Consider the following 114,247-nt stretch of genomic DNA (forward strand, 5'->3'; position numbering starts at 1 on the left):
GACCTGCATATAGGTTTCTCAAGAGGCAGGTCAGGTGGTCTGGTATCCCCATCTCTTTCAGAATTTGCCACAGTTTGTGGCGATGCACACAGTCAGTGTCAGACTTTATTTTTTTGAGCTCCAAAATCACTGCAGATGGTGACTGCAGCCATGAAATTAAAAGACGCTTACTCCTTGGAAGGAAAGTTATGACCAACCTAGATAGCATATTCAAAAGCAGATACATTACTTTGCCGACTAAGGTCCATCTAGTCAAGGCTATGGTTTTTCCACTAGTCATGTATGGATGTGAGAGTTGGACTGTGAAGAAGACTAAGCGCTGAAGAATTGATGCTTTTGAACTGTGGTGTTGGAGAAGACTCTTGAGAGTCCCTTGGACTGCAAGGAGATCCAACCAGTCCATTCTGAAGGAGATCAGCCCTGGGATTTCTTTGGAAGGAATGATGCTAAAGCTGAAGCTCCAGTACTTTGGCCACCTCATGCAAAGAGTTGACTCATTGGAAAAGACTCTGATGCTGGGAGGGATTGGAGGCAGGAGGAGAAGGGGACGACAGAGGATGAGATGGCTGGATGGTATCACTGACTCGATGGACGTGAGTCTGAGTGAACTCTGTGAGTTGGTGATGGACAGGGAGGCCTGGCGTACTGCGATTCATGGGGTCGCAAAGAGTCAGACACAACTGAGCGACTGAACTGACTGACTGACTGATACAGTCAAAGGCTTTGGCGTTGTTAATAAAGCAGAAATAGATGTTTTTCTGGAACTCTCTTGCTTTTTCAGTGATCCAGAGGATGTTGGCAATTTGATCTCTGGTTCCTCTGCCTTTTCTAAAACCAGCTCCCTGCCTTAACTACTGTTTGAATCAGTGTTTTGGGGCTCAAGGAGACCAGGCCAAGGAGGCTGAATGAAGTCTATTTCCTACAAACAAGAAATGGGGAATAGAGAAAGGATTTGTACCTGGGAGGGCCCCACAGGATCCTACTCTGTTTGACCAAGTGGACTGAGGGAAAGATACTGGGTCTCTGATGTTGCTGGTGCCAGATACTCATTGCGCACTTGTTATTATGACAGGAATATTTCAGCCAGTGTTAATCACCTTGTTTGCAGCTAGAATCACTCATAACTTATATGGAATGTGAAACAAGGTCCATAAGTGTAAATTGTGTTTGGAAGGAGTACTAAGGGGAGACACAGCTTTCCAGGTGGCCCCAGTGGTAAAGAACGCACCTGCCAATGCAGGAGACATAAGAGACATGGGTTCTATCCCTGGGTGTGGATGATTCCCTGGAGGAGGGCCTGGCAACTCAATCCAGTATTCTTCCTGGAGAATCTCATGGACAGAGGAGCCTAGTGGGCTACAGTCCATAGGGTCACATAAAGTCGGATACAACTGAAGCAACTTAGCACACACACTAAGGGGAAGAAGAAAAATTAAATAAAAAAGGTGTTGGGTTGTATCCCAAAGGCCTAAGAGCTGTGCTTGGCCAGCTTCAAGACAGAAGAGCCAAGAGTCAGCAACAGAGCCATCAGTGGTTTAACAGATTGGGGCGCTTCCAGGTCCGAAGTAACACCCTACCATGTACAGCTGACAGAGAGCAGAAAATGGTGGCAGACTTCTCTCCTGGGGAATGGGGGGAACAGGGAAGATTGCCAGTTATAGGGGAATTGACAACAGATGGGCTCATTAGTTACCAGGGAAACCAGTAAAGGGGCATGCCCCTCACCAATCCTTTAGTAAGAACAATCACTAGCTGAAGCCTGGGGCAAGTATGTAGGAAGGTCAGTCTTGTGTTAGGTTATACGTGAAGCAGGCACTGGTTGGAAAGGGGATGTACAGAAAGCGAGAGAACAGTCATCTTGAGTGGCCTGACCATACAGGAGGAATATAAAAAATAGAGAAGATATGGAAGGTAAGCCCCTCAGCTTGAGAGGGTGGCTCTGAGTCCAAGCTTGAACTGCTTGCTGCACAACAGGCCAGTAAATTGAGAGTAAGGATTAGCAACTTTTCTCAGAAAGCCGACAGACTGAGAAGACAGTGGGCTACTGTCCCAAAGAATCATCTTTCCAGAGTTAAAATTCAAGCTTCTTAAACTGAAAGGGGAGGGGGAAAGTTCTGGTTGTGGCCAGCCTCTGGAGGGGATGTGTTAATTTCTTCCTGCCTACAGCCTTTCACAGATGGGCCTAGTTGGGATATTTTGTGAGAGTAACACAAAAGTATTTTAGCTTCATGCTCTTTACCTGGGAGGCAGGGTTCCCAGAGATGGGCCATTACGTGTAATTTAGTTAATAGGCAATATGCCTTAGGTAATTGATTTGTCAAAGGATACAAGCCTCTTCCCTATTATAGCTCCTGGGTGCTGCACACAGTTATAGGGGAAAGTCATTATTTTAATATCTTTCAAGAGAAGGAGGGAGAAGCATTCACACTTTGAAAAATCAGCAAGGGCAGCAGACCCTTTGGAAGTGTTACCAAGTTCGAGCTCACTCTGCTCACTGCAAAACAGGTCAATGAATCTACAGGTGAGGTGTTGAGACAAGGAATATGACTTTATTCAGAAAGCCAGCAGACCGAGAAGATGGCAGACTAATGTCTCAAAACAACCATCTTGCCGGGACCCGGATGCCAGGTTCTTTTATAGAATAGAGAGGAGGAGGAAGTGAGGAAGTAAAAAGGCCATTAATCTAGCAAATGTCTCCTGACATGGCCACACTTGGGGAGGGGATGTATTAATTTCTTCTTTCTGTAGCCATTCACAGGTGGGCAGGGTCAGATTATCTCTCTGTGAGCTGAATAAAGGCACTTCAGTTTAACAGGCAGAGTGGCAGGATTATGAGGCAGGCCATTATGTATGATTTTAACAAAAACAATGGAAAGCAAAGGTTAAAGTCAAAGAAACAGATCCAACATGGAGTCAAAATTGGCTCTTCCCTGTAACAATCCTCCACTGTCAATGTCCATTCCACATCTTGTGGAAAAAAAGAGTGACGATCATTCCAACTGCTTCGTCAGATGGATCTTTCTGTTATCAATGCCGGTGTTCCAAATGTTGAGATTTTTCTTCTTTTATTCCACTTTGGAAAGTGTCTACTTTATAACTGTAGACTTAAAAATATTCACAACCTAAAAGTTGAAATTTTTTTGGACTTCAAACCTAGAAGGCAACATCTCAAGTTAAGGAATTTAGCACTTCTCTATGTATGGTGTCAACTAAAAGGTGTACAACATAAGAGTTGCGAGTTAAGTTTTATCTGGGGCGAAAAGGGGACTGTAGCCCGGGAGACAGCACCTCAGATAGCTCTGAGAGACTGCTTCAAAGAGGCAGTGGGGGGAAGGTCAATGTATAAGATTTTGATAAAGGGGGTATTCAATGCAATCCAGCACTTATTTTACAAAAGGTTTTCTGCTAATCACAGGAGCTTATGTCACCATGAAGGGATCTAGTGGTTTTCTAGATATGAAGAGATTCGAGGATTGGGTTCATGAAATCAGTTCCTGAAAATATCGAACTATCTAAAGACCTGTTCCACCAGTTTCCCTGGAGCACAGCGTGCCTCATTCTCCACCCTGAATTCCCCTCATAGGTATCGAAGTTCTGCAGCTGCAGCAGCACAGGGTTCAATCTCTGCAGAGGCAGATGGCAAAGGCCCTTGTAGTTGTTCAGTCACTGGCAAATGCTCTTGGCAAGTGCTGATTTGTAGTTGACAAAGGGAAGATTCAAGAGTCAGGGCCCATTGAAATCATTCCCTTGATATGTACCCCTGGAAAGATTCCAATATATAATTATTTCTCAAAGCTCACCCAAAGCTCTTATCTCATGTGCATTTTCTTTCCTTAAAATTTTGTCACATCAAGTTACTTTCCTTACTGATAAATTTGCATCATCAAACATTAATACCAGGTATTAACAACATTGTTTCCCAGTTCACATGAACCTGAAACTCATTTTAGCTTAATTTCTCTTGTATTTAGGATTGTTTGATTTGTAAGCACTTAGTTTTCTTTAAACCAATTAAATAGAGCTCTTCTACAAATTAACCGCAGCAATAATATCCAAGGCACATCCTGAGACATACATACATCCAGACAGACGCAATGAGAGATCTCATCGCTTCACTGTCCAAACTTAGTCATGAATCAAATTTCACAATATAAAACTCACTAGTTTATAAATAACAATTTAAATTAAAAAAATTTAAGTTTCTTCCCTTTTCACTGATATTTATGGAAAACAATTCAAGTTCTAAATTACTTGACCCTCTTTTCAAAGTTTGCGTGTTAAAAGAAGGCAGAGGGCTTCCCTGGTGGCTTAGTAATTAAGAATCTGCCTGCCAATTCAGGAGATATGGGTTCAATCCCTGGTGCAGGAGGATCCCACATGCCTCGGAGCAACTAAGCCTGTGCTTCCCGACTATTGAGCCTAAAAAGCTATTGTACTCTAAAGCCTGGGAACTGCAGCTACTGAAGCCTGCCTGGAACCTGTGCTCTGCAACAAGAGATGCCACCAGTGAGGAGCCTGCATTAACAGGGAAGGTTTGGGGAGCTGTGAAAGGACTGATGGCCTTTGCATTATTCTTGGAGTCACACTTCTGGTCCTGTATAAAGACTGCATTTGTAAAACAAGGGCAGTTTTGTTTTTTCTTTTTTCAAATAACCGAGTGGCTATCTCAATGATATTGAAGGACTGAAATACTCATATACCTATGTTGGAGAGTTTTACTTTTCCTCACTTATCTCCTTTTGGTAATCTACTTACAAACACTTTTGAGACTCTTCCCTAGGCTTCAACCAGTTATTTAAAATTTCCCAAGGACGATGGTGGAAGACAGAGAAACCTGGCATGCTGCAGTCCATGGGGTCACAAAGAGTCATGACTTAGCAACTAAACAACAAAAGGGCTCCCAGGTGGGAGAGGAGCCTGAGAGGAAGTGCTTCCCATTTTAGCTTGAGCAGTTAGTACCAGATGTCTATGTGTTACCAAAGTAACCAAAGGAAACCAAAACCTCACCAGCAGAAAAGTCACATTCAAAGTCGAATGGCAAAATGCCCCAATGTGACTTCCCTGTCCCATTAGATCTGTCACCTTTGTCCAAAGTGCCTTATGAACAGAATTTCCCTTCATAGGCGAGGACTTCCCAAATTGGAACCGAAGTTCCCCAAACAGGAACCTGAGGTTCCCCAAATGGAACCCAATTTCCGCAAATGGAATCACAGTTCCCAAATCGACAAGGTCAAAATGCCCCGGTAGAACCCTAATTTCCAGCTGTTCTGGTGGAAAAAGTTACTTGAGCATTTACCTACAAAGAAGATCTTATCCCCAAAAAGGGGATTGGACACTCTAACATATATAAGAAGCTATTTTGCAGGGTGAAATCCCCTAACTGGCATTTTAGAGGTTATAAAAGCAAATGGTTTTTGAATTTCCCCAGGGACTCCTGTGACTGGCATAGACTAAGATGTTTTCTGGTCCACACTGATGATTACCACGGAACAAGTGGCACCTGTATCTATTAGAAAGTCAATAAATTTGTTTTCCACTGTCAAAGTTACCTGAGACTCCTCTGGAGAAATTAGAATCCAACACCACAAGTCCAAGGGTGTCACTACATTTATTATCAGAGTGTTCCTCTCTTTTCCAAAATGCTTCTAACTGCAAGATCATATCATAATTGAATGAGCCATTCAGGGGCCATCACTGTTTTGACCTTAATATATCTAATATATGCCCCCAAAGGATTTTTTCTTCTGGATAAATGGGGTATTTCTCATTTTATAAGTTTGATAACACCAAAACACAAAAGACGTAGACAAATTCCAACACAAACAAACTCCAGCATCAATGCACACAAAATCAAAGAACTGGTTCCCAAATGAAGTAGACTTACCCTACAAACCAAAGAACTGGTTCCCAAATCAGGAAGACTTACCCTACGAAGCCAATGAACTGGTTCCCAAATGGGGTAGACTTACCCAACAAAAACAACGAATTAGTTCCCAATGAACCAGTTCCAACTCAGGTACAGTCCAAAAACAATTCTCCTCTCCACCAGGGTACCCCAACCAAATTGGCTTGTCCCATAAAGGAAAAGCCCAAACTGAGGGGCGAATATGTTCCTGGTGTGCACACTAGAGCAACTTAACCTACAAAATCAAGCCTGTCAACTCACAACACAAAAGGATACACAAAACCAAAACAAAACCAAGACAAACAAATGAGCTGGCTACTTAATTGGGTAGGCTTACCCTATAAGATTGAATCAGTCAGCTCGCAGAAATTTGTAGTTCCCTTGCTTCAACTGCCAAGCACTAGGGCAGTCAATGCCACTGCAGGGAATTTTGAAGGGAAGATCCTCAAGACAAATGGTCCCAGAAGCTGCTAGGGCCTTGCCTCAGTAGGCCTTGACCAAGGCCAACTATCTATGAGCAGCAAGCCTCCTGACTGGCTAAGCCAAATTTGTTACACTCTGCTCACCACACAACAGGTCAGTGAATCTATAGATGAGGTGTTGAGGCAAGACATACAACTTTATTTGGAAAGCCTGCAGACTGAGAAGATGGCAGACTAATGTCTCAAAACAACCACCTTGTTGGGGCCTGGATGCCAGGTTCTTTTACAGAACAGAGAAGGGGAAGAAGTGAGGAAGTAAAGTAAAAAGGCCATTAATCTAGCAAATGTCTCCTGGAATGGCCAACTTCGGGGAGGGGATGTATTAATTTCTTCTTTCTGTAGCCACTCACAGATAGGCAAGGTTAGATTGTCTCTCTGTGAGCTGAACAAAGGCACTTTAGTTTAACAGTCAGGCAGAGTGGCAGGGTTCCCTCAGGAAGGTCATTATGTATGATTATAATAAAAAAACCAATGAAAAGCTAAGGTTAAAGTCTAAGTCAAATAGCTGAGGAAAGAAGAGAAGAGAAAGGCAAAGCAGAAAGGGAAAGATAGAATGTAGAGTTCCCAACAGAATGTAGCCTTCCAGAGAATAACAAGGAGAGATAAGAAAGCCTACTTAAATGAACAATGCAAATTAACAGAGGAAAACAATAAAATGGGAAAGACTAGAGATGTCTTCAAGAAAATTGGAGATAACAAGGGAACATTTCCTGCAACGATGGGCACAATAAGCGACGAAATGATAAGGACCTAACAGAAGCAGAGAAGATTAAAAAGAGGTGGCAAGGATACACGGAAGAACTGTACAAAAAAAGGTATAACCACGGTGGTGTGGTCACTCCCCTGGAGCCAGACATCCTGGAGTGTGAGGTCAAATAGGCCTTAGGAAGCATTACTAACAACAAAGATAGTGGAGGTGATAATTCAGAATTAGCTCAGAATTCCAGCTAAGCTATTTAAAATCCTAAAAGATAGTGCTGTTAAAGTGCTGCACTCAATATGTGAGCAAATTTGAAAGACTTAGCGGTGGCTACAGGGCTGGAAAAGGTCAGTTTTCATTCCAAGCCCCCAAAAAGGCAATACCAAAGAATTTTCAAACTATTAGGGGAAGCACACTGACTGAAACCGCCCACCGTGGCCAGGCACCGTAGTAACCATTTGCATGAGTTGTTTTACGACAGGAGGGCCTGGTAAGAAACACAGAACTAACAACCCACCACCAACCGGAAGAGTTCAGGGAAGGTCAAAAGGAGACACCACATGTCTGACCACCTCCCAGAATCCTCACTGGCATCCATCTTGGCTGAACAAGGTGTGCACCACCAGGAAGCACTCTGAGTCAGAATGATTGGCTAAAGATAACCCAGAAACTAATCCCATCACCATATAACCTGAGACTGCAAGCCATGTGACAGGGCTGTTCTCCTGGGTTCCCTTACCCTACTGCTCTCCACCTGGGGGCCTTTTCCCAATAAAATCTCTCTCTATGTCAGCACATGTGTCTCCTTGGACAATTCATTTCTGAGTGTTAGACAAGAACCCAGTTTTGGGCCCTGGAAGGGATCCCCCCTTCCTGCAACAAAACTGCAGCACAAATGTGTTCATTTCACATACCAGCAAGGTTATGCTCAAAATCCTTCAAGCTAGGCTTTAGCAGTATGTGATCTGAGAACATCCAGATATACAAGCTGGGTTTTAAAGAGAAAGAAGAACCAGAGGTCAAATTGTCAACGTTCATTGGATCATGGAGAAAGCAAGGAAATTACAGAAAAACACCTACTTCTGTTTCATTGACTACACTAAAACCTTTGACTGCATGGATCACAACAAACTGTGGGAAATTCTTAAAGAGATGGCAATACCAGACCACCTTACCTGTCTCCTGAGAAACCTGTATGTGGGTCAAGAAGCAACAGTTAGAACCAGACATGAAACAACGGATTGGTTCAAAATTGGGAAGAGAATATGACAAGGCTGTATGTGGTCACCCTGCTTATTTAAACTCTATCCAGAGTACATCATATGAAATGCTGGGCTGGATGAATCACAAGCTGGAATCAAGATTGCTGGGAGAATTGTCAACAACCTCAGATACTCAATGATACCACTCTAATGGCAGAAAGTGATGAGGAACTAAAGAGCCTCTTGATGAGAGTGAAAGAGAACAGTGAAACAGCTTGCTTGAAACTCAATATTCAAAAAACTAAGATTATGGCATCCAGTCCCATCACTTCATGGCAAATAGGAGGGGGAAAATGGAAGCAGTGACAGATTTTCTTTTCTGGGCTCCAAAATCACTGTGGAAGTGGACTGCAGCTGTGAAATTAAAAGATTGCTTGTTCCTTGGAAGGAAAGCTATGGTTAACCTAGACAGCATATTAAAAACCAGAGACATCACTTTGCCCATCAACTTTCATCTAGTCAAAGCCATGGTTTTTCTAGTAGTCATATATGGATGTGAGAATTGGACCATAAAGAAGGCTGAGTGCCAAAGAATTGATGCTTTTGAATTGTGGTGCTGGAGAAGACTCTTAAGAGTTTCTTGGACTGCAAGGAGATCAGTCAATCCTAAAAGAAATCAACTCTGAATCTTCATTGCAAGGACTGATGCTGAAGCTCTAATACTTTGACCACCTGGTACAAAGAGCTGACTCATTGGAAAAGATCCTGATGCTGGGAAAGATTGAAGGCAAAAGGTGAAGGGGTGGCAGAGGATGAGACAGTTAGACAGCCTCACTGACTCCATGGACAAGAATTTGAGCAATCTCCGGGAGACTGTGGAGGACAGAGGAGCCTGGCATGCTGCCATCCATGGGGTCACAAAGCGTTGGAGATGACTGAGTGACTGAACAACCACAATAACAAGGTCAAAGAAACGCATTCAACACGGAGTCGAAATTGGCTCTAACAGAAGTTGGACAAACTGGAAGGTGTTGAGTCAGGGTGACTCTTTTCTACATGTGGGCTGGGTTCCAAATCTCATCCCAAGCTGTCACTTCCAACTAATTTCACAGATCCATGCTGGGCACCAGGTTCGCCCCATATCTAATCTCTGCATCAAAGGCTGGCCGCTAAGCCTCTACCAGAGCCAATCAGCACACTTTCTTCCCTCGCACTTGAGTTAGCACTCTGGTTCCACCTATCCCTGAAGCCACTTTCCCTTTCATTCATTGAATATATTTATAATAGCTACTTTAAAGTCTTTCTTGGTAAAGCCAGATCCATTTTTAATTGGTTGCTTCCCCCCGCCCCGACTTTGAGTAATATTTTCCTATTTCATTTCATGGCTAGACAATTTTCATTGTATATAGGGCATTGTGGATGACATGCCAGAGAGAGTCTGGATTTTGTTATTTTCCATTGAAGTGTTCATGATTGTTCTCGTAGATAGTTTAATTACTGAGCAATCACTTTGTACTTGTCTGGGCTTGGTTATGTGCTTCTTTGGGATAATCTGTGGAAATTCTATGGCGTTCCCAAGGGCCTCTAACTTAGTGGGATTCAGCCTCCAAATTCTTGTCTCCTCTGTGCATTTTATCAAGGTCTCGGGGATTACGACTGGAGCAAGTTTACCTCAACTGGTCCTGAATCATAAGGATCAGACTTTGGAGGCCTCAATGGATGTGTAGAGAGTAGACTAGTTGTTAGTGAGCTGTGTTCAGCTCTGGAAGGTGGAAACCCTGAAGGTGGGGCCACAACTCCTGGGCCTCCGGCCCTTTATCACCCCTAGTAGCTCCATTCTGCCCTTACTCTCTCTTGGGTCATCTCTCCCTGCATACACACAGCTCAGTCCTCAGCTATTGACTCAAGGAGCTGGCACAGACCTTTGGGCATGGCCTCCTCTCTACTGCTGTGCCTTGAAGATTTCAGCTCCTCGAGCCCTGATCCGCTTCCGCTGTTCGGCAGGACCGTGCATTCTGTTTGGACTCCAGTTCCCCGTCCCTCAGGGCAAGTGTCAGCAGAGCTAGAGCATCTGAGGGTCTCGTCTCAGGGTTTCCACCTTCCAGAGCTGGAAGTCTTGTGCTGCTTGTTATCTGTTTCCTGGGAATAACTACTGGGCCTCTGATGTCAAGGTTCACGGTTATTTACAGCAGGAGGGCTACTCTGGGTGCCAGTTACAACATCCCCGCTGGAAGCAGATGTCTGTGCACGTATTTTTAGTTTACAGTGAGGAGAGTGTGTTGTACACCTCAGTCTATTTTTTGACTTGTTCCTCAGCTCCCAGGGAGCAAGTTATAGCAGTTCCTGGGGAGCCAATTCCATGAGGAGGCACTAGCTGGTGGGAGGGTCTGGTGGAGCCTGGGGAGGCAGTAATGCAGCTAATCTGGGCCACTCCCCAGGAACATCATCGCCTTGAGGAAGGGGTCACCCTTTCCCTGTGTCTGCGAGAGGCCAGGGTGTGGAAGGAGCAGACAGAACTGCTGAGGACCAAGTGATCTGAACTGCCGTTGGAGAAAACCCTCCTCCCTTGCCTGGAGAGCAGGGTCTTCAGCTCTGGGCTCACAGTACTTGGGACCTTGTGCCTCCAGGCTGGGATCAACTTCCCCATGAGCCGCTGACTCCAGGAGAGTGTGGGGCCTCTGTTCCCCATGGTGGGGAAAGGGAAAACTGCTTGCCAACAGGAAACTTGACAATCCCTCCCTAGCTCTGCGGCTCTCGCCACTCAGGCCTAATCACCCTGGGAACAGCCAGGGTGGCTTTTCCCAGAGGTATCACCTTACTTCTGAAGCTCTGTTCTCCCAGAAGTATTTCCCTATCCAGGAGAGCTTAGGAGAGCTCTTAGCAAGGTGAAAGAGAGCAGGGCCTATCCCAGTCCACACCCAGGCTATAATGCCATGATGTTATGGGCAGAAACCTCAGGCCCTTTCCCATCAGAGAAGCTTCTGTGGGTCCTAGGAATCGAGGAGTCGTTGGGAAGTGGAATTCCTGCACGATAACCCCAGCACTTAAGCCTCCCTCTCATTTCTTCAAAATCCTGGTACTGAGGTGGGAACAAGTCAGCTTCCTGGAGGGCAAAGCCCCCAGAGAGGGGTTGGGGCTTGCAGGAGATGGCTGATGTGGGGTAGAACAGGGGCACATCCTGAGAAAGACTGAGACTCAGCAACTGTGAGTCTTCCCCCCATCCCATCAGGTCTGGGCACGGCCCCTTCACCCCTCCCTGCACGTTCCCATACCCTCTGGCTGTCCCCTCTGCCCCAACAACACAGGAAGGACTCATCCTTGGGGGTGAAGAAAAGAGTCACCAGGCTGACATGGGAAGGACCAGAAACATCATGGTCCAACAGTGACATTCCACTTGATTGGAGGTGGCCACAAACACTGGCCTGAGGTCCACAAAGGAGGCCTTCGGGAAGCCCTTTCTGTGTGGTATCTGTGGGCTTGAATGCCCCCTGCCCCCAAGAGGGTGCTTGCAGTAGGAAAGGCTTGGCACTGAGCGCACAGACACTCCTAGAGGCAAGAGGCCCCTAGCTGGGCTCCTGGGGTGGCCTGAGCCCCGGATTCCACTCCTAGTGGTGAATATCAGAGGCCTGCACCCGGGATCTCACCTGGAGTGCTATGCCCCTTCCTGATCAGCTGGGTACCTTGGCCCTTGCCAGCTGCTGGCCAGGCAAGGGCTGTCTGGAGAGCCAGAAGGACCAGTACAGTGTTCAGGAAAGTGGAGGGTCAGAAGGTCTTATTAGGTCCTTTCAATCCCCTCATAGTCCAGAAGAAAACAAAATATACCAATGAGATGGAATATTTTCCTGGAGCCCTCACCACAGCCAGTGTGCTATCAGTCATTCTTGCCCAAGATCCAGCCAGTGTGACCGGTTCCAGGGAGTGCCAAGATTCTGTCTCCTCCTTCGTGGCTGCCCGGTAGGAGAACCCTAAACACAGTGACAAAGACACAGCCCAGCCTGGCTATTGGCTCAGCCCAGCATCAAGAATGAACCCGCTGGGACTTCCCTGGTGGTCCGGTAGCTAAGACTCTGCCCTCCCAGTGCAGGGGGCCTAGGTTCGAACCCTGGTCAGGGAACTAAATCCTACGTGCCGCAAATAAAGATTCCATAGGCCGCAAACCCCCCACCCCCCAAAAATCCCGCATGCCGAAATTAAGACCTGGCTCAAGTAAAATAAGTAATTTTTTTTTTTCCCTGAATGAAGAAGAACAAACTTGCTGACATTCAGGCCCTCTTCATCACGCCAGTGGGACGAACGTGTGCTTGTGTGTGTGTTCATGTGTGCCTACACCTATGTGTGTCCACGTGACTACACATGTGACTCCCTGTGTGTGTGTCCATGTGCATGCCTGAGTGCATATGCTCACACTTGCATGTGCCATGGGTGCACACGGGAATCGTGAGAGGAACGATGACCTTCAGCCAGTGACCTGAACAGGTTTTCTCTCCCTCCCTTATGGTCATGCTCAGCTGCACCAGCTTCTTGCTTCATCCAAAAGGTTCCCTGAGCAGCCTCTTAACCTCCACTTAAGGGTTCATGCCCTGTGTCTCGGAGGCCACACTGTCAACAGTGCTCTCTTGAGAACAGTCCTATTGGCGATAATAAAGCCACTTTCACCCGTCTTGGATGTGGGCCTAGCAGTGAAAGATTTCATCACTATTATTGCAACTCGTTTCCCTGCTCCTGTTTCTCCCCACCCACTCAACCGCAAGTTCCCCGTGCAGGTGTAGGTCATGGCCCATGTTCTGTGTGGCTACCAGCTGGCTTCACCAATTGTTTTAGACTATGTCTTTCATTCATTTGTTCACTCTGTAGACATGGGTTGGAAGAACACTCTCTTCCAGGTGTTGGGGAAATGGTGATGGAGAAAGCACCCCTGCCTTCTGGGGCTTCAGGTGACTGCAAGTGAGAGCACAAGGAAGGGGAGAGCCATCTCAGGAGCGCGGGAGCCCAGAGGGCTGACCCGTGCGGGAGCTGATGCATGACCGGGGCCCAGAGCCAGAAGGCGAAGACAGGCCAGCAGGGAGGCTTGCAAGGCTAAGCAGGGCAGGCACTGGGCAATGAGCGGAGCTGACCTGGCCTTTGGGAGCGAGACACAGGGACCCAGGCAGTCAAAAGGCTCCTCGTGTGGTAGAACCAGTGAGCCTTGTGCAACCCAGGTGAGCAGTGGAGAAGGAGGAAAGGTCTGGAGCAAGTGACGGCTTTGGGCTGAGCAGTGGGCAGTGCCGGGGCCACAGCTGTGGCTCTGGGTGGGGTCAGGTGGCATAGAGGAGACACTACAGCTAAGTGAGGAGTGACGGCTCAGCCTAAACCGCAAGAAGGCGCAGTACCTGGATGAGGCATGGGGGAGTCCCACTCACCCATGACCCTGGCTACACCCGGCACTATTTGGGAGAAAGTCTTGATGTCCAGGTCCAGAGGGTTCAGTCCATCTCCCAGATGTGGAATTTTCTACGTGGCATCAAGCCCTGTCCAGCCTGGGCTACAGGGTGGGGCCTGGCACCCTCGTCGTGTGCCTCCTGCCCCTATTCTGTTGGGTTCCCAGCTCTCCCTGAAGCCCCTGTGGCCGTTCTGCCCGGACCCTGGCCTTTCTCAGTGGGCACCCAAAGGCTGAGCCTTTCGACCCTGGCCTTTCATAGTTCAGTTCAGTTCGTCGTGTCTGACTCTCTGCGACCCCATGAATCGCAGCATGCCAGGCCTCCCTGTCCATCACCAACTCCCGGAGTTCACTCAGACTCATGTCCATTGAGTCAGTGGTGCCATCCAGCCATCTCATCCTCGGTCATCCCCTTCTCCTCCTGCCCCCAATCCCTCCCACCATCAGAGTCTTTTCCAATGAGTCAACTCTTTGCATGAGGGGGCCAAAGTACTGGAGTTTCAGCTTTAGCATCATTCCTTCCAAAGAAATCCCAGGGCTGATCTCCTTCAGAATGGACTGGTTGGATCTCCTTGCAGTCCAAAGGACTCTCAAGAGTCTTCTCCAACACCACAGTTCAAAAACCATCAATTCTTCAGTGCTTAGCCTTCTTCATAGTCCAACTTTCACATCCATACATGACTAGTGGAAAAACCATAGCCTTGACTAGATGGACCTTAGTCGGCAAAGTAATGTATCTGCTTTTGAATATGCTATCTAGGTTGGTCATAACTTTCCTTCCAAGGAGTAAGCGTCTTTTAATTTCATGGCTGCAGTCACCATCTGCAGTGATTTTGGAGCCCCCCAAAAATGAAGTCTGATACTGTTTTCACTGTTTTTCCATCTATTTCCCATGAAGTGATGGGACCAGATGCCATGATCTTCGTTTCCTGAATGTTGAGCTTTAAGCCAACTTTTTCACTCTCCTCTTTCACTTTCATCAAGAGGCTTTTTAGTTCCTCTTCACTTTCTGCCATAAGGGTGGTGTCATCTGCATATCTGAGGTTATTGATATTTCTCCCGGCAATCTTGATTGCAGCTTGTGTTTCTTCCAGTCCAGCGTTTCTCATGATGTACTCTGCATATAAGTTAAATAAGCAGGGTGACAATATACAGCCTTGACGCACTCCTTTTCCTATTTGGAACCAGTCTGTTGTTCCACGTCCAGTTCTAACTGCTGCTTCCTGACCTGCATACAGATTTCTCAAAAGGCAGATCAGGTGGTCTGGTATTCCCATCTCTTTCAGAATTTTCCACAGTTTATTGTGATCCACACAGTCAAAGGCTTTGGCATAGTCAATAAAGCAGAAATAGATGTTTCTCTGGAAATCTCTTGCTTTTTCCATGACCCAGCAGATGTTGGCAATTTGACCTCTGGTTCCTCTGCCTTTTCAAAAACCAGCTTGAAGGGAGTTCACAGTTCACGTATTGCTGAAGCCTGGCTTGGAGAATTTTGAGCATTACTTTACTAGCATGTAGTGGGCACCCAAAAGCTGACACTTTGAGGGGGCCCATTCCCCTCAGAGGTCTCTTGTTCTGGACCCTGCCCAGCCTGGACATCAGCCCCACTTCTCCTCCCCTGATCAAATATTCTGTATTTATGGTTCCAGTTTTTTGCTTTTAATAATTTATTTTTATTTTTGGTTATGCTAGGTCTTCGTTGCTGCATAAGCTTTCTCTTATTGTGACGAGCAGGGGCTACTCTCTAGTTGCCGCGGCTTCTCTCGTTGCAAAGCACAGAGCTCTGTGGGGCTCTTCTCTGTAGGTCAGAGCTTATGGCGGCAAAAGCTGCCATCGAGTTGGGAATGACGGGAGTCTCAGGGTGGCAAGGATCAAGGGGTAGCACTTAATAACAGACTAGCCAATTTCACCAGCAGAAACAGATTTATTCCAGAACAGCCAGAGGAACTATGGCTCAAGAAACCGCAAACTATGGGGAACCAGAAGCAAACCCAGAGAACAAGGGACAGGAACTTGCTTTTATAGCGGAAAGAAGAGGCACGAAGAGGGGGTTGGTAATAACCAGAGTCTCAGTTGGAAGAGCTGGGAGACCACAGTATGGAGGCTTCTCATTGGTTGGATGGCAACAGTCTCTGATTGGCTGGGCTGTCTGGGCGCAAAGACTTCTTCCTCCTCAGTTTTCAGTTCAGTTCAGTTCAGTCGCTCAGTCATGAATGACTGTTTGCAACCCCATGAATCGCAGCACGCCAGGCCTCCCTGTCCATCACCAACTCCCAGAGTTCACTCAGACTCATGTCCATTGAGTCGGTGATGCCATCCAGCCATCTCATCCTCTGTCGTCCCCTTCTCCTCCTGCCCCCAATCCCTCCCAGCATCAGAGTCTTTTCCAATGAGTCAACTCTTCGCATGCGGTGGCCAAAGTACTGGAGCTTCAGCTTCAGCATCATTCCTTCCAAGGAAATCCCAGGGTTGATCTCCTTCAGAATGGACTGGTTGGATCTCCTTGCAGTCCAAGAGACTCTCAAGAGTCTTCTCCAACACCACAGTTCAAAAGCATCAATTCTTCGGCGCTCAGCCTTCTTCACAGTCCAACTCTCACATCCATATATGACCACAGGAAAAACCATAGCCTTGACTAGACGGACCTTCTACTGGACGGTAAATAAGGGCAACTATCCTTGCTCTTTGGGGTCACGGACGCGTGTGGCAGGCAGAAGAGCTCCCGTACAGGCGTACCCAGACTCCAGATGTGGCTGAGATTCCCTTCATTCTGTTACCGAAAGTGTGGATTGGCTGCTCTCCACTCTAAAGCCAATAAAGAGGCAAGGTTGGTGGAAAAGCAAGTTTGCTTTCTTTAGGAGGCTGGCAGTCCTTGGGGTGAAGGCAGACTCCTATCCACAGGCTGACTCCTCTGCACTGACGATCAATTGGCAAGAGTTTTTATAGGTGAAAGGAGGAGCTACATGCAGAAGCGGCACAGTCAGCTCTAATAGTCTTAAGTACACTTCATCTTCAGTGCCGGGGTAGGTTTGTTCCCATTTCTTTGAGGCCAGCGCTTGGAACTGTGGCAGCTTATGTTATGGCTACAGTCTGGTCATCATGCAGTTAACTTCTTTCACCTGGTGAACATTTTAGTATCTATAAAACAGCTCAAAGGATAATGCTCAGAGTAATCTCTTAGCTCCTGAAGAGAAACTAAAGAAACTAAACTATGCTTAATGAGTAAACTATTACCATCTAGTCTCATTGGATTCTTTTCCTTTGTTTCTGCCTTTTCTTACTTCTCTGATTAAACTGACTCTTTGGTTAAAGTTTTTCCACAGACAAAAGACAGGCTGAGGACATGGGGATGGGGCAAAGACCATAGGGTCCCACTCCACTTCAGCGCCACAGACTTAATCCTCAGCAACAACTTGGTCACACTTGCCACAATGGTGTGTGTGTGTGTATTAGTTGTTCAGTTGTGTCCGACTCTTTGTGACACCATGGACTGTAGCCCGCCAGACTCCTCTGTCCATGGAATTCTCCAGGCAGAAATACCGGAGTGGGTAGCCATTCCCTTCTCCAGGGGATCTTCCCGACCCAGGGATCAAACCCAGGTCTCCTGCATTGCAGGCAGATTGTTTACTCTCTGAGCCGCCAGGGATGCCATGCCACAATGGTAAGCAGACCCAAAGCAGTGATCAAAATGTTGTACCCTAAGAGATTTGACTCTACCTGGCAGAGGAGAACAAAAGAATATTGGGCAGGGGGACTCCCTGGTGGTCCAGTGGTTAAGAATCCACCTAGCTAAAAATAAATAAATAAATAAAAGAATCCACCTAGCTATGCAGGGGATTTGGGTTCAATCCCTGGATGGGAAACAAAAATCTCATGTGCCTTGGGGCAACTAGGACCACTCGCTGCAACTACTGAGTCCATGTGCCCCAACCAGAGCTCCCACATGATGCAAGGAAGATCTCAGGTGCTGCAACTAAGACTCAATGCAGTCAAATAAAATAATTATTTTAAAAAAAAAATAATATGGAGCAGTGTAGAAGATAAGCAGTAGTTATGGTCATGTGACCATGTGACCAGCTGCAGAAAGTTCAGTCGCTCAGTCATGTCTGACTCTTGGCTACCCCATGGACTGCAGTGCGCCAGGCTTCCCTGTCCATCATCAACTCTCAGAGCTTGCTCAAACATGTCCATCGAGTCAGTGATGCTATCCAACCATCTCATCCTCTGTCGTACCCTTCTCCTGCCTTCAATATTTCCCAGCATCAGGATCTTTTCCAGTGAGTCAGTTCTTCGGATCAGGTGGTCAAAGTATTGGAGCTTCCGCATCAGTCCTTCCAATGAATATTCAGGACTAATTTCCTTTAGGATTGACTGGTTTGATCTCCTTGCAGTTCAAGTTGCAGGAAAGAAAACTATAATTATCTCATCCTCCTTTTGACACAAATATACTTGTTGTTGTTGTTCAGTTGCTCAGTCATGTCCGATTCTTTGCAACCCCATGGACTGCAGCATGCCAGGCTTCCCTGTCCTTCACAAATACATTTGTGTACATATTAACCTTTTTTTTTCTCTTCTCCCTCTCCCTCACTATCTACCATAATATGTGTTAATAGTGGTTATCCTTCTAGGTCAACATTGAAGTTACAGAATATACAAGAGAGTGTGGCTCCACTGGAAGAGGAATGAATATCACCCAGAGATGGATAAAGGGACTTCGTCATCTAATGATCAGAGGGTAACATGCATTTGGTTGTGTGTTGGTGGTTGCATTATGTCAGGCAGTCTTTGCTATTAACTTTATTTGGAATTGAAGTTAGAGGGAGTGGGGTGGATTTGTAATGGTCAGTGTATATTGTACAAGGTTGAACCTAGGGTCCCATAGTCCTTCCTCTGCATGGTTCTGAGCTGGTGTGGAACACGGGGGACATTCTGCCTGGGATTTTGGGGAAACAGATGTGAAGCTACAGCAATCATGTTCTTTTTGCACCTGGAAGGGAGACACAGTGATTAAAGTGGTGTCCTAGTGATGTCCGCTTCCATCCTGTGATCGGATTTAACATCACCAGCGATGGGACCAATCAAAATGGTGCCAACCAGTGGGATGCTGTAAGGATGCTTTGTCACCATGGTGCTCATGACAGAGATACACAGCCTGCATGATTACAGAGAAACACTGGGCAAAGCGAAATTGAGCGACTTTCTAAAAATAACTGATCTATATTCTTCAAGAGTATCAAGGTCATAAAGATCAAGGAAAGACTAAGGAGTGTTCCAGAGTGAGGGAAACTAGAGACGGGACCTCCAAAGACAATATATGAGCCTGAACTGGATGCTTTGGCCATAAAGAACTGGAATGGGTAGTCTCAGCTATGCCAGACAAGCAGGTTGTAGAGACCTGTAGCTCACAGTTAATATTAACCAATGGGACTCTGTGTGAGGGGGGTGCCGTCACCACAAACACAAAACCAGTGTGCAGGGACTTCCCTAGTGGTCCAATGGTTAAGACTTCATCTTCCAGCACAGGGGGTGTGAGTTCAATCCCTGGTCAGGGAGCTACAATCCCACATGCCTTGGCAGCACCCTCAAAACCCCAAAAACATAGAGCGGAAGCAATATTGTAGTTAATTCGATAAAGACTTTAAAAAAATGATCTCCATCAAAAAATAATCTTAAAAAAACAACGATGGGCACGAGGAAACTTGGGGGTGATGGATATGTTCATGACCCTGATTGTGGTGATGGTTTCCAGGTGTTTTGTCCAAACTCATTAAACTGTATACATTAAATTATGTATTCTTATATATATCAATTAAATCTTTATAAAGCTTTATGTTGTTTAGAAACATAAAGAACATCATTGGGACAACGTATGAAAGCTGAATGAGGGCTGAGGACACGTGGTAGGGACACATGGTGTTATTCTCCTGACTCTGATGGTTATGTTGTATATTTGTGGTGGTGGTGTGTGTTATGTTGAGATTTTGTTGTATTTATTGTGTGTTTTTGTGGTTGTATAGGACAATGTCTTTGTTCAAAGGAAACAGACGCTAAGCTATCTGGGGGTGACGGAATGCTAGATTTGCAAATTTCTCTCAAATGGTTCAAGGAGAAAAGCTCCTGTTATCCTCGCAACTGAATTACTTCCAAATAAATATTGTCTTTAGCGTTTGAAAATGGGTCTAGAGTGTAGTGATGGCCTTGGCTGAGTGGGGCAGGTGCTGCTGGGGTTTTGTTTGGGGTGGGGATTGATGGAGGTAGGGAGACTTTTTAAGTTATAGGCATTTGGGAGAACACTTGCCAGAAGGACCTCTGAGAGTAGATCAGGCAGGCAGTGCCGGCGGGGCGGGGCGGGGGCGGGTGGGGCTGGAGGATGCCACAGCCAGTGGACTTTCTTTTTCATCAGGCCACCTGGAGGTTAGCTCCCAGGGCTCAGGAACGGGCTGGGAGCAGGTGTGCCCTGTCCTGTGGTCCGGTCCGTGAAGAAGCCTGCTGGTCACACTGTATATGAGGACTCAGCCCTCTGTTGCTCAGGGCGTCCCCTGTTGTGTATTCTGGGCCAGCTCACTCATGCACAGAACTGATTGTCAGTTTTCTACTTCCACAGTCTGCATCCTGAGTCTCTTTTAAGAATGTTTCTCTAGCTTTGCACGGCAGCAGTACCATAGCCAATGAGGTGTATCCAGTGTGGGATTATTGCTAATTTGAAAAAGAAAAAAAAAAAAAGAATGGCCTGGGAATTTCATGGTGGTCCAGGGGTTAGGACTTTCACTGCCAAGGCCCAGATTCAGTGCCTGGTCTGGGAACGAAGATGCTGCAAGCAAGGCCAACAAATAAAAAAAGAATGAGTTTCTAACAAGTGTGAAGGAAGAAAGCCAGGTTGGATGTGTTACCTGAGTCCCTGGCAGGGCAGGGACTGCCTTCCTTTTAGTCACTGATGAATTCACAGGATCAGAAGAGCAAGCCCATCTGGGCCTCCAGGAGTCAGGGACATCTCAGAGAGGTGGGATGGGATTTCTGGCAGGAGCCCTGAATGAGAGTGGGGTGTAGGTGGCCAGGGCCCACAGGCATGTCTGAGAAGTGAGTCTGGGCTGGCAAGGGGCAGGTGAAGAAGATTCCCGAGGCCAAAGTGGCCCCTAGACTGGGGCATGGTGTGATCCAGGTCGGCAGGTGCAGGGGGCCAGCCTGAAGCATAGTGTTTCTTGGCCGTCACCCCACCGCACCAGACTCAGGGCTCGCAGGGACCAGCTCCAGGCTATCTGCTTCCAGCCAGCCAGGGACATGTTCCACACCCCAGGGTTTATTTCTAGCTTGTTTTCCAAACCCAGGATGGAGCTTCTGGCTGGCCCCTTTGGATTGTGGGCAAGGAAGGTGACCCCTTCCAGGGAGGCAGGTTTCTGTAAACAGGAAACAGAAGCTGTGCTGATGCCTGGCCCCGCCCGGTGCCCCTAGCTTCCCCTTCTCCGGCCAGCCCCACCCCAAACCGCCCAGCCTGCCCCAGCCCCGGCCTATAAAGTCCCCACACCCTCATTTCCAGTTGAACAGTGGCTTAGAGCAGCACCATGCAGCTGAATTTCAGTGGCCTTTGGGCCCTGGTGACAGGAGCAGGAAAAGGTGGGTGTGATCCGGGCAGGTGTGAGAGGAACTGAGGTTAGAGAGCAAAGTGCGCAAACCCAGAGCCTCGTGTTGGGGCCTGCACATTCCCTTTATGCTTGTCACAGCCTACCCTGCCGGCAAGTGGCCCCAACTCCAGCCACTGAACCAGCCAAAGTGGGCCTGCGCTGCTCCTTACCATCCAGCAGGCCCCACTGGGACAGGACACTGGCCTCTCCCTGGCCAATGCAAGAGCCCTCCAGAGAGGACAGCCCTCAGACTCAGTCTGGGCAGATGGGGGCGTGTCTAGCCAAAGCCTCTTCCATGGGCCCAGCAGGGAGGGGCTGCCCTCTGGGCCTCCCTTGGCTGGATCCTGGTTGTCCAGATCCCTGCCTCCTGCCACCTCCTGGGCCAACACCCCTCTGGCCAGCACCCTCTCATCACTCTTTCCTGAGCAGCATATCTGCAGCTGCCACCCGCAGTCTTGGTCCAGACTTGTTGGGCCATCTTCCTGCCTGGTGAACCCCTGTAGGGATTGGACGGGACACGGTGAAGGCCCTTCATGCCTCAGGAGCCAGAGTGGTGGCCGTGAGCCGTACCAACGCCGACCTGGTCAGCCTCTCCAAGGAGGTGAGGTGTGCAGGCCTGGTGTGCCCTGGAGCTATGACCCTTGGGGATACCTCATGAGCCTACCAGGACTACCCCTTTGGTCACCGGCCAATGCCTCCCCACAGTGCCCTGGGATAGAGCCTGTGTGCGTGGACCTGGGTGACTGGGAGGCCACGGAGAAGGCTCTGGGCGGTATGGGCCCCGTGGACTTGCTGGTGAACAATGCCGCCGTGGCACTGATGAGGCCCTTCTTGGAGGTCACCAAGGAGGACTTTGACAGGTGAGGAGGAGGGAAGGAAGTCGACGGGAGAGAGCTGTCCAGGACGTGGTTTGGGTGTGACCGTCGTCTGACTGTCTGCTGTCTCCCCAGGTCCTTCAGTGTGAACCTACGGGCTGTGTTCCAGGTGTCCCAGGTGAGGCAGGGGAGGCTGTGGCTCAGCACTGACATGGCCCAGGTAGGGGTACGCTGGGCTCAAGCCGTCCCGTCTTGGCTTCCAGATCGTGGCCCGGGGCATGATCAACCGTGGAGTGCCTGGCTCCATTGTCAATGTCTCCAGCATGGTGGCCCATGTCACCTTCCCCAACCAAGCTGCCTACAGTGAGTCCCTCTGCCCAGTCTTGAGCCCATAATCCAGGCAGGAGCAGTTGGGCTCCCAGGCTGGGCCTCATGCAAAGCCTGCTGAAACCTTAAGGATCCTCAGCACTGCCTTCTCCTCACAGGCTCCACCAAGGGTGCAATGACTACGCTGACCAAATCCATGGCCCTGGAGCTGGGACCATACAAGGTAGGCATGGGGGCCCTGGGGGTGCCAGGGACCCAAGCCTAAGAAGGCACGCAGGGTAGGGGTCAGGTGGGTGGTGGTGGGCAAGGCTGGGGCCTGGGGATCAGAACGGGGGAAGGGGGCTTCAAGGGGTGAGTGAGCAAGCTCAGTGGGGGCCGTGAGGGCGGGGTTCGTACACCGTCTGAGGCCGCCCCTCTGGCCCCTCCGGCCCCAGATCCGGGTGAACTCCGTGAATCCAACGGTGGTGCTGACAGCAATGGGCCAAAAAGTCTCGGCTGACCCTGAGTTCTCCCGGAAGCTGAAGGAGCGCCACCCGCTGAAGAAGTTCGCAGGTCAGGGGGGCTTCGCGGAGTGGCGGGCGTGGGTGGGGAGGCTGGGCAGAGCCAGCCGGGCCGAGCCGCGCTGACCCCGCCTGCCACCCGCTGTAGAGGTGGAAGACGTGGTCAACAGCATCCTCTTCCTGCTCAGCGACCGCAGCGCCTCCACCAGCGGGTCAGGTATCCTGGTGGACGCCGGGTACCTGGCCTCCTAGAGCGCCACGCTCTGGGCGCCAGCGGGATGGTGCCCGGCGAGCCTGGCCCCGCCTCCTCGCCCCGCCGCCTCGCCCTCAGGCCTCCAGGGCCACCAGGCGAACACTTCTCCGCGTCCTAGGCCACGCCCCCGACGCCATCCACGCCCACGCCCAGACAACCATCTGCAGGCCCCGGGCCACGGTTTGGTCCCACCTCCACGACACACTTCAGCAGCGCCCCAGCAGCCTGCAAAGCCATACCTGCCCCACCCTACCCACCCCCGAACCAGACCACATTCCTCCACATCCACACCCAATGTGTGGATGCCAGGAGACCCAGTCCCTGTCGATCCCACCACTGTGGTCCAATGTGCTAGGGTGAATTTGCTAGGGTGAATTTGCCTAAATAAATAGAAGTTCTCCTGAAACTATTAGATCTTCCCTGGTGGCTCAGAGGTTAAAGCGTCTGCCTCCAATGTGGGAGACCCGGGTTCGATCCCTGGGTCGGGAAGATCCCCTGGAGAAGGAAATGGTAACCCACTCCAGTATTCTTGCCTGGAAAATCCCATGGACGGAGAAGCCTGGTAGGCTACAGTCCATGGGGTCTCTCCTGAAACTAGTAGCCTTGCCAGGGCTCTGGATGGGCTTGCCCCAAGGGCAGGGAGGGGAGGATCAGGGACTGAGCCACACAAAATCTTACAAGAGGTAGAGAGGGGGCAGATCCAAAGCCAAAGGAATTCCACAGCTGACCCGTGACTTTGATCTGAATGGCTGTGTTTCCTTGTCTTTGTTGTCCATGGCCCTGCTACACCCAGCCTTCTCTGTGCAGAGGGCAGCCTGGCAGCCTGCACCCAACTTTCCTTCCCTGTGGCTCTGGCTCTGACCTTCAGCCCAGCACCCCCTGCTGTGACGACCTTCGGCTGGAGAAGGAAGAGGATCTGAGGAGCTACAGGGAGATGCTCTGGACCATCCCTAGGGAAGATGGTCCTGAGCTCTCAGCCCTGGTGTGAAGGAGGCAGGGGGCTGGTTTCTCCAACCGTGAGAAACCCAGTTTCACATTGGGGCACACCTTCCTCCTCAAGACCATCCATGAGGAGGGCAGCCCCAGCTGGGGCAGTGTCCAGAGCTGCTGCCCTGCCTACTGTTCCTGGCCTGACCCTGGACACAAGAGCCCTGCAGCTGGGGCAGCTAGAGGGTCTCCCGGGCCCTGCTGGGATTCAGTTGTGCTTGCCCTAGTCAGCTTCCTGCAGGACCCATGCCATCTGAGTGTGTGATGAGGGCCTGAGGTGGTCAGTCAGCTGGCCTGGTGCAGTGTACAACCCTGGGCAAGGAGGCAAGAGACAAAGGGCTGGGGTGGGGCCATCCAGGCACTGGTAGTGCTGGGTTGAGAGAGCAAAGGGCACTTCTGCTCAGCCTCATGGCTTCCAGAGCAAGGTCTGTGCCAAAACTGATATGGATCAGTGCAACTGGCCCACTCTGGGAGTTGCTGATGGACAGGAAAGCTTGGCATGCTGCAATCCATTGGGTCGCAAACAGTTGGACACAGCTGAGCTGAACTGAACTGGCCCACAGAGGATCACGGGACAAAGAAAGGATTTGGACAGCATTCTGGGGGGCCAGGAAGAGCCAGTGAAGGGATCTGAGCTGATGTGCCTCTCAGGAAGGACAGGCTGGGGACTGTCCCCCCCACTCCCTGCCCCTTGGCTTCTGGCAGGCAGATGGCAGGGTCCAAGGTTAGGAGCAGAAGGCAGGGTTAGGTGGGAGCCCAGAGGGGATGGGCAGTACCACATGACCAGGTCTGGTAGGGAGAATTCACTTGGCGATCCTCCAGGGGCTTCTCAAATCTGTGCCTCTTGCTGACCCCAGGTCACCATCTCCTCCAGACAATCCACACCTCTGGGCCCAAAGCCACATGATCCAGGGGCCCTGCAGTCACCAACTGCTTATATAATCCTGGTCAAAGAAGGCCCTCAGGGCAGGTTCTAGACTTTCCCACCATAATCCACAGAACAAAGTAGCTTTAACAGTGGAACCAGTGCATGCATGGACATGTGAGCACACATATATCTCTAACTGACCCTAAAGCTCCAGGAAGCAATGCTTGCCCTTTTCGGGCCACTGGTACCCTGATGACCCCAAGTCTAGCCTATGCCAACCTATCCTAGTCTTTGAAGTACTAGTGACCTTCTGCGGGTGGGTCGGATGAGTTAGTGTCTCAACACCCTTTGCAGCTAAAGTGCACCTCTGCTGTCCTTGGCCTCTGCTTCAGGCTTATCAGTTCAGTTCAGTCACTCAGTCGTGTCCGACTTGTTTTGACCCATAGACTGCACCATCCGAGGCTTCCCTGTCCAGCACTAAATCCCGGAGATTGCTGAAGATCATGTCCATCAAGTCGATGACACCATCCAACCATCTCATTCTCTGTCGTCCCCTTCTCCTCCTGCCTTCAATCTTTCCCAGCATCAGGGTCTTTTCCAAGGAGTCAGTTCTCCGCATCAGTTCTTCTTCCGGCTTATAGGCTTGTCCAAACCTTTTCGCTCAAAGCACTACAAGTGAGCTTGCGTGAGCTGCTCCCAGGTCTGGGGGAGGGGATCATGAGATCCTTTTAGCCAAACTTTTCATCTGAGAAACAAAAAAAGGGTTAGCGCTGCGTTCTCTTTCACGAGGTACCTTCTTTCCGGTATGAATTACCAAATCTGATTTTATTTATTTATTTTTGTAATAATCTACTTGAGAAGGGGAAAATGTAGGTGGGGCCCGCTAACCTTATTTCCCCTCGGGATGAAGGACCGCTGAAAGGGCAGTTTGATAAACTCTGCCCCAGGGTCAGGCGAGGACTCTGTGTGCCTCACCTCGGCCGCGCACACTCCTTTCGGCCATTCGCCCCCGCGGGGAGATGACTATTTGAATATCCCCGCCCGCGGCGGGACACCACCCTGCGATTGGCCCGCCGCGCCCCGCCCCGCGCCCCGCCCCGCGCCCTTCTGAACCCAGGAGCGCCGCTCAAGATTGGCAGTGTGGCCGCCGGAACTCCGCGCTCGTCACGGGGGCGGGCAAAGGTGGGCCTGGAGAGGTGGCCGGGGGCAGGCAAAGGTGACCAGGGATGGGTACCCTCACTCATCCGCGCTCCTCGCAGGCATCGGGCACGGCACTCTCGAGGCGCTACACGCGACGAGGTAGGCGCCGCCCTGTCCCGGCCCAGGGGGCAGCAGCGGGGAGCTGAGGGCGGCCCAGCAGGGACACACGGGAGCTGGGCGCTGGGGCTCAGCAAGGACTCTTAGCACCCCCGCCCCTCGCCGGACGCGCGGAAGAACGACGATTCCCCCTGGACTTAGGAGGAGGCAGAAATGGCTGCTTTGCTGGGCCAGAGGCGCTCTGGCGCTGGGAGAAAGTAGACTGGCTGGAGGCGGGGCTAGATCCCTGATGCTGAAGCCCCGAGTTGAGTTGCCCAAAGGCCAAGTTAACTCTCTCCCGACGGCACCCTGGGAGCCCCCAAAAGGCGGCTGGTTCCCCTGAGACCCCCTAGCCCCCTACCCCTGTGAGACTGAAAGGTCACGAAAACACAGTCCCTCTCCCTTGAATGGGAGAGGCCCAGCTGTCCCCTCCCCGGGGCATGGAGCCTCTGGTAGACGTGCCCCGTTACCACCTAATATACACAGTGCCCCGGGGTAGAGACCGTGTGCGTGGACCTAGCTGACTGGGAGGCCACGGAGCAGGCGCTGGGAGGTGTTGGCCCTGTGGACCTGCTGGTGAACAATGCAGCTGTGGCGTTTCTACAGCCCTTCCTGGAGGTCACCAAGGAGGCATATGACATGTAAGCCAGGGTGGGGTGGAGGAACGCCCCTGGGGAAGGGCTGTCTCCTGCTGCAGCGGCCTCAGTCCCTGACCAGGGTCTGTCCATCTGCCTCCAGGTCTTTCAATGTGAACCTTCGGGCGGTCATCCAGGTGTCCCAGGTGCGCTGGCTTCAGGGCAGGAGTGGGGATTGCTGGGTGATGCCAGCCCTGCCTCATCCTTCTTCTGCGATTTCAGATTGTGGCCCGAGGCCTGATAGCTCGGGGAGCCCCAGGGGTCATCGTGAATGTTTCTAGCCAGGCCTCCCAACGGGGCCTGACTAACCACAGTGTCTACTGTGAGTGAGCCCCGGCTGTGCCCTGCCCCCACCCCACCCCCTGCCACCCCCCATCTGAGCAGGCAGCTCAGGCTCCACACATGCCGTCCCTCCTCACAGGCTCCACTAAGGGTGCCTTGGACATACTGACCAAAGTGATGGCTGTGGAGCTCGGGCAACACAAGGTGAGCCCCAGTGGGACGCCTCCCCTCACCCAGTCCATGTGCTCAGAGAGCCTCAGTCCCCCGAGCTGCCCCCCTGCCTGTGCCAGTGCAGATCCGTGTGAATGCAGTCAACCCCACGGTGGTGATGACACCCATGGGCCAGGCCGCCTGGAGTGACCCTCAGAAGGCCAAGGCCATGCTGGACCGCATCCCCCTTGGCAGGTTTGCCGGTGAGTTGGGCGGGAGCCCGGCTGGGAGTCATGCCAGTGGCCTGCTCAGGTGAGGGGTGGGAGGGAGGGACGAAGGGCAGCTCCTTTCATGCACGTCCTGAACGCCACCTTGCCCGCAGAGATGGAGAACGTGGTGGACACCATCCTCTTCCTGCTCAGTGACCGCAGCAGCATGACCACAGGCTCCACTGTGCCGGTGGATGGGGGCTTCCTGGCTACCTAAGCGCCCCCTCCATCCCCACACACCCCTGTTCCATGCTGAACCCACCTTTACCCCCATCCCCCTTCCCCATCTCTTCAGTAAACATGATTCTTCCGTCCAGCCTGCACACTCACACCTAGGCTGCAGTCATGTGGCCGGAAGATGCAAAGCTCAGAGCTGGGCATGGGGACGAGTCCCAGGTAGAGACACCCTTTCAGCTCTCATCCTGGGTCAGTGGCAGCCTGGCTCTTCTGCCAGAGTTTTTCGGGCCTAAGTCCCTGGCAGACATGTAGGACCTTCCAGAAGGCCAGCTTCTAAGGAGGGTAGTGAATTTGACCGAGGATGGCCTTCAGCCCTGTCCGGAGGCCTCTAGGGTGGAAGCGGTGGTGTTTTTAACGTGAATGTTCATTGGTGTTCCTTAAGTCAGCGCAGAAAACAAAAGTGAGCTGAGCAGGCTGCGTGCTGGAACTTCACCGCTTTGTTCACGATTGAATGACCTCTTTGCCGAATCAGGTGGTGGTTTTCAGTTACGGAGAGAATATTCCCTCAGCGTTGTGAGTCCTTCACCATGTACTGGGCACAGTCCAGCGCGAGATCCAGCTGTAGAATTTGCCAACTTCCATGGTGACATATTCCCTCCTGTTTGATGTCCTTGAGGTGGAGCTGGCACAGAGATGCCTGTCCTCCACTTTTCCATGCTGTCCTCACCACACAGACACAAAAGGCTTACACCCCAAAGCACAGCTAACAGTACATGTACAAAGATGTTTAGGAAGTCATGGAACAAATGTTGAGTATTTGTTAATTTCATTTTAAAATACAACTGATTTCAAGTTTATGTAATTCTTAATAGTGGTTACTTAAAAACTGGCTAGCAGAATTCCTGAACTCCCGCAGTCCACCCTCTGCACACCACTGCGGGGGAGCTGAGTGTCACTTAGCTTCATGTCACGGATCTGCCCAGAGTGGTGCCTTGCAGGCCCCAGGGGTGAAGTCCTAGTGACAGCCCGGGCCCACCCCTCACCTCCCGCCGTGTCTGCCCAGCAAACCCAACCTGTTGACCCGTCTGCCACCCCTCCTGTCCTCTCCACACCTCCACAGCTGCAGGACGCCCTCCCTCTTGACGGTGTGTCTTCGTGAACACTCAGTTGAGTGACCCCTGGCCATGGCCTGGGCTCCACAGGGCCCACTAGGGCCTGACTGCAGACTGTTCTGCGCCACCCCTGGGAGCTGCTGAAGGGTGCTGTGCCCTCCTAGAGGCCTGAGGTGAGCACAGGAGGGGCTTGCTTTATTCAGAAGGGGCCAAGCACACTCATTCTCACTTTGATCTGGGTCCCTCCTATGGAGACTGAGAGGGCTCAACTGGCCTTCGGCTGGGGGGTGGGGAGTGTCAAGCTCACCTGCTCTGCACCCTTGGTTGGCAGGGGTTGGGGGCCTAGCACCCCCGGGGTGGAGGAGTAGGCAGGGAGAGACCTGGGCAGGGCAGGTAGTGAGTCGAGAACAGGAGATGAAGAATATTTGTTCTGTAAAATAAGAAGGGGCTGCCGCATCATGGGGCACAAGGACAGAACCCCCCCCAAACTCCCCCATCTGGGAAGCCCATCCTGGGGCTGCCCCGACCCGCCCCTACAGCCTGAGGGAGACCCTGCTCCCTTCCGGCCTTCTGTGGGGGCCAGGGGAGGCTGGAGCTGCGTCCCCACGAAGATGAGGCAGAGCAGACAGGACCCGATGGCCCCCGCAGCGCCCCGGGAGCAGCAGCCTCATCCCCATGCTTCTTCCCCTTCCCCACCCCCAGCACCCCCCACAGCAGACTCAAGGACACATCTCAGCACAACAGACACAGGCAGGGAGGGACTTTCTGGAAGCGGGGGCTCTGGAAGTCCGTGCACTTCCTCCCTGGCTTTTTCTCGGGGGGCGGGCAGAGCACAGCCCAAATGGTCTTGTCAAACACTGTCTTCAGGCCCCGCTGGGTCAGGGCTGAGCACTCCAGGTACTTGACAGAGCCTGGGGGCGGCCAGGAAAGGGGAGAGGGCAGGGCCACACCTTGGCTTTGTCCGACTGGCCTGTACTCCCACACCTGCTCCACCGGCCCATCCCCTAACCAGACCACCTTCCTACACATCCACACCCAATGTGTGGGTGCCAGGAGAACCGTGCCCTGTCACTCGCACCCACTGTGTCCTCCAATGTGCTGTGATTCAGTGGCTCTGTTATGTCCGAGTCTTTGCAACCCCAAGGACTGCGGCATGCCAGGCCTCCCTGTCCATCACAAACTCCCAGAGTTTACTCAAACTCATGTCCATTGAGTCGGTGATGCCATCCAGCCATCTCATCCTCTCTTGTCCCCTTCTCCTCCCACCTTCAATCTTTCCCAGCATCAGGGTCTTTTCAAATAAGTCAGTTCTTCCAATCAGGTGGCCAAAGCACTGGAGTTTCAGCTTCAGCATCAGTCCTTCCAATGAATATTCAGGACTGATTTCCTTTAGGATCAACTGGTTGGATCTCCAAGGGACTCTCACGAGTCTTCTCCAGCACCACAGTTCAAAAGCATCAATTCTTCGGCACTCAGCTTTCTTTATAGTCCAATTCTCACATCTATATATGACTACTGGTAAAACCATAGCTTTGACTAGACGGACCTTTGTTAGCAAAGTAATGTCTCTGCTTTTTAATATGCTGTCTAGGTTGGTCATAACTTTTCTTCCAAGGAGCAAACGTCTTTTAATTACATGGCTGCAGTCACCATCTGCAGTGATTTTGGAGCCCAAAACAATAGCCTGCCAAGGTTTCCATTGTTTTCCCGTCTATTTGCCATGAAGCGCTGGGACCAGATGCCATGATCTTAATTTTCTGAATGTTGAGTTTGAAGCCAACTTCTTCACTCTCCTCTTTCACTGTCACCAAGAGGCGCTTTAGTTCTTCTTCCCTTTCTGCCATAAGGATGGTGTCATCTGCGTATCTGAGGTTATTGATATTTCTCCCGGCAGCCTTGATTCCAGCTTGTGTTTCTTCCAGTCCAGCGTTTCTCATGATGTACTCTGCATATAAGTTAAATAAGCAGGGTGACAATATACAGCCTTGATGCACTCCTTTTCCTATTTGGAACCAGTCTGTTGTTCCATGTCCAGTTCTAACTGTTGCTTCCTGGCCTGCATACAGATTTCTCAAGAGGCAGGTCAGGTGGTCTGGTATTCCCATCTCTTGAAGAATTTGCTACAGTTTGTGGTGATCCACACAGTCAAAGTCTTTGGCATAGTCAATAGAGCAGAAATAGATGTTTTTTTGGAATTCTCTTGCTTTTTTGATGATCCACCAGATGTTGGCAATTTGATCTCTGGTTCCTCTTCCTTTTCTAAATCCAGCTTGAACATCCAGAAGTTCACAGTTCATGACTGTTGAAGCCTAGCTTGGAGAATTTTAATCATTACTTTACCAGCATGTGAGATGGGTGGAATTGTGTCTAGTTTGAGCATTCTTTGGCATTGGCTTTCTTTGGGACTGGAATGAAAACTGACCTTTTCTAGTCCTGTGGCCACTGCTGAGTTTTCCAAATTTGCTGGCATATTGAGTGCAGCACTTTTACAGCATTTTCTTTTAGAATTTGAAATAGCTCAACTGGAATTCCATTACCTCCACTAGCTTTGTTCGTTGTGATGCTTCCTAAGGCCCACTTGACTTTGCATTCCAGGATGTCTGGCTCTAGGTGAGTGATCATGCTGTAGCCACGCATTCTGGGAAACAAACTCCCTCAGAAGGACAATGCAGATAGTGGAGTGCAGGTTATTACACCTGCAGGCCAAAGGAAGAGTCTCCTCTTAGCCAAGGACCCTGACCAGTTTTTGTGAAAACCTTATATACTCTAATGTACATGCCCAAACCTACTTCCCCAAATTCCCTGAAACTAGTCTGAACAAAGGAAAAGAAAGATACAATCAAAGTTAACCTGTGATTCATATGCCTTAGGTAGTTCAGTTCATTCGTTCAGTCATGTCTGACTCTTTGCGACCCCATGAATCACAGCACGCCAGGCCTCCCTGTCCATCACCAACTGTTGGAGTTCACTCAAACCCATGTCTGTTGAGTCGGTGATGCCATCCAACCATCTTATCCTCTGTCGTCCCCTTCTCCTCTTGCCCTCGATCTTTCCCAGCATCAGGGTCTTTTCAAATGAGTCAGCTCTTCCAGTCAGGTGGCCAATGTATTGGAATTTCAGCTTCAACATCAGTCCTTCCAATGAACACCCAGGACTGATCTCCTTTAGGATCAACTGGTTGGATCTCAGTGGACAATTATCAATAGGCTTGTGGTCATACCCATTAAGCATAATAGAATGTATGATTCTATTTGGTTTCACAGATAATTAGGGTATTCTTTTAGGTGACAGAGAGTTTAGGTACGAGACCTGGGGCTCTTCCTTCTGGAGGTCTGGTTTTGCAGTTGGTATGTCGTTTCCATAGATACTGGGCATGTAACTCAAAGTCCACAGTCCCGCCCAGGATGGAGTCCTGGTTTCAAGATGGAGCCTGCTCTGTCTGTTTCCTCCTTCATTCCCCACTCTTGATGCTCTTAATTGATAGTATGAGCATCATTCATAGGGATATATTGGACCCTGGCTCTCTGACCACCAATTTGGGAGAATGACACCAACCTTTGAGTTACAAAGTTCATAATACATTGTAAAATGCAGGGTCCACAAAGCAGAACTATCAAGGGAACTCTAAAATTGCTAAATATAGTCTTCCACCAATCCCCCTTCACCCAAGATAGGACCGAAGTCCAGAAAGGAATGTTTACATTTGACATTGCTTTTACCTGCTTTTTCATGTCATCTAAAGCAGCTGATACATAACCAGACAAATCAGGAATATATACACAACATTCAACTTTAATTATAGCACAGGTCTCTCTTTGTACTGAAACTATGGTTAGTCTCAAGATGATACCAGCAAGTCCTTGTAGCAGCAGTTGATTGTAGAGCTTCACCTCTTTTTCTTTTTAAGACGATCTTGGTTTCACGGGGCTCAGTAGGGTCCTTTTGTGTAGTCCACTCAGTGTCCTCCAGGTCTGCGTGGTATGCTCTCTTCACCCTCGTGTGGTGGATCCAGGGAGTGACACCTGCAAGTTTAACTGCAGTCGGGCTGGTTAGAGCAACAGTATATGGACCCTTCCAATGTGGGGCCAAGGAGTCACGTTTCCAGTCCTTGACCACGCCTGACCCCCGGGCACAAATTCGTGAATCTGTTCCCCAAGGGGGAACAGCACCCTTTCTTGTACAAGCTTAGTTACCTGATTTATTACCTTACCCAGTTGTTCCATCTGCTGTGAAATCTCATCTCCCCTTACCTGAGGCAAATTTGTTGATAGCTGTTTTATTATGGGAGGGGGCCTCCCATACAATTTCGTATGGAGAAGAGCCATGGGACCGTGGGGTCATCCTGAGTCTTAGCGGAGCCATTGGAAGCAAGTCCACCCAGGAGCAGTCAGTCTCTATGATCCATTTTGGAGAGTGTCTCTTTAAGTGTCCAGTTAGTCCATTCCACCATCCCAGAACTCTGGGGCCTATATGCAGTGTGTCGTTTCCATTTGATGTTTAAAGTTTTGCTTATTTGTTGTACTAAATCAGCTACGAAAGGCAGACCATTGTCTGATCCAATGCTGGTAGGAAATCCAAATCTGGGAACTATCTCCTATCTCCCTAAGCAGGCACTGGGCTACTTCTGATGCTCTTTCAGCCCCAGTAAGAAAAGCTTCTACCCATCCTGAGAATGTACATACCATGACCAGCAGGTAGTGTTGGTGAGATTTCGTTTCAGTGAAGTCCACTTCCAGGTGTTCAAAGGGCAGCCTGCCTTTTAGCTGAATACCCAGAGGTTTCCGTCTGTGCCAAGAGGCAGCATTGACCTGTGAGCAGGCAGTGCTGCTCTGAGATTCTGTCCTGCATAGGGAAGAGAGGTGGGGAACCAAGAAATATTTTTGAATTACCTCTTCCAGTTTATCATGGCCTAGGTGAGTCGCTTGGTGTGTTTGGCTTACCAGAGTGGGTGCCAGTTCCTCTGGTACCAATAATTTGCCACTTGGCAGTTCCCACCGTCCCTTTTCAGTCTCGATGGCCCCTTCCGCTTTGGCTAGTTGGTTTTGGGCTTCACTATATTTTGGAGAGTCCAGTGTTAGGTCAGGCAGCTCCGCCAATACGAGAGCTTTAATAGGGGCTTCACTTGTCACCCCCAAGCCCTCGGCTGCTTGTTCAGCGGTCTTATCTGTCAGTCTGTTTCCCGGAGCCTGGGGAGTATCCTCTTTTTGACGTCCTCAGCAGTGTATGACTGCAACCCCTTTTCTGGTTCCCAGGCAGCATCTAATAGGGTCAGAATGTCTTCCTTATTTTTCATATCTTTGTCACCAGCTGTCAAAGGCCTCTCTCCTTATACAGAGCCCTGTGTACATGTAGTGTGGCAAAAGCATACCTGGAGTCAGTGTCAGTGTTTGTCTTCTTACCTTTTGACAGCTGGAGGGCCCAGATTAGAGCATATAGTTCGGCCCATTGAGCAGACCAGTGTGATGGCAGAGAGCTAGCCTCAGCGATGGTTTCTTCCATGACTACTGCAGATCCCAACAGTCATTGTCCTTGTTTCACCAGGCTGGTGGCATTGGTTTACAGGACCAAATCTGGGTCTGGGATTGGCCGGTCTCTCAAGACAGGTCTGCTGGCATAAACTTCTAGGATTTCCTTGTAATCATGTGAGGGCCCACCTTCTCCCACAGGAAGGAGAGTGGCTAGATTCAGGGCCTGACAAGCCTCAATTGTAACATGGGGATTCTCACATAACAGTCCCTGGTATTGAGTAATCTGGGATGTCAACAGCCATTTATGGGGGTCCCCTCACAGGAGAGTGTTGACCTCATGCGGGACTTTTATGATCAAATCTTGGCCCAAAGTCAGCTTGGTTGCCTCCCAGACCAGTAAGACAACAGCAGCAACTGCCCGTAAGCATCCCAGCCACCCAGTGGCAACAATGTCCAGCCGTTTCGAGAGATAAGGCACGGGTCTGTCACATGTCCCCATAGTCTGAGACAACATTCCCATAGCCACCTTGTCCTTTTCAGTCATGTGCAGAGTCAACAGCTTAGCAAGGTCTGGCAGGCCCCAGGCGAGTGAGTGCTGATGTAATTGTATTGGGTTTGAGCTCTATTACCACTGGGACTTGTTTTGCAAGCCCGGGGCAGAGGGGTTGTCTTCTGCCCAGACCTCAGAGAATTGTTGAGTTAACTCTCTCTCTCTCTCTCTCTCAACAATTTAGGTCCAGTCCAGGTCCAATTTCCCTCCTGGGAGACTGAGTAACCCCCATTCATCTTGAGGGGTTACCAAGAGGGAGAGTAAATAGGTGGTTGAGCCCACTCAAAGAGTGTGTCTTTTGTGGGGGAGGGAAGGTCACTTGTGCCCTCAATTTAGACAGCAAGTCTCTTCCCAACAAAGGTACTGGGCATACAGGGATGTATAAAAATTCATGAGTCACTTGGTGCCCCACATCTTACATTTTCGGGGTAAGCTTGAGACACACAGGCTGCATTTATCACCATCTGAGACCCAGTGGCCTCCGGATCTATTGGCGTATAAACTCTATAGGCCTCGCACAGTCTTTCATAGAACTCAGAGGGTGATTCGGTTTCCCTTTGAATCACTTTGGAGGGTTTTGCCATATTCATAGGTTTTCAGGCCCCCCTTGTGAGGCCTTGTAAAAGAGTCACCCAATACCTCTCCAGGTGGCCTCTCCCTTCCTCTGTGTTACAGTCCCAATCGGGCCTCTCATCGGGGGTGGCTGGTTCTGCCCACCGCTGCGGGTTTGCAGTACCCTCAGGTGCCATTTCCCTTAACCATTTTCTGGCCTCAGTTAGGATCCTGTGTCTTTCCTCAGTGCTGAAAAGGGAGACTAGTAGTTGGATTATGTCATCCCATGCAGGGCGGTGGGTTCGAGAAGTAGTGTCTATTAGCCTAATTATGGCTTGTGGCTCCCCCGAGTATGGTGGAGTGTGTCTCTGCCAGTTTAATACATCCGTAGAGGAAAATGGCTGGTAATACTAGGCTACGGGGGGTGGATGGTAGTGCCCCATTCATCCTGAACTGGAGACTGTTGTACCCTCTGAGGGGCATCTGTAGTGGGCTTCTTTCCCCCTGCTCTTTGGCGGAGCACAGCCTCTGTCTAATTCCTGTGTTTTCTTCCCCCTTCCCATCAGTACTCACTGGGAGAGGTGGATACAATCTAGGAGGTCCAGCTGAGGTAGAATCCTGGGGGCTCTGACCAGAGGTATCCATCGCTGGGATAGGAGCCTGCCGAAACGGCGGCTCTACGATCTCCAGGAGAGCTGGCGGAGGAGCAGCGGCTGCTGCAGGAACTTCACCTGGCCCTGGATCGGGCATTAAGGCGGCCTCTGGTCCTGGTGGAGCACTGGGTGGCGGGCGCATCATTATCCAGTATGGGGGAGGGGTCAGGTCATCCCCGTCCAAATCCTGTAGAACTTTTTTTTTTTATCATCAGTCAATTTTTGTGCCATTAATATTTTTCCCTTTCCCTTCTGGATACAGAACCTTGTCCAAGTAGGAGGGTTTTGAACTAACCCTAGCCATGAGTCAATATATGGATATTGATTCAGGTGTCCCGGCTCTCCTACTGTACAGACTGCTTCCACCAGTTTTAAGTGGCCATCCTACTCCCATAGGGGGCCATTCGACCTCACAGAGTATGTGGAGGTGGTTAGGCTTCATCTTCACCCCATAGTCTCCTCCACATCCCTTCTTTAAATTTTTAATCCTGCACTCCAATACAGTTGCCTTAGATTCATTTCTTCCCATCTTGTTTACCTTCTCAGACTGTCTTCTACTTTTCCTTTTTGTTCTGTCTATGAAGTTCTTGGTACCATATGTACTTCTGATATTTCCACTCAATGAAACACTTAAATTGCCATTGGGGTTTCCTAATTGGGGTGAGAGGAGCCTTACCTGCCAGATCTCAGAGGGAGAAGGGGGATCAGCGTGTCTGCACCTGCCGGTCAGCGCAGCTGAACCAGAACACCACGTGGTCCAAAACTGTTTCTCCCTTAGCTTTTAAAGTCCATCTGCCTTGGTGGGCTTGATCAGAAGCAGATGAAAACACAGATGGGTTAAATATCCCACATCCCAGGCTGTCTCTGGAAAAGCCAATTCATACTCACTTATGTATCCCCCTCCTTCTAGCCTGACAATTCCGAGGGGGTCAAGAATTTCACAGCAGATGGGACGCCTTCTTGGGGAGGGAAGAATACGAGCACACAAAGACCAAGTCTTTCTCCTAACAATCTCCTGGAGATAGCTTGCTAATAATTTTCCCCAAGATAGCATGGACACTACCTCCTAAATGACATTCACGAATTTCCTTCCTAAGCCCTAACACGCTCGTTAACCTGCATACCAAGCAATCGCTGCCACCTGCCTATTCCAGGCTCCTGTGGGTCCGTGTCCCTTCTAGTCCCTCCCAGGGGGGTGATCAAGCCCCCTCTTCCACCCTCCAGGTGAGTTCCTCCTCACCTGAGCACTCCGTTCCCCTGCTGCCGTCCACTACCTGCTAACATGAAAGGTCTGGGTGTTGGGAAGCAGAATCCTTCCAGAAGGGCGAGGTGCCTTCCCCCCTCTAGAAGATTCAGTCTGCAAGCCCTTGGAGTAGTCCCAAAGGGGACTTGTCTCCTCAAAGTGAGGAGTTTCCCAGCCAATGCACCAAATGTAGCTATGCGTTCCGGGAAACAAGCTCCCTCAGAAGGACAATGCAGATAGTGGAGTGCAGGTTATTACACCTGCAGACCAAAGGAAGAGTCTCCTCTTAGCCAAGGACGCCGACCAGTTTTTCTGAAAACCTTATATATCCTAAGTGTCTGTGCCCAAACCCACCTCCCCAAATCCCTGAAACTAGTCTGAACAAAGGAAAAGAAAGATACAATCAAAGTTAACCTGTGATTCATATGCCTTAAGCCTAGGTAGTTAACAGTGGACAATTATCAATAGGCCTGTGGTCATACCCCAATAAGCATAATAGAATGTATGATTCTATTTGGCTACACAGATAATTAGGGTATTCTTTTAGGTGATGGAGAGTCTAGGTACGAGCCCTAGGGCTGTTCCTTCAGGGGGCCTGGTTTTCCAGTTGGTATGTCATTTCCATAGATACTGGGCATATAGCTCAAAGTCCACTGTCGGGCCCAAGATGGAGTCCTGCTTTCAAGATGGAGCCTGTTCTGTCTGTTTCCTCCTTCAATCGCACCATCGTGATTATCTGGGTCATGAAGATCTTTTTTGTATAGTTCTTCTGTGTATTCTTGCCAGCTTTTCTTAATATCTTCTGCTTCTGTTAGGTCCATACCATTTCTGTCCTTTATTGTGCCCATCTTTGCATGAAATATTCCCTTGGTAGATCTCTAGTCTTTCCCATTATATTGTTTTTCTCTATTTCTTTGCATTGATCACTGAAGAAGGCTTTCTTATCTCTCCTTGCTATTCTTTGAAACTGTGCATTCACATAGGTATATCTTTACTTTTCTTGTTTGCCTTTCACTTCTCCTCTTTTCACAGCTATTTGAAAGGCCTCTTCAGACAACCATTTTGCCTTTTTGCATTTCTTTTTCTTGGGGATGGTCTTGATCCCTGCCTCCTGTACAATGTCACGAACCTCCGACCATAGTTCTTCAGGCACTCTGTCTATCAGACCCAGTCCCTTGAATCTGTTTGTCACTTCCACTGTATTATCCTAAGGGATTTGATTTAGGTCATACCTGAATGGTCTACGGGCTTCCCTGGTGGCTCAGAGGTTAAAGCGTCTACCTTGCAATGCAGGAGACCTGGGTTCCATCCCTGGGTTGGGAAGATCCCCTGAAGAAGGAAATGGCAACCCACTCCAGTATTCTTGCCTGGAGAATCCCATGGACAGAGGAGCCTGGTGGGCTATAGTCCAGGGAGTCGCAAAAAGTCGGACGCGACTGAGCGACTTCACTTTCACTTTCACTTTGAATGGTCTAGTGGTTTTCCCAATTTTCTTCAATTTAAGTGTCAGTTTGGACCCAGAATGGTGTCCAAATCCTTTCCTTGTCCCGTGATCCTCTGGGAGCCAGTTCAGTTCAGTTGCTCAATCGTGTCCGACTTTTGTGACCCCATGTACTACAGCACACCAGGCTTCCCCGTCCAGCACCATATCCCGGAGCTTGCGCAAGTTCATCATCGAGTCGATGATGCCATCCAACCATTTCATCCTCTGTCATCCCCTTCTCCTCCTGTCTTTGGTCTTTCCCAGCATCAGGGTCTTTTCCAAGGAGTCAGTTCTTCGCATCAGTTCTTCTTCAGGCTTATAAGGCGTGTCCAAACCCTTTCGCTCTAAGCACTACAAGTGAGCTTGCCTGAGCTACTCCCAGGTCTGAGGAAACTTTTCTTCTCAGAAACAAAAAAAGGGTTAGCACTGCGTTCTCTTTCACCTTCTTTCCGGTAAAAATGACCATATCTGGTTTTATTTATTTATTTTGTAATAGCCTACTTGGCAGGGGGTAAATGCTGGGGGGGCCCCCGCTAACCTTATTGCCCGCCGGGCTGAAGGACCGCAAAGAGGGCAATTTGATAAACTCTGCCTTAGGGTCAGGCGAGGACCCAGTGTGTCTCACCTCGGCCGCGCCCACTCCTTTCGGCCAATCGCCCTCGCGGGGAGACCATTATTTGAATATCCCCGCCCGCGGCAGGATACCACCGTGCGATTGGCCCGCCGCGCCCCGCCCCGCGCCCCGCGCCCCGCCCCGCGCCCCGCGCCCCGCCCCGCGCCCCGCGCCCCGCCCCGCGCCCCGCCCCGCGCCCCGCGCCCTTCTGAACCTAGGAGCGCCGCTCGAGATTCGCACTGTGGCCGCCGGAACATCATGGATCTGAGACTCGCGGGACGCCGGGCGCTCGTCACGGGGGCGGGCAAAGGTGGGCCTGGGGAGGTGGCCTGGGGCGGGCAAAGGTGGCAGGAGATGGGTACCCTCACTCATCCGCGCTCCACGCAGGCATCGGTCGCAGTACTGTCAAGGCGTTACACGCGGCTGGCGCCCGAGTGGTGGCCGTGAGCCGGACCCAGGCCGACCTGGACAGCCTGGTCCGCGAGGTAGGCGCCGCCCTGTCCCGGCCCAGGGGGCAGCAGCGGGGAGCTGAGGGCGGCCCAGCAGGGACACACGGGAGCTGGGCGCTGGGGCTCAGCAAGGACTCTTAGCACCCCCGCCCCTCGCCGGACGCGCGGAAGAACGACGATTCCCCCTGGACTTAGGAGGAGGCAGAAATGGCTGCTTTGCTGGGCCAGAGGCGCTCTGGCGCTGGGAGGAAGTAGACTGGCTGGAGGCGGGGCTAGATCCCTGATGCTGAAGCCCCGAGTTGAGTTGCCCAAAGGCCAAGTTAACTCTCTCCCGACGGCACCCTGGGAGCCCCCAAAAGGCGGCTGGTTCCCCTGAGACCCCCTAGCCCCCTACCCCTGTGAGACTGAAAGGTCACGAAAACACAGTCCCTCTCCCTTGAATGGGAGAGGCCCAGCTGTCCCCTCCCCGGGGCATGGAGCCTCTGGTAGACGTGCCCCGTTACCACCTAATATACACAGTGCCCCGGGGTAGAGACCGTGTGCGTGGACCTAGCTGACTGGGAGGCCACGGAGCAGGCGCTGGGAGGTGTTGGCCCTGTGGACCTGCTGGTGAACAATGCAGCTGTGGCGTTTCTACAGCCCTTCCTGGAGGTCACCAAGGAGGCATATGACATGTAAGCCAGGGTGGGGTGGAGGAACGCCCCTGGGGAAGGGCTGTCTCCTGCTGCAGCGGCCTCAGTCCCTGACCAGGGTCTGTCCATCTGCCTCCAGGTCTTTCAATGTGAACCTTCGGGCGGTCATCCAGGTGTCCCAGGTGCGCTGGCTTCAGGGCAGGAGTGGGGATTGCTGGGTGATGCCAGCCCTGCCTCATCCTTCTTCTGCGATTTCAGATTGTGGCCCGAGGCCTGATAGCTCGGGGAGCCCCAGGGGTCATCGTGAATGTTTCTAGCCAGGCCTCCCAACGGGGCCTGACTAACCACAGTGTCTACTGTGAGTGAGCCCCGGCTGTGCCCTGCCCCCACCCCACACCCTGCCACCCGCCATCTGAGCAGGCAGCTCAGGCTCCACACATGCCGTCCCTCCTCACAGGCTCCACTAAGGGTGCCTTGGACATACTGACCAAAGTGATGGCTGTGGAGCTCGGGCCACACAAGGTGAGCCCCAGTGGGACGCCTCCCCTCACCCAGTCCATGTGCTCAGAGCCTCAGTCCCCCGAGCTGCCCCCCTGCCTGTGCCAGTGCAGATCCGTGTGAATGCAGTCAACCCCACGGTGGTGATGACACCCATGGGCCAGGCCGCCTGGAGTGACCCTCAGAAGGCCAAGGCCATGCTGGACCGCATCCCCCTTGGCAGGTTTGCCGGTGAGTTGGGCGGGAGCCCGGCTGGGAGTCATGCCAGTGGCCTGCTCAGGTGAGGGGTGGGAGGGAGGGACGAAGGGCAGCTCCTTTCATGCACGTCCTGAACGCCACCTTGCCCGCAGAGATGGAGAACGTGGTGGACACCATCCTCTTCCTGCTCAGTGACCGCAGCAGCATGACCACAGGCTCCACTGTGCCGGTGGATGGGGGCTTCCTGGCTACCTAAGCGCCCCCTCCATCCCCACACACCCCTGTTCCATGCTGAACCCACCTTTACCCCCATCTCCCTTCCCCATCTCTTCAGTAAACATGATTCTTCCGTCCAGCCTGCACACTCACACCTAGGCTGCAGTCATGTGGCCGGAAGATGCAAAGCTCAGAGCTGGGCATGGGGACGAGTCCCAGGTAGAGACACCCTTTCAGCTCTCATCCTGGGTCAGTGGCAGCCTGGCTCTTCTGCCAGAGTTTTTCGGGCCTAAGTCCCTGGCAGACATGTAGGACCTTCCAGAAGGCCAGCTTCTAAGGAGGGTAGTGAATTTGACCGAGGATGGCCTTCGGCCCTGTCCGGAGGCCTCTAGGGTGGAAGCGGTGGTGTTTTTAACGTGAATGTTCATTGGTGTTCCTTAAGTCAGCGCAGAAAACAAAAGTGAGCTGAGCAGGCTGCGTGCTGGAACTTCACCGCTTTGTTCACGATTGAATGACTTCTTTGCCGAATCAGGTGGTGGTTTTCAGTTACGGAGAGAATATTCCCTCAGCGTTGTGAGTCCTTCACCATGTACTGGGCACAGTCCAGTGCAAGATCCAGCTGTAGAATTTGCCAACTTCCATGGTGACATATTCCCTCCTGTTTGATGTCCTTGAGGTGGAGCTGGCACAGAGATGCCTGTCCTCCACTTTTCCATGCTGTCCTCACCACACAGACACAAAAGGCTTACACCCCAAAGCACAGCTAACAGTACATGTACAAAGATGTTTAGGAAGTCATGGAACAAATGTTGAGTATTTGTTAATTTCATTTTAAAATACAACTGATTTCAAGTTTATGTAATTCTTAATAGTGGTTACTTAAAAACTGGCTAGCAGAATTCCTGAACTCCCGCAGTCCACCCTCTGCACACCACTGCGGGGGAGCTGAGTGTCACTTAGCTTCGTGTCACGGATCTGCCCAGAGTGGTGCCTTGCAGGCCCCAGGGGTGAAGTCCTAGTGACAGGCCGGGCCCACCCCTCACCTCCCGCCGTGTCTGCCCAGCAAACCCAACCTGTTGACCCGTCTGCCACCCCTCCTGTCCTCTCCACACCTCCACAGCTGCAGGACGCCCTCCCTCTTGACGGTGTGTCTTCGTGAACACTCAGTTGAGTGACCCCTGGCCATGGCCTGGGCTCCACAGGGCCCACTAGGGCCTGACTGCAGACTGTTCTGCGCCACCCCTGGGAGCTGCTGAAGGGTGCTGTGCCCTCCTAGAGGCCTGAGGTGAGCACAGGAGGGGCTTGCTTTATTCAGAAGGGGCCAAGCACACTCATTCTCACTTTGATCTGGGTCCCTCCTATGGAGACTGAGAGGGCTCAACTGGCCTTCGGCTGGGGGGTGGGGAGTGTCAAGCTCACCTGCTCTGCACCCTTGGTTGGCAGGGGTTGGGGGCCTAGCACCCCCGGGGTGGAGGAGTAGGCAGGGAGAGACCTGGGCAGGGCAGGTAGTGAGTCGAGAACAGGAGATGAAGAGGATTTATTGTATAAAATAAGAAGGGGCTACCCCATCGTGGGGCACAAGGACAGAACCCACCCCCCCCAAACTCCCCCATCTGGGAAGCCCATCCTGGGGCTGCCCCAGACCTGCCCCTACAGCCTGAGGGAGACCCTGCTCCCTTCCAGCCTCCCGTGGGGGCCAGGGGAGGCTGGAGCTGCGTCCCCACGAAGATGAGGCAGAGCAGACAGGACCCCATGGTCCCCGCGGCGCCCCAGGAGCAGCAGCCTCATCCCCATGCTTCTTCCCCTTCCCCACCCCCAGCACCCCCCACAGCAGACTCAAGGACACATCTCAGCACAACAGACACAGGCAGGGAGGGGCTGCTCCTCCGGAAGCGGGGGCTCTAGACGACCGTGCACTTCCTCCCTGGCTTTTTCTCGGGAGGCGGGCAGAGCACAGCCCGAATGGCCTCGTCGAACACTGTCTTCAGGCCCCGCTGGGTTAGGGCTGAGCACTCCAGGTACTTGACAGAGCCTGGGGGTGGCCAGGAAAGGGGGCAGTTAGGAGAGGTCATGGGGCGGGAGGAGCACAGGCTAACGCTGTGGCTCCCAGAGCACACTCCTCTCCTCCCTGCACCAGCAGGCCTGGACGGGCCCACTCACCGATCTCTCGGGCCATGGCCAGGCCCTGGGGGTAGGTGATGGGCGCTAGCTTCTTATCCCGCAGTCGCTCGATGGTGTCCTTATCATCACGAAGGTCCAGCTTGGTGCCCACCAGGAGGATGGGCGTGTGCGGGCAGTGGTGCCGAACCTCTGGGTACCACTGTGGGGATGGAGGCTCTGATCCCTACCCCTGGGGCCTTGCCCTCCGCCTGGCCCAGAGCAAGCCACAGCTCTCAAGGGGCCCTTCCTCGTGCCTAGACCCACACTTAGCCCTTCTTGCTTCATAGGGCAACCAGTAGGTCTGGTAAAGCAATGACCAAGAACAAAAATATGCCAAGAAGCTTCCAAGCTCATCAGGGCCTCTCAGTCAGGGCCCTCCTTTCTCTGAGAGCCGCACTCACCAGCCCTACCCCAAGTGGAATAGGCATCTCTTCTGCCTCCAAAGGACAATTTGCCTCTGTCAGGCCTTCAAGCAAGAGACCCTGCCTTGTAAGGACAAGTTCTCTGGGCAGTCTCCGCCCCTCCCAGGAAGCCCAACCCGGCTTCCTGCCCTGCCCTACCTTGGCTCGAACATTCTCAAAGGAGGCTGGGCTCACCAGGGAGAAGCAGATCAGGAAGACGTCCTTGGGAGAAAGGGAAGGAAGGAGAGGACCATGTGGGAAGGGTCAAAAGGCTCTGAATGGCCTCAGCCCCCAACACACACACGCACCAGGCCCTCCGGGCCTCTACCCAAGCCACCCGGCCCCTGCAGGCACGCTGCGGTCCCTACAGTTTGGGGGTAGGAGAGGGGCCGCAGGCGGTCGTAGTCCTCCTGCCCAGCGGTGTCCCACAGCCCCAGGTTGACGGGCTTCCCATCCACCATCACATTCGCAGAATAGTTGTCGAAACTGCAGAAACAGAGAGATCAGCCAGTGTTTGGGCTCTCAGTCTGCACAGACCTGGAGCTCTGTCAGAACCTTGCTGCACCCCAGGAGCCCAGACTAGGGCCACGTGGGCCCCACCTCAAAGCCCAGAGGAGCTTCGTGCACAGGCGCCCACACCCTCTGCTCCCCACCTCTGGACCCACCCCGCCTGCTCACACTGTGGGGATGTACTCTCCGGGGAAGGCGTTGGTTGTGTAGCTGATCAGCAAGCAGGTCTTCCCCACGGCGCTGTGGAGAGAGGGCGAGCCCACGTTGCTCCCAGGTCCACCTCTGCCCACTGCTCAGCAAGGGCGCCCCCCTCCCACGGTCCCAGGGTGGGGACAGGGGTGCCTGCCCTGCAGATCTGCAGTGAACGAGGGACAGGAGGGAGACCAGGGCAGGTGGGCTTCGGGGACAGAGTGGTGGGTGCGGGCTGCGGCAAGCCGCCTCAGCGCCCCAGGCAGGTATCGGGAGGGTGGCACCCGCTGAGGGTTCAGCCCAGGTGAGAGCCCTGGCCCCACCCACCCGGAGGCCGGGCGGGGCCGCGGGCAGCTGGCAGCATCAGGTGGGCCTGGGCTGGAGGCCTGCGCCCGGCGAATAGCCGGGACCCCGCCCCACCACGTCCTCCCGCCCCTGCCCGGTCCCCGGACGCCCACAGGCCGGTCGGGGGCGCATCCGGGCCGCCGCGCCTGGACCCCCTGCCGGGATCCCTGGCCCGTGCGCGCGCCGCCTCCTCCGCCCTGGCCGCGCCCCGGAGCCGCGCGCCCTGCCCGGGAGGATCCCCTGAGCCAACCCCGCCGGGCGAGCCCGGCCGAGCGGCCTCCGCGCCGCGCACTCACCCGTCGCCGACCACCACGCACTTGATGGCCTGCATGGGCGCGGGCCGGGAGGGCGCGGCCGCGAGCCGAGCTGCGGAGAAATGCCCGGCGCCGCAGCGGCCGCGGACCGGAGCCGAGCGCGGAGCCGAGCGGCCGGAGAGAGCCGAGCGCTGCCGAGCGTCGGGCGCGGAGACAGCCGAGCGCGGCCGGCAGGGCGGGCGGGGGGCGCGGACCGGCCCCGAACCCGGGCAGACGCGCTTTGCAGAGAAATCTGGTGAGGGGCGGGACACAACGAACCCCTCAGCCAGTCTGAGCCCGGGCTGGCTCTCCCCAGTTCCCTGTGACCCACTTCATGGGGCGAGGGCAGCGCAGGCAGGCGGCTCGCACCCACCTGGACAGGTTGCGGTCGGTGGGCAAAAGTACCCCCTGGGCCCACCTACCTTCCAACCAAAAGGCAGCTGGTGAAAACTCGGGTGTTCGCTGTCAGTCACCACAGACCCTCAAGGCCGGCAGCCCGCTGCGCCCCCATCCCCTCCTGTCCGCTGCAGTAGCCAGACCATCCCCACCTGGTAGCAGTTAGAAGGGGGTGACCCAGCCACACCTAGAGAGCCGGCCTTTCCTGCACGGCCCGGGCTTGGGAGCACAGACTGATATGGGAGAAAGGCACTGGAACCAAAATGTATCACAAAGTGCAAAATTCTGTATTTCAAAATACCCTAGGGTGAGCAGTTGGGTCTGCAGAGCTCTGGTTATAAAAGGTGACTGCACCACGGTGGGTGGGGCCGGGAGAGCTCACACATTGCTCCTCCCTTCCTGGGTCTGTTCTGAGGCATGTCACTCCCTGCGATGGGGATGACAGAGTGGGGAAGGCCCTCTTGGCCAGCCAGGTTCTTGACCACCCCACCACCCAGACAGGCACCCTGGTTGTAAGCTGCGGCTGTCCTGCTCTCAGATCCTGCCCAGCACTGATTTTCCACGTTATTGGCTGTAGACTCTGTGCAAAGAGCCCAGACTTGCCAGTGGCCTGTTCCTGGTGAAGGAGGGAGGGGCAGGAGTCAGACACATGTCCGACAGATGCCACCTTCCTGACGCTCAGACTTCCCCTGCTCCCTCACTTTTGGGGGCTCAAGGTCCTCAGGGGGGACCCCTGCACATAAGCCAAGACAGCATTTTGCAGGAAGCTGGCCCTTTGGGCCTCCTCATCCCGAATCCGGGCGATCTCAGCCTCTTTAAGGCGAAGCTTCTCTCGGAGAGAGGCATTCTCGCTCTCCCTGTCCAGCAGCGCCTCCCGGTGGTCACTCGCGATCACTGCAGGAGAGGAAGTTCAGTGAGAAAGGGGGCCCAGGAGGTCCACAGGGGGCTGGCGGGGTGGGGTTTGCTCAGGGTCCTCTGCGCGTGCACACACCCAGCCTCCCCTACCAGCAGCACCTCCCGGAGCGAAGACCTAGGCCAAGCTCAGCTCTCCCGGCCCACCTCCTCCTCCTGTGGGATGGCCTAGTAAGAAAGGCCCTGCAGAGATGCCAGGGGGTGGGGGTGGGGGGCCTGGGGCTCAGCTCGCCTTTCAGCTGGCGTTCCAGGGCCGCCACCTTCTCCTTCAGTGCTTCCTGGGCCGTCAGCTCGGCCTGCAGGCGGCCATTCTGCTCTTGCAGCTCCAGCCGCACCCTCGTCACCTCAGCTACCTTTTCTTGGTCCTTGTTGCTCAGCTCCTGCCAGGCGAGGAGGGGTGAGTGTGAGGTGGTAGCTGGGGGTGGGGGTGGGGGTGGGGCGGTCCAGGGGCATCACGGGGAGCCCTCAGTGTCCCAGCTACCTGCTGCAGCTCCTCCAGGCGCCGCCTCAGGCTCTCCACCTGCAGGCCCAGCTGGCTGGCCCGCACCTGGGCATCGGCCACCGTCTGCTTCTGCTGCAGGCAGGTGCTCTGAGCCTCGTCCCGTGCCTGTGCCAGCAGCCGCAGCTTCTCCTCCAGGTGAGTTTGGTGCTGCTGCTGTGGGCCCAGGAGAAGGACGGGTGAGCTGCTCTCTGGCCTGTGGCTCTGAGCTCCTGTGAGGAGTGACCCCTGTCCCTTCAGGCTGAAGGGAGTTTATATTTGCAATGTGGAAACCACTTTGTCACTACAGTTAACACATGTCTTGCTCTGAATGGCCTCAACTCGAATGAGGAGCCTCCCCCGTGTGCCAGGCTGACACCATCCTGCCGTCTGGCCCCCCGCTTCCACCAAGTGGTCACAGGTTGCACATTTGGGACAAACCCCTTCCCCAGCGTGGGGAGGGAGCATACTGGCTTTTTGCAGGGGGGGCTGGAGGTGGTACTGATGGGCTGAGTGTCCTCGTCTGGCTCTTCTGCACCCCTGGAACTCCTGTTCCCTTGTCCCTCCCTACAGAGCCAGGAGACAGCCTTGGTCATACCCACTTAAGCCTGAAGGGCTGTGCAAGCCTGGCAGCTCATGCCAGCCCCTCAGTGCTCTCTCCCCGGTGGGTGCTGCAAGCAGTGTGCCGTGACCCTGCGCTCACCTCCTCCAGGCGGACTTGGTTCTTGGCCTTGATGAGCTCCTCCTCGGCTTGGCTTCGCTCACTGAGTGCCGCAGCCTTCACCCGGCTCAGCTCCTACACCACAGACTGTAACCGCTGCACCCGTCCTTGGCCCTTGCCCGGGGACCCCTTCTAGCCACACCCAGCCTCCCGAGCCTGCCACCCAGCTTACCTCTTCGAGGGACAGCCGTGCAGCCTCCAGCCTCTGCACCCTCTCTTGCATGGCCCTCTCGCTGTCCTCCAGGTGGCGAGTCATGTGCTCTACCTGCCCAGGTGCGGGGCGGGGACAGGGCTGGCAGTCTGGTCCCCCAGGTTTCCCCTCATGGGATCCCCACCCTGGGGGGCAGATGAATCTTGGGCATCCTGTTCCTTCCGAGTGGAGCCTGCCCCAAGTGCCTTCGCAGGAAGCTAGGACGGAGGGCAGGTCCCAGTGCTGCTACCCCAGGTGCAGCCTGCACTGTGGCCCGGGCACAGTCAGTCAGGATCCCTTCTAGAAACCGGTGGGGAGGGTTTGGGTCTGACATCTGCCAGGACTGTCATCAGCAGCCCAAGGTTGTTGAGGGAAGCCGGGCCAGAAGTCTGCCTGGGGAACACCGTGCCCCACTGAGGTGTCTGCATGCCCCGGGGGAGCGGGGAGGACAAAGCCCAGAAGACACAACTGATAAGGCACCTCCTTGAAGCGCAGATGTTCCGCGTCCTCCAAGCTCTGCCGGGACCTGTTCTTCTCCAGCTCCAGGCGTTCTGGAAGCACAGGGGAGGCGTGTGAGTGGGAGTCCTCAGGGGGCCCCTGGTCCTCAGGCCCCAGCAGCAGGCTTGGCTGTGCTGACCTTCAGCCTGGATGGCCCGCATCTTCAGCTCAGCCGTCGTGTTGGTCAGCTCCGTTTTGGTCAGGAACAGCTGCTCCTGCTGAGATTTCACCTTCCGCTCCAGCTCATCCACCTGCAAAGTCGGCACGGAGGGAGGAAGCTATGTTCTGCTTTCCCGAAGCCCCACCCCAGGCTTCCCCACCTGGGGCTGGCCCCACTCCCACCCCCACCCCATACCTGGTTTCGCAAAAGTAGGTTCTTTTCATTGGCAGCAGACAAGTCTCTGAGGAGCTTAGACTCCCGTTCTGCAGCTTCCTGGGGGTGACATGGCAAAAGGGTGTCGGTGGCCATCTGCCACCACGAACCCCCGGCCTGCCCACCCCACACCCACCCACCTGCTGCTCCAGCCTGTGCTCCTTGGCTTGCCTCTGCACCAGGCTCCGCTGTTCCTGCTCTGTAGTGGCCAGGAGCTCCCCCAGGTCCTGGGCCTTCTGCTCCGACAGAGCCAGGGCAGCCTCCGTCATCTGCAGTCTGCAAGAAGGGAAGGGCCATCCCCACCCCAGCCAACCTCTAGCCTTTGCTAAGGTCATTCTTGCCAGGCCACTGCCCCTGCTAGTGCCCCTTGAGCTAGTCTAGGCTCCTCAGAGACTTGTCTGATGCCAGTGAGAAGAACTTGCTTTTGCAAAACCAGGGAAGGGGATGGTGGGGGAGTGGGACCAGGCTTCTGGGGAGCCTGGGGTGGGGCTTGGGGAAAGTGGACGAAGCTTAACCTTCCTTCCCTCAGTGCCCAGTGCCCGGCTTTGCAAGCGGATGAGTTGGAGCTCCTCCCAGAAAGCCTTCTCAGTAACTACCCTAGCGGTTTCCCTGACTTCCTTTGTGCAGTGGAACTTGAGTCCCTATTAGGATGGTCCTCCTCTGCCCTGTGGGCAGGTCTCTAAAGTGTTCTGAAACCTCCTCATACTCCCATCCTGCCCTCTGCCCCTCCTTACTTGGCCTTGAGGGAATTGATGATGGAGTGCCTCTCGTTCAGGGCTTCCTGAAGCTGCCCCACACGTGCAGCCGATGCCCTGTAGACAGAGAAGAGGGTCCGAGGGGCCCAAAGCCGAGTCGTCTGAGCCCCTCCCTGAAGCGGCTGCTGCCCCTCATGCTCACACAATGCCCAGGTGCGGGCTAAGGCAGTGCTCAGTGGAGCCTCGAAGCCTCCAGCCAACTTCCTCAGGAAATACAGCCCACATCCTTGTCTGTGGGGAGAGGACCAGGCTCACACGTTAGGTCACTCCAAGGCCAGAGCCAGGACCCAGACTCCCAGGTTCCCCCACTGCACTGCCGCCCTGCCCTGGACCCGGGGCCAAGCTCACTTGCTGCTCCTGGCCATCTCTTCTCTCTGTCTGTCGATCGTCTCCATCAAGTCCAGAAACTGGGGACAGAGCCAGGCAGAGCCCATCAGGGCCCAGAGCCTGCTCATGCCCCACGGTTGGCAAGAAAGGAGGTCGACATTTACTGAGGCAGCAGGACACCAAGGAGCTGAGCCTCATCCAAGGAGAGGGTGGCTGCCAGACAGGGAGGCCCAGAGGGGAAGCCCACCCACCCAGCTGAAAGGCATCAGAAAAGAGGCTGCCTCGGGCCTAGGTACTGGCTTCTTGGAGAGGCTCCAGGGCTCAGAGGGAGGGAAGAAGGCCAAGGCATGGGGGCTGAGGGAGCTCTGTCCACACAGCCAGGGCGGGGCGAGGCTCTGCAGTCAGAGGCAGCGTTGTCCTTACCTGCTTGGACTTCTCTTCCCGGAGGTGCCGCACCTCCTTGCTGAGCACCTGGGCACGGGCCTGACTCTCCCGGAAGACGGTCTGCCGGTCCTGGTTGTGGTCCATGGCTTGCTCTGTTGGAAGCCGCACAGATCAGACCCCTCAGTGCACTAAGCAGGTGAGAGGCTCAGAGGCGGTGGGGCTAGGGGATGGGGCAACAGTGAAGCGAGGAGCAGGGGAGGCACCGGGTCGGGGGGACAGGCACGTGGAAGAGGTGAAGAGGCTGCTCAACAGTCACAAAAGGTGGGCATTTGGATTCTGCCCCAAAGCTTAAAAGCCAACATGTGATTTTTAAGAGGTGAATGTCGTGCTCAGCTCCCATGTTCTGGAAAGATCCAGGCAGCATTTGGAGAGGGACCGGCCAGAAGCGGCCACGCTGTCAACTGGGGTGACTCAGAGGCAGGTGCAAGAACCAAGAAACAGGAGAGGACATGAGTTGGGCAGACTCAGGAGATGGTAACCACACACACGATTCCAGCCCAAGCTTGGGCCCTCAAGGGGCTGGTGCTGCCAGTGGAACAAGTTGCCATGCAGAGTGGCAGAGTGCTCAGCAGGCCTGGGATGGAGGAGCCGAGGGCCATGACGGAAGGGACCGTGGTGTGAGGAGGGGGCCATGGTGAACCTGGGCCGTCGGCACTCTGCCGGCTCCCACCTCTCCCCTTTCTTCCTTGGTGTCTGCTCCCTGCTCCCTCTGTTTCTAACACTCTACCACTGTGATGCCTTTATGGTTCCAGCCCAAGCCGCCCCTCCCTCGGTGGGTTCTGCCCCAAAGGTTAAAGGCCAAAATGTGGCTTTTAAAGGGTGAGTCAGCGGATCCCGTCAACAGGGAATCAGCTCTATGCCCTGCTTCAAACAGTGCAAGTTGCCAGCTGCCCCATGTGCCCATACCCACGGCTCTAAGGATGTCGCCCGGGATGTTATTCCCAGCCAGCTCCAGCTTCCACAGGGTTCTGTTGCCGGGGAGACAGTTCACCAGGGCACGGCCCCCAAGGAGGCCAATGTGATTCCAGCGCAGGTCTGGAAGGAAATGTGGTGTTGCCAGGGGTGGGAGGGCTGGCCCAGCCCAAGACGCTGGTACTTCCGGTGATCGGCCACAGATCAGGAGCCCAGTTTGGTGTGCCCCTCCTCACCACCCCCTCCCTTCTGGGAGAGGACAGAGGAAGCATTGGGAGGGCTGAGATGCAGGACCTCCCTGCCTGCCCTGAGGATGGGGAAGGCTGGCGCTGGCAGCCTCACCCAGTTGCTGGAGGCTGGCATTGCTCTTCAGGGCCAGGGCCAGTTCCTCGGCACCCTTGTGGTTGATCTGGTTGTTGCGGAGGTCCAGCTGCCGCAGGGCACCATTGGCCGCCAAGGCCCCGCAGAAGATGGCAAAGGCTTCGTCCCATGTGCCCAAGTTGTTCCACTCCAGGGTGAGGCTGCAGGAAGTGTGGACATGAGGTGCATACCCTAAAGGGCATCCTCCTCCCATGGGATCCAGTGGGCTCAAGGAGGAGCACAGGCTTGGGGTGTCTCTGGCAGAAACTGAGTAACTTATACCCACCTACCCCCCACCAGAAAAGACTGGCATGAAGGTGTGAACTCTCATGTTGCAGAAAAATGTCCCCTGGAGAGCCAACCCAGAACCGGAGAGAGAGAGCAGGGGCTGGGGCAAGAGCTGGGGGCTGGGACTGCCACCCTACCTCTGAATGGACTTGTTCTGTCGGAGGAGTTTTGCCAGTGCCTCGGCCCCTGCTGCTCGAAGGTTATTGCCCTAGGACAGGAAGAGGCCATCCAGTCACTCCCCGGTGTCCTGGGCTGGGCTCTGAATACCCTGGTCAGGCAGCGGGTGAGGCCACGGTGAGCTCTGGACAGATGTGTGGCTCCTTTTAGATTCTGCCTTCCCTGACCAGAGTGGCCTTTTGATGCGGGATCTTTCAGTGTGCTTGTGAGAATGCTCTGGAACTCACATTTCCACCCTCAGAACACCAGCACACATGCATGAGACCATGAGAAAACGGTGTGGAGCCTGTGTGCCCAGAGCACTTACAGACATGGCCTCTGGCCACCATGCAGACTCCTGGTGGCCGGGACACCTCTATCTTCTCTACTCCTGCACTCAGGTGGCATGCCCCTGAGTCCAGATCCACCCACCTTGAGATCCAGAAACCGCACGACAGTGTTGACACACAGCCCCTGCAGCAGCAGTGTGGCCCCTGTAAGAGAGCAGGGCAGTCACTCCCCACCCCTGGCGGCTCCATCTTGGGGCAGCTCCCCAGGCACAGGGGAAGGATGGCAGTCCACTTGGCCCCCAACCGCCAGGGTTCATGCCAAAAGTCACCCCACTTCTGTGTCAGGTTTGAAACTGCTTCCAAGTGCCAAGTCAGGCTGCTGACCCTTGTGCTCATCAGCACGGCAGGATTCTCTGAAGCTGGGGGACGCTAAGGGCTTTCCCATTAAAAAGAGAAATCGCCTTCTGCGCCCAGGCCTCCAAAGGTGTTGGTTTAATGACAATGAAACTGAGAAACTTCACCAAAAATAAAAAAAGAGATCAGGTGGGACAGAGTTCTTTGCTAGAGGTGCCAAGCACCAAGGACTGGGGTATATGTAGCTAACAACCAGCAGTGCAAAAGCAGTCAGGGGAAGTGGGCTTGAAGCAAAGGGCTTGAACCCAGCCCCAACTCTGAAGTTGCAAGGACTGCCCTGGGCGCTGCCAGCCCTTGGTGCCCACCTTCCTCACTCAGCATGCAGTCACTCAGGATGAGCTCCGTCAGCAGTGACTCCTTCTGCAGCAGCCTGCCCAGAGCCCTGCAGGTGTCCACTGTCAGGCTCTGTGTGGCCAGGTCCAGCCGGCCCTGTGGCAGCTGGTGCAGCTGCTGCAGGACAGTCTCCTGGGGTTCGGTTCCACTCTCCTTGCACAGCCGGCTGTAGGCGCGCCGGAACTCCTCCATGTCCGTGGAGTGCAGGAAGGGCTTCCCTCAAAATTCCTAGACAGGACTCACCAGAAGCCAGCTGGAGCCAGGAAGCCAGGGAAAGGCAGTAGGGCAAGGCCTCTCCCATGGGGGCCTACAGAGACCCCGGCAGCTAAGTGGGGGCACAAAGACCCTAAGTCCTCAGCAGGCGAGGAACAAGGAACAGACTGAGTTGGTCCAACAGGCAAGAGGCCCCAGGAGGGAGGGGGCAGTTGATGCTCAGGGGACGGCAAGAGCGGGGGACCGAGGAGGTGGGCGTCCTCGGGGTGGAGCCTCCAGCGGCAGAGCCTGTCCGGGCGTCGGACGTACCCCTGGGCCTCGGGCCCAAGGCCCTAGCCCTCGTGCAGCTGACCCCGGCTCGTTCGCCGCAGGTGTACGCGGCCTCCGCGCGCCTCAGTATCCAGGAAGAGCAGGGCGCGCCGGGAAGGCCTGGTAGAAACTACGACTCCCAGGAGGCTTTGCGGAGGAGGGCGTTCACCACGGGTCAATGAAGGCGAAGGAGCGGGCGCGCGCGGCGAGCCCATTGGTTGGCGGTGCGAGGGCGGGGCTCCGGGAGGCGCGCTCTGGGTCGATTGGCTGGCGGCTCGGGGGCGGGGATCCAGAGGGCGCGCTCAGGGTTCATTGGCTGGGGAGGCGGGGGCGGGGCTCCAGAGGGCTCGCGCTTTTGTGGCGGTCATGGAGGAAACCGGAGCTGTCTTCCGGAAAGTGAGAGAGGGTGTGCTGGCTGGGCGGGCTGGGGGCGGCGGGCGAGGTTTCCGCGGCTGGGGGACGCGAACGGACCTGGCTCCCTGCCTGACTCACGTGCAGGTCTTGAGCCGGCGCCCCCGCTGCCATCTAGGGTGAGCCGGTTTCCAGAATCCGGCAATGACCCCCATCCCGAGCGCCCTTCGTCCTCCGTGGTCCCGTGGCCCGGTAGCAGAAGGTTGAATAGGCGCCCTGGTCTGTGGCCAGACGGAGAGGGTCTGCAGAAATCCCGCAGGGGTGGGTGCTGGCAAAAATGCAGGGAGACTCAGAGAGGAGCCTGGGCCGCCGACCCCTGCCCCTCGCCCCGCGGCTACGGGATCGGCAGGACTCTCCTCCCTCAAGGGTTTAGCGTAGAGCACGGTGCGGCCCAGCTCGCTGATAGTCTCGGCTGTGTATTCTAAAGCTGTGTATTTTGGCCCTTTTCCTGTCACGCCAGCCCTGTGCTTTGCGTCTTGATTTAGCCGGGCTGGCTCGGTTGTCTGGTGTGTTTGTGGCTCTACGAGTGCTCTTCTTAGCAACACACCCAGCACAGTCAGGCACTGGATATGCACCAGGCATGAATTAGCCCGTGTAATGCTCAACACCCTAGGACATGGGTCCTGGTACTGTCCCTACTTGCCAGTGGGAGAAATCAGCAGAACTAGGGTCAAACCCAGGCCATCCACTTCCAGAGTAAGCCCCTTTGCCCTGCATCTGGTGAGTGCTGCCCTGGGTGGATGGATAGGGAGGCCTGCCACCTCCTATATACTGCTGGCTATGAGCGATCTGAGTCTCTTTGTTACTCTGCCTTAAGGTTAGAAGACACTGAGCCCTTGATGTCAGGCCTTTGTGAACCTGGGGCGGGAAGGAGCATCCCAGCCCCTTGTGAGCACTGCCTTGTCCAGCCTGTCTTTAGTGGGGATTTTCGGTCTTTATCACCGAGAGCTGGGGTTGTGGCCATTCCCCATGACCAGGGCTGTCCCCGTGAGGGTGACCGGGAGAAGGGGTTGTGTTGCCTCCACACAGTGGGACAAAGGCTGACCACGTCCCAGGTCCCATCCTCCCCTCTGCAAGTTTAGGGAATCTCTGCTCCCAGCTGGTGTTGATCCCTCTGTCACAAACCACCCCATGCAGCTGCCCCCCAGCAGCAATCTGACTGATTTAGCTCTTCGCCTGGGTATGGGAACTGATGGAGCGGTAGAGCCTTCTGGGCCCTTCCTGGTATTTTCCAGGTACACAGGCTTACCCAGTGGCTCAGTTGGTGAAGAATCTGCCTGCAATGCAGAAGACCCATGTTCAATTCCTGGGTCGGGAAGGTCCCGTGGAGAAGGGAATGGCAACCCACTCCAGTATTCTTGCCTGGAGAATTCCGTGGACAGAGGAGCTGGCAGGCTGCAGTCCATGGGGTCATAAAGAGTCAGACACGAGTAGGACCAGCAGATGGCGCCAGGCTCCCGTGGTCACAGCTGGAAGGGTGAAGCTGCTTCAGCGCTGCCCGAGTGACCTGTGGCAAGCTCTTCCCCTCCGGAGCTGGGTCTCTGGCGGGGTCCACTCCCTCCCCTCTGCTCTCCAGCTTTGCTGAACTGCACTGGGTGAGGCAGTGCCATCTCCATGGCCAAGGCTGGAGGCCTGGTGGGTCCTCAGCTCACCTCTGCACGACACCCAGCTTCTGGGCACCCACTGTTGCTGTCTTACCTCCCCAGGCGCTCTGCGGGCTCCTCATTCACAGCTCCTTCCAGCTAGTCCCTACCCTCAGCAACCTCCCTGGGTCCCCTACCTTGACTGCCCATTGACAAAAAAGCCTGGCTCCTGCTCAGCTCTAGGGTTCTCACAGTACCCTTCCCCGTTACAGGAAGATCCCCTTCTCCATGCTGTGCTGTAGGCCCCAAGGAGGGACCTGGGATGGAGCTGGCGCCGTGCTCAGAACAGGGTCTGGCAAAGCCAGGCAGTGTTAGTGACATGGGCAGGCCTGTGAAGGGGCCCACTGTTGAGAAAGCAACTTGTCTCTGGGGGCAGGAGCACAAGACCACTCTGGATACCGTGAGGACTGGAGCCCCAGAGCAGTGGGCAGGCACCTGGGCTGCTTCCTCATGTCTGCCACACGCATCTGATTTCTGGCTCTCCTGGAGGCACTTGCAGGGAGGTAGTCCCCCATGCCTAGTCCTCCACCCTGGGGAGACCCAGCCCCACAGACAGCATTTCCAGCTGGAAATTATAACCCCATCCCATCCGCAATGAAATGACTAAAGGGTCAGCAGGAGGGGTGGGGGAAGTGGCTCACTGATGTGCCCTCCGTTCCCCAGGAGCTGGTGAGCAAACTGCTGCACTTGCACTTTAAAGACAAGAAGACCAAAGGTGTGTGGGCCCGAGGCAGGGGTGGGGTGCTGGGACCCTGCGCTGCAGCTCTGCAGGAGCCAGGGCCTTAGGGAGGGCTGGGTGGACCAGACAGAGGGCAGAGGTCACCAGCCTGAGCTTGAGCCAAGTCCGAAGGGGTGAGGGCGGAGTGGGGCGGCAGGGAGAGTGCATGCTTGTAACCTGCTCCCTTCGCCTTGCAGTCAGTGGGGATGCGCTGCAGCTCATGGCCGAGCTGCTCAAGATCTTCGTTGTAGGTGAGCAGAGGGACCCGATAGTGTCCTCTGGGTCCCACCCAGGCTTGTCTGGACCATTTGTGATCCCTTTACATTTTTCAGTGAGGCTATCCAGACACCTTTTTCCCATTTCCCACAAGCACCTTGTCCCTGAAAATTTCTGTGTTTCAGAAGCCCCAGCCTCAGTCTTCTGAGCTGTCAGCTGGCACAGGGGTGGGGGAACAGCCAAGGCTGTGGCCCAGGGGGGTTGGGGTTCAAGCCCCGCCCCTGCTTTCTCTACCTTACTTCCCCCGGCCATCATGGCAGAAGCGGCCATCCGCAGCGTCCGGCAGGCCCAGGCAGAGGGCCTGGCCCGTGTGGACGTGGAACAGCTGGAGAAGGTGCTGCCTCAGCTGGTAAGTGGGCCTCCAGGAACAGGGCCTGGGCCGGGAACGGGTGGGTGGCCCACACCCATAGGCTCTGAGCACGCCTCTCCCCAACAGCTTCTGGACTTCTAGGGTTTCCACCCTCACTGTGGCCGCCTGTTGGGAGTCATGGCCTCTGGCTGCAGACATGACAGAAGCTGCTGACCCACAACATTCTCCAGCTCCCAGCAAACCACCCCTCTTCCCCAGGTCATTCCTTCTGCCTGCTGCTGACGGCCAGGACACAGCATATGGAGGGGAGGGGTCGCTGACAGGATCAAGGGACAGGTGCCCACCCCACTTCCCGGGGCAGCTAGGCACCCACTGGTGTGAGGGAAGCATTTGGTCACTGGGAAGCGGGTGCGGGAGACCCGCCCACCTGAACAGGTAGCCCATGTATCCTCCATGCACACACAGAATGGTGTGGTTCTGCCACTGGTCCCAAAGCTAGCGTGTCACCTTCTAGCCATCTGATACTCCCCTCCAAAGATGCTTCCCTGAGCTATATACTTGTTTTCAACAAAGCAACATCAATAAATCAGAGCCACCTCCCCAGGCACAGCCTCCTGTTGTCATTAATCACCCAAAGTCAAGTTGCTTCAAAGCTGGGAGAGGACAGAGTAACAAAGAGCATGTGTGAGTACCCTGCCATGGGCCGGGCTCGAGGGCTGTGAAATTGGAGCCCTCGCACGTGTGGCTGCCCACCTGGGATGGTGCCTCTGCCCGGGGCTGCCGAGGGCGTGGGGTGCCACCGACTGGCCGGGATGCCCAGGGATGTGTGGGCAGGGCTGTTTGGGGGGAGAAGGGTCACGCCAGTGGAAAGGACCACTGCCCCCAGGGCCCAGGCCAGGCAGGTCAGGGCTGTTCAGGACCTGTTAGGAACCCAGTCAGGAGGCTTGGCTGCCCTCTGGGGCCCAGCAACCAACCTCCCACCCCCCCAGCACCTACCTCCCATTAATTCTGAAAGCTGCCTGGACTTGTCAACCTAGGATTGAGACACCCCGAGGGCTCTGGGCCCAGTGACCTCAGAGTCAGGACTCTCATGAAGCAGCGGGATCTGGCCTGCTGGGGAGGGACATCTGCCCAACTGCCATGGGCACCCAGGAGCCACCTCCCCCCACCGCCAAAGGGTGGCATAGGTAGGGGGCCAGCCCGCCCTCCCTCCCTAGTTTAGCCCCGCTGGCTCCTTCCTGCACCCGTTCCCCGCCTCTGCCCCCCATCTTCCTCTCCCCCCTCCCACAGGGAGTCTCAGGGCTTCAAAGCTCTGGGCGCATGTGGAAGTAATTAGACCTGAGGGGAGAGACTGGCGACAAGTGCCAGGGCCTGTGCCCCCCCCCCCCCAGCCACTTTGAAGTGCACTCAGACGGTGGGGCGGGCGGGGTCCCGGGAAACCCCAGGCCGGCCCTGCCCGCCCCGCCCTCTGGGGGTGGAGGCAACATCCTCTCTCCTGTCAGGGGCTGGGGGCCCGGCCTGAGCTGCAGCCAAGCAGGCGACGCCCGGAGGCCTTTCTCCCCACACTCGTGTCCTCCACTGAGCGGGGGCTGTTAACGTCAGTGAGGTTCAAAACCAAAGGGCAGGCAGTTCAAGGAAGACACCTGTGTCCTTAACAAGAACAAGCCCCAGCAAGCAGCCTCTGGGCTCACATATCGCCATCTAGCTAGGCTGGGGGCCCTTTGGCTGGGAGCTTGGCGCAGAGCGGAGGACCAAAGGACCCTCCCCTGGAAAAGATGACAGGAGGGTCTCAAGAGAGGCGCGCGTCTTTATTCCGGCTCAGGGTGGGAAGGGGTCCTGTGGCTGGCAGAGTGGGCACCTCTGGCGGCTCTCACCTCTTCCCGGCTGCAAGGCAAACACACAGGGTGACCTCGGGGCCCTGGGCTCCTGCCCACAGCCCCACCCGCCCGGCCACACCCCCAGGGTACCTGGCAGCTTCAACCACTTGGGCACTTTGCCCAGATCCCTCCTCACAGGCTGGGCTGTCCCCCGGCTGGGCTCAGGGGGCCCCACTGTCCCTTCCTCAGCAGCTGGCTCCAACTCAAGGGGTGCAGCGTCAGGGGCTGGCGGTGGGGGTGGGGTTCCCGCAGCCCTGGACATGCACCTGAAAACAAAGGCACAAGGGCCGAGGTGCCAGAGGGCGGGCGCTGTGCCAGTGTGCTCCCCCACCCTCTGCAAACACGCACCTGGCCACGAGCACGTCAGCTGCAGACGGGGAGACGGTGTGTTCCAGCAGCCTGGGCTCCAGGTAGATGCCTGCAGGAGGCCCAGTGTACCCTCAGACCACAGACAAGGGGACCCCACCTGCCTACAGCTGCTTTGCTCTGGGAGGGAGTATGGCCTGGCCCTGGGGAGTAGTAGGGTATGGGGGTATTGGGGCCACAGGTCTCCCTCCCAGACCTGAAGTCCTCTGCTCTGGAGCATCTCAGGAGCTGGGATGTGGGGCCCAGGGCTGGCCGGCGCTGGTGGGCAGAGGGGGACCCTACCCACCTGTCGGCTCCTCAGGTCCAAAGTGCACAAGGGCAGCGGGGAAAAGGTTCGCCTGCAGGGAGGGCGGAGGAGAGCTCAGGGACCAAGTGGGCACCGTGGGGCACAGGATGGCAGGGAGGAGCAGGGCTTCCGTGCTGGCCTCACGGGCACCGCATCTGTTAGGCCCAGGGCTCCACTGAGGAGGCCTACAGCCTCACCAGGCCCCTCCCATCACGCCGCCCACTGCCCAGCTTCACCTGTTCCTCCTCTGGCACCAACCCCAGTGCGAGCCAGGCCAGGGCATCAAACCACAGGGTCCTGCCAGGGCCCAGCCCCAAGCACCAGCTGAACAGGAAGCTCTTGTGGTGTGCGTGCTCTGGCATTTTTAACTACCTCCCCTTCCTGCCCAGGTCCCAGGGTCAACGCTTTATATTCTGAAGGCTGTGGTCACCCCCACCCTCACCAGAGACTACAGGAGACATCGAGAGGTCAGAGGAGATGCAGATGAACACAGAAGTGCATGGATGGGGATGGGGGCATGGGGCGCAAGGTGGCCGCCAACACAGGCACAGCCCGCTATACCCCCACCAGCCCCCCCGACCTCTGCTGCCCGAAGAATGGAGGGGGACTCTGCAGGGGCTGACAGGTGAACCCAGTCCCCTGGGAGCAGCTGGATGGGAGGCGGGCGCACCATGTGCAGGGCTCTCCAGTGGGGCCCAGGCATGGGGAAGTGGGCAGGGGGCCTCTTGGAGCCAAGCTGCTTTAGGAGCCTGGGCCCAGAGGTGCCCCCAGGCCTACTGCCTTGACCTGAAAGCTCACATAAGGGTTCCCTGACTCAGCACTAGGTCACCTTATGAGGAAAAGCCAGTGCTAGCCAGAGAGAAGGCCCTCCTGCAGGGTAGGGGGGGTCCCCACATTCTTCTTGGCATCCTGTCGTGGGGGTGGTGGCACAAGATTTCCGCTCAAGGACTGGCCCCACCTGCATAGGACGCATCACACAGCCCCTGAAACGTCCCTGGAGGCCTCCCAGGCAGGAGGCCAGACTATGGTGCAAAAATCAGGGCTGTAGGAGAGGATCCCAGAGCCCCCCAGCGTCATCACCTGCCTCCACTCCCACCTCTGCATCCGAGGCAGGAGTGGCTGCAACCCCCAGAGCTGGCCTGAGGAACAGCAAGGCCACCACCCACGGCCGTGTCCTCAGCCCTCGGCGGAAGGGCCGCAGCTGCCAGCTGAGTGTGTCCTCTCAGCTCTGAACTCTTGAAATTGGGTGGGGACTTATTAATAGAAGGAAGTTTCAAAGACCAGGAACGCTGGGATTGCAGGCAAAACAGAGGGACAGAGAAGGGCCATGAACACTCTGAAACCCCACTCTGAGGCCTGGGATCCCAGCCTACTGCGGAAGGATGGCCTGGATGGTGTTCGGGGGCTGCCCCTGGCCCTGGAGGCACCGGCATCTGGAGGGGCTGGAAACAGGTAGGACAGTGCCCCACCCTTTCTCAGGTGGCCCAGTGAGGCCAGACCCTGACCTGGCCAAGCCACTAGGCACTGGTAGGATCATCCCAGTGGGGCCGTCTAGGGGCTGCAGAGCTTAAAGCCTTGAAGGACCCCTCTGGGCCCCTAGAGGCCGCTCTTCTGGAACCTGGCCTCCCTGCCTGCCCTCTGCACCTGCTGGAAGCCCCCCACCCGCCAGCTTGTATCCCAGGGGACAACCCCACTGGAAAAAAGGGTGAGCAGAAAGCACAGAAGACCACCATGGCTCCAGGAGGGAGGCGCACCCCTCTGCTCAGGCTGACAAAGTTCACAGATTGTGGTGGTCTTCGGGGCCCTCTAAGGGCATCACCAAGGGGTGGGGCTTGATGCTGGGGCTCTGGGTGAGGCAGTGCAGGGGGGCTGACAGGAGCAAAGGGAGGTCCCTGAGGCTCGGGGCTGCACCCGCATGAAGAGGGCTCGGGCCCAGGAAGCAGGTATGACATGGGCTGTTGGGGACCTCTGTGTCCACAGATGGCATCCTTGGCAACCGCCCATCCTCAACCTCACTCGTCTTGCCCAACAGTCACTCTCCTGGCCCCGTGGCCAGAACAGGCAGCTAGGCTTCCAGCTCCCACACCCACCCTGAGCTGTCACTTCCTGGGGCGCAGGACTGGCCCCGGGCAGCCTCCAGGGCAGCCGGCAGCCAGCAGGAGGCCCTGCCAGGGACATGAAAGCCGGCAGCTTCCGCGCCCGCTCACCCGCGGGTGGGAGGAAGGCTTCCTTCCCCGAGCCCTGCCAGCTCTCTGATCGCGGGCGGGCAGGGACACCACCCCGAGCGGAGGCCCCACGGCTCCAGGGCGAGCTGACAGATGAAAGGAGACGGCTGCTAGTAGCAGGGGGCAGAGTGTCACCAGGAATCAGGCCACGTGGGCGGGACAGGCGGCACCCCAGGGTTCCTAATTGGAGGGGGGTGCCTGGACGCTGGCCTCCCTCCATCCCAAAGCATCTTCCAAATTCAATGTTTATCAACAGGCTGGCCAAAGAGGGAGAGTGGGGAGGGAGGGAGGCAGGGCGGGTGGGGATAGAAGGAGGAGGCCCAGTGCCTCTGGGGCTCCTGGAGGGCTGAGAAGGGGGAGTGGGGGTGCAGGGAAGCACCCTGCTCCCACCAACCTCGACTCCTTTCCTTGGTGGGGTTCTAGCCTCTCTGCTGGTCTGGCCCCATCCCCCCAAGATGGTGGCAGCCCCAGGCAGCAAGCAGATCCCCTTGCCCCAGCTCAGACCTCTGCAGGGCCTACTGGCCATTTAACAAAGGCCAGCCTCTGTTACTAATTAAAATATCTGAAGAGACTTTAAGAGGAAACCATTAGGCCAGAGGGCTGGGGAGGCCCCGGGCTGCTCTCCTGGGGTGAAGGGACAGGACATTCCTCCTGGCTCTGAACTGCAGCCCAGCAGGGCACCGGATCCACACTCCTCACCCTGGGAGCTCTGGGGGCCCCCAGTGCCTGGGGAGGGCCCGTCGCGGCATTCCCAGCAGAGGCCATGGGATCCAGGGTACAGGCAGGGGCAGGGCAGCAGGCCTGGCAGCAGCCCCTCCAGTCTGCAGCCAAACTTGCCCGGCAGCTGGCACCCCAGGGGCCTCCTGGGCGGCTGGCCACCTGAACTGAGGCCTCTGACCCTTGGTCCTTCGGGGGCTCCCTGAGCAGCCCCATGTGCCAGCCCCTTCTCACCCAGATCCAGGGGCAGTCCTGGCTCAAGCTGGCGGCAGCCAACTGAGCAAGCCCATCCCCACTGAAGCAGGAGGCACAAGAGACTGGAAAGCCCCAAAACTGCCTTCAGAGGCACTCTGGTACAAGTTTACCCCTCGACAAGGCCTTTTCACACTTCTGACCGTGGCCTCAACCCACCCTCCCTCGCAACTGTCCCTCCCAGGCCAGCCCCAGATGGTACCTGAAAGAGGGTCAGCGCGTGGTCGTCCAGGATGGTTTTTGGAGGAGTGATGACTGTGGAGAGGTGGTTGTCGGCACCAGGAAGTGTCCTGCCCCTCCCCTCCCCCCATCACCACCCCCACCTTTTGCCCATGCTGGCCCCTACACCTCCGACCCCACTCCCAGAACAGGCTTGAGAATGAGTCAGAGGATTTCTGAAGCAGCCCCCTCAGCTCACATCTCCCTGTCCATCTCTGTGCTGTTGCAAAAGCCCAGCCAGAAGCTGGGGAGAGGACCAGGGGCAGACTCACTGCAGGGGAACACCTGACCCCTCAACCCCCAGATGTTCTCCAAAGGTGGCCAGGAGCTCTCCCTGACACCCCTGCCCCCAGCCGCCACCTCCCCGAGGATAGGCGGGCAGCAGAGGGCACAGGTGTACTGAGCAGAGCAATGGTCACCCTCCCTCCCCTGCTCCTCTAGCTCATGCTCAGACCCCAGCGCAAGACCCACCAGCCCCGCTGCTGCTTCTGTGGGAAAAGCTACTTCAAGCCCCAACTGAGAGGGGCCAGGGCTGCTGAAAGGAGGTCCCGAGGAAGCACTCACACAGGTAGAACGGCAGCTCCGGGTTGCCCAGGTGGCTCCTCACAAAGTCCCGCAAATCCCCCACTGCAGGAGGAAGAATGGGTAAGCAAGCCACCCCACTCCAGGGCCACGCCCCCTCTGCAACGGGACGAGCCAGGTCCAACCTCACTCCCCCCAGGCCACGGAGGACCCCACTCAGAACTGGTGGCATGGCTGTCTTTCTTCCAGGTGAGCTGCAGTCCCAGGCCAGAGACCCCGGTACTGGGTGTAGGGGAGCCCACCTTCTCTGCCCCTCTGCCCCACAAATGCCCAGAACAGGTGGGTGCATGAAGGGCACCCAGCTCCAGAGGCACTGCCTAGCTGCTTTGTAGGGCCTCTGGCGAGAGCCAGCCTCCAGCCCTGTGCCCACTGCCTGCCCCAGAGCCCAGACAGAAGAAGCCTGGAGGGGCTCGTGGGGCCTCCCACCCTCCTGGCCGCCCAGACGGGGCTCCTCACCAGTTTCGCTGGGGCGGAAGAAGCCCTGCAGGATGTAGCGGTCAGGAAAGAGGACCCTCAAGACCACCTAGGCCAGGACAAGCCGGTTTGTCAGCAGGACAGCTGGAGCCCAACCCAGGCAGCCGTACCCCTGGGCCCACAATGTCCAGGCCTCCCCCACACTGGGCCAGCACCCCCTCACCTTGGCTGCCCCCTGAAACTCCTGGCCATGCGCTGGACGGACCAGACAAGTACCCACGTGCACTTGTGAAAACACAGTGACATTTTTCATCTTAAAACGGGGCTGACTGGTTCATTAACAAACCGCAGCCCTGCCGGCCTGGGCTGAAGTACCGGAGACCATGGCCAGTGACCTGTGGGCTGTGGGAACCGCAAGAGGCCCCAGCGCAGAGCCGTGTGGAGACCGCACCCCCTGCCCCGGGTACCTTAGGGTAGCGCTGCAGCTTCTCCTTCATCTGAGCCTCCCTGAAGGCCTTGGTCACCAAGGGCGCTTCTTCTAGGCGCTTCCTGGGGAGGGGGTGGGGAGTGGTGAAGGTCCCAGGTCTCCCCAGCCAGAACGGAGGCCCACACCAGCTGGACTCAGCTTCTCCCTCAGGCTCCGTGAGCTGCTCTCCCTCACAGGGCCAGAAAGGACTAAGCAACCCCTGCCTGGGCCCCCCCACCCTCCAAGGTGCTGCTGAACACATGGGTGTCTCAGAAGGGGCCAGGGCACACCCACCGCTCACTCTTGAGTTGGGCCAAGCGTCTTCTGACGTCGTCCACAGTCACCTCGAAGAACTCGTCAGGCAGCTCCGCAGGCCAGGCCTGGAGCAGCACCTCCAGGTCCGGGTGGCACACCACGGGGTCTCGGTCCACCGGCTGGGCAGGTAGAGAGCTTAGCTGATGCAAGGCCCGGGCGGGGGCCAGGCTCCCCACCCTGAGGGGCTGGGCTGGCCATGCAGACCCCAGCTGAGCTCTGTGCTGCTGGCCCCACCTGTCAGCCCGTGGCCAGGCTCCAGGGTGGGGCGTGGGGCGCCCGAGCCTCTCCAGGACCAGGGCCCCTCCCCCCAGGCCCGCCCGCTCAGCAGTGACAATGCCGAGACCCTCACCAACAGGGCGCAGGGCCCGAGGGTCTCCGTGCAGCCAGGTCAGAGGGCACCCTGACTACTGAGGGGACTTGGACATTGAATGAACGGCAGCATCTCTGTTCGCATCCTGTCTTCACGAGGGCTCCCCACGAGCCCCAGGAAGCCACCTGTTATCACAGTCTACCAAAGCGGGGAACAAAACTGGAGAGCAGCACCCTGGTCAGGGCCACATCAGGGATTCCACGGGAGGGGCAGGACAAGCAACTGCCCCTAAATTAGAGGTTTGGCAAAAACCTGCCAGCTGCTGGCCCCGTGGCTAGACTGACCCCACCTCCCCTCCCTGGGGGAGCAGTCAGCCCCTCCCTCCACCCACCACGGGGACACAGGAAGGGACAGCCTCTCTCCTAAGTGGCAGCCAACGGCGACGGAAATTACAAGGCAGGGCTCACTCTGCTTGCAGTGCCTCCGGGTGTGGCCCAACTGATGACGGGGGAAGACACCTTCGCGGTGCTGAGGCTGCCTATGGAGCCCGGGCAGACGGAGGTGTCCCTCGGGGCCCACGCCAGGTCCTGCCCTCCCTTGCACAGACTGTCCACAAACGTCTGGGGTGAGGCCTCTTTTGCCTCCTGCTCCTGCCTGCCCTCTCTTCCACTCCCCAGCCTTGCACAGGAATCCCACCCTCTGCCTTCGAAACCCAACGCCAGGCTTGGCAGGCTTCTCTCATCGTCCCTTCCTGCACTCTGGCCTGACCCCAGCCCCGCTGGCTCTGAAGGTCAGACTCACCGTCCTGGGGCTGGCCAGCGCACCTGCCAGGTAGCTCAGGGCTGCTCCCCCAGCCACCCCCAAGGCCCTGACTGCCCAGGCCGGCAGGTCTCTGCCATTCCTGAGCGCACAGCTGCGTCACGCCGCGTAACAAAGGGCGGTGGGCTCTTGCCATGAAGCCCCTCTGATCTCAGGACACTGGTGGCAGGGTGGCTAGGAAAGACTGGCTAAGGCCCGGGCAGTGGGGTCAGTAGGTGGCTGACCAAGGCCCCCAGGGGTTGCCCCCTCAAAGCCACAACCCTCCTGCAGCCCACAGGCAGTCCACGCCAAGCTTTTTATAACAAGATGCCAGGCGCCAGGCTGCCCCCCACAGCCACGGCGCCTGCATTCCAGAAGGGCCGAGCACTCGCCTGGGCTCCTGGGGGAGGGTGAGGGCAGACATGGATGTGCCTGAGCTGGGCACTGCAGTGTCCACCAGTGCCAGGCCCCTGGACGCGCGAGCACAGAGCCCACAGGCCACCCTGCTCCAGTCCTGCCCTCAGAGGGCCCCGTGTGGGCACACGAGTGAGTTGCCCTGAGAATCCAGCCATCGGGTGACTTGTGGTCTGTGGCCTGGAGCTGAGCCTGACCATCCAGAAGTGCCCCTGATCTCCGGGGGACACGTTGGTGAAGCCTGACCCCGAGAGCGTGGGGCCACTCTGGCGTCCTCATCCTGGGTGCTTCCGGTGCACAGCCCAGGGGTGACCTGGAAGACCGCGGGCCACTAGCACTTTCCACAGCCCTCCCACAACTTTCAGAACAAGGACATAGGCGACATCAGCCTTTGGCTTCATGCTGCTCAGGGGCCACTGACCTTCAGTCAGACAGGAAACTGAGAAAAATCTCTCTCAGTGTTGGATCCACCCTCAATTCATGCCCCTCCCACGCACACCTCAGCTCTGCTCTAGAAGCCTGTCTTTCTATCGAACAGCAGCCTGGAGCCAGGGTCCCACATGGGAGCCAGAGGGCCAGTAGAGAGCCACCTCAAGATGACTCTGACCCGCCCGCATTGTCTGCACCTTGGGGAAACTCCCTGCTCCTGGGCAGAGGAGCCAGAGGTCTGATGCCGCCCATCAGAGCCCAGACCACCCAAGTCCCAGAGCTGCCGCCCTGACCCGGCCCCAGGAGGGGCCCGTCCCACGAGAAGAGTGGATTTCCATGGCTGGTTGGTAGGACGCATCACCCTGTCCTGCCAAATGACCAAGGGAGAAGCCGGGGGCCTCAAACACCTCCACACAGCCTGCCCAGTGGAGATATTCCCACTGCAAAGAGGAGAGAGACCAGGAAAGGAGAAGAGGACCTGGCAGCTCCACGTGGGAGGAAGTGCGGCAGACGCGGCACCGGGGGAGGCCAAGCCTTGGCCCCGCTCACTTCGGATGCTCTGCCGGCAATCTGGCCCTCATTTGCTGTCCCTTCACCCGCCGTTCCGTGGTCATGGGCAGTTATTACGCACACAGCTCCCATCCTAGATGGATTTATGGAGATGTTTTTGGATAGAGACTAGAGGCCTAGGATGAGACCATTAGGGGAGGAAAAAGAAACGCACACAATGGCCACTGTCAGAGGGCCCTGGCACCCTCACCACGGAGACTGGGCTCCTGTGCGCTGGTCGAGGGCCAGAGCCCCCGATTCTGGGATGGGGCTCCGAGATGAAACGCCCCCTGTGGGGTGGCAGGCCTGGAACCTCCTCAGCACGCCTGACAGCTTGTCTTCACAGCCCAGAACTCCAGGTCTACTCCAAGAGCCTGTGGGAGCCACTTGGAGGATGCGCCTCCACCAAGAACCCAATGTCACCAGGCCTGGGTCATCCTGGCAAAACCGCAAGTTTTCCATCATTGGCTCAGAGTCCAGCTCCTGAAGGCTGTCAGTATTCAGGGCCAAGACTGGTTCTGACTCCCTTACCCCTTAACCCCCGGAATGCCAGAGGAGCTGGTCTCTTCCCTGATGGCCTCAACGCTGTGGGCATCTGTCAGCGAGAAGATGAGTAGAATGATGAGGCAGCAGCCAGGGCCTGGGGCCTGAGTCCATGGAGTTGCGAGGTGGGGGGGGGTCTATACAACTGCCCCTGACAGGTGAGCAAACAGGCACCATCCTGAGGGGAGGCACAGTGGGTGTCTGCAGGCTCCAAGGGTAGGGCCTTAAGGGACCCAGCCTTGCTGGTGAAACACCCTGCGGGGGTCCCTCATTTCTTGCAAACACGTGACCCTGGCAAAGATTCCCTTGTCCCAGCCTCCACCAAAGTTGGAGACAACACCCAGAAAACCAGAAAGGAGGAAGGTAGATGGAAAGAGGGGATGAGTCAGGGGGTCTGCAAACTGGATGAAACTGGTGCGGGGAACAGACGGCACCTGGGGAGGGAAGAGACCCTCCGGAGGTGGGGTGATAGGAGCACTCTCCGCGGGTGACGTTCAGAGGAGGCCCCGAGCAATGCCTGAGATTGGAAAGACACCGGGCTGACGCCTGGACCACTCAGCCATGGGGACTTGCGAACCAGCCACCAGCTGTGACGGCCACCTGTGCCTTTAGAAAGAGCCGCCGCCACAGGGGGACAGACCCCGCGAGGGAGACCCGAGGGGAGGAAGTGAGGGCACTGCCCACTGTCAGCACCACTCCAGGTCAGCAAGGCCACAGGCACAGCCAGGGGCTGGGCCTGGAGGGGACAGGGTGCCGGGCCAAGATCTGGGCCCATGGCGTCCCCCGACAGCTGGTGGACATGCTCCAGGGGCCGCTGCACAAGTGGCTGAGGACCCACTTGGGCACATGAGGGTCCCTTCGTGTCAGAAGCAGCCTCACTGCCCGCTGAGGTTTCATTTTCTTGACAGTAATTTTCCAGGACGTGATGACACAGGGAGAAAAAATGCAAAAACTATTTGGAGGTGACCTCAACCCCAGATTTTCCAGCTTCCCTGTGAGGGCTCTTGTGTCCCTCCCGCCCTCCTGCCTCCCTCTTGCCCAGACTGTCCTCTGACAATGCTTTTTGGTAACAGGGAATGTGGAGCGTTTCCCCTTGAGGCTTGGAGCTGAAATGAATCACTACGCGGGAGGGACGTGGGCCAAGCCTCCGTCACTCTCAGAGCCGGCCGCCCTCCGGAGTGCATGCTGTGCCAATGTGAGGCCAGGCCTGACCGGCAAGGCCACACTGAACCTGAGCCCCTCACCCGCTGGGCCCGTTGTGACACAGGCTGAAGCCAGGTCTGCCCCAGCCCGGGGCCGAGGTCCACACCTGACTCTGCCCACCTTCCGAGCAGGAAAAAACAGAGTAGATCTTTAAAAGAGAAACGATGGGCTGCAACAGCGACACGGGCAGTTTGAAGCTGGCATCTCTCCGTGCAAACAGTGCACGGACCCCCAGAGGACTGAAATAAGCAGACGCGGGGCATGGGGTGGCTCTCCTCATCCACAGGGGAAGATGCATGTTCCAGACCAGCAGGCCCGGGGGTGGATGCACACAGCGGACCAGGGCCAGGAGCAATCCCACACAGGGAGCCCCCGGGGCCCAATCAGAGGCCTCCTGGCCCTGTGGGCAGCTCTGGGTACCAGAAGATGTGCCAGTGGCTGAGGTGCTCTGCCCGCCTGTTCTACATCACGGCTCTGCAGGCTGGGCGTCTGTCTCTCCCCCGAGTCCAGTCACGGCTGACACAGCACAGGGACAGCTGGAGGGCACCTGCCGGTCACCAGGCTTCAAAAACCGCCTTGAGACTCAGCTGGGGCCTTCAAAGCGGCTGACCTATCTGCCAAAAACCCTCAGAGGACATCCCAATTAAGACCAAGGCTGGCGCCCGCGGGTATCCACAATCACCAGCAGATCAGGGACAGCTCATACCCCACCCTGGGTTCACACACAGGAGACAGTGAGCTGTGCTCTTGGGGGCTGTCATGGACAGACACCCCAGACCAAGAGAAGGAGGGAGGCAAGCCAGCAAGGGGCGCTGCTCCCAGTCCACCCCAGCCCCCAGGTCCTGGCCAGGGTCCCCCAAGTCCCGTGTGTTCTAAACCTTCCAGTAACCGGGGACAGCCAGAGGTGAAGCTGACGCCTGCCCCAAGGTGTGGGTGCAAGGTGCGGAGCAAGTCCGCGGGACCACGTCTCCAAGGGAAGAGACCACCCCCCGGAGGGTGGGGGACAGGCAGGGGGGACCGTGGCCAGCCAGCCCTGCCTAGGGGGTCGGAGCCTTTGATCACGAACCCCTGTGCCAGCTGCGTGAGGGGACGCCTGCTGGGAGCATGGCCCAGCAGCACAAAGAGCTGCGGGGCAGGCTCCCGGGCCAGCGGAAGGACTTCAAAGGACAGGCCAGGGGCCGCCGGGCAGCCCCAACCTCTCCCCGCACCCGGTTCTGACGGCCAGTAAAACTACCTTCTAATAATTAATGTTCTGACATCAAAGGCAGGAGCCGCCCGGGTCTGTAAACCATCCTGGGCCTCAGCCGAGGACCTGCCTGTATTTCATCCTGTCTCTTCTGACTCTTCATTCAAATCCAAAACCACACACAGGCAAAACATTAATGGGAAACTTGGAAACTCTTCTTGATTACTAAAATGTACCTTTGAAGTTCCCCCAAAAGTTCTGTTTTGTTCCCTTCTCCCCTCCCCCAGGACTCGAGGGGACACAAAGCAGACACCATGTGGCCAGCCGGGCCTCCGGGTGTGCGGCTGTCAGTGTGACAGGAGGCGCGAGGCAGGCGGGCGGGCGGGGGATGCTCCACAATCAACCAGCTGCTGGGGCTCCCAGATCAAAGACACGCACTGCTGGCGGCCAGGCGGACCCTCCCCGGGACCCCTCCTTCCTGGGGCCCCTGGGGTCAGCACCCGGGGATGCACTGGGAACCTGCGCCTGACAGCAACCACTACCAGGCCGGCACCAACCCAAGCCACGCCCCACAGAGCCACGGGTGTCAGCGGGTTCCCAAGAGATGCAGAGAGCCACAGGCTTTAGGTTGGGAGGAGGAGACAGCCAGCCCCAGTTCTAGCTTTCTGACCCCCAAACTCAGGGAGCCCTCCCTCAAAGGGCAGGCCTGAAGGGACTCAGGAGCCCGGCCCTGGTTCACCCCAACCACAAGGCTCTGCGCTCAACCATTGGTTCTGGGCCCAGGTGATGAGACTGGGGGGCTTTATACTACCATCTAATGCAGCCCAAACATCAGGGTAGAAGCCAGTGGGGTCCCTGAAAGGCCAGGGTGCCACCACCAACTCCCTAGGATGGCCATTCATGGGGCTTGGGACTGGCTCAGTCCCCACCCCACCTCCAACACCCCCCTCCCACCACCATCCATTTCAGCAAGAACACACGAAGGGTGACTCAGGGAACAGGAGGAGATCTCCGAAGCCTGTTCCCCTGCAGGGACTTGGGCTCTGTTTCATGGCCGAGCTGCCCCACCTCCCGACAACACAGGTGCCCCTACTTTTCCACCATCCTCCGGTGTGTGACCTAGAGCAAGAGTGAGGAGGGGGCTCTAGAAGAGACAGGGTGCACACAGGCTCCAGCACTAACATCACTGGAACTGCCCTGGAATGCAAGGATGGATTCATGGGGGAAATCTACCCAAACCCACATCATGCAAATGAACTGAAGCAGACATAAGGTATGGAGTTACCGCAATTCAGGAAAAGCCGTTCATAAAATAACCACGTTGATGATAAAGAAAAATTCTCAGGGAATTAGAAATAGAAACCCTCGATTTAATAAAAGACTTTTCACTGTCTTCAGCATACTTCACAGATAAACTAAGGTTACTCCCTGTAAGATCAAGGTCAAGACAAGATGCTCACTAAATTTGATATTCAACAGACACCAGAAACCCAATCACTGCTATACGACAAGCAAAAAAAAAAAAAAAATGGAAGAAGGACATCAAAGAAAAAGATAAAACTGACATTATTTGCAGACTCCAACTGACACTGAGAAACTGCTGGAACCAGGAAAGCAGGTGAGCATCCTACCGCCCAGGTGGAGCCTCACCACCCTCACTCCAGAAGCTCCCAGTCCAGGCAGGGAATCCTCCAATGGCTCCCCATCACCTGGAAAGGTGATTTGTAAAGAGCAGTTTCTTTTGGCAGGGGCATCCTTCTCATCACATAAAACCTCAAGTGGACCTGAGTCGAGTGTGGGCACACAGAGTCACTCTGGCTGCAAGGAAGGGGAGAGGAGGGTGGAGAACCTGGGGGCCCCACTCCGAAGGTGCAGCAGCGTCTCAGACAATGCCCACACGCACCTGTGCAACCGCAAGGGCTCCAGAGGTGAGAACCTGTCGCCCAGGCTGCCAACCCAGGCTGGCGCCACCGTAAGGTCTCCATTAGGAAAGACCCTCTCTAGCCACAAGCCAAAGGCCTAAGCTGGACTCTGGATGAACGCACAGAGCCTCCTTAGGGGCCAAGCCCAGGAGGCAGGGTGCCCAGGACAGTCCCAGGGCAAGACATTCCTTGGTGCCCAGGAACCCAAGACACTAAGAAATCTACAACAGGTCATTCCTGAAAACAGGGTCTCAGCACTGCTGAGGGAACAGTCACACAGAGGGACACAAGCCCATGGGAGCTTTGCCCTACGGCTCATGAAAGCCCCACTGGACAAAGTCCCAGAGGCACTCCGAGGGGAAAGCCCTGCATCAGCACCCAGCTCAAGCACCGGATCCAACAGAAGTCACGCCTGTCCTCCCTCTTAGGAGCTCTGCCAAGGCTGCAACTGACCAGGGCAGGGCTGGCCTGACCTACAGAAGACCAGAGATGACCTTGGAGGCTGGCACCATCAGACAGTGGGGAGGCCGACACTGGCCACATGCCTGACTTCTGCAGAGGTGTTGGCCACCTGGGGGTCCCCTTGCTCAGCATGATCCAAGATGCAGGGTCCCGGCCACTGTGCATGTCTGTGTGTGGTCAGAGCAAAAGATGGGAGCGGGCCTCACTGCAGGGGAGGGTGTGAGACTCACGACAGCTCAAAGGTGCCCACAGACAGCCTCAACATCTACAAAAGCCCCACGCTGCCCTGGTGGCAGGTGTCTATGCAGTAAGCTGTACTGGGTTGGACAAAAAATTCGTTCTGGTTTTCCCATAATATCTTACAGAAAAACCCGAATGAGCTTTTGGGCCAACCCAACACTTCAACAGAGTTGGTCAGACAGGAAAATGGCGTCACGGAGACAATCCAGAGCCTGGGCCCTTCCATCCGAGCTCAGAGAGGGCCGTGCACCCTCCTCCCCACCATGGCTCAGGTGGCCACCAGGAACTTCCCAGAAATGTCCAGAAGAGATGTCCAAGGCCCAACCACAAGGCCACAACATTTGTGAAGAGTGAGCAAACTCACCCTCTGCTGGCCAGCGATGGGACACAACGGGTGAGCTGGCGAACGCCTGGCTCAGGAGTAGAGGTGGCGTGCCACAATCAAGGCCAAACCACCTTCGCATCAGTGCCGGCCAAGCCCACCAGCCCAGCAGAAGGCGAGGTGCCAGCTCTGAGGCTCTGGAAGGATGGCCCTGTCGACTGTGATGCGGCCACAGTGACACACAGGTTTGTCAAAACCCATCAACAGTATATCTAAAACGGTGCCTCAAGAAAGTTAATTTCAAGCAAAACAAAGCCAAAACATCACTTCCCTGAGAAGATGAAATGTACCCAAGTGACCCTGCTGTACCCTAGGCTGACCAGCCACGAGGTCAGGTGCTATCAGGAAAAAAGACCCCAGTGCCCAGCCCAGCTCACCCCTTACCGGCTCTGGCTCTGGCTGGGGCTCTTGGCCAGGCCTCGACTTCTTCGGCTTGGAGGGGCCTGCAGGGCTGGAGAAGGACTTTGGCAGTTTGGCTGAAGATGACATCAGAGGCCTTGCAGACCCGGAGGGGCCCCCCAGTCGCTGTCCCCCACCAGAGAAAGGAACAAAAGGGGCAGGTGGGGGCTCCTTCGAGATCTGCTTCGCCTGAGCATCCACTGGTTTCGGGCCTAAGCCATCCACGCAGCTGGCACCTGGGCTCACTGCCTCATCCTGACGGCTCACATCACCCTGGCTGAGCCCCGCCGAATTCAGCGGGAGCAGAGGGCTGCTGGCTGCCTGGTCAGCCGACATGGAGGGGGTCGGGCTTCCTGGGCTTTTGCTCCAGGAGGCCCCAGGCTCCTGTTTGCTGGCAGAGTCACATCGCTTCATGGAAAACCTGAGTGGAGAGGCCCAGAAAGCAAGTGAAACTCCACACGTGGAGCCCTGGGTCTCACGGTGCCGCCCCCTAGCCTCTGATGACTACCAAACTGAACCCAGTGCCCCGAAAGCACCTCACAGCCCTTCCCGACCCACCTCACCTCCCAGGGGAAGGAACGTGCACAGGGTCATCATGCCAACCCTGCCAAGGGCAGATCCCCCACCTGACGCTGCACCCTAGGGTGCCCAGCCCCCCAGGCTGCTGGCGGGAGAAGCCACTGGCGAGGGTCTGGCCATCCCCATGTTTCCTGTTGCCTTTCCTATGAGACCCCCGTTTTCTAAACCAGACTCAAAGACATGCCTCACCTGATGATCGCACTGCCCCCAGTAAGACCCAGTGACTGCAGCGTTGTGCTCTGCAAGGCGGCTCTGCCGGTCACCTGTGAGAGGGGACAGGACATCCTGCTGACCCTGTGCTGATGAAGCTCCCCATCCGCTGAGCCCGCCACATGCTGCCTCCCCCAACCTGGGCACTATGTCACCAGCACTGTGGAGTCGCCCTGCCAGCCCCAGCACCCAAAAGGCCCATGATGGCCTCAATCCGGCCCAGGTGCCCAAGGCCCAGTGGTCTCTCTCCTGCAGGAGAAGATGTCTCCACTCAGGTCCCTCCCCCTCAGAGCCCTGGAACCCTCACCCTGCTGAGCCCTGGATCAGGAACCTCAAGCTGGGATAAATACGTGGGTGTGGCCCATCCATACCAGAGGCCCCTCAGGGACAGTGGCCACCCCGGGCCAGGAAAGGGCACTTGGCCAGGGTTGAAACAAAAAGCCCCTGTAAGCCAGGGCACCAAGTGCCAGGAGGGTCCCCCGTCACGGGCAGGCGGGCGGGGACAGGCAGGGCCTCGGTGCTAGGCCAAGCCTGCACCACGCCACACTCGGTTTTGAAAAAGATCAAAACAGGGAGCAAAGCAAATATTTATTAAAATGAAACCACTTTTGTGACTCTTGGGCTTTGAGAGAAGCTGAGAAAACAAACAGGGCTCTGAGGGAGGTTTGGGAGCAGCCCGGGCGGCCCGCGGTCGGTTCCAGCGGAGCCGGCGTCCTGCCTTTTTTCCATGAAACACATCATGCTTTCAGGGCCCAAGTCTGCCCGTCGCTGCTTTGAAAGCAGGTCTGAGGGAGTGAATTTTCCAGATTGGAAAGTGGGGCTGGGCCTGTGTGGCAGCTAGGAGTGGGCGGCGGGGTGTGGGCCAGGCGGGCGGGTCCGCAGCTCACCTACCTCATCCCTCATATACACGCAGACCGGGCTGGCCTCACACGGCCGCTCCAGACACTCCCTGTGAGGAGAGTGAAGAAAGCATCAAAGGCAGCCACTGCCCGGGGACGCTGCTGCCCTCAGGACGGCACCCTGGCCAGCGCCATGGGGACCCGCCCACCCTGGCCGCCCCACAGCTGGCCACCAGCCTGGCGGAGTCTCCCACCCGCCCCTGGCCTCCGGGCTCAGAGCAAAGAGAGGACACGGAACAGGGGGACGGGCAGCACCAGTCACCTCCCGGATGTGCCTCACGTCTCTGCAACTGTCCCCACGGTCGGTGACGACTAGTCCTGGGGGACTGTGATCTGAGCTTTTATCTGAACCTGTCCCCTGAGCGGGTTGCTGCCACCAGAGACGCCAGGATCATTTGGCATGGATCTATCACATGGACTCCAAGGAGAGAGTGGGGCAACCCCGGGAATAACAGGGAGGCAGGCAACAGGCCCGGCCACCTGTAAAGCAGACCCCGAGATGGGAGGGGAGGGCCCTAGGGAAGCACAGCTCGGCACGCTGGAGGGTGGAGGGCATGTAGGTGCACAGTCGGGCACACGCTCTCAGGACAGTCCACACCACTTGCACCGGCCTGTACCTCGATGGCCACCGAGGTTTTAAGCACACGGTGGCCAAGCCCTGGCTTTGGATGGTTAAATTGCTGATGGCAGGCCTGTGACAACCGACTCAAGTTCTTTTCTTCATCTCTGCATTTCCTGACACAACCACAGAACCAGCCCCCAAATAAAGGCCCATCCCAGACCCGCCAGCAGTGCCCCAGGCCTGTCCCTCTCCTCCAGGAAGGGTGACGTGCAGCAAGCAGGAGACCTGAAGCCCCTTCAGGCCATGCAGCTCAGCCCCAGCCGGGCCCCAGGGCTCAAGCACAGAAGTGGCTGGGACCGGATGACACAGGTGCTGAGCTGGTAAACGTACGGACACTGGAACACTGCCTGGGCCACCCCAGACCCGTGACAGAGGACCCATGTCCTCTGGGTGGGTTCAGCACGTTTTCTCCCATCTCTCTTGTTTGCTTTCACGTTTTACAGAGCCAGGCCTCAGGAAAACACAAGACCCCAAAGTGCCAGAGACTCAGCCCTTGCCAGACCCACAGGCTCTTCATCCTGACACCAAAACAGAGGAGCAGCGAGGGAAGATACTCCAGCAAACAAGACCCCAGGCCCAGAGAGGAAGAAGGAGGGGGAGACACGGGGGTCCTCCTCCTTTCAACGGCAACAGAGACAGCAGCTGCCCAGGCTCAGAAAGCTGGCTGACTGCCCATTGCAAGACAGCAGAGCCCTCTCTGCTCCTGGGGGCTCCGGTCACGCGTCCTCCCTCCAAAATCCTCGCCCGCAGCACCTGAGGGCAGCCCGGGAACCGCAAATCACAAACAGGGACGAGAGCACGGCAGCACCCGGGAAGGCCGGCCTGCCTGCCTGCTGTCCTCAGAGGCCTCTGGACATCAAACAGCGGCCCGGCTTTGATGTCGGCCCCTCCAGAGGGATCGGGTTCCCGCATGTGGGATCTGAGAGGAGGCCCCTAAACACGCTGAGGGGAGTGGCAGCCGCGATCGCTTCCAGACTTTCCTGGCCAATTAGCAGCCTTCTCGTGTCCAGCTGAGGACAGCGGACCAAGAGGTTCCAGTTCATTGGCGAGCTGAAGCCGCCACTCCCTGCCACAGGCCTCGCTGAAGATCCTCATCCTCAGAGGGAACTTAGCAGGGCCCTCCCGGGGACCCCTGTGCCCTTGGAACTGCCCTCAGCTTCCCCAGCCCAGGCAGGTACTGCTGTCCTTCACCCACCAGAGTGCCACGCCACAGACGTGGGCTCCTGGCAGGGCCCCCAGGGAAGTGATGCTGTGAATGGGGGGCAAGGCAGTTTATCTGGAGCCCCTTCTGTTTTTGTCACTTGTTTGGACTTCCCTGGTGGCTCAAATGGTAAAGCGTCTGTTTACGATGCGGGAGACCCGGGTTCGATCCCTGGGTTGGGAAGATCCCTTGGAGACGGAAATGGCAATCCACTCCAGTACTATTGCCTGGAAAATCCCATGGACAGAGGAGCCTGGTAGGCTACAGTCCATGGGGACTCGCAAAGAGTTGGACACGATTGAGGGACTTCACATTCACGTTTGGGCCTGACCAAGTGGGGCTGGTACAAACTCAGGTGCCTCTGACACAAGCCTGGCACCACAACACTCCCATGCAAGAAGAACCAAAACTGACAGAAACCAACCCAAACTAACAGCCGTGCCTGCACGCTCAGAGGGGGCCCTGAGGCCACCAGAAGGCCCAAGGGTGGGCGAGGCTATGTCCTGAGGGGCCAGGTGACTCACACCCACCACACTAAGCAACCCAGCCCATAAAGAGATGAGGGTAGCGCCAGATGGAGCAAGAAGGACAAGGACTGGCCAAATCACAGGGATTCCTTCCCCTGAGCACACAGAACGGGAAGTTTCGAGAGCAAAGCGGCCTCTGGCCTTTCCAAACAAGGCTGGGGGCGGGGAGGGAGGCCCGCCTGAGACCACGGAATGAATAGCCCAGCATCTATGCCTTGTGTTAACCGCCCACAAGGCCCTCGTCTGGGCTCTGCGTGACCACAGCTGGTCCCTAACCTCACAGGCAGCCCTTCCCTGCAGCCCGCAGTGCCTTGGGGGCTGTACAATCCCAAAAGAACAGGCAGACAGCTTGTCTTTCCCAAGGACCCCTGAATCCCTGCTCTTCCTATCCACAGAGTGAACATGGCTGAGATGGACCAGCAGGCTCAGCCATGAAATCAGGCCAGGTGCCGAGGGGCAACGGGCTTCAGGGGAGAACCGAGCCTGCATGGCGCGCCTGGAGCCTCCCTGCCGCAGACACCTGGGAAGCAGAGAGGGGGACGGCCAGCCCACATGGAGCCAGTGCCATCCTCCGCAGCAGCTGCCAGTCCTCACGGGTGCTGAGCACACACAGGGCAGCCGGCCCAGAGGGCGGCCAGCTCCAAGTGTGAGACACGCCGAATTTCAAAGACCTCCTACCAACAAAGAATGTAAAATATCTCCTTTTTCCTGTTGATTACATGTTCAGAGGATAATATTTTGGATATACTGAGTCAAGTTAATTATATTCCTAAAATTAATTGCCCCTGTTTTTACTTTTCTTTGATGTGGCTACCAGAAAATTCTGAATTACCTCCTTGTCCCGCACATGTGGCCCACATGGCACATCCCGTGGACAGTCTGTCGCTCCAGATGCTGCCATCAGGGCTGGGCCACTGTCCACCATGATCCCCAAGCAGAGGACCCACCACCCGACCCACAGTGGACCCGGGATGCCGAGCTCAAACCCACAGCTCCCGGCCATGCACGGCGCCAGTCGCTCAGGGACACTTACCACTTCCTGAAAGTGTCAAGTGAGAAAAACTAACTTCCTGCTTGTCCCACTCTCGGGCACATGGACACCTGGAATTCCCAGAGCCGCTCACCCACCCAGCCAGTGAGGGAGCTGCTATGAGCCAGCTGGAGCTCCCTCACCACACTGGACCTGTCAGGTGGCCGCCCCCAACTCCAGCAGCAGGGCCCTCTAGTGGCCCCAGCATGACCACACCAGTTCACTGGGCATCTGGCCATGGCTTTGGGGCCAAACCCGCCACCCACCCTCCCACATCTGAACCCTGCTTCACAGTTAGCTAATGCCAGCTTCCAAGCAAAGGCCCAGATCTGCGATTCTGGAGACGAAGCCTCGGCAAGTGCCATCTACAGGTCCAGCAACTCTGCCTCCAGAGTAGATCTCAGGACGGAGCTGTTGGCAGTTTGCTCAGAGAGTGCACGTGGTGCATATGTGACCTTGTGTGTCTAACAATGGCTCTGTTTCATCCTCATCCCCAGAACTGTCTAGCAAAACAGAATTCTAGAACAAATGCATTTCCTACAGTATTCTGAAGGCACTGCGCGGCCACCATCCTGGTGCTACCACGGAGAGCCCAAGCCCGAGCCCGCCAGCCCCGAGGGTGCGGAACCATCCCTGCATCCCCAGCTCCTGACGAGTCACAGTGATGCCACCAGGTGGGGCCCCACTGGCCCAGGCACAGCCAGCCTGTCACTCGGAAACACACGCCCTTCGATTCCAGAACCGCTTCCCGCCAGCTTCCTCCTGCACTTCTGTGTTCTTTCTAGAGTTGAGGCAGCGGGAGCTGGCAGGCTGGCCTGTCCGGACTCCCTGTCCTCTGGCCTCTGTGCTCGTGCCTGGCCACTGGCTCTGTGGCTCCTCCCACAGGAGGCAGGGCAGCGATTCTGCACCCCAGGTCCAAGGCCTGCTCCCACGCCTCTGGGGCCCCATGTGCCCTCAGGCATCTGCTACCACGGGAAGAATGCGCTTGGGTAGGCCGCAGACCAGCCAGGCCAGCTAACCCTCGGGTGCCTCAGCAGAATGGCTCCAGCGCTCCCAGACATGCAGCGCACTGGCATGTGTCTGGGATCTTGCCATCTGATCCACAGCTGTGGCTGACCCCGGCACCTTCTACTGCGGCTTCCTCATCTGCTTCCGAGAGTTCTTGTTTCTGAACCCTCCTTTTTAATGGCATCCAGCTCCCCAGTTCCAACAGCCTCCCCATCCTCTAAGAAAAGGAACAAATGCTCTGGCCTGTCCTGACAGCTGCTGTCCCTTCCTGTTTGCACTGGACTCTCACGTCAGGCTCACTCAAATGTCTGGGCCCCTTGGCTGTGAGCTCCCAATTACACTGGGACTCTGGTCACGGTACAGCTGGCTGTCAGTAACCAGGTGGTGATCTGAAGAGCCACCCGTGCCCCCACCACTAGGAGCCTCCAGAATTCTCACGCTCACCTATCCCTGTTCTCGGGACAGTGTGGGCAGAGCCCCACCCTACCCAGGGAAGAACCTCCGGCATCGGCAGTGTGGAGTCTGCGGGGATCTAGGACCTCATCTCCTCCAGCGCCTGCCGTGGCCCCCCCCCCCCCGACCTCCCCTTTTCGCCCTCTCCACCCTGTCACTGTGAGGACCCCACCCAGAGTCCCCTCTTTCACAGAGACAAACCTAGTTCTCGGCACTTGAGAAACATCAACTCATATCATCGTATCACCATTGGGAGGCCCAGAGAGGGCAAACAACTTGCCCAAGGCCACACAGCAACCACTGTATCTTTCCATGGTCCCTTCCATTCTGTGGCTGGAGACCTTTAAAAGTGGACAAAGACTTCCAGCCCACAAAGAAAAATCAAAACTTAAAAGACTACCATTTTGACACTTTCAGAAACAAAGTTTAAACCGTTAATCACCAGATAGAAACTGACCGATGGCAACTGTCATTAAAGTGTTTTCTCTAAATACAGCCCATTCTCATGACAAGGGAGTTTTATAGGTGCAGCATTTGTCAGCACCCTACTTCTCTATTCAATGCTCACCACACTGGAGGGGGTCACTTGGGTCCCCCACAAACTCTTTCAGGAGGGTGAGGCCCAGCCATCACACCAGGACACCCACAAAGACAGATGAGCTACCGGTGTAGGCCGAAGGCGGTACTGGCAGCAGCTGGTGGAGGCCGAAGCACAGCTCCAGCTTGCAGCTCTGGATCAATCCCAGTGACCGTGGCAACATCCCCTTGACAGAGGAAGGCACGGCCCAGAACCTGCTCATCAGCACTTACCTGATCTGGGCAAAGTGGCAGAGAAGCTCCCAGAGCGACTGGCCTGAGCAGAAAGTGTCTTGCAACCTAGAGCCATCGTCTAACTGCAGAGCAATGCGCACCTGAGGGGTGAGATGTTGGAGCCAGGTCAGGAAGAAGAGCACTGTCCTGGCTGGACCCCGCCCAGGTCTGGTCCTCAGGGCACAGGCGGAAGGTACTGTGTTTGCTGAACTTTTTTTAAATAAGCAAGCATACTGTTTTACGAGACGCTTTTAACAATTATCTCCCAAAATAGAGACGTAAGTCTATTAACCCACAAGGGGGATAAATACTCTGGTCCCTCTGTCAAGTGACAGACACACTAAAGCTCAAAGTCCCCAGGTGAGGACCTGCTCAGCCCATTGCCACAGTGCAGTGATTCTCTAGGTCGCAGCTACTCCTGTCCTTCTGGCCAAGGGGCTTCTCCAGGGCACATTTATTTACACTGTGTGTGTCAGTCACTCAGTCGGGTCCGATCTGCGACCCCATGGACTGTATCCCACCAGGCTTCTCTGTCCAAGGGATTCTCCAGGCAAGAGTACTGGAGTGGGTTGCCACTATTTACATTAAATCCCAATAAAAGACAAAGGAGAAACTGCTCTGTGGGAGAGCGTGAGGGGGTCTCCAGCCACGCCCAAGGAATCCCCTACGGAAGTCAGGGATCCTTCCACATCAAAGGCTGCGAACCACAACTGTAATGGAAAAAGAGATCTGTCAGGCTCAGCCCCAGGTGCCTGACTCTGGTGGGCTCTAAGCTCACACCCCTGAGGCTCTAGCCTGGTCTCTCAACCGGGATGAAAACTGCTTCCCTGCAGTATTGGGAGGATTTGCACTTTCGTTCTTAAAGGACCTGCCTGAGCACAAGAGGGCAGCTATCACCATGATTCTCACCGTTTGCTAAATTCCTAGGAAGCAAAAGCTGCGGATTTGGTAGAAACCAGTGAGCTGCGGTCAGAAGACTCAGGCTGTGCTCTCGCTGCGCCCAGTCAGAGGAAGCCTGCGCCTCACCCTGTGTGTCCTCATCCCAGAGCTGAGGCTGCACTGGACGCCACACAGAGAGTCCTGCCGGCTCTAAGGTTCTTGGCGATGTTCTACGGTGAATGCTGCCAGCATGCCGACATGGACACAAGTAACCGCCCCCACCCCAAAACACAGTCAGCACAAAGAATGAAAAGTCTCATTTCCAATCATCAGTATGGGGAATAGAAAAGTGGCTGTCGCCTGACCGAGAGAAGCCAGTCTCACCCGAGGATGGGGACGAGTGCCTCGCGTGCGCAGCCCACGCACCCCACCCATCTGCTCGGCCCCAGTGGTCTGAACAGAAGAGCTGGGAGGCGCGCGGCCGCCGAGCTACCTACCATGTTCTCGGGCCCCTCGCGGCTCCGGGAGATGGGCACCATCTCCAGCTTGGCGTTATTGGGCAGGTTGGCGAATCGCCACTGGAGAGAGAGGTCAAGCACATTCCTCTGAAACCTGCAAAAAAAGATCAAAGCCTCAGGCTGCCCCCTGACCCGAACACAGCCCAGCACTGCCAGGAGCAGCGTGCGAGCAGACGCCCATGTCTGGCCAGCACTTCCACAGTCCCTGGCGGCAAAGCTGCAAGAACTGAGGGCTGGCCTGAGAGCCTGCAAAGACAGGGTGGGTCCCTGACTCCAGTAGTGGGTCTTCTGAAGGAAAGAGAGTGAGCATTGATACAATTTGATCAGGAACAGTGAGAACACAGGTCACCTCTGGGGCAAAGCAAGCACCTGCTCCCTCAGACCATGAAGCAGTGATCAGTCCAACTACAAACTCAGAAAATGAAAGCACAGGTGGGCACGACTGAAGGGCATGCACCTTGCTCTGCACAGAAAAGTTCTAATGGAACAAAGCCCTGTTGCTACTGCCCGGAGCTGCAGCACTCCAGCCACTGCAGCCACGCCCCTGTACTGCAGGCCACCGGCCAAAATGACCTGCTCCCGTCCCCCCTGCTTCCTGCTATCCTTGGAAGCAGGGCCACAACCCCAAAGGCCAGTGACAGAGGCAAAGGTTTTAGAGAATCACAAATGGAATGACCTGGCCTAAAATCCCCATGGAGAGCCAGGCCCTCACAGTGGCTGGAATATGGGGATAAAGGGCTGAGACCACCATTCCTGGCTCACAAAGCCAGGTCCTCCAACCCTGGAGTGGCCCATCATCTCTCTGTCCATGTCCTGCATGTTTTAGAGCTGGGGACCTGGCAACTTAGAACCTCCAGCAGATCAAGGAAGAGGCCTGCATGGGCCCACAGCCTCCTCTGACCCTCATGTACAGAGCTCCTGGATCCAAAGACGGATGGTTCCTGCAAGGAACTGATGGGAGGAAAGTGAAGTGGTGAGTCAGGAGGGAAATACCCACGGCCAAGAGGACAGGTAGAGAATCCAGTGACCTCCGAGACACCTGCTGGTCTCCACTGGCAGCCAGCCCTCCTAGGAAGCATGGCCAGGGTTGGGATCAGCCTGCATCACAAACAGGAAACCAAGATGGGAAGTACCTACAGGTAGCCCAGGCCACCCAAAGGCAGTGCTAGGACCACACTATACAGCTCCTGATATTCAGCTCAGATCATATCTTGTCTGTGGACTGAAAGAGAGTCAGATACCCACACCTGACAAGAGGAGGGATAGAAAGGGGCTTGGGACTTGGAGGCCTTGACACTGTATCACCTGGGTGGGGGAGGGAGGGTGGTAGCCAGGTGGCCCTGGAGCCTGCCTGACCCTGGGCCCTCCCCTGATCCTCTCTGCTCCCACAAATGCTATGGAAAGGAGAACCACCACTGTTAACCCTACAGATCACTTGGGAGTGAGGAAAGCTCTTGCCCGTAACAGAAAACAGGAGCCATGTGGTCGTGATTTTATAAGACACAGACAGCGGCCAGAATGAATCACCAGAAGAGTGAATAAGAGAACTTATTTATGCCTCTCGGAAGTCAGACCCTGAGCTCCATTTTTAATGAAAGTTTAGGGGAAGAGGGGGAACTACAGCACTGGCAAGAGAACATGAGATTTGAATACACAAGGAAGTGGTCACCCAGCAGCATGAATACCAAGATGCCTTTGGAAACAATGGTTTTCTGAACATGCAAAGGGCGTCTGGAAGACCTAAGAAAGAAAGAACTTTGATACCCATCTTCAGCACTTTAGAAATTGCCACACAACAACTTCAACGTTAAGTGCAAGACAGGACAGCAGAGCTACAGAAAACTCGAGAAGGGAGGCGCTCGGAGCCCTGGAGATGAAGGGAAGGGGCCTCATGAAGTACACACACACACACACACACACACACACACACACACACACGTGGGCAAGAGGCTGCCTTCCTTGGCAGGAGCAGCAGTTTTTAAACAAATTACACAGTCAGTGGATACAAAGAAAACAAGAGAAAAATCAATACGTGTTGTAAGAGTCCAACCAGGCACCACATGGAAATCTCAGGCAGGCTCAGGGAGAGCAAAGAAAGAATACACAGCTCTGTGACAGGATGCCAGGGGAAGGCCCAGTACAGGCCCTGGGATTCTCCGTGGCTGGGCAGGAGGCAGGGATCTGGGATGACACGGAGGCATGCCTGCTCAGACCTCCTCTATAGAGCCCCACGTGAGAGGCAGCGCGAGCCAGGTCTAGCAGAGCAGTCTCCCACACCTCCGGCTCCTGTCTACCCCTGATGTGAGGACAGCCATACTGTTAAGGATGTGCTTAAGGTAGGAAGCTCCCCATATGCGACAGAAACCCACACCCACTCGTGTGGGGTTTTGACTCTTTCCCTGCCCTAGATTCCAGAATCTGGTGAAAGCCCTCTTTTTGGAAAAATGCCTGCACACGAAGACTGGTGCTCCAGGGCCTGAGGCCACCAGAAGCTACCTGCTGTTTGCAGGTTTCTTCCCATTTCTCCATGATCACCTCTTCTTGCCCTCAGAGCCTCACCAGGAACTTACACAACCAAAGGCTCAAAGCCCTCTGCCGTGGTTGGAATATGGCCCCTAAAAAGACATATCCATAGCCAAACCCCCAGAACTCATGAATGTAACCTTATTTGGAGACAGGGCCTTTGCAGATGTAATTAAGAATGTCGAGATGAGATCATCCTGGGTTATCTGCTAGGCTCTAAATTCAGAGACAAGTGCCCTGATAAGAGACAGAAGAGTTCAGTTCAGTCACTCAGTCATGTCCAACTCTTTGCGACCCCATGAATCACAGCACACCAGGCCTCCCTGTCCATCACCAACTCCCGAGTTCACCCAGACCCACGCCCATCGAGTCCGTGATGCCATCCAGCCATCCCATCCTCTGACGTCCCCTTCTCCTCCTGCCCCCAATCCCTCCCAGCATCAGAGTCTTTTCCAATGAGTCAACTCTTTGCATGAGGTGGCCAAAGTACTGGAGCTTCAGCTTTAGCATCATTCCTTCCAAGGAAATCCCAGGGTCCATCTCCTTCAGAATGGACTGGTTGGATCTCCCTGCAGTCGAAAGGACTCTCAAGAGTCTTCTCCAACACCACAGTTCAAAAGCATCAATTCTTCGGCGCTCAGCCTTCTTCACAGTCCAACTCTCACATCCATACATGACCACAGGAAAAACCATAGCCTTGACTAGACGGATCTTAGTCGGCAAAGTAATGTCTCTACTTCTGAATATGCTATCTAGGTTGGTCATAACTTTTCTCCCAAGCAGTAAACATCTTTTAATTTCATGGCTGCAGTCACCATCTGCAGTGATTTTGGAGCCCAAAAAAATAAAGTCTGACACTGTTTCTACTGTTTCCCCATCTATTTCCCATGAAGTGATGGGACCAGATGCCATGATCTTCGTTTTCTGAATGTTGAGCTTTAAGCCAACTTTTTTGCTCTCCTCTTTCACTTTCAAGAGACAGAAGAGGAGAGACACAAACACACAAGGATCAGGGAGACAGAGATAAGAGGGAGGCAACCACAAGCCCAGGAACACTTCGAGTCCCCCAAAGCCAAAAGAGGTAAGACAGGGTACTCGCCCAGATCTCTGGAGGGGATGCAGCCCCACCAACCCCGTCATCAGGGGCTTCTGGCCTCCAGGGCATGAGACAATAAACCCACGTGGGCTGAAGCCCCAGCAGGGCCCTGGGTGAAGGGTGGGTTATGGATTTGGAGCCCGTGGCCTGGCCAGAGCAAACTCACTTCAGGTCGTACTCGTTGGGGTTGAAGTCCTGCCGACGGCACGTGTCCTCCAGGACCTAAGGGTGAGATGAGGGTGTGAGCCACTGTGTCAGGCCTGGTCGCCCCAGGCGGGGGCAGGCAAGTGCCACTTAGGCAGCTGAGGGCACACAGTCCACCTCTTGCAGAGCCCGTTGGCTCCACAGGACAAAGCCTGTAATACAAGTGGTGGACCATTCACTCAGCAGCTCCACACACCTCACCTGCAAATCCTGCTTACTCTCTCCTCACTGGGCCTGCTGTGTCAACTCAGTTCTGCAAGACCTTCCACATCAGGCCCTCAACAACTGGCCACCACAGATATCTTCCTACACACTCAGGGACGCCCCTCCACCCCCAGAGAATAATGTTCAAACTCCAAAGAGAGCCAACTCAAGGAGGTCCTGGGTTCCCCACTCGACAGAAACCCCTCTTTCATCATGCTCTGCACACACTGAGTTGCCATTCATCGGCTCAGCCCCCATCCCCACCGTGTTTTCGCGCCGGCCCCTACATAACAGGGCCCAACAAGCATTTCCAACATAACGGGTTCGACATGGGCCAGCTGCCGGGTTAAGGGCAGCAAGTGACTCAGCACACGCCGCCACAGCACACCGAGCCGGAGGGTGACCCTAGAGTGGAAACATGTGGCCGGGACCCTCGGAGTTGGGCTCGAAGCGCCGCGGGCTCGGATAGGGGTGGCGGGGGCCGCGACCCCAGGCATCCCATCCCCTCAAGGAGGCTAGCCAGCCCCTATCCCCAGGCGCCCGGAGCCCGACGCGGAAGAGGGAGGGCCCGCCGCGCCATAAGGCCGTTCATTGGCCGCAGCAGGCCCCGCCCCAAGGTTCCCTCCCGGCCCCGCCCCCGCGGCCTTCGCAGCAACCGCAGGAGCGGCCGGCGCCACGTCTCCGCCGCCGCGTCTCCACCTTTCGCTCGCCCGCCGCCCGCCCGCGGCCGCACCTGCAACAGCACGGTGCTCGGCGTCACCTTCACCGTGTGGCGCCGCCCGTTCGGGGCCAGCACCGACACCGCGGAGCCCCCGCCGCCTGCCGGGGCCGCCATCTTCCGCTCACGTGACCAGCCGCTCGCCCGCCCGCCCGGCGTCAAACAACTTTATCGGCAACAGCCGGACGCACAGCCTCGCGGTTTCGGGGGCGGGGCCTGGGATGGGGCGGGGCCTGCGCGCCTCCGGGTCCGCCCCTGCGTGGCCACGCCCCGACGCTTTTGCTGGCCCACCCCCACACCCGAGCGCGCGACCGACACCTGAGCGCGGTCACACCAGCTGGGCCACGTGGCCCTGGGTCCGGGCTTGGGGTGCCCTGGGCTCCCTATCCCCTCCGGCCCGTCTTGGGTCCCACTGCCCCTTTTCCTGCCCCCTATGGTCCCTAGGGGTGAAGCCAGGCTCCCGCACCTCTGTGGAGTGAATGCCTGCCGGCCGAGGGGTGGTGTGAAAGTCTGGGAGCAGGTTTGGGGGAGGGCCCGCCAGAAACTCCAAATCAGAGAGCAGATTCGGTGAAAGTCTGCGACGAGCATTCTGACTCTCCGTGCTCTCACCGTTTCCTGTGACAGAACTTGTCCTCCGATTCCAGCTGCCCAAGTCAGTGGAAGGTACCGGGAGGAGGGGCATGTGGATCCTGCCACCTCTCAGGCGTGGGTGCTGCAAGGCGCCCTCGTGTAGCTGACACATCCATCTCACCGGCAGCCTCATACTGACCGCATGTGTATGCGAGAAAACGGGAAAGCTTCAGGGTAGCCACAGCTCCAGGGCCACCCTTCACAGTTTGCTTCACAGTCCTATTGGACTGACTGTGCAACCTCAGTGCCTCACCCAGCCCCCACATTGGTCACTATCAGCCAGTTCCCTCTGGGGAGAGGAGCCGCACAGGATACAGGGCAGAGAAGTTTTCTGGCTCAGAGTCAGCTTCAGTTGACCTGCCCCTCCCTTCCCACCTGCTCGCGTGGGTCACACCATCCGTGTGTAGCTGAGTACCCAAGGCCCTGGAGCAGACTCCTGGGGGGCACTTCTGATCACTGCCTGCAAGCTCTCTAACCCACCCTTCAGCCCGCCAGGGCCTCCCATGCAGTTCTGTGGCCGCCAGGTCCCTGGTTGCCCCCAACCTGGCCTCTTCAGCACTGCAGGGTTTCCTCAGAGCCCCATCTGCTGGGACAGGCCTTTCGTGCCTGCTCACTTGTTTACTGGCTGTCTCCACTCAGGGCAGCCCTGTCTGCCTGGCTATCCACTGGCAGGCACGCAGACCGGAGTCTCACATGGGGCGGGAGTTCTGCAAACATCTGTGAGAGGAATGACTATTGATGGGGAGACAAACGTATGCGCAGTCCCCCCACATGCGCTTTCTCTGGCTGCTGCCGCCAGCCAGGCAGATCAGGGTGCCCCATGTTCCATGGGGTCTGTGTCCTTGTGCTGGCATTAGGAGATAGGAGAGACAGAGCAGACCTGCCTCCCTTAGTAGCCTGGCTGGGTGTGACCTTTTGAAGACGAAGCACTACAAACCAGAGTCTGTGAGGCATCCATGAAGCAAGCCCCAGAGCCGACGACCTCTGATGCTGGAAACAGCTTGAGAAGGCTCCAGAGGCTGGAAACGCCCAGCAGAGGCTCCCCTGGGACAAGGGATAATTTCAGGCCAGGGGCAAAAATTCAGGCTTGACATACCAGCTCCTCACCACAGCAGGAAGGACCCTTACCTGTTTCGTGGCAAGTTTGCCACAGATTAGAACTCACAAGCCTGAGTCAGAACTCCTCCATTAGAACGCCTCCATTTGCTCCATGAGGAGGCTGCCTCCTTGGGCTTGCCTTCCTGAGCTCCTCACTGCAACTTGGCACCTTCCCTCATGGCCTCAAGGCCTCCTACAGGGGGTCTGGTTACAGCCTTGAGAGTGGGATCACAATAGGGGTCACAGAGATGACTGTGGGGTCAAAGGTTATCTTTGGGAATCATGCAAGGTCCTAAAGGGGAGTCCTTTCTTGGTGCTCATAGTTCAGCTTCTTTTTGTAGCTCTTATTTTTTATTTCAAATTTGCCATTTAAAAAAAAATTACATATCTGTACATTAATATTCACAGCAGCTTTATCTAATAGTTGAAAGCTGGAGTGAACTTAAATGTCCTTCACCAATGCGGCACATCCACACTCAGAGCACTGCTCAGAAATCAAGGGAATGAATACTGACCAACCTGGGTGAGTCACGCCGAGTGAAAAGAGCTGGTCCTGGAATTTCTTGGTCGTCCAGTGGCTAAGACTCCACACTTCCACTGCAGAGGGTGCGGATTCTATCCCTGGTTGGGGAATTCTGCATGCTACATCATGTGGCGAAAGAAAATAAAAAAGAGCTGGTCCCCAAAGGCTGCAATTGTATGGAAATGACAGTGTTTGCCTTTTTCTCTCTGTGTTAATATGTGCATACGTATTTATATTTTAAAGTAAGTTAATGAGGGACTTCTCTGTTGGGCCGGTGGTTAAAGAATCCACCTTGAAATGCAAGGGACGCAGGTTCACTCCCTGGTCAGCAAACTAAGATCCCACATGCTACTGAGCACTGCAGTCACTGAGCCTACATGCTCTGGAGCCCGTGTGCCGCAACGAAAGATCCCAAGTGACGCAATTAAGACCCGACACAGCCAAATAAATGAGTGAGTATTGTTAAAAAAGAAAGTAAGTTGATGATATCTAGGCCCTTTCTCCCCAAATATTGCAGCAGCTGCTCCTAAGAACTAGGAGCTTCTCCTGTTTAATCATAACCCGTCACCACATGCAACAACCATGGATATAATGATATTATCTAATGATATATCTACACAGTCCACGTTAGAATTTCCTTTGTCCCAAAATGGTCCTTTATAGCTGGTTGTCACATTGCATTTGGTTGTTGGGCCTGTTTACACTCCTTTAATCTACCACAGTCCTGGAAATTCCCTGGTGGTCCAGTGGTTAGGACTCTGCACTTTCACTGCTGAGGGCATGGATTTGATCCCTGGTTAGGGAATTAAGATCCCACAAGCTGTGTGGCACAGCCAAAAATAATAATAATAATAACCACAGTGCCTCTGTTTTTTGTTTTGTTTCTATTTTTCATGACATTCACATATTTTAGAGCCCACAGGCTGGATCTGCATGATCTTTTCCTGGAGTTAAACTTTCAGGGCAGTGAGGCAGTGTAGATGACAGCCTCTCAGGAGCTCTAGGGTTTCAGTTTGTCCCATTAGTAAGGATGCAAAGATTGAACCTCCCCATTCCAGGTACCTTGTAAACTGAATAAGCTGGGTGTGGAGGTAATTCTTTGAGAGCACAAATATGATGTTTTTCTAAGAACCACTGACCCAGTGGTTTTAGCACCAACTGATAGTCCTTGCCTGAATCCATCATTACATTTATGGTGCAAAATCAGTCTTGCAACCTTATCATTTCCTCTATACTTAACAGGCATTTTCTGATTGAGAATTTTTTAAAATTCCTAAATGTTAGCATGAACACATGGATTCTTTTTCTTCATTCAGTTATGCTTTTGATGCTAAAATTTGGTCCACATTTGACCAGTTAGACCCTCCGTTCAAGCTGGCTCCTGTGCTGCTTTGGGGAAGGGAGGACAGTAACTTTTTATTTTCATATTATTTCAAACTTAGAAGTTACAAGAACAGTACATAAACTAACTCCTGCATGCATACCTCCTAGACACACCATTTGTTCGCATGTTGCCCACTTGCTTCATCATTATCATTTCTCTCTATGTATATTTTTTCTCTCTTTGTCACTGCGTGTATATATATCTTTTTTTTTTTTCTGAAACCATCTGAGAGTAAGTGGGGACATTGTACACCTTTGCCACTAAATACCTCAGTATGTATTTCTGAAGAAGGGCCACTCTTACTTCACCACCGAACTATGATACAACATTGGGAGATCTTTAATTGATACAACAATCTGAGCTACTCTGCAGTCACCTGTAGCACTCACACCTTTCCTGCATCTTTTTGATGTGTCTGTTGTTCTCTGAGCACTTCCTCACTTCAGCCACAAGAAAGTGTCTTGAGCTTGCCAAGGGTGTCCCTGCCCCAGCCCTGAATGCCATTTCCCAAGGAAGCCCTAGTCCCTGTTAGAGGGGGGTGGGATTTAGCGACCAAGGTCTGGAGTTGAGCATGTTCATTGCTACCGGGATGCCTCTGCTTTGTAGACCCCCTAGGAGACAGTGCTAGCATCCTGAATTCACCACCCCTTATTCTTCCTCTTCTTCCCTCCTTCCATATTTATACTTGGCTGAACTGTATGACAGACTGGTTCCAAATAAGAAAAGGAGTACGTCAAGGCTGTATATTGTCACCCTGCTTATTTAACTAATATGCAGAGTACATCATGAGAAACGCTGGGCTGGATGAAGCACAACTTGGAATCAAGGTTGCCGGGAGAAATATCAATAACCTCAGATATGCAGATGATACCACCCTAATGGCAGAAAGTGAAAAAGAACTAAAGAGCCTCTTGATGAAAGTGAAAGAGAGTGAAAAAGTTGGCTTAAAGCTCAACATTCAGAAAACTAAGATCATGGCATCTGGTCCCATCACCTCATGGCAAATAGATGGGAAACAATGGAAACAGTGGCTGATTTTATATTGGGGGGCTCCAAAATCATGGCAGATGGTGACTGCAGCCATGAAATTAAAAGACGCTTGCTCCTTGGAAGGAAAGTTATGACCAACCTAAACAGCATATTAAAAAGCAGAGACATTACTTTACCAACAAAGGTCCACCTAGTCAAGGCTATGTTTTTTTCAGTAGTCATGTATGGATGTGAGATTTGGACTGTAAAGAAAGCTGAGCGCAGAAGAATTGATGCTTTTGAACTGTGGTGTTGGAGAAGACTCTTGAGAATCCCCTGAACTGCAAGGGGATCCAACCAGTCCATCCTAAAGGAGATCAGTTCTGAGTGCTCATTGGAAGGACTGAAGTTGAAGCTGAAACTCCAATACTTTGGTCACCTGATGCGAAGAGCTGACTCATTTGAAAAGACCCTGATGCAGGAGGAGAAGGGGATGACAGAGGATGAGATGGCTGGATGGCATCACCGACTCAATGGACATGGGTTTGGGTGGACTCCAGGAATTGGTGATGGACAGGGAGTCCTGGCGTGCTGCAGTCCATGGGGTCGCAAAAAGTCGGACACGACTGAGCTACTGAACTGAACTGTATGCATTTGTAAATATTAAACCATTTTCAATATACAAAAAAAAAAGGCACAACCAAATAAACCCTTATCCACAGTAAGAACCCTTTTTCAGTGGCATCAACATATTTATTAATTTACTCTGTTCCAAAATGCCCTCCAAATAGCTTTGGAATTACTATAACAATCCTGCTACTAACCAAACCTACTAAGGAAATCTCAAGATCTCTTTGTAATTATTTTTGTCCTCAAAATATATCACACTGAAATTCAGAATATGGTGTTCAAAGCTGTTTGAATTCTCTTTTTTTCTGTGTGGTTATGTTGATTTGATATACAATAAAGGAATCAAAAAATCATTTAGGACTGAATTTTAGGGTCTTTTTCATTCTTTCTCTATTTAATATTTTGATTATGGAGAATATTCATTTGAGTTAAATATTATTTGATTCAAAAGTTATAAATATAAAATGACCCATAGCCAGAAAAGGGTCACTCCCTCTTCATCACTCCGACTGTCACCCACATAGGAAGTAATCTTCCAGTTCCACAGTAGCCCTCCTGTTTTTCTGCAAAGATGAGCATGTGCATGTATCAGAAGCTAAGTGGACACAGATGCAGATTCTCTCCCCCCTTTTTACACAGCAGGTAACACAGAACATACCCTCATTTGTTGTCTTCTCTGCAGCCTGTACGACTCTCTCTGGAACCTCGTCTAACTCTGCTCCACTCCACCACACGGTACATCCAGAGCATGAAGTCCTGGATGTTATATAGTTTAGACAGTGGTCAGGGCTTGGGGTCCAGGCTCCGCTCCCTACACCAAGCAGAGCTTTGATATCTCCTGGCTGCCTGGGCCTCTGTTCTTCATCTGTAAAGCTAGACCCAGGGAGGTGGAAGCTCAGTGCAGGTAAGCCAGACAAACATCACAGGCAGCGATTCCACTCAGTGTCTGTGGGAAATCTTGAGCCAGGTCAGAAGGTGAGGCCCGACTCCCTTCAACATTGGCCCAGGACCCACCTGAATGCGGGGGTGAGGGGGCAGTAATAGCGGTTATTTTCCCCAGTGCCCCTAATGGGACCAAGGCTGTATCTTCCAAAGAAACAATGTCCCAAACTAGTTCTCTTAGAACTTCAGGTTGTAGGTTAAGGTTTAAAAGCCCCTGGCTGGGCTGACCTGGGGACTAAAACTCCTTCCACCTGTTTCTTTGGGAAAGTTGTGGCTCATTCTCAGACCAAGTGGCTTCTGAGGCTCCTCTGAGCTGGACCTGGGGAGGATCAGCCCTGCCTCACTCTATGCTTAGACTACAGCTGAATGCATTTAAAATATACATCAAGATATATAGACAGATATAATTGTAGTAAAATTGCAATTTAAATTTAATAAGTTTTAAATCTACTTTCCAGCATAGATTCTCTGGGCGATTATCTGTATTATCATTCAGGCTTTCCACTGCCAAAGGAAAAAAAAAAAAATGTGAGTTCCTGATGGCGGCCTGCTGTCCACCCTCAGCACTCTCCACCTCACGGCCGCCTGCTCAGCCCATTCTCCAGGCCTTTCCTCAGCTGCCTGCCATCAGAAGGGTGATGCCCACAGGTCACCTGCTGGGGGGCTTCCCTGACAGTTTCCCACCTGCTGCCCTCTGCCTCGTTTTCTCGTTTTCTGCCCACTCCTGACCTCAGATTGTGGAGTCCCTTGAGCAGCTGTTTCCATCATCTGCCCCCTTACCCCCAGCAGACAAGCCTGGGACAGAGCTCCGGTGAGTGCATGTGAGATGGTCCGGGACCCCCACGCATGGACCACCATGCATGGAGCTGTCCCACATTTGGTCTCGGTGGCTTCCAGGCCAGGCAGACACCTGGACAGGTAAGAATCTCGGCTCCTACTCACACCTGGAAAGGAGATCACACTGTTAATTTCATGAAATTAGCTCCGTCTCTAAGCTGCCACCAGCTGGCAGAAGAATCAACACCCTTCACTCAGGAGCTTGCTTGGCTCTCAGTGTCCTCCTCTGAGAAGTGGATCCTGATTCCTGGGTGGAGGGTGGTGGTGCTTCTGCAAGACGGTGTGAGGAAAGTGCTCAGCATAGTCCCCACTGCCCCGCCCTCCAGTCAGTTCTGTAAGCAAACACAGTGGGATTTGGAGAGGACAGGGGAGCCACCTTCCTGCTCCTCCTCACCTCCTCGTCCCTCCCAAGCAGCGGCTTGACAGCTGTTCCCAGGATCTGCTTTGAATTAAAAAGTGGTGTAGCTCTTTAAGAAAAGCATCCGCCGCCCCCGCCGCCCTGCTGCCCCCTTTGAAGTCGCTGGCGCTGAAAGGTTCCCAGTGGCAGATCTGAGGGTTTGTTTCTGCCTCCCCAGAGGCCACGTGCGGATCACAGGGTGAGAGGGAGGGAGGGCCGAAGGTCACATGGCCTGCAGCCGCTATTGCAGCCAGCGCTGAGGACCTGCAGGCTGCTCGGATGGGGACCAGCCGGCTGGAGCTCATTAGGGCTCAGCAGAGCCAGCAGCTGGGAAAGCTAAGGAGGAGCTGTCTCTGGCCCTCTCCACAGGCCTGGGGCAGCCTGACCTCCCCTGCGCCCTCTCACCTATATAGTGAGGAGCATGCCCTGGCACTTTGCAGACACTCTGGTGACACCTCCAAGAAGCCCCGTCTCCACAGATGTGTAGGAAGCCCCTCCCATCCCCATCGCCTTCCTCCCCTCAGCTTTGGAATGTGGCTGGTCCCAGGGGGACCCCAGTGGACCCTGACACTCCATAGTTAGCCCAGGTCAGCTGTGGGTTGGCATCCAGGACAGTCCTTCAGCCAGGATTGCCCACCAGCCAGGTGGGGCTGTGTGGGGAGGGTGGGCTGGGGTCAAGCCTGGGTCCAGAAAACCCTATCAGTCCTCCATTCACAGGCATGGGAGGGCAGGGCTTGCGGCAGAGTGACGGGCACATCTGGTACTCAGCTTCCTCACCCCTAAGTAAAGGGGGCTCTGATTCCCACGTGCTCCCAGTCCTACGGTGAGGGGCGTATGGGTCCTTTCTGCAGGTGACCCCAAGGCTGCTCAGGCCAGGCCTACAAACGGCCACCTGCAGACAGGAGAGGACAACTTCTGACATCATGCCTCAGAGTTGTTTGTAAAGGCCTGGAACTGACCAGGTGGCCCCAGCCCCTGTACCAGACAGCTCCAAGTGATGGGCTTTTCTCATCGAGGCCCCAGGATGTGAAGCGAAAGCGGTTCCTGCTGATGGAGAGCAGGGGTCGGGAAACCAGGCGGATTCAAACTCTGTGATTGCATGACCTCGACTTGAGGCCCCTCCCGCAGCTCAAAGCTAGCTGTGGGCTCTTGGCTGGCTGGGGAGTAGGGCCTCCACTCAGGGCAAGCCACTTGTGGGGGTTGTGGTGGTCTGCCCCACTTTCCTGCCCTCTTGGGCCTCAGAGGCCAGCAGCTGGGATGCAGAGCCGCCCAGGTGGTTGTGCAAGGCGGGGCGGCTGAGGCCAGCAGGGAACAGCTGGGCCCCAGACGGCAGGCAGCAGCTGCAGCCCAGAGCAGCCTTGTGCTGTTGGAGCCCTGGGCTCAGGCCCCTGGGGATCCCCAGGAGGGAGCCGGCTGTGTGATACGGGGCCGACCCATGTCCAGGTAAAGACACTGAGTCTGGAGCTGCTGGACATCCTGAGACCCTGAAGGCCCAGTCCAACAGGTGGGATCCCCTGCACCACTGACTGCCCCCCACCATACATTCCTCCCCAGGGCCTGCTGGCCAGCAGGGACCCCAAGCCTGTCCCAACTCGTGCTCTAGCTCTTGTTTCCCGAAATGTTCCACCTCTGATGCCCCCTTCAGAAACTGGGCACATGTGGACACATATGGACAGGGCTTTCTGGGTGGCTCAGTGATTAAGAAATTACCTGCGATGCAGAAGACGCAGGAGATACCACAGGTTCGATCCCTGGGTCAGGAAGATCTCCTGGAGGAGCGCTTGGCAACCCACTCCAGTATTCTTGCCTTGGAAAATCCCATAGAAAGAGGATCCTGGCACACTCCAGTCCATAGGGTCGCACAGGGTCAGACACCACTGAAGTGGCTGAGCATGCACGCGTGCCACACGTGGACCAGTCTCATCAGTTCCTTCTGTGCTCCCTCCCCTACAACTTCCTCCCCAAAGGCCCAGCCCCTGAACCCCCATCCTATATCTAAAGATGGCACTTCAAAAGAAGCAGAGGCTCCCCTCTGGGCTCTCATTTTCCTAGGCCTCCTTGGACCTGGGCATGCACAGGATCTAAGCTTGGCTAGAAGCACCTATCGCCCACCTGAACGGGAACCAGGAAGCCAAGAGACAGAAATGATGCAGAAACTACCTGGACATGGCAATGGTTTGGGGCAGGGTCGGCAGAAGAGTGAGTCCCACGTCCAGCATATCTGGTGTCCGTGGGCCATTGTTCCCGCTTTTCCTCCTCAAGCTTGAGTGTCAGCCCTCCAGACATCACACAAGCCCCCTGCGCCCAGGACCGTGTCTGCCTTGGTTCCTGAAGAATGGTTGGCATCCACTGGGGAGCAACAGCTATCATTGATCACTTGCTCACTGGCCTATACAAGTCCTGCCCCATTTCATGCTCCTATGACCCTGGAAGGCAGGTAGTATTCTCGTCCCCACCCTACAGATAATAAGCCTGAGGTTCAGAGAACCAGCTGCAGGCCCAGCAGGGGCAGATGTAGGCTCTCAGCCCCACGGCTACATCTGTTATTGTGTGGGTCCCATAGACATCTGTCTAATAAGTGAATAGTGGCATGCACATCCCATGTCCCAACAGAATCTCCAGGGTGGGACAAGCCCACCACATTCACTCACCTACCCTCCTTCCCTGCCAGTTACCTGGTGCTTCAGGCCCAGCCTGCTGACCACCACTGGTCAGACCCTTAGGTGTTTGGGTTTTTTGGGGGGTTTTTTAGGTAAAATTCATAATATAGAACCACTTTAGGGACTTTCCTGGTGGTCCATGGTTAAGAATCTGCCTTCCAAAGCAGGGGACATGGGTTCAATCCCTGGTCGGGGAACTCAGAGCCCACATGCCACAGGGCAACTAAGCCCACGCACCACAACTTGAGAAGACCCCATGGGCCGCACATGAGAAAGCCCCAGTGCTGAAAGGAAAAGGCCACATGCTGCACTGTATTTCCAGCACAACCAAAACCAAAACACAAGCAAACAAAGAAAACCTTAAGGTGCGCAATCCCATGGCACGTAGTACATTCACAATGTTGTGCAACCGTCACCACAGTCAATTTTAGAACATTTTCATCATCCCAGAAAGAAGCCCTGTACCCTTTAGCAGTCACTCCCTGCTCCTCCCTGTCCCCCGGAAATTAACTCCCTGCAATGCAAAAGATCAGAGTTCAATCACTGGGTTGGGAAGATCCCCTGGAGAAGGGAATGGCTACCCATTCTAGTATTCTTGCCTGGAGAATTTCATGGACAGAGGAGCGTGGCAGGGCTACAGTCCATAGGGTCGCAAAGAGTCAGACAGGACTGAGCAAGAAAGGCCTTTCTATCTCTATTGATTTGGTTACTCTGGATATTTCATGTGAATGGAATCATAAGATAGGTGGCCTTTTGTTTCCGGCTTATTTCACTTGCTTATTGTTTTTAAGGGTCATCTATGTTGAAGCACTTGTCAGTACTTTGTTCCTTTTCATGGCTGAATAATAGTCCATTGTGTGGATGGACCACATTTTCTTCATCCATTTTATTCATTATGGACATTGGGCTGTTTCCCCCTTTTGGCTACAGTGAGTACTGCTGCTGTGAACAGTGATGGTCAGGCTTTTGTTTGAACACCTGTCTTCAACTCTCTTGGGATTATACCTAGGCGTGGAATTGCTGAGCCATGTGATGATTTTGTATGTAACTTACTGCACAGCCACCAAACTGTTTCCATAGCAGCTATACTGTTTTATATTCCTGCCAGCAATGCATGGGCTCTAGTGTCTCCATACCCACACCAATGCTTATTGTTTTCAATGTTTTCCTTTGCTTGTTTTTGTTTTGGCTGCACCACATGGCTTGCTGGACCTTAGTTCCCTGACCAGGAATTGATCCCGATCCTTGGCAGTGAGAGCACTGAGTCGTAACCACTGGACTCCCAGGGAATTCCCTGCTTTCCATATTTTTTTATCACAGCCATCCTAGTGGGTGTGAAGTGTTATCTGAACTTCCACTGTTCAGTCCAGGATCCCTTTCCTCCCACATGTCAGGGCCACAGCAGCCTCTAGGCTAGGTGCAGGCAGCCTGGAAACTGAGGCCAACCTGCTGTCCTGGGAATCTCCCTCCCAGATTTTGGGAGCTGAAGACTGAGTTGGAGGAGTCCGAGGTGCAGAAGGTAAAGCTGGCCCTTGAGGGAACAGAGCCAGTCTGTGAGAGTGGAGAGGAGAAGGAGGTATGAACAGCTCCAGAAGGCTCTCAGGAGCTGTTGCCCCCAAGAGTTGGGGTCCGGGGTCTAAAGCTTTAAAGAGGAGGATGTGGGAAAGGCAGAGACACGGGAGGACAGGGAAGTTCTGGGGAAGGCTCTTCACTACTGCTAGTAGTGTTGAATAAAGCAAACAGGAACTCGTTTTGGTCAAAGTGCAGGCTAAATCTCATTACAGCAATGCCAGCGAGTGCAGCATGCAAGCTCCCCCCTCACACTGGAATTCCACTGGCAGTCGTAACTGCCATTCCCGCAGCGCTGAGCACTTTCACGCATGGGCTCCCGTAATCCCACAACAGCCCTCTGATGGAGGTACGGTCGTTGCCCCGCTTTAAAGAAGAGGAAACGGAGGCACACAGAGAGGTCATGGAGCTTGCCCAGGATCTCCTGCCAGGAAATGGCTCAGAGCCAGGTCCGTGTGAAGCAGAACTCTATGCAATCCTGCCATCCGGCTGGAAGCAGCATTTCCCTGCCTGGGACTTAGAATAACAGACTCTTAGACGGAGAAGGTTCCTGGGGCACGTTCTCCCCAATGCCTAGGGACACCTTCAGATGGGGGAATCTGTCTTTGAAGTGCCTGCCTCTGGCCAGTCCTATGGAAGGCCTGTATACTGACCTGACAACCGCAGTGTGGCAAGTGTGGGTTTTTGAATGAACAGAGTTCACACTCAGCTCTTCCGCTAGCACTTCTGAGTCTCAGGTCCCCTCAGCAGGAAAATAGGTGCCCAGCTGCCCCATGGGTGCTTGTGGGGAGGCCCTCTGTCACAATCTGCCCTCTTCTCCATTGCGTGACTCCAGCCAAGGCTGACCTCTGGGGCACCTCAGCCTGATAACCAGGCTTCGAGGTTGAAGTTACAGTTTCAGCCTCACAGAGACGCTCTCAAGGGCCCTGTCTAGTCTCTCACTGTGTCTTCTGAGAGACCGCTGGAGCAGGCTGCTGTGTGTGTGTGTGCAGGGTGGGTGTGGTAACTGTTTACCCCACAGCTCATTACCCAGCCCAGGGACTGCTGAGGAGGACAGTGCTCGGGGCCAACAGGGCAGGAGGGGAAGGCAGGGGCAGGGGTCCCTGGTGTGGCCAGAGGCTCTGGCAACCTCTCTTCTCCTGCCTCAGAGGGGCTGCAGGTGCCTGCCTCCCTGGGGACACAGCTTCTCTACTGCCCCAAGTCAGGAGGGAGCTCAGGAAGCTGTGCCCCAGCTCTAGACCCCTGTTCCGAAAGGCAAGGTCTATTTCTTATCTTTGAAATGGCTTAATGACATCCGCGAAGCTGTGGCTGGGAGGGGAATGAGAGGTCTATCTACCAAAGCTGTCTATGGTGCTTTGTGTGTGTTGTGTGCAGGACAAATAAATGCCCCTTTTTTTCTTTTGTCTGTCCACGCAGCCCGGAACAAGCCCCTAAGTAAGTAGCTTTCCCCCACACATACCCCATTTTGGATTCTGAGGACTCTCCTTCTGTCCCCAGTGAGGAGCGCTGGGAAGGTGAGATAGAAGGGACAGATACACTTTATCGCCCGGAGGTCACTGAACAGAGACCAAGCCGGCAGCTCTTCCATCCTGGCCCACGCCCCGGTGCCGGCTGGGGCGGGGAGAGGTTCTTGGGGGTCCCTGGCACGGGATGCAAAGCCAGAGAACACGCGGGGAGGAACCAGGACGTCACCCCAAGGCCCACCGACCTCGGTAAGTGACGGCGCCCCCTCTGCCCCCACTGCCTCCGAGGGCCGCCCAGAATCTGTCCACCCAGGCGCGGGACAGGGCGACTCCCCCGTGGCGCCGTGCTGCGGCGCCCAGTCCCTCCGGCAGGTCGCCGAGGGCGCCGGGGCCTCGCGCCACACCTGTCCGCTCCTCCGGGAGGCCCCGGCGCCTCTGCTGCCGGCCCCTCGGCGCGGAGCCCTGTGTCCGCCGTCGCTTTGATCCCGGGGGCCCCGCTGGATAAAAGTCCCGGGCGGCTCCGCGCCAGCGCCAGAGGGGAGGCAGCCGAGCCGGGCGTACAGCGGGCTGGCGCTGGGCGAGCGACGCCAAGGAGCCGGGGCCGCGGGGCCGCCCGCGCGGGCCGCGGTGAGCGCGGGACTCCGAGCTGGTTCGGGGTGGGGAGTGCCGACCGGGGTGCCAGTCGCCCGCCGCTGCTCTGGGCCTGGGCGGCGGGAGCGAAGGGCCTCCGGCGGCTCAGGTGAGCGCTCCCCTTGCGCCCCCAGCCCGTCGGGCCGACCCGCCGCGTGGCCAACCGAGCTACCCCCGCGCGGAAAAACCCCGCTCCTTCCCCGCTGGCCCCCGCTCGCCGCCCCTTCCAGCCGCCCGGGGGCGGGGGCGGCGGCGCCGGGCTGGCCGCGGTGAATGAGCCGCTGGGGCCGCCGGGCCGCGCTGCCCCCCACGGAGCCAGGCCGGGAGCGCCTCCGGCGGCCGCGGCGGGGTAGTCCAGGCCCCTCCGTCAGGCTTGCGGTTTGGGAAGAAAAGGCGATGCCTCCGCCAAGAAAAGAGCGAGCGCGGCCCCCTCCCCCTCCGCCGAGCCGGGGCGGCGGCGGCGGCGGCACATCTAACGCGCGGGCACCCGGGCCGCCGCGGCCCCCGCAAACTACGCCCAGGCTCGGCCCCCGCCGCTCATTGGCGCGGGCCAGAGCCAGCGCACCCAGACCCTGCGCTGCCCTCGGCCGGCCGCGCGCGGAGTCCCAGCTGCCCAGGCCGACGGCGCCCGGCCCCGAGAGCCTCGACGCCAAGCCGCCCGCGCCTCCTCGGCCGGGCCCAACGCGGGGAGCGGGGCGAGCGAACAGGCGCGCCGCGGCCCGGGCGCCCCCGGCCTGGCGCCCTCGCCGCCGCGCCGCCTCAACGCCGCCTGCTCTCCGCAGGTGGCCGCGGGCCCGAGCGGTGCGGCCATGGGCCGAGGGGTGCGCGTGCTTCTGCTGCTGGGCCTTCTGCACTGGGCCGGGGGCGGCGAGGGCAGGAAGACCTGGCGGCGCCGCGGCCAGCAGCCACCCCCGCCGCCGCCCCCGCCGCGGGCCGAGGCGGCCCCGGCAGCCGGGCAACCGGTGGAGAGCTTCCCTCTGGACTTCACGGCCGTGGAGGGCAACATGGACAGCTTCATGGCACAGGTCAAGAGCCTGGCGCAGTCCCTATACCCCTGCTCGGCGCAGCAGCTCAACGAAGACCTGCGCCTGCACCTCCTGCTCAACACGTCGGTGACCTGCAACGACGGCAGCCCGGCCGGGTAAGGCCTGCACCCGCCCGCCGCGACCAGCGCGCCCCCGTCGGTGGTCCCGGGACCGCGGGCTGCCTGGTCGCCAGCGGGTGCGCACCACCCGCCTCCCTGTCCCCGCTCAGACGCACGGAGCCTACATTGGGCCGTCCCTGCTGGCCGCAGCGGTGGTCGCCCACAGGGGAAAGGGCTCCCGTCGGGCCTCGGAGGCGCTGGCTCCGGGTAGGGCCCTGCTAGGCAACTAGCTGCGCGGGGGTTGGGGCAGCGTTGGTCCTGGGCCAGCCCCGGGCACTGACCCCTCGGCCACCGGTACCCAGTCCCTGTGCTCGCGTTCTTCGTTCCCTGGGCGGGGAGATGGCAATCCGCGAGTGGCCCTGACTCCAGCAAGAGGAGGTGACACAGGGGGGCGGAGAGACGCCTGGCGTCCGTACCTCCACCCCCATCCCAGCTCAACTCGCCCCGTCTGCTCCGTGTTGCTGCTGGGACTGCCAGAGATCCAGCCAGCCGGAGGAATAGGCAGGGGGCGCAGGTGGGACAGAAGGACCTGGGTGCCGCATTCACCCCCTCTCCAGCCCCTAGCAGATAATGGAAGGATGCGAGGCTGAGGGTTGGGGCGGGGTTAGGGGTGCCCATGCCCTCAGTGACTGCACAGCCTGAGGAACACGACGTTAGGTCCGGCCTTGGTAGGAAGGATGCGACCCCGCTCCGATGGCGCCCGCGCCCCTCCACGCCTGCCTGTACGACCCCGGTGCTCCTGCCCCATGCACCCTCGAGAGAGCTTCTCACTCTCCAAGCCCCACTGCGCATCCCAGGAGGATCTTGAGCCCTGGCGAAGACCCCACCCCCCACCCCGCCTGGCAGCCGGCGCCGAGGTTACAGCGGGTCCCGCGCGGGGCGGGCCGTGGGGATTTTCCACGGACCACACAGCCCCTCGCCGCCCTTCCCTGCCTCGCGAGCGCCACCTCCCGGGACTGACCGCCGCTCGCCCGGCCGGGCGCGCTCTGCGGGGGCCTGTCCGCTGGCGCCCCCGTGCGGCCGGCGCGTGCCGGGCGACAGGTGGAACGACCCCTATCTCCCGGGAGCTGGACCCTGCAGCCCCCGCTCGTCCCCCGCCCCCATGACCACGCACTCCACCCACTTCCCTTGCAGCTACTACCTGAAGGAATCCAAGGGCAGCCGGCGATGGCTACTCTTTCTGGAAGGTGAGTGTCAGGTGCGGATGCAGCGGGGTAGGAGGAGGGTCTCCTCGGCACTAGATCCTGAGGTTGGGGGCTGTGCCCGCAGGAGGCTGGTACTGCTTCAACCGGGAGAACTGCGACTCCCGATATGACACCATGCGGCGCCTCATGAGCTCCAAGGACTGGCCCCGCACTCGCACAGGTCAGCGTGCCAGGGTTTGCCCAGGAATCCCCAGGAGGCGAGGGGAAGGGAAAGGGGCTCATAATTGGAAGTCCTGGAAGAAGCCTTTTCTCCTTCATTCCCTAGAGCCCCAGAGAGGCCCCACCCCATCTATCCCCCACCCCACCAAGGTTAGGGAACATTCACTCTAACATTTCATTCTTATTCCACAGGCAACTTCCCAGGGCTCACCCTGGCTACACAGTACAGAGCTGGTCCCTGGTCAAAGTAGCTGGTGGAAGGGGGGAGGTTGAGGGTCATGTCCAAAAGTCACAGCCCGGCTGGGCATCCTGGTCATGGAGACTCCTTGGAGTAACTAAACCCATCCATTCCCTACTCACCCCGCAACCTTAGTTCAGGTGGTTGTCACCACCCACCTCCTTGCTGTAGCTTGATAGGATCCTTCCACATCTGCTTACCTTCCTGTAGTCCTCACGCCTGCCTGCATGCCCTGCTCCCACCAGAAAGACCCACTGCCTCTGTCCTTCCCTGCCACAGGCACGGGGATCCTGTCCTCCCAGCCAGAGGAGAACCCCCACTGGTGGAACGCCAACATGGTGTAAGAGGGAGCCAGAAGGTCCTTCCTGGTGGGGGGGAGTCCTGTCTTGGGGGTCCTTTCTGGAGGCTCTTCCTAAGAGGTTCTTAGGGGAAGTCTATCCTGGGGGAGCCTGTCCTTAAGGGGGTCCAGTCCTGGGAGAGGTCCTTGCTAGGGAGCTCCTGTCCTCAGAAGTCCTTCCCGAGGAGGGTGATCCTTCCTGGGGTCCTCGGGCAACAGAGGAACACGGCAGGCTCACACCATCCGTGTGTCACAGCTTCATCCCCTACTGCTCCAGCGATGTGTGGAGTGGGGCTTCGTCCAAGTCTGAGAAGAGTGAGTCCCATGCTTCCCCCACCACTCCCTTCCCCCCCGCCCCCACAGAGGCAGGGCAAGGAGGACAGCACTTCTGGTGAAATACAGACGTTCAGCCTTGTGTCTCCCTCTAACTCTTCAATAGTGTGTCCCAGGGTGCCTGCCCCCAGCACCCACTGCCTGGCTTGTCCATGGCTGGCCTGACCCTGGGGGAGGGGGTTCCTCACTCCTAGGTGTTCCCCGAGGAAGGGCCCCCAGCACAGTCTTGCGTACCTGACCCACCTTCCTCCAATCTACCCCTGCGCCTGTTCCCATCCCATGGAAGACCCTCCAGACACCCAGCTATACCTGACCTCCTTCCAACCTGGGGATGGGAGGACTGGCTGTCTGTCCAGGCCACCACTTGAAGCCAGCTCTCCTTCTCTGTGCAGACGAGTACGCCTTCATGGGCACCCTCATCATCCGGGAGGTTGTGCAAGAGCTCCTGGGCAAAGGGCTGAGTGGGGCCAAGGTGCTGCTGCTGGCAGGGAGCAGGTGGGCTGGGCAGGGGCTGGGGTGGGAGTGTGGATGGAAGGGAGAAGATGGGGCTGAGCCAGGGCAGATGCGTTGCCAGGAGGCTCAGCAACATGGGGCATCTCTGAGGTTTGGCTCCCGAATGCCATGTGGCTGGAAGCTGTCCTGCAGTCACTTCTGGCTCCGTGGTTGTTGGGTGTGAGGGAGGCTTTGGATCACAGTGACCTAGGCAGTTGACTAAGGGCTAGCTGTGGACCAATGCACCGCCAAGGGCTGGGGTCCCTCTAGGCAAGATCATACCCGCTGGTCATTGTATCCCAGCGGGCATGTAAGGGACTCAGGGGTCGTCTAAGGAATGGACAGAGGGGCCTGGACCACAGAGTTCACCTTCATTTTCAGATAAGGGAACCAAGTCAGAGAGTGAGAAGCAGGGGAGGGAAAGGGGTGGGAGGAAGTGAGATGACCCGACACTTAGCTCTGTGTCAGTGCCTGGAGCTCTGCCAGCCCTTCTCTGCCTCCAAGACCTGGAAGGGCCCAGGGGCCTTACACACAAACCCAGAACGTGGTGGCAGCTCAGAATGCTCTTGGCTCCCTGTGCCCTGGGGAATGGGCTGAGGCTGGGCAGGCCTGGTGGGTGAGTGTCCTTCCTCAATCTGCCCGGCTTAACCTCCCACCTTCCCTGCAGCGCGGGGGGCACGGGGGTGCTGCTAAACGTGGACCGTGTGGCCGAGCAGCTGGAGGAGCTGGGCTATCCAGCCATCCAGGTGCGGGGCCTGGCTGATTCCGGCTGGTTCCTGGACAACAAGCAGTACCGCCGCACAGACTGCATCGACACCATCACCTGCGCGCCCACGGAGGCCATCCGCCGGGGCATCAGGTGCCCCAGGAGGGAGGGCCCATTCTGTGCAGAGGGCCTGGGATTGGGTGGCATCAGGGGGTGGAGGAGCTCGTGGGGGCTGGGTGGGAGGTGGGCGAGCAGCCTAACCTGCCGTGTGTGGCCTAGGTACTGGAATGGGGTGGTCCCGGAGCGCTGTCGGCGCCAGTTCAAGGAGGGCGAGGAATGGAACTGCTTCTTTGGCTACAAAGTCTACCCAACTCTGCGCTGTGAGTGGGCATGCAGGGCAGCGGAGGGGGCGGGCGGCAGGGGGTGTACAGCCTTTCTGTGTCTGCTGGAAACCCAGCCTGGAGTCCAGTCCTCAGAGGCGAGGCTTGGAGACCACTGCCACACCCAAGAAGGGTTGACAAAGTCATCTGAGCCTGGCCGGGACTTTCTCAGTTTTAGCACTAGAAGTCCGCTCGGTTCAAGGCAGACTAGGATGGTTGGTTACGCTGACCACACCCACGGTGAGGAACGTGCCTTGGAGTTGAATCCCAGTGCTGTCCCTGTGTGGGGCCTTGGCTGTCCCTCGCCAGCACCACACTCGAAGCGACATAATCGCCGTGTTTTGGTCAAAGCGGAGTCCTGGGAGCCAGGCCAAGGTGGGAGGAGGGAACGAGGCACCTCTTCCAGGCAGCATGCCAGGGGAGCTAGTCGCCAGCACTCTGCAGCCAGAGCCTGGCCGGCCTGTGAGCCTGCTGTGGAGCTGGCGGTGGCCTCCGCCCCTGGAGCCTGGGGCAGGGGGCAGGGCTCCGAGGCGAGGCCCAGCTGAGCCGTCCCCGCAGGCCCAGTCTTCGTGGTGCAGTGGCTGTTTGACGAGGCCCAGCTGACTGTGGACAATGTGCACCTCACGGGGCAGCCGGTGCAGGAGGGCCAGTGGCTGTATATCCAGAACCTGGGCCGTGAGCTGCGGAACACACTCAAGGATGTGCCGTGAGTGTGTGGGGACCCCACTTGGCCCCCCAGATCCATAGTAAACCACTTGACTTGAAAAGAGAGGCCGCAAAGATGGAAAACAGGAAGCAGCCCAGGGGTCCTTGAGGTGATAAACTGCGGTCAATGTAGACAAAAGGGTACTACCCAGTGCTAGAGAGGGGTGAGCACCTGAGCTGCCAAAAGAGGAGGAACTGTAAATGCATGTTACCAAGTGAAAGAAGCCAGTCTGAAAAGGCCACATGTGTTATTCCAACTCCATGACGTCGAACCCAAGTCTTGTGCCTCTCCTGAATTGGCAGGCGAATTCTTTACCACTGTGCCACCTGGGACGCGCCTGTGACATCCTGGAAGAGGCGAAACTATGGACACAGTAAAAAGATCAGTGGTGGCCAGGGGCTGGGAGAGAGAGGTATAAATAGGTGGAGAACAGTAGATGTTTAGGGCTGAGGAACTGCTCTGTATGGTACCACAATGGTGGACACATGTCATTACAGTCTTAGTGTTAGTCGCTCGGTCATGTCCGACTCGGCAGCATGTAGCCCGCCAGGCTCCTCTGTCCATGGAATTCTCCAGGCAAGAATACTGGAGTAGGTAGCTATTCCCCTCTCCAGGGGACCTTCACAACCCAGGGACTGAAGCCTGGTCTCCTTCATATAGACAGGTTCTTATCATCCAAGCCACCAGGGAAGCCCAAGTGTCATTATACATTTGTCCAGATTCATAGACAGTACAGCTCCAAGGATGAACCCTGATGTAAACTACAGACTCTGGATGGTGATAATGTGTCATCTAGGTTCATTGATTATAACAAACATAACAACTGGTGGGGGATATTCATGATGGGGGCGGCTGTGAATGTATAAGAGCAGGGGATGAGAAAGAATCTATGCCTTCCATTCAATTTCAATGTGAACCTAAAAATTCTATGAAAAACTAAAGTCTATTAAAAAAACAAATATTCACCTGTCCAGCAAAGCCCCAACTCTGAGCAGGATTTGGAGGCAGAAAGGGACAGGGGTTAGTAGGGCACCTGGGAGCTGGTGGGGATAAGGCCTGGGGGGAGCCACTGGCCAACCCAGCAAGTGGCAGGAGGGAAGTAGGAGCCAGGTAGGGGACAGCCTCCCAGGAAAGGAGCTGTGACCTGTGCGCTTTGGGGTGCGGAAGGAGCTGAGGTGGGATGTGGTTGCTCACAGGTTGCCTTCTCCCCAACAGGGCCAGCTTTGCCCCCGCCTGCCTCTCTCACGAGATCATCATCCGAAGGTCAGTGGCCCCTGGCCCCAGGACAGCTCGTATCCATGGCTCTCGATCCAGACATCTGCAACGCCCCCATCCCCAGCAGGCCTAGGCCTGCCCACCAGCCTCCCCAGCTCTGGCTTCTTCTGAGGGTTTTCAAAACCACTTGCACAACCAGCTGTGTGGCAAGAACTCAGTGGTGGCAATGCCGTCCCCTGCTTTGGCCACACCCGAGTGATCCCCAACCTGGGTTTCTGTCTGCAGCCACTGGACAGACGTCCAGGTGAAGGGGACCTCACTGCCCCGGGCGCTGCACTGCTGGGACCGAAGCCTCCATGACAGCCACAAGGCCAGCAAAGCCCCCCTGAAGGGCTGCCCCATCCACCTGGTGGACAGCTGCCCCTGGCCCCACTGCAACCCCTCGTGCCCCACCATCCGGGACCAGTTCACGGGGCAGGAGATGAATGTGGCCCAGTTCCTGATGCACATGGGCTTCGACGTGCAGACAGTGGCGCAGCAGCAGGGCCTGGAGCCCAGTAAACTGCTGGGGATGCTGAGCAGCGGGAGCTAGGGCCCCTCGCCCCGGCCATCGGCCATCTCCCGTCCAGGCCCTCCCGCTCTCCTAGGACTGCAGGGCCCTGGCTGTCCCCGCCCTGGGTCTGGACACCCTCCCTTGGCAACCTTCACTGTCTCTCTCCTACTGCCTCTGAGGGGCCCCAGCCAGAGATGGTGGACCTGCCATCAGCCTGGCTGTGGTCCTTGGCCCCCTCCCGCCCCTCCCTCCTGACACCCCCCATCCCCATCCCCTCATTCCTAACCCCCCTCACTCCCTCCACCTCCAACCCAAGGTAGGGAGCCAGAAGCACTGGATTCCTCAGCCTCCAGCCCAGAAGGCATCCTCCCCCAGCCCAGCCCTCCAGCCTCTCCTGCCCTTTTGTATTATTTTATAAAGTGACTTTTTTATTAATTTTTTAAAAAAAGAAAAATAACAAATATATAGTGAATGATATTGTTTTGTAACATATTTTTTTTAAATAATGAAGAAAAGATAAAAGAGCCTCACCCTGTAGACGTGTTTATTTGAGGGGGCACTTTGCCTGCTTCACACCCCGACCTGACCCGGACCCCCTACAAACCCAGGGCAGCAGGGAGAAGCTGAGAAGGACTCCGGGGCCTCCTGACCTCCAACCCCTGCTCCTTCTATTCATCCTTTCCACACACAGCAGTAACGGGCCTATCTCAGACAAGCCCCCAGCATGGTTTTAAGCTCCCTTTCCTCTTTATTTTGATCTTGGGGTGACATTCACGCCACACCCCCTCCATTTCTAAGGGCATGACTCGGCATTTGTACATCTACAATGTTGTGTCTCCAACAGCAACCTCCACTTTCAAAACTTGATCGCAAAACACTCCCTACCCAGCTAGCACATTCTTTGAAGTTTGTATCGTATTTATTTTCACAACATCACACATGCACATGGTCCAGAATTTGAAAGAGGCAGAATTTTGGAGGGTGAAAATTCTCCCTCTAGGCCAGCCCTTGGCTCTGCTTCTGTGGTTAGTCCCAGAGGACACAGCCTCCCCATAAACACATAGACACACACACAGACACACACACACAATCTTGTCCTTCCACATGTGACTGCACACACACCACACACTCATTGCCTGGTTTCTACCTCCCGCTGCAACTTGGGGCTGAAGAGAACATTCCCAGTCTTCAGTGAGCTCTGTGCTTTATACCCTCTTCAGGTACAAAGGGCCACGTGGCTAGTCTGTCAGCGCCACTGCACACAGGCTTACAGGCTGGCATCTCCATGGAGGCACCTCGAGGTGGCATGTGCATCAAAGATAGTGAGCCCCTGTGGGTTTTGTGACATACTGATAAGCACCCCCTCGGAAGGTGGCCAGGTCATGACTCTCCAACAGACCTGGCTTCCTCAGTGTTCCCTGCACTAAGTGCCCCACACACAGGACACCCTGATTCCCCCAGGTGCCCAACAAGTAGGTCTTATTACAAGCCTCAATTTGCAGATTGGGATACTGAGGCCCTGGGACTTCCCTGGTGGTCCAGTGGTTAAGACTCTGCCTCCAAATGCAGGGGACATGGGTTCGATCACTAGTTGAAGAGTTAAGATCTCCCACATGCCTTGAGGCCACTAAGCCCCCACTGCCCCCACCTCCAGCCACAACAAAGGATCCCACATGCTGAAACTAAGATCTGATACAGCCAAATATCTTAATAAATATTAAAAGAGAAAGAAACTGAGGCCCAAAAAGGCTCTGTGAAGGGATAGAGGAAAGACTTGACACAACCAAATATCTTAATAAAAATTTTAAAAAAGAAACTGAGGCCTGAAGAGGCTACGTGAAGGGACAGAGAAAGGATTCATGCCTGGACCCTGCTCCTAGCCTCCGACCACCCAGCCTCTCTCAGGCAGCCTGCAGCTGGGAGCATCACAGAGACCCCATCTTCTCAACGGCCCCCCGAGACTGGGAGTATGCCCTGAGGTCTGACCAGCTCTGGACCCACCAAAGTTGGCTTCCCCAAGGGGAGCTTAAATGGCCCAGTTGTGGTTTCTTGTTTGGACAGCTCCCGTGGGAGGCCACAGAGTCTCACTGACCCAGGGAGACAGTGAGGTCAGGGAGGGGTGTGGCCAAAGGCTGGAGATGAAAGAAGGGGGACCCTGGGGTGGCTGCTGGCTTGGGGAGCAGCCTCTTTGGAGGGGCACGAACAGGGTTCCCAGCATGACAGTGGGCTTTCAGTGGGAGAGGGGGCTCAGTTCAGTTCAGTTCAGTCGCTCAGTCGTGTCCGACTCTTTGTGACCCCATGAACTGCAGCACACCAGGCCTCCCTGTGCACCACCAACTCCCGGAGTTCACTCAAACTCACGTCCATCGAGTCAGTGATGGGGGCTGCTACTGCTACTGCTGCTAAGTCGCTTCAGTCGTGTCCGACTTTGTGCGACCCCAGAGACGGCAGCCCACCAGGCTCCCCCGTCCCTGGGATTCTCCAGGCAAGAACACTGGAGTGGGTTGCCATTTCCTTCTCCAATGCATGAAAGTGAAAAGTGAAAGTGAAGTCGCTCAGTCGTGTCTGACTCTAGCGACCCCATGGACTGCAGCCTCCCAGGCCCCTCCATCCATGGGATTTTCCAGGCAAGAGTACTGGAGTGGGGTGCCACTGCCTGATGGGGGCTGGGAGGACCCAAAAGGGGCCTGGCCTTCACCTACTAGGGGAGACTTGCATGGAGGGAGGGGTCCATGCTTCGGTCAAAGCTGGGCCTCTGGGGGAGGGACCCCAGAGGCGCTGGCTGGAGGCCAGTTCTTTGTGCGGAGAAGGGCAGCAGGTGGTGACATCGGCACAGACAGGTGCCTTACCCTGTATGAGGTAGACTGAAAAGGGTAACAGGGTGGCTTTGTGTGTTTCGGGCGTGCCAGGCCCACTGAGCATTATATTTGTAGGTTAGGCCCGATGGGATTTCACCAAATGAATAACTCCTTTCTCCCCATGTTCCTGATAAACAAGGCTTGGCTTACCTCCAGCATCTGCGCCTTACTGCGAGTGGTGTTGGTCAGTCGCTCAGTCGTGTCTGACTCTTTGCGACCCCATGGACCACAGAGCACCAGCCTTCCCTGTCCTTCACCATCCCCCAGAGCTTGCTCAAACTCATGTCCGTTGAGTCAGTGATGCCATCCAACCGTCTTGTTCTCTGTTGTCCCCTTCTCCTCCTGCCTTCAATCTCTCCCAGCATCAGGGTCTTTTCTAATGATTTGGCTCTTCGCATCAGGTGGCCAAAGTACTGTGGGTACCATTGGCAAAATAAGCCTGGGATCCATAAGGAGAGTGAGTGATGCCAAACATGTAGCGTTCAGTGCATGATCAACGTGATAGACAGAACTGTCTACCCTGACGTCCCAACTTCTTTTCTTTTTCTTTTCTTTTTGGCTGAGCCACATTGCAGGTAGGATCTCAGTTCCCCAACCAGGGATTAAACCCATGCCCTCTGGAGTGGAAGTGGCCAGTTCTTTTTTTGTTGTTTTTAATTTAATTGTTTTGGCTACTTTGGGTCTTCATTGTTTTGCCAGGGCTTCCTCTAGTTACAGTGAGCAGAGGCTACTCTTCACCGTGGCACTCAGACTTCTCATTGCAGTGGCTTCTCTTGTTGCAGAGCATGGGCTCTAGGCCCCGAAGACTTCAGCAGTGCTGTGCTCAGTCTCTAGAGTGCATGCTCAGTAGTTGTGGCACATGGGCTTAGCTGCCCCGAGGCATATGGAATCTTTCCAGACCAGGGAACAAACCTTTGTCCCCTGAACTGGCAGGCAGATTCTTAACCACTGAACCACCAGAAAAGTCCAGATCTTGGTCTCTTACACCGTCTCCAGTAACAGGAACCAGGGCTTCTTCGAAAACCCCTGATTGTAAGGCTGGCGAGAAATGCGCAGGATGAAACTGGGATATCTTGCAGTGCCTGCAGTGAGGAGGTGCTGAAAACAAACCCCAACCCCCACTGATGGGGTATGTCAGGGGACACTTGGAAGGCTTTGAGCAACAGAATAAAAAAATGTAGTTTTGGATTATAACCCAAAGTATAAAATGAATATCCTCAAGTCGATCCTGATATAAGTAAATAATTGAAGAAAGCTAAGTGGGGGAGAAAAGACCAACCTCTTTGCAGCATTCCAAATAATTTATGTCGATACTGTCCCCTCAAGGAGGGGGAGAATACACTCCCCTTAAGTGTGGGCCACAAGTGTGGGTCCCCTCCCCAGAGAGAACAGGATGGGAAGGGGGAGAAAGAAAGAGGAACTCCTCAGAGGTGACACCTGAAAGACACACCTCAGCCAAGTGATCAAGGGCAAAAGGTGAGGAGTCATGTTGAGAGCACAGCCCTGATGGGACATGATGAGAAGGGCACTTCCCCTCTGTGGTCTTCCTCCCCAAACCCACAAGCCCAGACTAATAACGAGAAAAACATCAGACAGGCCAGCAGAGGGACAGTCTGTGCATCACTGCCCAGCCCTCCTCCAAACCATCGGGGTCATTCAAACCAAGAAAGTCTGAGAGACCCTCCCGGCCAAGAGCAGCTGAAGGAGACGTGACAACTACTCGTCATGTGAGGTCACGACAGGTCCTGGAGCAGTCGGAGGGCATGAGGCTAAACCTGAGGAAGCCTGAATAAATGCTAATAATAATGTATTGATATGATATGCCAATGTCTCATTAATTGTAACAAATGTTCCAAAAGATGTTTCCAATAGAACACATTGGATGTGAGGAATATAGGAGCTCTTCCAGTCAATTTCTTCTGTGTGTCTACTGTTGTTCTAGAAAATAAAGTCTATTTTGAAATTTTGTAAAAGCAAGTGTATTTTTTGGCCACACTGTGTGGCACATGGGGTCTTAGTTCCCCGACCAGGGCTTGAACCCATGGCCCCCGCAGCGGAAGTGCAGTCTTAACGACTGGACCTCCAGGGAAGTTCTTTATTTATATTTTTTATTTATTTTAAAAAAATTTAAAGAAGATTTTTTTTTATTTATACAAGAATGTAAACCTAACCATGTTTAGAACTGTAGCAAAATGTACTTCATTTATTTTTTTAAATTATTTTCTTTTCCTGGTTTAGGAAGTAATAGCTATTTCGTTTAAAACTGGGAAAATACTGAAAATCCAAAGAGCAGAAGCACCCGCTGCCCCACACCTTGGAGATGATGGCAGGGCATTCTCAGGCGTTTACCCAGCCTTTCTATCTTCGGATGCAGATGTGCCACGGGTCCTTTAGTCTCCCGCACTGCCCCTGTGGTCTCCTGCCTCGTCACCCTGCTCTTCTACAAGGTGACCTCAAGGCAGCCGGAGTGTACCTCGCACGGATGTTCCTTAGTCTACTCACCACTCCCTACTGTTGAACTTTAGGTGATTTCCAGCCAAACTCACTTAAAATTTTGTTGGCGTTTCCATAGTATGAGAAGCTGTCAATCCAGAATCACTGTGCTTCTGTAATTGTGACACATTAGCAAAAGCTCAAAAGCAGAAGACATTGTCGCCAAGCAGCCCAGTGGCCAACCAGCTGGGAGTCGGTGTCTAGACCCAGCAGCATGGCCCATGGCAGGGTCCAGGGATCCTCACCACGGGTCCAGCCACGAAGCGCTTCCCTTGACCACGGTGGGGCCCAGAGCTCCCCCAGGGCCTCATGGGTGGGCAGAACCCGACTGGCAAAGCAAAGAAAGATGGCTTTGCTGTGATTTGTTCTCAGATTCTCAAGGCCTCTTTCAGAAAAGGAGCTGATACTTTTTTTTTATTGAAATATAGTTGATTTACAATGTTGTGTTAGTTTCTGCTGTATAGTTAAGTGATTCGGTTATACA

The 114,247-nt window shown here is 55.5% G+C and overlaps 8 protein-coding genes and 1 long non-coding RNA gene across 9 annotated transcripts; 5 read left to right on the forward strand and 4 right to left on the reverse strand.

Moving 5' to 3' along the window:
- The first annotated feature begins 21,179 nt into the window (after positions 1-21,179).
- LOC128065194 (carbonyl reductase [NADPH] 2) lies at positions 21,180-23,558 on the forward strand. The gene is made up of 8 exons (XM_052658331.1): positions 21,180-21,316; positions 21,828-21,925; positions 22,030-22,184; positions 22,275-22,317; positions 22,403-22,502; positions 22,625-22,689; positions 22,901-23,018; positions 23,115-23,558. Exons 1-8 carry the CDS (start codon positions 21,265-21,267, stop codon positions 23,216-23,218), a joined length of 735 nt encoding a protein of 244 aa, XP_052514291.1. The 5' UTR covers positions 21,180-21,264; the 3' UTR covers positions 23,219-23,558.
- Positions 23,559-26,100: 2,542 nt separating this feature from the next.
- LOC128065464 (L-xylulose reductase-like) lies at positions 26,101-28,733 on the forward strand (the record flags this gene model as incomplete). The annotated part of the gene is made up of 7 exons (XM_052658639.1): positions 26,101-26,373; positions 26,857-27,011; positions 27,109-27,151; positions 27,228-27,327; positions 27,427-27,491; positions 27,583-27,700; positions 27,820-28,733. Coding segments are annotated over 7 exons (858 nt in total), but the record flags the coding sequence as incomplete, so codon positions are not given.
- A 4,124-nt stretch (positions 28,734-32,857) lies between these two features.
- Positions 32,858-34,531, reverse strand: LOC128065664 (uncharacterized). Its single transcript, XR_008201076.1, has 3 exons — positions 34,395-34,531; positions 33,678-33,837; positions 32,858-33,029 (listed from the first exon to the last, which is right to left on the reverse strand). It is a non-coding gene; the product is annotated as an uncharacterized LOC128065664 (long non-coding RNA).
- Positions 34,532-39,747: 5,216 nt separating this feature from the next.
- LOC128065662 (L-xylulose reductase) lies at positions 39,748-42,400 on the forward strand. Its single transcript, XM_052658898.1, has 8 exons — positions 39,748-39,867; positions 39,945-40,042; positions 40,526-40,680; positions 40,778-40,820; positions 40,897-40,996; positions 41,096-41,160; positions 41,250-41,367; positions 41,487-42,400. Exons 1-8 carry the CDS (start codon positions 39,816-39,818, stop codon positions 41,588-41,590), a joined length of 735 nt encoding a protein of 244 aa, XP_052514858.1. The 5' UTR covers positions 39,748-39,815; the 3' UTR covers positions 41,591-42,400.
- Positions 42,401-43,391: 991 nt separating this feature from the next.
- On the reverse strand, positions 43,392-45,572 carry RAC3 (Rac family small GTPase 3). The gene is made up of 6 exons (XM_052658899.1): positions 45,452-45,572; positions 44,790-44,861; positions 44,480-44,597; positions 44,271-44,333; positions 43,711-43,870; positions 43,392-43,582 (listed from the first exon to the last, which is right to left on the reverse strand). The coding sequence occupies exons 1-6, from the start codon at positions 45,484-45,486 to the stop codon at positions 43,452-43,454; spliced, it is 579 nt and encodes a 192-aa protein (XP_052514859.1). The 5' UTR covers positions 45,487-45,572; the 3' UTR covers positions 43,392-43,451.
- Positions 45,573-46,188: 616 nt separating this feature from the next.
- LRRC45 (leucine rich repeat containing 45) lies at positions 46,189-53,562 on the reverse strand. Its single transcript, XM_052658350.1, has 17 exons — positions 53,268-53,562; positions 52,691-52,752; positions 52,240-52,310; positions 51,797-51,975; positions 51,449-51,577; positions 50,522-50,634; positions 50,120-50,178; positions 49,751-49,828; positions 49,157-49,292; positions 48,999-49,076; positions 48,783-48,894; positions 48,626-48,696; positions 48,128-48,220; positions 47,938-48,030; positions 47,238-47,411; positions 46,989-47,136; positions 46,189-46,738 (listed from the first exon to the last, which is right to left on the reverse strand). Exons 1-17 carry the CDS (start codon positions 53,485-53,487, stop codon positions 46,542-46,544), a joined length of 2,013 nt encoding a protein of 670 aa, XP_052514310.1. The 5' UTR covers positions 53,488-53,562; the 3' UTR covers positions 46,189-46,541.
- Positions 53,563-54,156: 594 nt separating this feature from the next.
- Positions 54,157-57,458, forward strand: CENPX (centromere protein X). Its single transcript, XM_052658515.1, has 5 exons — positions 54,157-54,213; positions 56,535-56,586; positions 56,787-56,840; positions 57,126-57,214; positions 57,302-57,458. Exons 1-5 carry the CDS (start codon positions 54,184-54,186, stop codon positions 57,314-57,316), a joined length of 240 nt encoding a protein of 79 aa, XP_052514475.1. The 5' UTR covers positions 54,157-54,183; the 3' UTR covers positions 57,317-57,458.
- A 1,506-nt stretch (positions 57,459-58,964) lies between these two features.
- Positions 58,965-87,354, reverse strand: ASPSCR1 (ASPSCR1 tether for SLC2A4, UBX domain containing). The gene is made up of 16 exons (XM_052657376.1): positions 87,228-87,354; positions 86,253-86,308; positions 82,447-82,561; positions 81,071-81,171; positions 75,412-75,469; positions 74,500-74,573; positions 73,717-74,152; positions 64,874-65,013; positions 64,581-64,662; positions 64,156-64,222; positions 63,682-63,744; positions 63,101-63,153; positions 59,705-59,756; positions 59,401-59,470; positions 59,143-59,318; positions 58,965-59,059 (listed from the first exon to the last, which is right to left on the reverse strand). The coding sequence occupies exons 1-16, from the start codon at positions 87,327-87,329 to the stop codon at positions 59,046-59,048; spliced, it is 1,659 nt and encodes a 552-aa protein (XP_052513336.1). The 5' UTR covers positions 87,330-87,354; the 3' UTR covers positions 58,965-59,045.
- A 14,399-nt stretch (positions 87,355-101,753) lies between these two features.
- On the forward strand, positions 101,754-108,451 carry NOTUM (notum, palmitoleoyl-protein carboxylesterase). Its single transcript, XM_052658716.1, has 11 exons — positions 101,754-102,085; positions 103,223-103,275; positions 103,358-103,453; positions 103,970-104,030; positions 104,284-104,342; positions 104,753-104,855; positions 105,520-105,711; positions 105,838-105,938; positions 106,497-106,644; positions 107,860-107,907; positions 108,145-108,451. Exons 1-11 carry the CDS (start codon positions 101,754-101,756, stop codon positions 108,449-108,451), a joined length of 1,500 nt encoding a protein of 499 aa, XP_052514676.1.
- Positions 108,452-114,247: the final 5,796 nt, after the last annotated feature.

Source organism: Budorcas taxicolor, chromosome 19 (genome assembly GCF_023091745.1).
Source record: "Budorcas taxicolor isolate Tak-1 chromosome 19, Takin1.1, whole genome shotgun sequence".
In the NCBI taxonomy this organism is placed as follows: Eukaryota; Metazoa; Chordata; class Mammalia; order Artiodactyla; family Bovidae; genus Budorcas; species Budorcas taxicolor.

Excerpts from the sequence above, each read along its gene's own strand:
- LOC128065194 (XM_052658331.1), top strand. The coding sequence starts at position 21,265 with ATGCAGCTGAATTTCAGTGGCCTTTGGGCCCTGGTGACAGGAGCAGGA. Across the intron at positions 22,690-22,900 it reads TGGAGCTGGGACCATACAAG|ATCCGGGTGAACTCCGTGAA; the intron begins GTAGGCATGGGG and ends CTCCGGCCCCAG. Across the intron at positions 23,019-23,114 it reads CCCGCTGAAGAAGTTCGCAG|AGGTGGAAGACGTGGTCAAC; the intron begins GTCAGGGGGGCT and ends CACCCGCTGTAG.
- LOC128065662 (XM_052658898.1), top strand. The coding sequence starts at position 39,816 with ATGGATCTGAGACTCGCGGGACGCCGGGCGCTCGTCACGGGGGCGGGC. Across the intron at positions 40,043-40,525 it reads TGGACAGCCTGGTCCGCGAG|TGCCCCGGGGTAGAGACCGT; the intron begins GTAGGCGCCGCC and ends TAATATACACAG. Across the intron at positions 40,681-40,777 it reads ACCAAGGAGGCATATGACAT|GTCTTTCAATGTGAACCTTC; the intron begins GTAAGCCAGGGT and ends ATCTGCCTCCAG.
- RAC3 (XM_052658899.1), bottom strand. The coding sequence starts at position 45,486 with ATGCAGGCCATCAAGTGCGTGGTGGTCGGCGACGG. Across the intron at positions 44,598-44,789 it reads GGAGAGTACATCCCCACAGT|TTTCGACAACTATTCTGCGA; the intron begins GTGAGCAGGCGG and ends CTGTTTCTGCAG. Across the intron at positions 44,334-44,479 it reads CCCTCTCCTACCCCCAAACT|GACGTCTTCCTGATCTGCTT; the intron begins GTAGGGACCGCA and ends CTTTCTCCCAAG.
- LRRC45 (XM_052658350.1), bottom strand. The coding sequence starts at position 53,487 with ATGGAGGAGTTCCGGCGCGCCTACAGCCGGCTGTGCAAGGAGAGTGGA. Across the intron at positions 51,578-51,796 it reads TGCCAGCCTCCAGCAACTGG|ACCTGCGCTGGAATCACATT; the intron begins GTGAGGCTGCCA and ends ATTTCCTTCCAG. Across the intron at positions 49,829-50,119 it reads GAGATGGCCAGGAGCAGCAA|GGCATCGGCTGCACGTGTGG; the intron begins GTGAGCTTGGCC and ends CTCTGTCTACAG.
- CENPX (XM_052658515.1), top strand. The coding sequence starts at position 54,184 with ATGGAGGAAACCGGAGCTGTCTTCCGGAAA. Across the intron at positions 54,214-56,534 it reads CCGGAGCTGTCTTCCGGAAA|GAGCTGGTGAGCAAACTGCT; the intron begins GTGAGAGAGGGT and ends TCCGTTCCCCAG. Across the intron at positions 56,587-56,786 it reads TAAAGACAAGAAGACCAAAG|TCAGTGGGGATGCGCTGCAG; the intron begins GTGTGTGGGCCC and ends TTCGCCTTGCAG.
- ASPSCR1 (XM_052657376.1), bottom strand. The coding sequence starts at position 87,329 with ATGGCGGCCCCGGCAGGCGGCGGGGGCTCCGCGGTGTCGGTGCTGGCC. Across the intron at positions 75,470-81,070 it reads TGCCACTTTGCCCAGATCAG|GGAGTGTCTGGAGCGGCCGT; the intron begins GTAAGTGCTGAT and ends CTCTCCTCACAG. Across the intron at positions 74,153-74,499 it reads GGGGGCAGTGCGATCATCAG|GTTTTCCATGAAGCGATGTG; the intron begins GTGAGGCATGTC and ends CTCTCCACTCAG.
- NOTUM (XM_052658716.1), top strand. The coding sequence starts at position 101,754 with ATGGGCCGAGGGGTGCGCGTGCTTCTGCTGCTGGGCCTTCTGCACTGG. Across the intron at positions 105,939-106,496 it reads AGTCTACCCAACTCTGCGCT|GCCCAGTCTTCGTGGTGCAG; the intron begins GTGAGTGGGCAT and ends CCGTCCCCGCAG. Across the intron at positions 107,908-108,144 it reads CACGAGATCATCATCCGAAG|CCACTGGACAGACGTCCAGG; the intron begins GTCAGTGGCCCC and ends TTCTGTCTGCAG.